The 144,179-nt window shown below is 45.0% G+C and overlaps 1 protein-coding gene, 1 long non-coding RNA gene and 1 other non-coding gene across 6 annotated transcripts in view; 2 read left to right on the top strand and 1 right to left on the bottom strand.

The window, feature by feature from the left end:
- The first annotated feature begins 49,693 nt into the window (after positions 1–49,693).
- On the top strand, positions 49,694–124,873 carry LOC134957959 (uncharacterized). The gene is made up of 3 exons (XR_010186821.1): positions 49,694–49,750; positions 123,028–123,772; positions 124,734–124,873. It is a non-coding gene; the product is annotated as an uncharacterized LOC134957959 (long non-coding RNA).
- Positions 100,419–100,550, bottom strand: LOC134932838 (U6atac minor spliceosomal RNA). The gene has a single exon (XR_010179505.1). It is a non-coding gene; the product is annotated as a U6atac minor spliceosomal RNA (small nuclear RNA).
- Positions 124,874–136,637: 11,764 nt separating the features above from the next.
- Positions 136,638–144,179, top strand: part of LOC134914279 (poly [ADP-ribose] polymerase tankyrase-1) — a 571,272-nt gene continuing 563,730 nt past the window's right edge. For 3 of the 4 annotated variants that reach the window (XM_063920037.1, XM_063920035.1, XM_063920034.1), the window contains exon 1: positions 136,639–137,384. In XM_063920037.1, coding sequence (XP_063776107.1) covers positions 136,814–137,384 — 571 coding nt within the window. In that variant the 5' untranslated portion in view covers positions 136,639–136,813. Of the gene's footprint in view, positions 137,385–144,179 lie in introns of all 4 variants that reach the window. The other variant, XM_063920036.1, reaches the window with a different exon arrangement.

Raw genomic sequence — 144,179 nt, 5'->3', positions numbered from 1 at the left:
CGAAGCACGCACCCCTCCCCCACCCACGTCACGCACCCCTCCCCCACCCGCGGCACCCCTCCCCCACCCGCGGCACGCACCCATCCCCAACCCGCAACACGCACCCCTCCCCCACCCGCGTCACGCACCCCTCCCCCACCCGCGGCACCCCTCCCCCACCCGCACCATTCCCGCCCCTCCCACACCCACCGCACACACACCTCCCCCACCCGCGGCACTCCCACCCCCTCCTCCACCTGCAGCACCCCTCCCCCACCCGCAGCACACACCCCTCCCCCACCCGCTGCACTCCCGCCCCCTCCCCCACCCGTAACACCCACACCCCGCAAAACCCCATGCCCCTCCCCCACCTGCACCACCCCCACCCCTATACCAACCTCTCCCCCTGCTACACCCTCCACCCCACCCACCCCTCCCCCACCCGCAGCACCCCCCCACCTCCCCCACACCTACCTCTACCTACCCCCCCCCTGCACCCTCCACCCCACCCACAGCATCCACCACTTCCGCACCCCCCGCCCCTCCCCCACCTACAGCACCCACCTCATTCGCCCCCCACCTGCGGCACACACCCCTCCCCCACCCACGGCACTCCCGCCGCCTCCCGTAACACCCACAACCAGCAAGAGCCACCGGCCCAACCCCAAAAACTCTGCACCACCCCCATACCCACCTCTCCCCCCTGCAACCCACCACCCTCCCCGCGGCATCCACCACATACGCCCCCCACCCGTGCCACACGCCCCTCCCCCACCTAAACACCCACGGCACCCACAGCATCCTTCACATCCGCCCCCCTCCCGCGGCACACGTCCCTCCCCCACCCCGGCACTCCTGCCCCTTCCCCCACCCATAGCACCCACACCCTCACCTCCACCACCCGCAGCACTCCCTCCCCCAACCGCAACACCCCTTCCCCACCCGTGGCATCCACAGCACCCACCGGTATTTTGTTTTGTAACACCTTGCCTCTCTTTATCCTCTCCCTACCACCCTGCCTCTCCCTATCCTTTACCCATCGCACAGCGTTTCTGTACATCCCCCCCCCCTTCCCCCCTACGCCTCTCTCTTTTCTGTATGCCCTCTATATTGCCCTGCATTTCTGCATCTGTTCTCTACCGGCCTGCGTATGTTCAAAGGAGTGCAGGGGTTAACGGGGCGTAGCCACAAACGACGGTGTGAAGAGCGCCCGTAGGGCGCGATGAATCGCCTAGTTATAAAGTATTGAGTTAAACTTTTTTATTGTCCAAATATTTATTTTTCGCAAGAATATACAAATAAATTGTTTAAAAATCATACAATGTGATTTCCTTGGTTTTTTTTTTCCAGATTCTGTATCTCACAGTTGAAGTGTACCTATGATGGAAATTACAGACCTCTCTCATCTTTTTAAGTGGGTCAACTTGCACAATCGGTGGCTTTCCAAATACTTTTTTGCCCCACTGTATATATGAGTGTATGGATGTATATATGTATGTATGGAGGCAGTGTGTGTGTGTGTGTGTGTGTGTGTGTGTGTGTGTGTGTGTGTGTGTGTGTGTGTGTGTGTGTGTGTGTGTGTGTGTATATGAGTGTACAGATGTATGCATGGTGGCAGTGTATGGATGTATGTTTTAAGGCAGTGTATGTATGTATGTATGTATGTATGAGAGAGACAGTGTATGTATGTATGTATGAGAGTCACTGAATGTATATATGTCTGTATGTATGTATGTATGTATGAGAGGCAGTGTATGTATGTATGTATGTATGTATGTATGAGAGAGGCAGTGTATGTATGTATGTATGTATGTATGGGAGAGGCAGTGTATGGATGTATGTATGTATGTATGGGAAAGGCAGTGTATGTATGTATGTATGTATGTATGTATGTATGTATGAGAGAGTCAGTGAATGTGTGTGTGTGTGTGTGTGTGTGTGTGTGTGTGTGTGTGTGTGTGTGTGTGTGTGTGTGTGTGTGTGTGTGAGAGAGGCAGTGTATGTATGTATGAGTCAGTGTATGTATGTATGTATGTATGTATGTATGAGACAGGCAGTGCATGTATGTATGTATGTATGTATGAGAGAAGCAGTGTATGTATGGATGTATATATGTATGCATGAGAGAGGCAGTGTATGTATGGATGTATGTATAAATGAGAGAGGCATTGTATGTATGTATGTATGTATGTATGTATGAGAGAGTCAGTGAATGGATGTATGGATGAGAGACGCAGTGTATGGATGTATGTATGAGAGAGGCAGTGTATGTATGTATGTATGTATGTATGTATGTATGAGAGAGTCAGTGAATGGATGGATGCATGCATGTATGTATGTATGTATGTATGAGAGAGGCAGTGTATGTATGTATGTATGTATGTATGAGAGAGTCAGTGAATGGATGCATGTATGTGTGTGTGTGTGTGTGTGTGTGTGTGTGTGTGTGTGTGTGTGTGTGTGTGTGTGTGTGTATGTATGAGAGAGGCAGTGTATGGATGCATATATGTATGTATGTATGAGAGTTAGAATGAAATAGAAAGAGAGATGCGTGTGTGTGTGTGTGTGTGTGTGTGTGTGTGTGTGTGTGTGTGTGTGTGTGTGTGTGTGTGTGTGTCAGAAATAAAGGGAGATAATATATGTGTATAAGAGAGCTAGAATGAGAAAGACAGAGAAAAAGTAGAGAGATGTGAAGGAATGTGAGAAACAGACTATGGGGTAAATTTACTAACATTCGTATTTTCCCGTTTCAGGTCAAAGTTCAATCACGAATGACATCGAAAGTGTAAAACTGCAACTTTTTTAATTTATTACGACTAATTTACTAAGCTGTCGTATTCGGGTTTTTCTTTTGTTCCGATGTCGATGTCATTCGTGTTTTTTTTTTTTTTTTAACGGCAGTGATTAGCAAAACACTGCCGACTTTTTAAAAATGAATCTCGGCCGGATCTGTGTGATCCGTGCTGGGGTTCATTTTTTTTTTTTTTTTTTAATTAAACAGTGTAAAATCAAAAAAAAAATTGCGTGGGGTCCCCCCTCCTAAGCATAACCAGCCTCGGGCTCTTTGAGCCGATCCTGGTTGCAGAAATATGGGGGGAAAAATGACAGGGGTTCCCCCATATTTAAGCAACCAGCATCGGGCTCTGCGCCTGGTCCTGGTTCCAAAAATACGGGGGACAAAAAGAGTAGGGGTCCCCCGTATTTTTAAAACCAGCACCGGGCTCCACTAGCTGGACAGATAATGCCACAGCCGGGGGTCACTTTTATATAGTGCCCTGCGGCCGTGGCATCAAAAATCCAACTAGTCACCCCTGGCCGGGGTACCCTGGGGGAGTGGGGACCCCTTCAATCAAGGCCCAGCAAGCCTCCCCCGCATGCTGGTACTTGGAGAACCACAAGTACCAGCATGCGGCGGAAAAACGGGCCCGCTGGTACCTGTAGTACTATTACTAAAAAAATACCCAAAAAAAGACAAGACACACACACCGTGAAAGTAAAGATTTATTACATACATCCACACAAACATACATACATACTTACCTTATGTTCACACGAGGGTCTGTCCTCTTCTCCAGTAGAATCCAAGGGGTACCTGTTGAATAAATTCTACTCACCAGAATCCGGGTCCCAGGGTCCTCGGGGCAACCATTTGTAATCCAGGTACTTGAATAAAATAACAAAACGGAGAGCCGAGCCACGCACTGAAAGGGGCCCCATGTTTTCACATGGGACTCCTTTCCCCGAATGCCAGAAACCCACTCTGACTTCTGTCTAAGTGGGTTTCTTCAGCCAATCAGGGAGCGCCACGTTGTAGCACTCTCCTGATCGGCTGTGTGCTCCTGTACTGAGTGACAGGCGGCACACGGCAGTGTTACAATGTAGCGCCTATGCGCTCCATTGTAACCAATGGTGGGAACTTTCTGCTCAGCGGTGACGTCACTTTAGGTCAACCGCAGGGCAGAAAGTTCCCACCATTGGTTACAATGGAGCGCATAGGCGCTACATTGTAACACTGCCGTGTGCCGCCTGTCATACAGTACAGGAGCACACAGCCGATCAGGAGGGTGCTACAACGTAGCGCTCCCTGATTGGCTGAAGAAACCCACTTAGACATCAGTCAGAGTGGGTTTCTGGCATTCGGGGAAAGGAGTCCCATGTGAAAACATGGGGCCCCTTTCAGTGCGTGGCTCGGCTCTCCGTTTTGTTATTTTATTCAAGTACCTGGATTACAAATGGTTGCCCCGAGGACCCTGGGACCCGGGATCTGGTGAGTAGAATTTATTCAACAGGTACCCCTTGGATTCTACTGGAGAAGAGGACCGACCTGCGTGTGAACATAAGGTAAGTATGTATGTATGTTTGTGTGCATGTATGTAATAAATCTTTACTTTCACGGTGTGTGTGTCTTGTCTTTTTTTGGGTATTTTTTTAGTAATAGTACTACAGGTACCAGCGGGCCCGTTTTTCAGCCGCATGCTGGTACTTGTGGTTCTCCAAGTACCAGCATGCGGGGGAGGCTTGCTGGGCCTTGTAGTACTGCTACTAAAAACAATATCTTTTCATTATCACAAAAGGCTATCAGCTCCCCCATCCGCAGCCCATTGGATGGGGGGGGACAGCCTCGGGCTTCACCCCTGGCCCTTGGGTGGCTGGGGGGGGGGACCCCCTTGATTGAAGGGGTCCCCACTCCCCCAGGGTACCCCGGCCAGGGGTGACTAGTTGGATTTTTGATGCCACGGCCGCAGGGCACTATATAAAAGTGACCCCCGGCTGTGGCATTATCTGTCCAGCTAGTGGAGCCCGGTGCTGGTTTTAAAAATACGGGGGACCCCTACTCTTTTTGTCCGCCGTATTTTTGGAACCAGGACCAGGCGCAGAGCCCGATGCTGGTTGCTTAAATATGGGGGAACCCCTGTCATTTTTTTCCCCATATTTCTGCAACCAGGATCGGCTCAAAGAGCCCGAGGCTGGTTATGCTTAGGAGGGGGGACCCCACGCAATTTTTTTTGAGAAAATAATCACTTTCCCACCCCTTCCCACTGATATACATGCACGGATCTCATGGATCCGTGCATGCCTATCCAATCACGAATAAAAAAAGCAGGTCTGTTTTTTTTAAGCACTTTTTTACGAGTTGTAATTTTTCACGGCAGTGTTTTTTTTTTTTTTGCTTTGCACTTCTTAGTAAATGACCGAGATTCATACTTAAACAGCCGCGTTTTGACCGATGGTGTATTCATTCGTGATTTTTTTCCTAGGACTTCCAAATATTACGAATGCCCTCATCACTGCCGTGATTTGAGTTTAGTAAATTACCGAGATGACACTTTGATGAAAAAACGGCATCTCGGTCAAAATCGGGACCTTAGTAAATTTACCCCTATGAATGTATATATGAGAGAGGCAGTGTATAGATATGTATATATGTATGTATGAGAGACGAATGAAATAGAAAGAGATAGGCAGCTGGGTAGAATGCCAGGATCTGGGAAGGGGGTGCCACTGAGTTTACCCATCAAATAATTAAGGATGTCTTTGAGAGATATATCCTTGTTGTACTCAATGCAGTCAGACGTCTGGGAAACCTATAAGATGCCACCTATGCACTTTCACCTTAGTGACTAGAAAAGTGAGTAATTGATGGTGTTGGGGGGCAGTAGGCAGACACTTTGCCTAGGGTGCCAAGAAACCTTTCATTGGCCCTGCACTCATATATGTATACTATAATGAGCATGCATGAAACTTAAGCTCAAGTTATATATAGATAAATGTATATTTTTTAATCACTAACAGACACCTTTTAGTAGTGCATTTGTTTGTTTAACCTGTTGAAGCTTGATATTGATTAGGTTGTGTGCAACACTTACACTTCCATGGTTCCTCCCTCTTTCACACAATCTAGTTTTAAGGCATCAAATGCCTGTAATTCATCCAAGTGTCGACTATTATATTCCTATTTATATAGATACACTGTTTCATTTAGATTGTTTGTACGTAAAATATTTTATGAATATGATACATCATTTTAGTTACATGAACACTGCTTGGAGCCGCGGGGGGGGGGGGGGGGGGGGGGGGGGTGCATGGTGTGAATCTCCAGGAACCACCACTGGACTTATGGCAGCACAGGACACCACCACTGGACTGATGCAGCACAACACAGCACCACTGCTCTGCAGAGCCTGATTAAGGCTCCGGGGGGCCCGGGGTACTTAAGACATGGGGGGTCCCTAGGGACTAATATATATATGGTATATGGCATTCACTTTAAATAACTGAACACAAGAGTCTCCTTCACAATCAACGTTTTGGTATTATTATTCTTCGTCAGGATCCTGGCGAAGTTTAATAATACCGAAATGTTGATCGTGAAGGAAATTCTTTTGTCCAGTTATTTGAATTGAATGCCAGTCCCGTGAGTGCCACCCACACTGCTGATATTATATATATGTATATATATATATATATATATATAGATATATATATATAGATATATATATATATATATATAGATATCCAACAAACGGTCGCACTCACATCTTCAGATTGTGTAAACGCTGGGGTGTCCACTCAAATACCAGGGTATCCAAATGTAAAAAAAAAATTCAGAGGGGGCACTCTCCAGGCTTTTTTCATAAACAACTTGTTCATTTATTAATGGTATACTTTACATAATCAGCATTTCCTCAAGCGCTTTCGGCCCAAAGCAGGGGCCTTCCTCAGGAGGCACTGTACATCAATCACAACTTCCAACATCCGTGAGCAGAAATCCAGACATCCAGCAATAACACTGATCCTGCCTGACTGGCCCTAAATACCCTTACCAATTAAAAACGGCGCCAAAAACCATTATGATGTCATCAAACAGGGACAAAACTTCTCCTCAGTAAATTACCACTTATTCTAAGGACAAAGAATATCAAACTCACCCCTATCAGGGAGCACAAACAGCTAAGCTCACACTCACCGAATAGGAGACAGTGGGGCCGCCGCAGCACATCGCTAACAACCGCCGAGTCCCGGAGCGGAGCACTTCCGGTCCGTGGAACGCAAACGTCACACGCCCGGAAGTGCCCATCCGGAACGCAAACAGGAAGTCAGACACCTATAATTTAAACACAACCGAACGATGTCAGAAATAGACAGGCTGTCGTTCCGAATTTAACTAATCTAAATATCACAACCATGTTAGGCCATATACAAAGCAACTACAGGTGATCATGTGCAAATAAACTGCACAAACAAGGGTAGTAGAGCCAGGCAGAGCAGTATTAAGCATTCCCCAAACAAAACACATCCCTCCAAAATTAGCCAGATCCCCAGAGTGCAATGGTCAAGGGGACACCGAGCGTTATATATCATTACATATCACCTAGTTCTAAAGTATTCTACCGCTATCAACTTAGATCAATTGAACGCATCCCATTACACCCTGGGGATCAAGGCCAAACACACAATATGTGTAGTACAGAAGAAAATGTACAAAATACAATAACATATAATATATAGTACAAAAAAAGGTATATATAAAAAACACCTAAAGAACAACGTTAAAAAGTGCATCGGGCAGGAAAAAATTGAATCTCATACGTAGATTTAGCGTAAAAATACGTTTAACGGGTTCGACTCATTCAAACCATTGGGTGTCACGGAGCCCAATCTAAATATCCATCTTGCTTCTAGCTTTTTCAGAAGAAGTGAACGGTCACCTCCTCTATTAGGGACAGGGACCCAATCAATGATCCTGCACTTCAAAGATGCCACTTGATGTCCTTCCTTTATATATACCTTTTTTTGTACTATATGTTATATATTATTGTATTTTGTACATTTTCTTGTGTACTACACATATTGTGTGTTTGGCCTTGATCCCCAGGGTGTAATGGGATGCGTTCAATTGATCTAAGTTGATAGCGGTAGAATACTTTAGAACTAGGTGATATGTAATGATATATAACGCTCGGTGTCCCCTTGACCATTGCACTCTGGGGATCTGGCTAATTTTGGAGGGATGTGTTTTGTTTGGGGAATGCTTAATACTGCTCTGCCTGGCTCTACTACCCTTGTTTGTGCAGTTTATTTGCACATGATCACCTGTAGTTGCTTTGTATATGGCCTAACATGGTTGTGATATTTAGATTAGTTAAATTCGGAACGACAGCCTGTCTATTTCTGACATCGTTCGGTTGTGTTTAAATTATAGGTGTCTGACTTCCTGTTTGCATTCCGGATGGGCACTTCCGGGCGTGTGACGTTTGCGTTCCACGGACCGGAAGTGCTCCGCTCCGGGACTCGGCGGTTGTTAGCGATGTGCTGCGGCGGCCCCACTGTCTCCTATTCGGTGAGTGTGAGCTTAGCTGTTTGTGCTCCCTGATAGGGGTGAGTTTGATATTCTTTGTCCTTAGAATAAGTGGTAATTTACTGAGGAGAAGTTTTGTCCCTGTTTGATGACATCATAATGGTTTTTGGCGCCGTTTTTAATTGGTAAGGGTATTTAGGGCCAGTCAGGCAGGATCAGTGTTATTGCTGGATGTCTGGATTTCTGCTCACGGATGTTGGAAGTTGTGATTGATGTACAGTGCCTCCTGAGGAAGGCTCCTGCTTTGGGCCGAAAGCGCTTGAGGAAATGCTGATTATGTAAAGTATACCATTAATAAATGAACAAGTTGTTTATGAAAAAAGCCTGGAGAGTGCCCCCTCTGAATTTTTTCTTTATATATATAGATAGATATATATATATATATATATCATAGAAACATATATATATATATATATATATATATATATATATACAGTCAGTGCCATAAATTTTGGGACATCGACACAATTCTCATATTTTGGCCTCTATACACCACCACAATGGATTTGAAATGAAACAAACAAGATGTGCTTTAACTGCTTTCCGCTTTAATTTGAGGGTGTTTACATCCAAATCAGGTGAACGGTGTAGGAATTACAATGGTTTCTATATGTGCCTCCCACTTTTTAAGGGACCAAAAGTAATGGGACAATCGACTCAAAAGCTATTTCATGGACAGGAGTGGGCTATTCCCTCGTTATTTCATCATCAATAAAGCAGGTAAAAGGTCTGGAGTAGATCCCAGGTGTGACATTTGCATTTGGAATCTGTTGCTGTCGACTCTCAAATTGAGATCCAAAGAGCTGCCACTATCAGTGAAGCAAGCCATTATTAGGCTGAAAAATCAAAATAAACCCATCAGAGAGATAGCAAAAACATTAAGTGTGGCCAAATCAACTGTTTGGAACATTCTTAAAAAGAAAGAGCGCACCGGAGAGCTCAGCAACACCAAAAGACCTGGAAGAACACGGAAAACAACTGTGGTGGATGACAGAAGAATTATTTCCCTGGTGAAGAAATTTCCCTTCACAACAGTTGCCCAGATCTAGAACACTCTCCAGGAGGTAGGTGTATATGTGTCAAAGTCAACAATCAAGAGAAGACTTCACAAGAGTGAATATAGAGGGTTCACCACAAGATGTAAACCATTGGTGAGCCACAAAAACAGGAAGTCCAGATTAGAGTTTGCCAAACAACATCTAAAAAAGCCTTTACAGTTCTGGAACAACATCCTATGGACAGATGAGACAAAGATCAACTTGTACCAGAGTTATGGGAAGAATAGAGTATGGAGAAGGTAAGGAACTGCTCATGATCCAAAACATACCACCTCATCAGTGAAGCATGGTGGTGGTAGTGTCATGGCGTGGGCATGTATGGCTGCCAATGGAACTGGTTCCCTTGTATTTATTGATAATGTGACTGCTGACAAAAGCAGCAGGATGAATTCTGAAATGTTTCGGGCAATATTATCTGCTCATATTCAGTAAAATGCTTCAGAACTCATTGGACGGCGCTTCACAGTACAGATGGACAATGACCCGAAGCATACTGCTTTAGCAGCCAAAGAGTTTAAGACAAATAAGTGGAATGTTATGCAATGGCCAAGTCAATCACCTGACCTGAAGCCGATTGAGCATGCATTTCACTTGATGAAGACAAAACTGAAGGGAAAATACCCCAAGAACAAGCAGGAACTGAAGACATTTGCAGCAAAGGCCTGGCAGAGCATCACCAGGGATGAAACCCAGCGTCTGGTGATGTCTATGCGTTCCAGACTTCAGACTGTAATTGACTGCAAAGGATTTGCAACAAAGTATTAAAAAGTGAAAGTTTGATTTAGGATTGTTTAGTTTGTCCCATTACTTTTGATCCCTTAAAAAGTGGGAGGCACATATAGAAACCATTGTAATTCCTACGCCATTCATCTGATTTGGATGTAAATACCCTCAAATTAAAGTGGAAAGTCTGCAGTTAAAGCACATCTTGTTTGTTTTATTTCAAATCCATTGTGGTGGTGTATAGAGCCCAAAATATGAGAATTGTATCGATGTCCCAATATTTATGGACCTGACTGTATATTTATATATATATACACACACACACACACACACTGATATCTCTGGGGGCCCATGAGGCACCACCTTGACCTCCACCTAAACGCCACCTCGACCACCGAGAGAGAGAGAGGGGGGGAGAAGGAGAGGGGGGAAAGAGAGAGAGAGAGACAGAGAGAGAGAGAGAGAGAGAGAGAGAAGGGGGGAGGAGAGAAAGAAAAAGACAGAGGAGGGGGGATTTCATAAGAATGGAAATAAAGAAGTAGTAAAACCATGCTGACACTTACCACACTGTCAGCTTCCTCATGGGTCAGCTTCGTCTTGGTCAAGGCCTGCAGCTCATGGGGGACTGATGGGCTCTGCTGCTGAGGGGTGTGCTGGGCATAGTGTGAGCCAAGCTGGGGCGGGCACAGTGGAATGACCCAAGTTGGGTGGGCACAATAAAATGAGCCAAACTGTAGGATGACACTAACTGGAGTGGGCACCCCAGTCCTGGTGCCCTGCACGTCCTCATTGACATTGCATAGGGCGGCTCAAAGCAGTGACACGGCGAGCACCAGCACTGCCAGCAGCTGCACCAACATCTCCCTCATCCCGGGATAATGGAGGCACTACCGGGTGTGGGACGCATGTCACTCGGCACTCCAACTGCTCCTTGCGAATGTACTATACTGTACTGTACATGGGCCCTCATTCCGAGTTGTTCGCTCGGTAAAAATCTTCGCATCGCAGCGATTTTCCGCTTAATGCGCATGCGCAATGTCCGCACTGCGACTGCGCCAAGTAAATTTGCTATGCACTTAGTAATTTTACTCACGGCTTTTTCATCGTTCTGGAGATCGTAATGTGATTGACAGGAAATGGGTGTTTGGGCGGAAACAGGCCGTTTTATGGGCGTGTGGGAAAAGACGCTACCGTTTCCGGAAAAAACGCAGGAGTGGCCGGAGTAACGGAGGAGTGTCTGTGCGAACGCTGGTTGTGTTTGTGACGTCAAACCAGGAACGACAAGCACTGAACTGATCGCAGATGCCGAGTAAGTCTGAAGCTACTCAGAAACTGCTACGAGGTGTGTAATCGCAATATTGCGATTACTTCGTTCGCAATTTTAAGATGCTAAGATTCACTCCCAGTAGGCGGCGGCTTAGCGTGAGCAACTCTGCTAAAATCGCCTTGCGAGCGAACAACTCGGAATGACCTCCATAGAACAGGTGAGGCAGGCAGGGCGGGTGCAGAGTAGTGCGAAGCGGGGCGCTGGACGTCAAGAGATGACTTCATGCACAGGCAGTGAGGTGACAGAGGGTATGGTGGCAGGTGCAATCAAGAACACGGGGGCCCCTAAGAACTGGAGGGGCCTGGAGGTATCGTGGTCTATCGAGCGCAGTAATATCTGCTTGTCTGATTCATAGAAAGATATTGAAATATAAGTACCCACTTTTGTCCATACTTAAAATAACTGAAGCTCAACAATACAAAATGTGTTTGCTTATTTAAGTAAGCCGCATTCATATTTTAAGTGTGTATTCCACCAGTTGAATCTTTAGCCGAGGCATTGCTATAGCTTATTTTATCATTTCATTTACAGCAGATTCTGTGCTTTTACAAAATACTGCTATTACGTGATCTCCCTTTTTTGTAGGCTGTTTAAATGCAGGATAATGGAAATCTGAGCAGAAGCTGTTGTAAAATTTAATTTAAAAGAGTTTTGCGCATTCTAGAATGTGTGACCCTGGCACATACACCTACTGTTCTCTCCTGGTGTAACCCAGGTGCATACACCTACTGTTCTCTTGGTGTAATCCTGGTGCATACACCTACTGTTCTTTCCTGTTGTAACCCTGGTGCATACACCTACTGTTCTCTCCTGGTGTAACCCTGGTGCATACACCTGCTGTTCTCTCCTGGTGTAACCCTGGTGCATACACCTGCTGTTCTCTCCTGGTGTAACCCTGGTGCATACACCTGCTGTTCTCTCCTGGTGTAACCCTGGTGCATACACCTGCTGTTCTCTCCTGGTGTAACCCAGGGGCATACACCTACTGTTCTCTCCTGGTGTAACCCTGGTGCATACACCTGCTGTTCTCTCCTGGCGTAACCCTGGTGCATACACCTGCTGTTCTCTCCTGGTGTAACCCTGGTGCATACACCTGCTGTTCTCTCCTGGTGTAACCCTGGTGCATACACCTACTGTTCTCTCCTGGTGTAACCCTGGTGCATACACCTGCTGTTCTCTCCTGGTGTACCCCTGGTGCATACACCTAGTGTTCTCTCCTGGTGTAACCCTGGTGCATACACCTGCTGTTCTCTCCTGGTGTAACCCTGCTGCATACACCTACTGTTCTCTCCTGTTGTAACCCTGGTGCATACAACTATGTTCTCTCTTGGTGTAACCCAGGCGCATACACAACTGTTCTCTCCTGGTGTAACCCAGGTGCATCTGCTGTACTATTGTGGTCTCCTGGTGTTTACCCAGCCACATATACTACTTACTGGTCTCTCCTGGTGTATCCCAGCTGTACATACTACTGTTCTTTCCTGGTGTAACCCAGCCGCATGTACTACTGTTCTCTCCTGGTGTATCCCAGACAGATATACTACTGTTCCCTCCTGGTGTATCCCAGCCGTATATACTACTGTTCTCTCCTGGTGTATCTCAGTCGTATATACTGTACTACTGTTCTCTCCTGGTGTAACCCAGCCGCATATACCAATGCTCTCTATTCGTTAGAAAGTCAGCTCATTTTGCATATTGCAGGAATATTTGGCACGATTCAAAACAACGATCTTGTCAGTGTGTATGAACAACCACTATCTGCAGATATTTCTTTAGCTGTGTACCCACCTTTACTATTTATCTGCACTATAAAGAATGATACAGTAGTATGATACAACTTTAACTATTATTCAGCTGTATGGTTTATGTTCATTTGCAGTGAATTCACTCACATGAATATCATTCTATTACTCCTCTTTAACGGGCATATTTATTAATCATTTAAATAAAATAATGTGAAAAAGGGTGTTTTCACACCCTTTTCATTTATGTCACCTGGGAAAAACTGCTCCAAACCCTTTAATTCTCAAGTTTTTAGTAACCAGATTACATTTCCCATACTTATAATGGGAAACGTGATGTGGTTGAATTTACTAAAAAAAAAATACAGTATTGAGCACTGTAATAATTATGCCAGCTTCAGGCCAAAAGATCCCTGGCACCATCAGACAGGCAGGCAGGCCCCCAGCACAGGCCGCAAGACCCCCGGTGCCATCAGACAGGCCAGCAGGAGCAGGCAAGAAGACCTCTGGAGCCCTCAGACAGGCCAGCGGGTCCTCAGCGCAGGCCAGAAGACCCCCAGCATCATCAGACAGGCCAGCAGGCACCCAGTGCAAGCCAGAGGACCCCCAGCAACATCAGACAGGCCAGCGGGCCCCCAGCTTAGGCCAGAAGACCGTGCGCCTTCAGATAGGCCAGCAGGGCCCCAGCGCAGACCAGAAGAACTCCTCCCTTTATCAGACATGCCAGCGGGACCCCAGCATAGACCAGAAGACCCGCTGCACCATTAGACAGGCCAGCGGGCCACCAGCACAGGCCAGAAGCCCCCCAGCACCATCAGACAGGCCAACAGGTCCGCCAGCACAGGCCAGAAGCCCCTGGCACCATCAGACAGGCCAGCAGGGCCCCAAGCGCAGGCCAGAAGCCCCCCGACAAAATCAGGACTGACCCCCCGCCCCGGCATGAATTTATTGTATACCTGTGAGTGTGTGTATTGGGGGGGGGGGGGGAGGGGGGCTGCAATGGTGGATGAAACTTCTATATTTTTCATGTGAGGATGGTCCATGATTATGTATATTTTTGGATTCCTGTGGCATTTATTCCTGTGGGGGGACTGGGGCCGGGATGGGCCGTGAATGTTATTTTATTTCTGTGGTGTTGGGGCCTGGCTGGGGGCCATGAAAGATAATTTTCTATGTGGGGAGCCTGTGCTGGGGTATGAATGTTATTTATTTTATACCTGTGTTGTTGGGCCCCCAGCCGGGTCCTAACACCACAGGAATAAAATAACATTTTAGTCCCAGCACAGGCACACAAGAAAAAATAGTTGTTTGGAGTTTTGTTTTCTGTTGTCCCGTGCTGGTGTTTTTTTTTTTTATTCCTGTGGTGTAGTGGCCCTGCTGGGGGCCATGAAATTTTTTTGGTTTCCTGTGGGCCTGTCCCAGACCATTCACCAATCTGATGATACTTGAATCACTTAAATTAGCCTTTCAAGGCTTTAATATTTGTACTGTATTTTGAAAATGTCACAAAAAAACCAAGTAATTTTCACACTTTTATTTGTACTAATCACTAATTTTTATCTTAGAAAAAAGTACAGAAAAAATAATATTTTCAATCCCAATTCCCAAGATTGAAAAGAATGACCAGGGATTGGCTGTACTAGTTTGAACTCTCAGCCTTGCTCCATCTTGCCATTTGTACTCTTGCTCCTAAGAAGCTTACTGTTATTTCCATTTACCCCAGAGACTCTTGTGTTTTACTGGGCACTCTCAGCAGTCGTCTAAATTTGAATTCAATTTGCCAGCCCGCCGGTAATCAGAGACTTTCCTAGTGCCTATTGTATATTGTTTACTATATTAAGTTCAATAAATCATTTGACTTACATGGTTAAACCTCAATTTTTGTGTTACATGGCCTCCAACACAACATTCTCAGCTACTGCTTTGCATTCAGACATATACAGTCCCTGACAAGATCTATCCACAGACCAGCTGTTGCACCAAAAGAGTGGCTGATTAGGTGAGCTATCCACGCTTACCAATCAGGACAAGCATCACAACTGTATGGCCATTTATATTTGTCCTCCCAACTGTGATGTCAGTTTCAGCGGTCCTTGCAGCCAGTGTACAGGCTGTCAGTGGGATGCCTGTACACACATACAGCTGTGCTGGTCCGACCTTAAGTTTGAATTATGTCATTCACAGACATATTGGGTGTATACACCCGCCAATCCATTTGCAATGTATTGTTCATCAATATAACGTATGATATATTGGGGGTGATTCAGACCTGATCGTAGATGTGCTAAATCCAGGAAGTTGAGATCTCCACACACTTCTCCAGAAGAAACCGCTGGCTCTGGAATAGCGGAGAAACCTGTAGAGAGTGAGCCGACACAAGCAGGAGCCGCTATAATACAACTGGACATCCTGGCCAATTCACTAAATCCTGGGTACGCCCTCCCTCATAAAAAACCTCTTACCAATCCTGGACGGTATTATTATACAAAGGCCACCTGCGTCCCAGGCCGCACGGTGGACAGTTATTGCGAGAGCCGGACATCAGCATTGATCGGCAGTTTGTAAGTGCTGCTGTGAACTAAGCTCCCTGACGCCGTAACCCTTTCACACCGTGGACGGCACTGAATGCGGATGGCCAAACAAAGGGGCAGATGTATGAAAGTTCGCTGTGGTTTCTACTGACCACAGTGCACCTTAAGCCATCATTTTGCTCAGCACCCTAATGTATGTACGGCGTGCTAACGCCGTGTGCAGTGTCTGCCGCACGACCCCGCCGTTTACCATTACGCTGCAATCCTGAATGGGAGACGAAGTGCAGAGGCAATGTATGATTGCCTCTGCTGTCACTTTTCGTCTCTTGTAGTCGCCGGGCCGTAACGCCTCCCCCAGGCAGGCGATGAGTGCAAAATGTGCACTCGCTGAGTTAATTAGTTTTTTGTTTTTTTTTCAACAAACTTTATTGTTTGTGGCCAGTAATCTGCTTGTCCACAAAGCATCATCGCGCATGCGCTGGGGGCCTCCGGGGGTGCACACAGGAAACAGGGGAGAAGGGCGCATGCGCACACATTGCGGCACCAAGCCGATGTGGAAGGTGCGCTATCGCGGGACAGGTAGGATAACGCCCTCCCACATCGGCGGGGGCCTCAATAATACATTGTGGCGGCGGCTGCGGGCGTATCACCACAATAATGTGGTGATACGCCCCTGGACACATAACGTCCGTTAGGACGTTTTTTTTATACATCACCCCCCAAGTCCTGTGGGTGAGAACTGTGTATAAGTCAGGGGTAGTAGCATAGCGAACCCGTTTATCATCAGTAACAACTTGGAAGTTGCATCTGTGAGTTTTTATCCAGGATTGCTTATGATTGACTGTTATAAAAACCATTTTTTTCTGGACTTAATTCAGTCATATCGACAATAAGGGTATTAACTCTATGTTTACGGCAACTGCTTGTGGTCTAATATTGCTATTCTGAAAGAATTTGTTATTTTTAAAGAATTTTTTTTAATGTTATTAAATGTTATTCTATTTTTAATCTAGAGCGCTCCTTGTTGTGACTTATTTATTTATTAAATAAGTAACACAAAATTTCCTTCGTTAGCTTATTAGTCTTTTCTATAGTTTTAGCAGATATGGTAAAAACAAAAATGTAAGGGCAAAGTATTGAATACTTTACACGTATAATGTGAGTTTTTGTAATTTATCACACATTGGTCATTTCAGCAAAATCAATGACTATACACAGCTAATCATGGGACACTAGAGCAATTTGTATCCTTCACTGCACAATTAGTAATTAGCTGAGCTCTGCTAGGCAATAATCTTGGCAGGAGAATTTTAAACACAACTGCGATCTACACTTACTGTATTGGTTACTCTTGCAAATTTTTAAATTGTGGCTATCTAATTAATGGCTGTAATGTCACAAGATCTACAGTTATCACAAATAATTAAGTTCTCAAGTTATTAATATATTTAAAAAATCAATAGAGTAGTTTAAAGGAAAAAGTGTAAGTAAATTACAAATTATATTATACAAGTTTTTTTTGTATAAATAACAAATATAAAGTCTCTGAATTACTGTCCATAATTTGAACCCATATGCAAAAAACTAGGGGGTAGATGTATTAACCTGGAGAAGGCATAAGGAAGTGATAAACCAGTGATATGTGCAAGGTGATAAAGGCACCAGCCAATCAGCTCCCATATGTTTATCACCTTGCACATATCACTGGTTTATCACTTCCTTATGCCTTCTCCAGGTTAATACATCTGCCCCTAGATTTCATTTTGCGGAATTAAATTATTTAAAGAAGATATAGTTTGTGGAGAATCCACATTTATGGGAATATCTACATCGAAGGAGGGCTCACAACCCTTTTTCTCATACGTCCTAGAGGATGCTGGGGACGACATCAAGACCATGGGGTATAGACGGGATCCGCAGGAGACATGGGCACTCTAGAGACTTTTCATTGGGTGTGAACTGGCTCCTCCCTCTATGCCCCTCCTCCAGACCTCAGTTTTAGAAATTTGCCCAGGTCGACTGGATGCACTCTGAGGCGCTCTACTGAGTTTCTCTGAAAAGACATGTTAGGTTTTTTATTTTCAGGGAGATCTGCTGGCATCAGACTCCCTGCTTCGTGGGACTGAGGGGGCAGAAGTAGGAACCAACTTCCTAAAGAGTTTCATGGCTCTGCTTTTGGCTGACAGGACACCATAAGCTCCTGAAGGGAACTGAACGCTAGCCGTGCCTAGATGCTCACTCCCACAGCACGCCGTCACCCCCCTCACAGAGCCAGAAGTCAGAAGACAGGTGAGTGTTAGAAGACAGATCTTCAATCAAGAAAGTGATGGCTAAAGGTACCACGCGGCTGGCGGGAGCGCAGCGCGCCATGTTGCCCACACATACACAGGCACTGCAGGGTGCAGGGCGCGGGGGGCACCCTGGGCAGCATGAAACCTATGGAAACTGGCATAAATAAGGGGCATAAGTTGATGAGGCACAGTCCTACCCCCACCAGTATAAAAAATGACCTCATAAAAGCTGAGGAGAAACACACCATTGAAGAGTGGAGCTTCCTCCTCAGTCAGCCAGCACACTGCTCAGCGCCATTTTCTCTCTCTCCTCAGGCTGCAGAGACAATGCTGGTCCTCCTCCACTACTGAACAAGTATCAGGGTGCAAAACAGGGGGGGCCACAGTGAATTTGGTGCTATATAATTGTGTGATTAACATTATAAAAGCGCTGAATGTCAGTAGGCATTTTGTGTTCACAGACATTGTGTTACTGGCGCTGGGTTGTGAACTGGCAAATCCCATCTGTGTCCCTCTGACAGATTTTACTGTGGGTCTGTCCCCTATAAATCCCGGAGTGTCTGTGGTGTGGTTCTGCACGTGTGTGACATGTCTGTGGCAGGGAACTCTGTGGAGACATGTTAGGGACACAGAGGTGTAATATGACACCAAGAGCCTGACTGGGTGAAAGGTTACATGATAGTGTGAATCATATCAGTAAGAGGTTGGACTGAATCTCATACAGAAAATGAAAATAATCTGTTGAAGATGTGATTTTTAATAGTTCTGCCTTTCATCCACAGGGACCTTTCGGGGTCACATACAAATTTGCACAAGTAGTACAAACTGATACCGACACGGACTCTGATTCCTGTGTCGACATTAGTGATTCCAGGGGAATAGGTCCTAAGTTAGCAAAAAAGCATTCAAAACATGTTTTAGCTATAAAGGAGGTGTTAGAAGTTACGAAACCCCCTCTTTTACCTCAAGGAGAGGGTTTACTTTAGTAAAGAAGTAATGTAATTTTCCCTCCACCTCAGGTCTGATTTAACCTGAAAAGAAATTTCAGATTCCCAAAAGGAATTCAGGCAGCTTACCTTTTTCAAAAAAGGTGGGAGTCACCCCGCATTTTAGACAGGGCCCTGTCATAAAAGAGAAAAGGTGTTTCTCCCTGCACCTGGAATGGCTTCACTTAAGGAGCCGAGAGACCGCAACTGAGTGAGGTGATTTATTGATGTGGCCAATGGGACACTACTCAGGCCTACCATTGTCTGTGAGTGGGTGAGTAGTGCTATTGAAAAGTGGTCAGAAAACTTGTCATTAGACATTGACACAATAGATGGAGGCGAGATACTCCTAACGTTAGGTCATATCAAAGACGCTGCTGCGTACGTACTAGAATCCATGAAATATATTGGTTTCTTGGGATCAAGAACCGCTACCATGGCAGTATCGGCTCGGAGGGCGTTGTGGATTCGCCAGTGGAATGCTGATGTATATTCCAAAATAAAATATGGAGGCTCTCCCGTATAAAGGTGAGGCCTTGTTTGGTGATGGGCTAGATGCGTTAGTCTCGGCGGCTACAGCAGGTAAATCAACATTCTTGCCTTATGCTCCTACATCGGCGAAAAAGACACATCACTCTCACATACAGTCCTTTCGGCCCAACAAATAGAAAAAGGCTAAAGGTCTCCCCTTTTTTTGCAGGTAGGGGAAGGGGAAAAGGAAAGAAATCCGCAGCGTCTCCCAGATCGCAGCAGCAGAAGTCCACCCCTGCTTCTGGCAAATCTGCAACATAACGCTGGGGCTCCCTTGCCAGCTTCTCTTCCGGGAAGAGAGGCAGTAACAACGGCAATTCCAAAAATTATGTCAGGATCAGGTCATTGTCCTGGTACCCTTGGCACAGTAAGGAGAAGGTTTTTTTTATTCAAGCCTCTTCGTAGTTCCGAAGCCGGATGGCTCGGTCAGACCGATTTTAAACCTGAAAAATCTGAATCTCTACCTGAAAAGGTTCAAGTTCCAGATGGAATCCCTGAGGGTAGTGATTTCCAGTCTGGAAGAGGGGGACTTCATGGTGTCAGTAGACATAAAAGATGCTTACTTGCATGTTCCCATTTATCCTTCTCACCAAGCTTATCTGAGATTTGCAGTACAGGATTGCCATTACCAGTTTCAGACGTTGCCGTTCGGACTCTCCACGGCACCGAGGGTATTCACCAAGGTGACGGCGGAGATGATGGTCCTCCTTCGTTAAAAAGGAGTCAATATAATTACTTATCTGGATGATCTCCTGATAAAAGCGAGATCCAGGGAACAGTTGGTGCAGAACATCGCACTCTCCCTGTCAATACTCCAACAACACGGTTGGATCATGAATTTTCCAAAGTCGCAGTTGGAACCGACGACAAGATTGTCCTTTTTAGGTATGATTCTGGACACAGAAGTATGGAGAGTATTTCTTCCAGTGGAAAAGGCTCTGGAAATCCAGAAAATGGTCAAACAAATATTGAAACCAACAAGCGTGTTGATCCATCAATGCATTCGGTTGTTGGGGAAAATGGTAGCAGCTTACGAGGCCATACAGTTTGGCCGATTTCATGCCAGAGTATTCCAGTGGGACCTGTTGGACAAGTGGTCCGGATGCCACCTACACATACACCGAAAAATAATCCTGTCCCCCAAAGCCAGGATTTCGCTCCTGTCGTGGCTACACAGTTCTCACCTACTAGAGGGACGCAGGTTTGGGATTCACGACTGGGTCCTAATAACCCACGGATGCAAGTCTCTGAGGCTGGAGAGCTGTCATACAGGGGGAAAGCTTCCAAGGAAAATGGTCAAGTCAGGAAGCCTGCCTTCACATAAACGTTCTGGAATTGAGAGCCATTTACAACGGCCTTCTACAAGCGGTACATCTTCTTCAAGATCCCGTGCAGATCCAGTCAGACAATGTAACAGCAGTCGCGTACATAAACAGGCAAGGCGGAACGAAAAGCAGAGCGGCAATGGCAGAGGTGACAAGGATTCTCCTCTGGGCAGAAAGACATGTTAGAGCTCTGTCAGAAATTTTCATTCCGGGAGTGGACAACTGGGAAGAAGACTTCCTCAGCAGACACGATCTCCATCCCGGAGAGTGGGGCCTCCACCAAGAAGTCTTCGCAGAGGTGACAAGTCTTTGGGGAGTTTCTCATGTAGACATGATGGCATCTCGTCTAAACAAGAAGCTTCAGAGATATTGTTCCAGGTCGAGAGACCCTCAAGCAATAGCAGTGGATACACTGGTGACCCAGTGGGTGTTTCGGTCGGTATATGTTTTCCCCCCACTTCCACTGATTCCAAAAGTTCTCAAAATAATAATAAGAACAAGAGTTTGAGCAATCTTCATTGCCCCAGACTGGCCAAGGAGGGCTTGGTATCCAGATCTTCAGGAGTTGCTCATAGAAGATCCTCTGCCTCTTCCTCCTCGAGAGGACCAACTACAGCAGGGGCCGTGTGTGTATCAAGACTTACCGCGGCTACGTTTGACGGCATGGCTGTTGAGCGTTGGATCCTAGCCCGAAAGGGTATTCCCAAGGAAGTCATCCCCACTCTTATTCAGGCCAGGAAAGGAGTAACGTCTAAACATTACCACCGTATTTGGAGATAATATGTGTCTTGGTGTGAATCCAAAAAGGCTCCTACGGAAGAGTTTGAGTTGGGACGTTTTCTCCATTTTCTGCAGGCTGGTGTGGATGCGGGCCTTAGATTGGGGTCAATCAAGGTCCAGATTTCGGCCTTATACGTTTTCTTTCAAAAACAATTGGCCTTCTTTCCAGAAGTTCAGACGTTCGTGAAAGGGGTTCAGCACATCCAGCCTCCATTTGTGCCTCCAGTGGCACCATGGGACCTTAATGTGGTGTTACAGTTCCTTCAATCGGGTTGGTTTGAGCCTCTACAAGAAATAGAGTTGAAGTTTCTCACTTGGAAAGTGGTGATGCTTTTGGCGTTGGCATCCGCAAGGTGGGTGTCTGAATTGGGGGCCTTATCCCACAAGAGCCCTTACCTGATCTTCCATGAAGATAGGGCAGAGTTGAGAACTCATCAACATTTTCTTCCAAAGGTGGTTTCCTCTTTCCACATAAACCAACCTATTGTGGTGCCAGTTGCTACTGACACGTTCGGTGAGTCAAAGTCTCTAGATGTGGTTAGAGCTTTGAAGATTTATGTCGCTAGAACAGCTCGAATACGGAAAACAGAGGTTTTGTTTGTCCTGTATGCTCCCAACAAGATTGGGTGTCCTGCTTCCAAGCAGCCTTTTGCGCGCTGGATCAGAGGTACGAATCAGCAAGCTCATTCTATGGCTGGATTGCCGTTACCGATGTCAGTGAAGGCCCATTCTACTAGGAAGGTGGGCTCCTCCTGGGCGGCTGCCTGGGGGGGTCTCGGCATTACAACTTTGCTGAGCAGCTACTTGGTCAAGGTCAAACACATTTGCAAAATTCTACAAGTTTGACACCTTGGCCGATGAGGACCTAAAGTTTGGTCAATCGGTGCTGCAGGGTTATCCGCACTCTCCCGCCCGTACTGGAGCTTTGGTATAGACCCCATGGTCTTGATGTCATCCCCAGCATCCTCTAGCACGTATTGGAAAATAGGATTTTGATAACCTACCAGTAAATCCTTTTCTCCTAGTCCGTAGAGGATGTTGGGCGCCCGTCCCAGTGCGTCCTTTACCTGCAGTTTAGTTATTACAGTTACACAAGTTGTGTTATCTTGGTTTCAGCATGTTGCTGCAATTAGTTCATGCCTGTTGGCGTGTGTTATGTTGAATGCCATGTGTGCGGCATGGTTGAGGGTGTGAGTTGGTAGATATCTCACCACTAGTTAAGTAATTCCTTTCCTCGAAATGTCAGTCTCCCTGGGCACAGTTCCCACAACTGAGGTCTGGAGGAGGGGCATAGAGGGAGGAGCCAGTTCACACCCAATGAAAAGTCTTTAGAGTGCCCATGTCTCCTGCGGATCCCGTCTATACCCCATGGTCTTGATGTCGTCCCCAGCATCCTCTACGGACTAGGAGAAAAGGATTTACCGGTAGGTTATCAAAATCCTATTTTTTCCGAAAAAGAACCTGAATGCTCTATCACCATAGATCAATTTTTGTCCCTACATTAAAAAAATATATATTTTGTGTTTTGAGCAATAAATGGGAGGGCTGGATACAAAAGAGATTTAATGTATGGGGTGGGAGTGGAAAGGCATAAATATATAACTTATAATATTATATATAATATATAATATAATATTATATAATATATATATATATATATATATATTATTATTATTATTATTATTATATAATATATAATGAGGGCCAATAATAGCTCATAATTAGCACACAAAGTACAGACTACCAAATGTCATGTATTAAAAAGTGGTTGCTTATGTGCAAGTCTTTCCACCAAATGTAGGGCAAGACACCCTCTTCGCTACATGCTCACTATCAAAAGTGTTAAGAAGTTGGATAGATAGCTTGTAAATGGCATGGCACTAGGTACCTTCTAAAGAGAAACTTGTAAGAATATTCCTTAACCTATTGCTTCCCTGATTTGAGACAAAACCTCCAGCTCAAGCATCTTCCCTGTGGGGATGCGGTCAAGATGCTGACTGTCGGGATCCCAGCAGTCAGAATGCAGACTCTGGAATCTGAAAGCCGAAATCCAGTGCAACAGGACTATTCCCACTCGTGTGGATACCCATAGAGTTGGAACAGAGCCTGTGGTGAGTGCAGTGAGTCACCGAACCCGCAAGGAGACTCTTTTCGCTAGCCCCGCTGCTGGCATACTGAACCCGGTTAGGGTTAGCGGGTAGCGTAGAGCAGGGAACTGTCTTACCTCCCCTCTGTCAGGATTTACACTATCGGGATGCTGTTGTTGGTATTCTGACTGCTGGCATCCTGTCAGCTTGGATATCATACTGAATTTTTCCATGTGTCCTCTTCCCATTGGAGCTTATTTAAATCCCTTACAGGATGAGAATACCTTGAGACTAGACAATTTGCTGTCATACAGGTGATGGACCTGCACATTACCGTCTTGTCTCTGCACTTTTCCCTGTCCCTAGACTCCTCCACCTCCTCCGTGTCATAGTACTCCGCTCGAGGGGGGGGGGGGCGGTGCGTTGTTTCGTGGAATGACACATTTGCATCGTGACGTCACGACGTAACGCGTAATTTCATGAAACTCCGCCCACTGAGCAGAGTACTATGACAGGGGAAGAAGAAGGTGCTGCTTTTCCTCCTTGTACACCTTCCGGGTTGGTGCGCTCACGCGAGATCCTGGCTTTCCTGCGGTGAATGGGCCACAACTTGCAAGGATGGGAAATTCCCATCCCCCAGCTCCGCAGCACTGACTCACCTACTGTGGGCACTCGCGGTGTGCTCTGGCAGCTTTCAGTGGGGTGGCCATGCTCCCAAGGTCATAAAGCCCTTTAGAAAACGGGCTTTGCAGGAGCTCTGTTGCAGCGTGGCTGCCTTGGTTGCCAGCCAAGCCACTCTCCATACACACACCTGACAATGAGCATTACACATCCCTGGCAATGAGCATTAACCCTGGCAATGAGCATTACGCACCCCTGGCATGACACCCATCCCAGAGCATGAAATCCTTGGCAACGAGCATGGATCCCAGAGCATGAAACCCCTGACAACGTGCAAGACACCCAGCTCATGAAACCCCTGGCAACGACCATGACACCTAGCACGTGAAACCCTTCGCAAAGAGCAGGTAATTTAAAAGTAATTAGAAGCTTTACTGTAGGGCATAATTTATCATGGACATTGTGGTGTGTGGCATAATATGATGCAAGGGGCATTACTGTGTGGGGCTTAATATGGTGGATTTTTTTTTCCCTGTGGTGGCCGAGGTCTGTTGGTGCGGGGTCAAAAGCTGAGGTGTAGGGGGCGTGGCTTGGCCAGCAACGGAGGCAGCAGCATACTCATTGGGCTCCCCCCTATAAGCCCCTAAAAGTCCCCTTTTCAGCCTCTCACAGCCGTATTTGTACCTCTGCCTCACTTTACCTCTCCCTGCCGCCTGACCGTGAGCCCCTTGGTGCGGACTGCGGAACCGGCAAGCGGCGCTGCCATTTTCACAGGTTGTGGCCTGGACCTACATCCGGAGCTGGGACCTCTATTTAAAACTCAGGCCGAGATGCGGGAGGGGCCGCCGCCGCCCGCACCAGCGCGTGATCTGCGGCTGTACTGGTGACTGGGGACCCAGGACCATCCGCCCAGCCCTCTATTACCTTGGGCAAGATGCAGCAATCCGCAGTGGGGCCAGCCAGAGACCTCCTGCAGCAGCATACAACCTGCGGCCAGTACAAGCTCAGGTGGGAGAGTACAGCAGCAGCCCTCTCATACAGAGAGGTTCTGCCTACCCTGGAGTTTTTTTTATAGCCCCTGCTCCCATGCTATCTGACTGTGCTATTTATACTCCGCAGGGGTGCTCTCCTATTGTGCCCCCCCCCCCCCCGTTACCCGAATTACACGTTTGCCACATTTGCAGTTTCCTGCCTTTGCTTAATTTTATATATCTCTGCAGCCACATTCCCTGGGATTAATAGTTATATTCAAGCTCTGCAGCTGGACTTTTACATTGTAATATATTTTTTCTGTGTCACTCAGTATCTGCTTTTCAGGCTTGAGACAGGCCTTGAGTTCCCCCTAGTGGCTTACAGTGCTACGTCATACCTGCTAGATTTATAATCTGATTTCTACCAGCTTGGCTCTGTCCGCAGTTGGAGTGCTGCTCTCCTTCACTATTGCTACAATGTGATGTCCTGTCTTTGACATCACCACCCATGTAACACATACCCACGTATGCCTTGTTGATCAAGTTCCAGCTCCTTTACATCGGCATTGGGGCGCTATAGTTCATTTCTGAATATCCGCTCCCTGGATGGAGTTCACTGCTAGTATGCCTCCTAAAAAAACAAAAGGGGTTCTCCCCTCCCATGTGTCCTTTCCTGCGCCGAAGAAACCGAATGAGGCCTCTCCTCTAACGCATCAACCCCTCACAAGCCTGATGCTGCCCATGCCAGCTACCCTACAAGTGCCTTTTCTGCTACGGGAGTGGATTGTGACTTGGATGCTCCACTCACGGTCAAATCTTTATGCCACATCCTCTCAGCATTCAAAGCTGATTTAACTAAAGAATTGACGTCCGCCATTCGTGATGTCAGAACTGAGTTAGTGGTTATAGGTGATTGCATGGACCACCTAGAACCGAAAATGGAGGAATTGGTGACGTCTCACAATGACTTGATTTCTTTGCACGACCAACTGCAAACCGAACTGGAAGCCCTCAAGAATAAAACAGCGGATCTTGAGGACAGATCCAGAAGAAATAACATCAAAATCAGAGGCATACCTGACTCCGTCTCCAACTCCGAACTGGACGACTATGTGCTAAACTTTTTCCGTAAGCTATTGCCTAGAGAGAGACCTCATGATTGACCGCATCCACCGTCTCCCCAGATCTCGCACAGTCTTGTCCCCCCTAACAATGGACATATTTCTCCGTGTGCACTTCTTCACGATCAAAGAGCGCATTCTTTGGGCTGCACGGTCTGCTGGAGACTCTGATGTTTTAGGAGGCCTACAGGTATTTCCGGACTTCTCCACCCTTACCATTGCTAAAAGGAGGTCATTTGCCCCGGTCACGACAGCTCTCAGGGCCCATGACATTGCCTATCGTTGGGGTTTTCCAGTGAAGCTTATCGTCTCGTATGAGGATTCTACTTATACCATCTCCTCGTTGGATGCCGGGATTAGATTGTTAATGGACTGGGACATCTCGGTTAAGCAGACTATCGGCACTAAGCAGAAATCTGCTCCCTCTGCCGAATGGTCTACTACTTGAGTCACTGTGATCGCCTTTGTGATCCCCCTCTCGTCTGCTATGAGCTGACCCCTTATGAAGCACCATTTCCCAGCTGCCATGAACTGGACGTGCTGATAAGTATTGATTGCCATGTTTTCTTCTTTGCCTCACTTTATGCTCTATGTTTTTCTCTTAGGGCGTATTGACATGGTGCAACTTACGTATCTTCATGATGATTTGATTTTCTTATCGTTTTCATGAAATGTTTGTTTTGTTTCTCTCTATGGTGCATTCGTGATAGTAACATAGAAATGTGGGTTTACATGTTTACTTGTTCTTCTTTGCTATAACTGTTATATGTGTGGTGGCGCCAAGCCACATACAATCCCCCTTTTCCTCCGATACTACTGCAGGGTTGTTAGGTTTCTGCAGTAATTATGCAGGCCTGATATATTGGGCCATTTTTTTATCTTTCCTCTTCTCCCTATATTCTTCTGATTTTCCTCTCTGATTCTACCTCCTTCCCTCTATTATTCTCCCTGTTTTCAAATTCTACAGGCATCTTATTGATAGCAATTCTTTTTTCAGAATGTACGGTCATAGTTGTTTATCATCTATATCTTTTAGGATATTATGCCCAGAGTCTTATCACTAAATGTTAAAGGCCTGAACTCCCCTAACAAGCGTCGGTTGGCTCTTTCTGTTTTGCTAAGCAAAAAGCCTCGGTTGTAGCATTACAGGAGATCCACTTCTCTTCATTACGCCCCCCCCCCCCCCTTCCATGTTTAAGGACCGCAAATACCCTCTTGGGTACTACACCAATGGCCCATTTAAACGAAATGGAGTTGCTATCTTATTTAGTATCGACTAGTGATGAGCGGGTTCGGTTTCTCAGAAACCGAACCCCCCCGAACTTCATCCTTTTTACACGGGTCCGAGCCATACTCGGATTCTCCCGTATGGCTCGGGTAACCCGAGCGCGCCCGAACGTCATCATCCCGCTGTCGGATTCTCGCGAGATTCGGATTCTATATAAGCAGCCGCGCGTCGGCCGCCATTTTCACTGGCGTCCTCTCTGTTTATGTTGATGCATTGCAAATATTTTGTGCTTGCTTATTACTTAATTGTGGGGACTGGGGAGCAGCTGTATATAGGAGGAGTACAGTGCAGAGTTTTGCTGACAGTGACCACCAGTAATACGTTGTCTGCCTGAAAAACACTCCATATCTGTGCTCAGTGTGCTGCATATATCTGTGCTCACACTGCTTAATTGTGGGGACTGGGGAGCAGCTGTATTATATAGCAGGAGTACAGTGCAGAGTTTTGCTGACAGTGACCACCAGTATACGTTGTCTGCCTGAAAAACACTCCATATCTGTGCTCAGTGTGCTGCTTTATTGTGGGGACTGGGAACCACCAGTATAATATTATATAGGAGGAGTACAGTGCAGAGTTTTGATGACCAGTGACCACCAGTATATAATATATAGCATTACGGTACAGTAGGCCACTGCTGTAACTACCTCTGTGTCGTCATTAAGTATACTAGTATCCATCTACATTCTATACCTGTGGTGCATTTTAGTTTTGCAGTTTGCTGACAAAGTGACCACCAGTATATATAGCAGTACGGTACGGAAGGCCATTGCTGGACCTACCTCGGTGTCGTCATTAAGTATACTATCCATCTACATTCTATACCTGTGGTGCATTTTAGTTTTGCAGTTTGCTGACACAGTGACCACCAGTATACTATATATAGCAGTACGGTACGGAAGGCCACTGCTGTACCTACCTCTGTGTCGTCATTAAGTATACTATCCATCTACATTCTATACCTGTGGTGCATTTTAGTTTTGCAGTTTGCTGACACAGTGACCACCAGTATATATAGCAGTACGGTACGGAAGGCCACTGCTGTACCTACCTCTGTGTCATCATTAAGTATACTATCCATCTACATTCTATACCTGTGGTGCATTTTAGTTTTGCAGTTTGCTGACACAGTGACCACCAGTATACTATATATAGCAGTACGGTACGGAAGGCCACTGCTGTACCTACCTCTGTGTTGTCATTAAGTATACTATCCATCTACACTCTATACCTGTGGTGCATTTTAGTTTTGCAGTTTGCTGACACAGTGACCACCAGTATACTATATATAGCAGTACGGTACGGAAGGCCACTGCTGTACCTACCTCCGTGTCGTCATTAAGTATACTATCCATCTACATTCTATACCTGTGGTGCATTTTAGTTTTGCAGATTGCTGACACAGTGACCACCAGTATATATAGCAGTACGGTACGGGAGGCCACTGCTGTACCTACCTCTGTGTCCTCATTAAGTATACTATCCATCTACATTCTATACCTGTGGTGCATTTTAGTTTTGCAGTTTGCTGACACAGTGACCACCAGTATACTATATATAGCAGTACGGTACGGAAGGCCACTGCTGTACCTACCTCTGTGTCGTCATTAAGTATACTATCCATCTACATTCTATACCTGTGGTGCATTTTAGTTTTGCAGTTTGCTGACACAGTGACCACCAGTATACTATATATAGCAGTACGGTACGGAAGGCTACTGCTGTACCTACCTCTGTGTCATCATTAAGTATACTATCCATCTACATTCTATACCTGTGGTGCATTTTAGTTTTGCAGTTTGCTGACACAGTGACCACCAGTATATATAGCAGTACGGTACGGAAGGCCACTGCTGTACCTACCTCTGTGTCGTCATTAAGTATACTATCCATCTACATTCTATACCTGTGGTGCATTTTAGTTTTGCAGTTTGCTGACACAGTGACCACCAGTATATATAGCAGTACGGTACGGAAGGCCACTGCTGTACCTACCTCTGTGTCGTCATTAAGTATACTATCCATCTACATTCTATACCTGTGGTGCATTTTAGATTTGCAGTTTGCTGACACAGTGACCACCAGTATACTATATATAGCAGTACGGTACGGAAGGCCACTGCTGTACCTACCTCTGTGTCGTCATTAAGTATACTATCCATCTACATTCTATACCTGTGGTGCATTTTAGTTTTGCAGTTTGCTGACACAGTGACCACCAGTATACTATATATAGCAGTACAGTACGGAAGGCCACTGCTGTACCTACCTCTGTGTCATCATTAAGTATACTATCCATCTACATTCTATACCTGTGGTGCATTTTAGTTTTGCAGTTTGCTGACACAGTGACCACCAGTATATATAGCAGTACGGTACGGAAGGCCACTGCTGTACCTACCTCTGTGTCGTCAAGTATACTATCCATCCATACCTGTGGTGCATTTCAGTTTTGCACAGTTTGCTGACCACCAGTATATAATATATAGCATTACGGTACAGTAGGCCACTGCTCTACCTACCTCTGTGTCGTCAAGTATACTAGCTTAGTCACACAGCGACCTTGGTGCGCCTCTTTTTTTCTTTGCATCATGTGCTGTTTGGGGACTATTTTTTTGAAGTGCCATCCTGTCTGACACTGCAGTGCCACTCCTAGATGGGCCAGGTGTTTGTGTCGGCCACTTGTGTCGCTTATCTTAGTCACACAGCGACCTTGGTGCGCCTCTTTTTTTCTTTGCATCATGTGCTGTTTGGGGACTATTTTTTTGAAGTGCTATCCTGTCTGACACTGCAGTGCCACTACTAGATGGGCCAGGTGTTCGTGTCGGCCACTTGTGTCGCTTAGCTTAGTCACACAGCGACCTTGGTGCGCCTCTTTTTATCTTTGCATCATGTGCTTTTTTGGGACTATTTTTTGAAGTGCCATCCTGCCTGACACTGCAGTGCCACTCCTAGATGGGCCTGGTGTTTGTGTCGGCCACTTGTGTCGCTTATCTTAGTCACACAGCGACCTTGGTGCGCCTCTTTTTTTCTTTGCATCATGTGCTGTTTGGGGACAATTTTTTTGAAGTGCCATCCAGTCTGACACTGCAGTGCCACTCCTAGATGGGCCAGGTGTTCGTGTCGGCCACTTGTGTCGCTTAGCTTAGTCACACAGCGACCTTGGTGCGCCTCTTATTTTCTTTGCATCATGTGCTGTTTGGGGACTATTTTTTTGAAGTGCCATCCAGTCTGACACTGCAGTGCCACTCCTAGATGGGCCAGGTGTTTGTGTCGGCCACTTGTGTCGCTTAGCTTAGCCATCCAGCGACCTCGGTGCAAATTTTAGGACTAAAAATAATATTGTGAGGTGTGAGGTGTTCAGAATAGACTGGAAATGAGTGGAAATTATGGTTATTGTGGTTAATAATACTATGGGATCAAAATGACCCCCAAATTCTATGATTTAAGCTGTTTTTTTAGGGTTTTTTGAAAAAAACACCCGAATCCAAAACACACCCGAATCCGACAAAAAAATTTCGGTGAGGTTTTGTCAAAACGCGTCCGAATCCAAAACACGGCCACGGAACCGAATCCAAAACCAAAACACAAAACCCGAAAAATGTCCGGTGCACATCACTAGTATCGACACGTCCTTTGTCCTTCATTCCCAGATCTCAGATAAAAACGGCCATTATTTAATCCTGATTGGTCTTCTAAACAACAAATTGGTCACATTAGTATCCATATATGCTCCAAATTCTAATCAAGTCCCCTTCCTTCGTAAACTTTTTCTATTAATCCATAAATCTTTTAAAGGCCTCTTAATCATTATGGGCAAATTTAATCTAGTTTTAAACCCTAAATTAGAAAAATCCCTCAAATCACCCTTAACTAACTCGCCCGCCACCTCGGTTAACTCAGGCCCCTCCGCCACCTTTAGAAACTTACTAGCTGAGTTTGATCTCTACAACATATGGAGAACACTACCGGACGGGACTATACATTTTATTCCTCTGTTCACAACACATATTCCAGAATTGACCTGATCCTAGGCGATAAATGGTCGTTGCAATTCTCTAAATGATTTGACATCCTACCTTTCACATGGTCGGATCATGCCCCATTACTGTGGTTTTGGAATCTTAACCCCAGTCATTGCCCTCCACGACCTTGGCGCCTATAGCCCATCTTCTCTCAGATGTTATGACAAAAAAAGTAATCTCAGATAGTATACTGTCTTATATGTCCACAAATGTTCCTCAAGACACATCCACATTGAAGCATTGGTGCGCGTTTAAAGCTGTTATTCGAGGTTCTGCTATACAGGCGGGCGCTACCCTCAAAAAACAAAATGCCCAACGTCAAAATGACCTTGAGAATAAGCTGAAAAACCTAGAAGATAGGAACAAAGCCTCACCCTCTAAACTCTTATGTAAAGAACTCTCTGAAATCCGTAGCCAGCTGCAAAAGTTACTCATGGCACAAACCCAATCAGCTTTAATTAGACTCTGTCATAAATTTTAACTATTTGGGAACAGGTCCGGTAAGATGTTGGCGCGTAAATTACAAATGCAACAGGCGAGAAACAGAATCAGGCACATTATCGCCCCCACTAAGGCTAAGATTCTAAACCCTAAAGACATTTCAAACTAATTCGCTCAGTATTACTCTCAGCTCTATAACCTCTCTCAAGATACTTCTGCCTTTCAACCTTCTTCGGTCTCTTTATCTTCCTTTTTAGACAAAATACACTTGCCGGTTCTTACTGAAGACCAATTAGCTGCATTGAATGTCCCCTGGACTAATTTGGAAGTCAATGATGCTATAAAATCTTTACCCAAAGGTAAGGCCCCAGGCCCCGATGGCTTCATCAATGATTTTTACTCTTCATTTTGTGAAACTTTGACCCCTCTTTTGACTGAGCTTTTTAACACGATTTCCATGATAGGTTCTCTCCCCAAGGAAATGCTTGAGTCACAAATTTTATCTCTTCCCAAACCAGGAAAAGACCCAGCCTACTGCCAGAACTACCGACCTATAGCCTTATTGAACGGTGATATTAAACTTTATGCAAAGCTCATAGCCTCTCGTGTTAATTATGTTTTGCCCTTGCTGATTCACATGGACCAAGCTGGATCCGTACCTGGCTGTCAAACGTCAGATAACACCCGCCGAGTGTTCAATTTGATAGATTCCCTGGCTTATGGAACAAGGCCTTCTTCTGCTGTCCCTTAACACAGAAAAGGCTTTTGACCGCCTAAATTGGTCATATATGAAAGAGGTCCTTCTAAAGTTTGGGTTTCAAGGTCAGATTTTAACATCTATTTGCTCCCTGTATACTGCCCCCTCGGCCCGTGCGTTCAGCAATGGCTTCTTGTCAGATGTCTTCCCAATATCCAATTGAACTAGACAGGGCTGCCCCTTATCCCCCCTAATTTTTGTTTTGGCTATTGAACCCCTAGCAGTTAGGATCCGAAACGATGATAAGGTTTCAGGGTTGGTTGTAGGTGATACACATCATAAACTATGTTTATTCGCGGACGACATTCTTTTATTCATCTCTGACCCCTCTTCTACTGTTCTGCATCTTCACTTAATATTAGATGACTATGGTAAGGCCTCTTATTACAAACTGAATATGACTAAAACGGACACCCTTCCTATAAATCTCTCTAGTCTTTCATCTTTCTTGCAGGATAGCTATCTATATAATTGGCAATCTGAATCGATAAAATATCTCTGTATTAATATCCCGGCGGTCACCTCCAAATCCTTTGAGGTGAATCTTCCCCCTCTTATCGCGATCCTTTCTTCTCTCACTAAGTCCTGGGTTACATATGAGATTTCTTGGTTAGGTCGCATGGCGGCATTCAAGATGTCCCTCCTACCAGTTAATGTACTTATTTCATACTATTCCTGACTCTTTTCCCCCTAAATACCTAACTTACTGTAACCGTATTTTGATTAAATATATTTTGCCGACTGGACCCCCCAAACTTGCGAAATCTAAGATGATTTTGGCCAAAGCTAAAGGAGGTCTCAACCTCCCGGATTTGATTTTGTACCGTGAAGCCTGCATCCTGGCTCAACTTAAATTTTATTCTGATATTGATTCTGGTATGGGCTGGGTGAATTTGGAAAAAGCAGCAGGTATCAATTATCCGTTAGCTGATGCTGTACATATCCCTAGATTTATACGTCCGCTTTCCTCTTCCTTACTGCCTTCCACACAATCTTTGTTGAAAATACGGGATAAATTGGCTGACAAATTACATATTCCACTACTCACTCTTTCGAACATCACTTTGAGGTCACTCTCTAAAGTAATACCTAATTTGAATTTTGTGAAGTGGGTCCCATGTGGTGTGACATCACTCGGCGACCTGCTCAATGGTTCGTTATTGTTACAATTTTCCACATTACATAGTAAATTTCGAATCCCCGACACAGAATTATTATGTTATTACCAAATATACCATTGGTGGAAAAATTTACCCAAGCAACTTGGGTCCACTAATTCCCTGACGCCTTCAATTTTAGTACGTCTTTCTCAACACAAATCTAAAGGGGACATCTCTTTTTGGTATAAGATCCTTATTGAATTAGCCCCTATCCCAGAATATAAAGCTCAAAAATGGTGGGAAAAGGATTTGGGAATTGTATTGTCTAGGATGCAATGAAGTAAAATTTTTACCTCTTCCTTTAAAATTTCTAGATGTTTAATTCACACTGAGATGCATGTGAATTTGCTCTTTCGGATGTATTTGACAGCAGATAAGCTACATACTATTTGGCCATCTTGTTCTAAATTCTGCTGGCATCTGTGTGGTGAGATAGGCCATATTTTCCATGTATTTTAGTCATGTGCTGTTATTGGTCAATTCTGGTCAGACTTTTTAAATTGATTAATGATGTGTTGAATTTGACACTCTCTCTCTCTCCTTCCATAGCATTATTAAATTTATTTCCTGACAATATTTTATCCCATAAATCAGGCATGTCCAAACTGCGGCCCTCCAGCTGTTGTGAAACTACACATCCCAGCATGCCCTGACACAGTTTAGCTGTCAGAGAATGCTAAAGCTGTGTCAGGGCATGCTGGGATGTGTAGTTTCTCAACAGCTGGAGGGCCGCAGATTGGACATGCCTGCCATAAATGCTATGTCCTTGTACAAATTTTGATAGCAGCGAGAGCTGCCTCAGCGCAATTGTGGAAACAATTAACCCCTCCTTCTTTATTGAAGAATTATTATCCACAAAATCCAGTTCCATTTCATTAGAGACGACATATCTACCCTACTCGTACTCAGCCTTGTCCCCCTTAGTGTTTTGGTCGCCTTGGCACGAATTTGTTATGTAAGGTGGTGGTGCTCAGTACTTCCCCAACACTTCCCAATCTGATCCTCTGCCATTTAGCCTCACCGAGAGAGTGTCTGACTCTTCCTAAACTACATGAGCCTTTCATTTGTTTATATGTATTGCTTATGTTCTGTAATTATTGTATGTGCACCTAATTGTGAATATACAGTATGTTAACTCTGTGTGCGCTATTGGAATAATGTTTACTCATTCTTAATGCTTGTACACAGCCCCCCCCTTTCCTTCTTCTAATTTTCTGTCCCCTTTTGAAAAAATTATTCCCACCTTTTTTTCTTCTCTAATAAAAAATATTGATGTGAAAAAAAAAAACCTGGGGTGTAAGGTAGTCTTTTCCTGTGAGGCCACACCCATTTTAGCAAGACCACACCCATTTTAAGCTAAGCCATGCCCCCTCAACGGGGGCACGCACACAAAATTTAGTTTTATTATATCTATATGTTTTTTTTTCTTTTTGCATTTTTGAATCTCGCACTGGGAGCCAAATTGAGAAACAGCCCTGGACCTGCAAGAAGTAGTTGTGCGGGCACCCCTTTTATAAGATGAGTTGTCTCTGTCCATGAGGGAGGACCTGTGTACCTTCCTTGGGTTCTGGCCAAGTTATACTATAACAATTAAGGGGAGGTTTGTTCTTCACATCTCAGATTGCAACAGGGAATATGTTCACCATTTTGTTAATGTAGTGTTATGGCTGTGGCTGAAGTTCACAATGCTTTCTTGGCTACCCATAGTTTATTTATCCAATAAATTTAGCTGTGATCTTACATCTCCACTCATTGTGCCTCATTCAGAGATGCATGCAGATCATGTGCAGCTGCAAACTATCACAGGTTCTCAAGTGCTAAAATATACAAATACCAGTTTAAGCATTCCCCTTATGCACTAGCATGCAATGGACACGGCAAATCCTGCAATGTCCACTTTGCATATCTGAGCAATGCTCAGGCGTGCTAGTGGATCTAATTTCTCCACTACTGATGCACCATCGGTCGCAGCATCAATTCCATGGGAGCACCTGCCCACTGCAGAGTCTCCCTTGTAACTTTCTCAAGATATGGCCACTGTGGCAGTGGTGCTGCGAAAAAGATTGCAGCCACATGCCGAAACACGTCCAAGACACTCCCAAAACACGCCCATGACCCCTTCTCTTTTTGCGAACACTCCCAGTCTCCATCATGAACACCCATGGATCGCAGAAGTTATAGCGATGTCGTATGCAAATGCTTGCGCCATCACACACCTTGGTTGGCATGTGCACAGTAAGTGCTTCCTAGACTTTTCACACATGCGCAGTGGCAAATAATCGCTCAACTGCGCAAACATCATTACTGCGTCCTCTGATTCAGGTCCATTATGTCTGTGTTTTATTTTAGGAGTTAGGTGTGTTGAGAAGTTTATTAATCTTAATTAATGTTGCATTCTTGAACCAGTCAGTTAAAGTTTTCCCATTATTTAAAACCTTGACTTTTGCTGAATTTACTGTACTGTACAATCAAGAAATGCATGGGCTGATTTCCCAAATCCTTACACCAGTTCACCATTGTCAGCTTTTTTTTTTGTTTATCTGGATTTTTAATGCAAAAGTAATGTCAACCGCTTCCCACATCTCCCTTGTGCATTAATTACTTAAGCGCCCAACTAGATACTGTACCGCGCTTCTCTATGCTATCAATGCGCCTGAGATGGCTAATTAACCATAGAAATGGGTGAGCACACAGCTGAAATCTGACTGTCCAAATGACCTGTCCCTTTCTGAGTTACCAAGCTGCACAGCAGGGAGCAGGACAGTGATGCAGAATCCTACAACAGAAAAAGCCACGTTTTATTCTAAGTACTGTATGTGGCAGCAATTATAGCTTCGCATTCAGATGTGCATTCCGTGTTGGAGCTTTTTTTGCACTGCGCATGTGGCAAAGTTGCACTGTCCACGTGCAGTGAATGATTAAATCTTTCTACTAAATCACTTACAACAAATGTGTAACCCCATCCGCATCCAATGATACCTACCTGTTGATGCCCTAAGCCTATAGCTTAAACACTCTCCTCTTACGGGGGGGTGTGGATCATGGGGTCAACCAGACTTAGGTCGACAGTGTCTAGATCGACCACTATTGGTCGACAGTAACTAGGTCGACACCTGAAATAGGTTGACACAAGCATTAGGTCGAACAAGGTCGACATGAAAAAAGGTTGACATGAGTTTTTTTAAAATAATAATTGGTGTTGTTTTCTTCGTAGCATGACCGGGAACCCCGATTAGTGCACCGTGTCCCCTTGCATGGCTCGCTTCACTCGCCATGCTTCGGGCAAGGTGCCTCGCTCCACTACCGCTGTGCTCGGTACAGGTTACAGTTCCCAATTGTAGTCCACGTGGATCGGAAAGTATGAAAAAGTTTTAAAAATTGTGAAAAACTCATGTCGACTTTTTGTCAAGTTGACTTAGTAACCATGTTGACCTAGAAACCATGTCAACTTAATGCATGTCGACCAATAGTGGTCAACCTAATGCTTGTCGGCCTAGAGACTGGATACCCTTACATGGTAGTGGAGATTAAAATAGACAAAAAAGGGCACTGTACAGATAAGCTAAAAATGGTTGTGATACAGAAGATAAACATTAAAAACATAGACAGTCATTAGGTCGACAGTCAATAGTGTTTTTAAACATTTTTTACCCAAATTTGTTGAAATGCGTGGTTCGCCACGTTTCAGGTTACTAATGGTAATGGTTTGTGACATGGACAAAAAGTTTGATGAAATGTGTCTCCTCGAGGGCTCAATTCACTCGCCACGCTTCAGGCTCAGTGGCTCGCTCTGCTCAGCTTCGCTCGCCTCAAGGTTACTAAAGGTAATAGTTTGCGAGATGGATAGTAAATGCAGCAAAAGTTGTTAAAACATGAAAAAAAATCTTAAAAAAACAGAACCAAATGACCTTTTGACCCATTCGACCTTATGGTGTTGACTTTTTGACAGTCGATCTTTTAACTGTCTATCTATCGAACCGCCTCCCACTAAAAATGAGGTGGTGCAAAAAACAGCTGGCGAAAATGATGAGCAATAGATCATCTATGAGTATAATTATGTAGTCATTATATAATCTCACATAGGTTTTTTAAGTGGTCCATGTAATCCTTGACATTAGGAGACACTTGTTTTCCTTTTAGTGTTGCACAAATCTCTCAGAGCCTGCATCCATAAAAGTTAACATTCTACCAACTCATGCCTCAGGTTCTGTTGTATTACGCTCTTAGGGGGTCATTCAGGTGTGGTTGCACCTGAGATCATTGGCGCAAAATACCGATTTCCGGTACTTTGCACTTGCGCAGGACCCGTTGATTGACAGTCTGATGCCGTTTCAATGGCAGTGAGGTGCTCTGTTTGGAAAAACGGAGGCGTGTCGCCGCCATTATGGGGTGGGAAGAGGCCAGGAATCACCGTCGTAGGATGGAGATTTTCTGACCTTTGTAACAGGCAGTTTGTGTGTAGGTGTCATAAGCCACCCAATGGTGGGTGCTTTGATCCAATGCTGCGTCCTAGTATACTTACTTTACAGCATTTTATACACATCTGCCTGAAACTTTTGCACAGTACTGTATGTATGTATGTATGTATATATATATATATATATATATATATATATATATATATATATACATATTTACATATATATATACATATAGCAAGGTAAAGAAACGGCACTCAGGAACTCACAGATAGTTTAAATGTGGTCTACGTTTCGGAGACCTTTAATCTCCGTCGTCAGGACATAAAATACATCAATGTACAAAACATACCTTAAATACCTCACCCAGGTGCTCAGAACGCCCGCGGCTGCATCCCGTCGCTGTCCCGCTGACGTCACCGGAAGTGACTTCACGCCCGCGTCACCAGCTGACCGAACCGGGAGGAGGGGCCGGGGCCATCCACAAAGTGTTTTTCCCATCACCATGACAACACTGCGCGAGACGGGAATGGAGAACAATAAAAATAACAATTACAAGAGCTTCAAAGCATAATAAGCTATACTGATCATCTATAAGATATAAATCAACAAAAAGCTAGGTCACTAGAAATTCCCAACAAAGGACTGTTGTAACGTAGCTATAGATCCTACTAGAACACTGGTTATAATAATTATGGAAACAGGCACCAATACCTAGCTTAGGAACCTAAGAAGCAACTATAAGAAAGTTGCTCATTAAGCCCAAAGGTCTGCAGGGTTTGCAGCTTGTAAATCCACTTTGATTCGAGACGTATATACGTGGGCAAGACAATTCGTTGTTTTAAGGAAAGGATGGCAGCCCACAGATCTAGTATTAGAAAAGCGATAGAAACCGCTGAGGCAAGCGCGAGTACCAGAGCTAAAATGAATGATCAACCTGTAGCCAGACACTTTCGGGATTTCCATCATGGCTTAGCCACGTTGAGGTACAAAATGATAGATTGGGTCCCCCCCTGTAAAAGAGGAGGGAACAGGGATAATTTGTTACTACGTCTCGAATCAAAGTGGATTTACAAGCTGCAAACCCTGCAGCCCTTTGGGCTTAATGAGCAACTTTCTTATAGTTGCTTCTTAGGTTCCTAAGCTAGGTATTGGTGCCTGTTTCCATAATTATTATAACCAGTGTTCTTGTAGGATCTATGGCTACGTTACAACAGCCCTTTGTTGGGAATTTCTAGTGACCTAGCTTTTTGTTGATTTATATCTTATAGATGCTCAGTATAGCTTATTATGCTTTGAAGCCCTTGTAATTGTTATTGTTATTGTTCTCCATTCCCGTCTCGCGCAGTGTTGTCATGGTGATGGGAAAAACACTTTGTGGATGGCCCCGGCCCCTCCTCCCGGTTCGGTCAGCTGGTGACGCGGGCGTGAAGTCACTTCCGGTGACGTCAGCGGGACAGCGACGGGATGCGGCCGCAGGCGTTCTGAGCACCTGGGTGAGGTATTTAAGGTATGTTTTGTACATTGATGTATTTTATGTCCTGACGACGGAGATTAAAGGTCTCCGAAACGTAGACCACATTTAAACTATCTGTGAGTTCCTGAGTGCCGTTTCTTTAGCTTGCTATTTACCATTACGATTCGGGCAGCAGGATCAGCTGTTCCAGTGTTGGAGTGCCGGACACTATTGTGCACTATATATATATATATATATATATATATATATATATATAACAAAAGTCCTGTACTCGCATCAATTATTCGAGGGTGGGTGCTATCCCAACAGAACGAAGTCCGCTGAATATATGGGTATCCACGAAGGTGGCGGGCGCACTCTCACTAATACACAAATTCTTCAATGAATGTCAATTGTTCTTTATTGTAGCCTCATGCAATCGACGTTTCGATCCTTCCACAGGATCTTTTTCAAGAAAGGCAATACGATATCATTTATTTCGATATATACAATCATTAGACAATGCCTATAGGGAATACAAAAATAAGAAAAGACTCAGCCTCCCAGGCCCCATAAACGATGGCAGAAAGTCTATATAAACAGGGTTTCAATACCCCATTCCTATAGTAACTATGATATGAAATTTGTGATTAGTAAAAGATTTTTTAATTTTTAAACACCATCAACCAAAGTGACACTCATCACCAAGAATATCAGAGAAACCACCTCAGTCCCTTTAGTAAAGTACACCGATCTACTGGTGCGTGCCTAGTTCTACCAATTAGTCCACTCATGTGGAAGGTGTGGTCAAAGAGTCTAAGTCACTGAAAATCACTTACTCATGGGCTTAAAGGCGGCAGTATCCAAATCCTGAGGACTACCAGCAACATATGTGGTCCCATAGCGACTAAATGTATAATGAGAGACTGTTAGACAACCCAAAGGCTCTGTGTTTTCACAAACAAAGACATGCTATTCAAACTAGCTATTACCTATATGGATCACAATCCTAGTATGCTGTGTCCTGGGTTCACTGATGTTCCTTATGGCTGATCAGTCCAACCTATTTGGAACGATGTTTTGCAATTCAAAGAGTGTGCAAATCTCACAACTGAACACAAATTATACAAGAAGGGTGCTTACCAGATGTCAGAGACAGCCATGTGTTCCCAGGAAACATGCTGTGGACATCCATGCCCCGGAAGTATATATACACCCTCGGACCGGAAGTAGGTCCATACAGCAAAAAACGCCTCAATCAAATATATAATTCTCAGTGTACACTGGCTCCCAGCGCTAGCCGTCCATCCACACCCCAGGGTTGCAAAAGCCACAATCAAGGCGCTAGAGCCTTTGTGAGCTTATTTTCCGCCGCGTCTTGCGTTCCACCACCCGGAAGTGGTACGCGATGCGTTCCAAACGCCGGAAGTAGACGCGGCTCGTTTCACATAGTTGAGCTGCAGCAGCGGGCACGCACTGGTCCACTCGGCTGAGAGTAGTTTTCAATTCAGGCTGATCTACATCACCTGAGGACCTTACACCAGCCCCACCTGCTCGTTTTCATTGGGACACCAGAAACACATGTGGGCACCGCTTTCACTCTCCATTAGAGTGATGTAAAAATTAACATGATCAATCCAAACGGCCTAAAGAGGGCTTAATGTCTCTAGTGGGTACTCTAATACACTAAAATAATTGCCTAGTATAATTTTAATTATTTATTTGTTTAATTGTTTAATTTCTTGCCATCAGGGACCTGAGAGGATGGGCTAATACACGTGAATACATAGAGACAATACACACATAAAAATAACATCACAAAAAATATTTTCATAATTCTCTACAAAAATCTCTACAGAAATACCCCATAGGGGTTACAATCATTTAATCCTCTTGGGGATACCGTATCCAAGTGGTTGATCCAAAAGCACTCCCTTTGTTTCAACCTCTTGGTTCTGTCTCCACCTGTAACCATCGGGGGCACCCAATCAATGATTTTACATTTGAGACTCGCAACTTGGTGGCGAGCTTCAACGAAATGGCGAGCCACCGGCTTATCCGATTTACCACTATTCAATGCTACATGTATAGATGAGCGATGGTTCGCCATTCTATCCCTGAAATTGCGGGTAGTTAACCCGACGTAAAACAGTCCACACAGGCATTTTAAAATGTAGATGACAAAATCTAATCTACAATGTAAATGATATTTTAGTTTAATGGTGGAACCTGTATGCGGGTGGGAAAATGTTGGTCCCACCATCATCGCGCGACACGTTGTACAGCTCCCACAGGAGAAACAGCCTGGTTTTTGTTGCAACACCTGAGCAGTGGACATAGGTGCATTGGGATATAGTACAGGTCTCATGAGCATTTGCTTAAGATTGGGGCCTCTGCGGTAAGCCAACATAGGGGGGTCCATACGTGTAAAAGGTAATGCTGGATCGGTGTTCACAATTGGCCAATGTTTCTTAAGTACCTTGTTAAGATGCCCTGAGTGGTTATCATAACGTGTCGCAAAGACTAAGCGGTTATCTAGTCTGTCCTTATTCCTAGGTTGTGTCCCTGCAAAAATATCACAGGCTTTAGACATGCAGTGAGAAAGTGTCTTACGGGTATACCCACGTTCCAGGAAACGTGCTTTAACCTCTTCAAGTTGAGTTTCAGTGTTGGTTCTATCTGAATTGATTCTTAATACTCTCAAGAATTGGGACACTGGCAGATTCTCCTTTAATGCAGGAGGATGATGACTGGTCGCATGAAGCGTCAGATTTCTATCGGTAGGCTTTCTATAAACTGAGGTGACAAAAGTATCCCCTACCTTGCTAATGTGGACATCTAAAAAATTAATTTCAGAGCAAGAAATGCTCGAAGTGAACTTTATGGGACAATCCAACTGATTGAAGTTATTAACCATGGTGTGAAACGCTGACTCAGTGTCGAGCCAAAGTAAGAAAACATCATCGATGAATCGACGATAAAATAGAATTTGATGACCATATTGTGGAAAAATCTGAGTTGTTTCATAGTCCGTCATATACAGATTGGCATACGACGGGGCCAAATTTGACCCCATCGCCGTGCCTGCTAGTTGTATAAAGTACATGTCTTTATACATAAAATGATTAGATCGTAGAACCAATTCAGTTAACTGAGTCTTTTCTTATTTTTGTATTCCCTATAGGCATTGTCTAATGATTGTATATATCGAAATAAATGATATCGTATTGCCTTTCTTGAAAAAGATCCTGTGGAAGGATCGAAACGTCGATTGCATGAGGCTACAATAAAGAACAATTGACATTCATTGAAGAATTTGTGTATTAGTGAGAGTGCGCCCGCCACCTTCGTGGATACCCATATATATATATATATATATATATATATTACGGATGAGCGGGTTCGGATCTAAGAGATCCAAACCCCCCCGAACTTCATGATTCCAGCCGGGATCCGAGTCTGGCTCGGGACTTCCCGCCTTCCTCGGATCCCAAAATGAGGCAAAACGTCATCATCTCGCTGTCGGATTCTCACGGGTATTGTATTCTATATAAGTCTCAATGATCGGCGCCATCTTCACTCTAGCATTGGAGAGTGGGGTCACCATGTGTGTGCAGTTAGTTGTGCTGTCCTGTGTGCTATTAGGGGTGCTGTACATGGGTGCTGTACTGTGGTGTCCCTTGTTGTACAGGGGTGCTGTCCTGTGCTGTTAGGGGTGCTGTACAGGGGTGCTGTACATAGGTATTTTACAGGGGTGCTGCTGTCCTGTGATGTTAGGGGTGTTGTCCTGCGTTGCTGTCCTGTGCTGTTAGGGGAGATGTCCTGTGCTGTTAGGGGCGCTGTCCTGTGTGCTGTAAAAATAAAGGGGCGCTGTCCTGTGTGCTGTAAAAATAAAGGGGCGCTGTCGTGTGTGCTGTAAAAATAAAGGGGCGCTGTCCTGTGTGCTGTAAAAATAAAGGGCCACTGTGACGCTGTCCTGTTTGCTGTAAAAATAAAGGGGCACTGTGGTGCTGTCTTGTGTGCTGTAAAAATGAAGGGGCACTGTTCTGTGTGCTGTAAAAATAAAGGGGCTCTGTCCTGTGAAATGGAGAACAAAAATTTGGAGGAAAAAATAGTGAAAGATCAGGAACCACTTCCTAGTACTAGTGCTGAAGCTGCTGCCACCAGTCATTACATTGACAATGCAATTCCATCAACATCGTCTGCTAAGGCCGATGCCCAATGTCATAGAGGGCATGTAAAATCCAAGAAGCAAAGATTAATAACCAAAAAAAAATGAAATTATCTTATGAGAAACGTAAAATCAGCACTATGCCATTCACGACACGAAGCGGCAAGGAAATGTTGATGACAGGTGGTTCAGCTTCTCATGAAGATAAAAGTCCTCATCTCTCTTGAAAAAGTAAAAAAATAAAGCTTGTTAAAGCACAGGAAACAACTGTGCGTTCAGAGATATCACAAATCCCCAATGAGAGTCCACTGTGTCCGCGATTGCGATGTTTAGTCCTGACCTTCCCAACACTGTATGGGAAGAGGAGGCTCCTACCACCATTTGCACGCCCTCTGCAAGTGCTGGAAGAAGCACCACCAGTCCAGTTGCTGATACTGAAATTGAGGATGTCACTGTAGAATTAAACCAGGATGAGGAGGATATTGGTGTAGCTGGCGCTGAGGAAAAGTTGAAAATGAGAATTCTGATGGTGATGTGGTTTGTTTGAATAAGGCACCAGTGGAGACAGTTGTTGGCTATGGGATGAAAATGCTTAATGTCATGCCTGGGCAAAATGGTGTGGAATTATTTCTCCATAAATCCGGACAACAAGTGTCAAGCCAGGTGTTGCCTTTGTCAATCCATAATAAGTAGGGGTAAGGACGTTAACCACCTATGAACATCCTCCCTTATACGTCACTTGCAACGCATTCATCAAAAGTCATTGTCAAGTTCAGAAACTTTAACTAGGAGTGTGACCAGTCCAGTGACACCTATCTCCCTTTCTTCTGTTGTATCCAAGCGCCTGCAATCCACACCACCAACACCCTCATCGACAATTTCCTCCTCAATCAGGATCGGAGGTAATCCTGTAGGCCATGTCATAGTCATGACTGACTCCTGTCATATCCGGGATTCCTCCGGAGGATCCTTGAGTGCCACGCCTACTGATGCTGCTGATGTTGTTGCTGCTGGGAGTTGATCTTCATCCCAGAAGGGGAGCACGAAGACCACTTGTACTACTGTAACAAAGCAACTGACTGTTCAACAGTCCTTTGCGAGGAAGATGAAGTCTGACAGCAGTCACCGTGTTGCAAAGCGGATTACTGAGGCCATAACAACTATGCTGGTGTCAGACGTGCGTCCGGTATCCACCATTAGTGCAGTGGGATCTAAACAGTTGATGGAAGTACTATGTCCCTGGTACCAAATCCCATCTAGATTCCACTTCACTAGGCAAGCGATTCCCAGGGACATTCAGAAAAGTGTCCTCAGTGTCCTCAAAAATGTGGTTGTACCCACTGAGCACTTAACCATGGATATGTGGACAAGTGGAGCAGGGCAAACTAAGGACTACATGACTGTGACAGCCCACTAGGTAGATGCATTGCAGCAGCATCTCACAAACGCCAACTCGTTCCTAGGCAGGCTACACTGTGTATCACTGATTTCCATAAGAGGCACACCGCTGAGACCCTCTTAGAGAAACTGAGGGACATCATTGCACAATGGCTTACCGCACATAGGGGGGTAATTCCAAGTTGATCGCAGCAGGAATTTTGTTAGCAGTTGGACAAAACCATGTGCACTGCAGGGGAGGCAGATTTAACAACTCCCCAGAGATATAAAGAATGGCAATACACATAACCAATAAAATAAACAGATTTGAAAGAACATTCAACCACACATTCATAACACAAGACACACAGACGGGAAAAAAAAAGGGAAGGGGGGTGGAGATCAGGACTCCCTTACCAGTAGTCAAAAAGAGAATAAAAACATATATTGGGGCAATAACAGAACAAATAGACAAAATGATCAGTCATCAGACACAGTTTTGTAAGATGTCAACGAAAGGCCATCAAACAGTTGTAATATATGAGTGCACTGCAAAGGAGCTAAGGATTCCACCAGGGGGCACCATTTCTTATAACAGTGGGTTACTTTGGTACCTAAATCTGGCAAGGTGGATTGCCTCTCAAAGTATAATAGTGTTATCAAAGAGGATTTCAAAACTTCCAACCTTGGGGGGGACGCACAGATCCATTGAGTTAAAATCAGTTTCTTCCCAACTGTAAGAATCACCCATAATAGGGGAATAAAATTTGAGTGAGAGCGAGGTAAGTTCCAGGTCGAAACAAACATGCCCAAAAATGAATCGGGAGTCAGGGGGATGTTAATACCAAAAGTGTGGCTTATGTACCATTGTACCTTGTGCTAAAACTTCATTATCTTGGGGCAATGCCAGAAATTATGCATAAAGGAGGCATCTGGTGCCTTACACTTGGGGCACCTGCCTGATTCCGCAGGAACCATATGTTTCCGCCTTCCCGGCGATATATAGGCTCTGTGTAAAAACTTGTAATGAGTTTCCTGCAGTTGGGAAGAGTGTAACACTTTAAATACATTTGGTACAACTTTAAAGGTATCTGCCCAAGCTATATCCCGGGAATAAATCTTATTTAACTTATTAAATCCATTGGGTCTTAAAACCTTGTTTGTTCGTCCTAGTGAGCAAAGCTACCAGGGGATCAGCCCCATCCTCGGACCTCCACACAGGCGGTAAGGACTGGACATAGTGGCGAAGTTGGAGATACATAAAAAAGTCTGAGCAATGAAGTCCAAACTTCTCCACTAGGTCCTGAAAGGAGTACAGAACACCTCCTGGATCAAAAACATCTCTCACCACCGCTATACCTTTCTGTTTCCAATTTTGAAACCTGATGTTTTCCAAAGCTGGTGTAAAACAAGGGTTGCCCAAAAATGGAATAAATCTAGATTGCCCAGGATGTCTATCTAAGGCAAAATTTATGGTCCCCCAAGCTTGGTAAGTATCCCAAAATAGTATGTTGTTCTTGCTGCTAAATCCGGTACCGCTAGACCCCATTGGGTTTCTTAAGCTTGAGTTTGGATAGTGCTATGCGGGATCGTTTTCCACTCCATAAAAATTTCGTGAATAGTCTGTCATAAGCAAGAAGATCAGCCTTGTTAAGTTGAAGAGGTAATAATTGAAGAGCATAAGAAATCTTAGGGAATTTGATGCTTTTTAGTACGGCTACTCTACCTAGTAAGGAGATAGGGAGCGTAGACCAAGAAAATAAAGATTGCAACACCTTAGTCAGGATAGGAGAAAAATTAACTGAATAAAGATTTGAAAGCTCTATAGGGATAAGGATGCCCAAGTATTTAAGTGTGGAAGTGTTAAATGTAAATTGCGACAGGACAGAAGAGGAGGCCATGTGTAATGTGGAGGGGTTAAGTGGTAAAAGTTCGGATTTAGACATGTTAACTCTATATCCAGCAAAGGAGCCGAACTTGAATAGCAAGGACATTATGGCTGGTATCGATTTGTGGGGGTCTGTAATTAACAATAACATGTCGTCAGCAAAAAGGCTTAATTTCAATTCTTGATGACCGATAGAAATTAAACTGCGGGAGTTCTTTCAAGCTACAGCCAGAGGCTCTATAGCTAGGGCGAACAGTAAGGGTGATAGGGGGCAGTCCTGTCGGGTACTTCTATGCAATTGCACTGGTTCAGAGAGATAGCCATTGCAGAGTATACGTGAGCTCGAGGAGGCATACAGGGTCTGCAGCACACTGGAGAGGCCCAGCGGAAACCCAAAGTGTGATAACGTAGTAAACAGATGATCCCAACTGACTAAATCAGAAGCTTTCTCAGCATCTATAGACAATATAAAGTGTGGGTTCTGGTCCCCACTGAGCCCCACCCAGTGCACCGCAGCCAGCACTTTTCGAATATTGTTAGATAAGTGCCGCCCAGTGATAAATCCAGTCTGGTCTATATGAATTAAAGAGGGTAAAAGGGGTTTTAATCTGTCTGCTAAAATTTTTGTAAATAATTTGTAATCTACATTAAGTAGTGAGATGGGCCTATAGCTGCCCGGGAGATTAAGGTCTTTCCCCGGTTTAGGGAGAAGACGAATCATGGCGTCATTAAAGTATTGTGGGATTTTATGGGAACACAAAATAACGTTGAACACGTCCGTCAGGGTTGTCACTATGCGAGAATGTAGGATTTTATAAAATTCCCCTGAAAAACCATCAGGACCTGGAGTCTTAACTGGCTTCAGAGACCTTATTGCTTTCTCAACTTCTGGAAGAGTAATTGGAGCACAGATGCCATTAGCCAGAGAAGAATCAAGAACCGGTAACTGCAGAGACTGCCAAAAAGAAGATTTATAATCCAAATCAATCTGGGGGGTTGCATATATATCTGAGTGAAAATCGGAAAGCACAGCCACTACATATCTAGATTCTGTAGCAAGGTGTCGAAGTCGGAAAATATTACAAACCCGCACTACACATACAGACACCATTTAGAGTGGCTTCTGTGCGGTTGCGTATTAGCTGTGCGTGCGCAAACCCGGACGCTGCATACATTGGCTCGTGAAGCCCTGCGTATTAGCGTGGGGTATGGGTAAATACGGTGACATACGCAATCGCATAGAAAGGCCCCCAAAGCCATGTTCCATATTCTATCCTTATAGTAAAGAATTTGTACAGACTGTGTAATCTTCAAAGGCAAGTTACTGTTCACACACAAGCTAATCAAACCACACATACACATTCTTCTAAAACAATGTCTTGAATATATCAAGACATGTCTTGTTTACGCAAAGGTTTGTTATCATGAAACAGGCACCCTGATCTGTGAGGAAAGTAAATATCTCTAGTTATCCTTATTGTTTCAGAGTGTATACTGAAGACAACCAAAACCAGACTGCCATTGTTTAATAGAAACCAGGACAATAGGAGACAAATATACTATACAAAGAACACAAGCCTTGCTGATACAAATCACTAACAGCTGACAACTTACATTTATAGATCAGAGGTATAACATTTATAGTCAAAACTCTTGGAATTTTATATATATATATATATATATATATATTTATTTGTGTGTATCTTGAGAATGGTTGGTCATTTCATGTGAAGGATCATGTTGCTTGGAGATAACATAACAAAGTAACCTAATGAACATGGAAATATCTGTCACACATTACACATTTCCCAAACTTAGTACACACATTACACATAGTCTCCCCTTTCCCCTCATGCAACTTTTACTTCTTTACAAGGCACAACAAGGGAATTATACACCTTTACAGTATGCGAAGGGACAGTAACTGATCAGACCATCATGCATGGTATCTACGTGTTCGGATAATTATGAGTAATAATCCGGTTTTGGTTTGGAGAAGATCGCATGTCATTGCGAATAGTTATTCGCAAAGGCAGATTAAAGGTATATTTGTGTTTATTATGTACTTGGTATGCGGTGGGAATCCAGATCTGACCAGCTGTACACACCCCTGGATCAAGGCTTCGCCCATCTCTTCAAACCGACCAATGACCTCTCCTGTACTGTAAACGACCATCCCTCCAACCAATCGGTGGAGAGCATACAACCCCATTGTATTGTATTTTGGGCAAGGGTATATAAACCTTGCACCTGGGCCGCTTACTCTCTCTCTCTCTTGCTCTAAGGTCATCTTGCCAGATCGACTAGAGGACCGGATCCGGGTTGCGCAGGCGAACAAACGTATGTATCATTGGGTGTGACTCTCTCTCTGTGATTGAATTGTATTGTGTTGTACCATTTATATTTTAACTTATTGTAATCCCCTTTTACAAATATATTATTACTTGTTGCTGCTTTGGACCACAACATACAATCAAATACTGTTGTCGCATTTAGTTTCTGCTGAGCGTTTGTATAGTGTAATTGCCACACCTAGAGCTGCCTCGTGCTCTCAGCGTGTCGGTCTGTGTGTATGCACTGAGTGTAAGCTGCACGGCTATTCCGGCGTGTGTACGCAAAGTGCGTGCACAGTACGGGACTATGTATGCTAACTGGGGACAGAGTACGTAGGTAAAGGATTTATTACAGCGGCCGCAGCGGCTTCAGTTACAGTGTGCAATAGGGGTTAGTGGCTGCTTTCCAAGGAGTCTATCGAACTTCTCAAAGGGAAGCATCAGGGCGTTTAAGCGCCTGTATAAGCGAGTCTGGAGAAACTCCCTTTAATAAATTTGATAACAGTTGTCCTGTTTTATTTCCAAAACGGTGAAACCTATGATTTTTATGGAAGGCATGTCTATCTCCTAAGGTTTTTAAAGTGGCCTCAAAGTGGGTTCTAGCTGCAAGGTAGAGACGTCTGGAGGATAATGTGGGTTTCGTCTTAAAAATAGTATAAGTCTCAGTCAATGCCTGTTGGGCTAATTTAAAAGTGGTAGCAAACTGCTTTTTGTGGCAAGATACAAATTCTATTATACGACCTCGAAGAACAGCTTTTGCGGCCTGCCAAAAAAAGTTGAGGGTCAGTTAGAGCCATGTCAGCATTTTTCTTTTGAAAGTCCTCCCAAAACACTATCAATTGTTCACTAAAGGAAACAGAGGAGGCAAAATCAGTAGGAAATCGCCACCTCCTAAAAGCACCCACATACAGAGAAGTAGAAAATTCTACCCAAACCAAAGAATGATCAGAGATGGCCATAGGTTCTATACTAGTCTGCACCGAACTGGGGATTAAAGAATCAGACAATAGGAGGAAGTCTATACGTGACAATGTATGATGAGCGGCAGAGAGACATGTAAATTCCTTCTCCATAGGGTGAAAGAATCTCCACACATCAGTAGTCTTCAATTGTTGCATTATATATGGAATACCAAGCTTGGGGGGATCTCGAGTGTGTGGAAGAATTAGTATCCAGTATTTTCGAGGATATCATATTGAAATCCCCGCCTATAATTAACGGCATAGATGAATACGGGAGAAATTTTGAAATGAGTAGGCGGATAAATTGTTTAGAGTACTTATTGGGGGCATAAACAGCACAGAAAACATCTCTCATATTATAAACATAATTTTCCAGTACTATAAACCGGCCTTCTGGGTCTGGGACAGATGTTATTATCTGGATCGAGAGTCGGGATCTGGCTAGAATCATAACACCTCTAGCTTTTGAGGAATAGGGGCCATCAGAAAGAACACGCCAGCCTAAAGTACCCAATTTTTGGGCTTCGGGGGAGAGGAGATGTGTTTCCTACAGGAGTACAAAATCTAGCTTCAATTAATTCAGGTACATAAGACATTTTTTTCTTTTGATCGGTGAGTGTATACCACCGACGTTCCAGGTCGCTACTTAAATCCATCTTATATTGAGAAACACAGACAGACTATATATAAAACAGTGTAATAATAATATCAATTCGTGAACAGAAAAGTAAGGAAATACTGGTGGGAACCTGAGGAAGGGGGAGGGGGACACATAAGACAACCAGACATACCCAGTCACACCAAAACAACACATAAACATATTAACAGTAAAACAAAAAACACAGTTTCAGAGAATTCCTTGCTTGGAAAACTCTAAATTCTCTCTTCAAGAGACTTCACTGCAGGCAAGGAAGGCCTTGCACTATGCAGCATGGAGGTACTCACTCCTAGCCACCACCACCACCTATCATAATCAAAAAGGGAGTACTGGTTACCCAAACATAAATATATGACCACAGGAAAGGAGAGAACAGTACGGAGACTGCCCCTGTCTGAAGACATGTCCAGAGTCAGACAAGGTGTACATGACGGCAAGACCACATCCAAAACATTAGCGAAAAATAAAATGACAAGGGCACTGCAGAAACAAACAGCTATCACGTGTAAATTGGAAAATTACACATTATCCATGAAATTTCTGGGTCAACAGTCAGTCAGCCTCATTCTCGGAACGATTTGCTTCGGAGATATATGCCTCTGCATCCTCAGGAACTGTGAAATCTTTAAATGAGGCACCTTCAAATACCCGCAATCTCGCTGGGTATAGCAAGGCGAAGTTACGCCCCGCTTGGGCCAATTTAGAACAGGTAGGGGAAAAAGCTTTACGCAGCCTGGTAAGCTCAGGGGAATAGTCTTGGAACACTAAGAGCCGAGATTCTTCCCAAATGAGATCCTTCTTCTTGCGTGATGCAGACCACAGGGCTTCTTTGTATAAGAAGTTGAGGCATCGAAACTGCACCGGTCTGGGTCTAGCAGAGGCAGAGGAAGACATATGCGCAGGACCCGTCCTGTGGGCCCTTTCCACAACTAAATCGGAACAAATGTCAGGTATCCCCAATAAATCAGGCAGGGTATTACGCAGAAAGTCATACAACGCGGGTCCTTTGATGGCTTCCGGAAGGCCAATCAGACGGAGGATGTTTTGCATCGATCTGTTCTCGAGATCGTCCAGCTTCGCCCTCACCATTGCATCAGAATCATGTAACTTGATCATTCCCTCCTTCATGTCAGCTATAGCTTGGAAATTTTCCCCAGCAGTGTGTTCAACATGAGAGATACGTTTAGCAAGTTGTTTACACTGACTCTTTATATCAGCAACTGCTTGTTGCAAAGCTGCAGCATGTGTTTGTGCTTGTTCCTGGAGCAGGGGCTGCACTGTCTCTCTCACTGCTTTAACTATATCTTGGTAGGACAGAGGGAGGTCAGGGGGCTGCTCAGCATTGGGAGGCTGTTTACCTGACCTTTTTGAAGCAGGTCCGTCAGCTTGTGGTCCAGAGGCAGGGTCCCCGGCATCAGGCTGAGTGGCAGGTGCAATTTTGGATGTGGACCCACGCTTAGGATTGGGCCGCGAACGGGCTGATTTCCCCGGCATCCCGGCCAGGAGCGATCCATACACAGGGGATCAACCTAAAGCAGGTATGGGGTGCTGTAAGGGGGTGTTTAGATGCCTGGAAATGGTGTGTAGCAGGGTAGATAGGTGGCTGGCACTGGAGCTGGCTCAGGGAGCTGCTACTCCATGCAGCACCAAACAGGAAGTCTCCATGGTGCAGAATTTTTTGAAAAATGAAAGGGGCGTGCAGGAGATGCTGTCAGTGGGCTGAAAAATTTTGGGCCACTTTCTACATTCAGCGACTGCGTGCTGGAGACTGGAGCACCAGCAAACACTCTTGAACCTGCCCTGCCATCACCTGAAGCAAGAGGTAGTAACGAGGTGGAATTCAACACTCTATATGCTTCAGAGGATGGAGGAGCAGCAAATGGCCATTCAAGCCTATACATCCACCTATAACATAGGCAAAGGAGGGGGAATGTACCTAACTCAAGCACAGTGGAGAATGATTTCCGTGTTGTGCAAGGTTCTCCAACCCTTCGAACTTGCCACACGTGAAGTCAGTTCAGACACTGCCAGCTTGAGTCAAGTCATTCCCCTCATCAGGCTTTTGAAAAAACAGCTGTAGAAATTGAAGGAGGAGCTAAAATGGAGCGATTACACTAAGTATGTGGGACTTGTGGATGGAGCCCTTCATTCCCTTTGCCAGGATTCAAGGGTGGTCAATCTGTTGAAATCAGATCACTACATTTTGGCCACCATGCTCGATCCTAGGTTTAAAGCCTACGTTGTATCTCTCTTTCCGGCGGACACAAGTCTGCAGAGGTGCAAAGACCTTCTGGTGAGAAAATTGTGGCTGTGAGTAAAAAACAAACATTTTCTAGCCGACCCACTGGCGATGATGCAGGGTAGGCAAGAGCAAGTGCTGACATATGGCCTGGATTGAAGGAGCTGCCAACAATTACTGACATGTCTACTGTCACTGCATATGATGCTGTCACCATTGAAAGAAGGGTGAATGATTATATTGGTGACAGCATCCAAGTAGGCATGTCAGAAGTACATATTTTACTGGCAGGAAAAAGAGGCAATTTGGCTCTTAGCTGCCTCACCTCTGGTTTCTCCCTTACAGTCTCTAGAGGGGGGTTTCCAAATGCAATCTACAATATGTCACTCTGCGGGACATTGGAGCAAGTGTGGGAATTTGGGGGAGTCCTGGTCTTTTTATACACTGGATAGTGTATGAAATACATCTGATATAATAAAAGGCTAATGCTACTCGCCACCTCTATGGGGGAAAGTCAAGTGTTTTGCGTGCCGGCAGCCACTAGATGGCGTCTGACAGAGAAATTCAAGTGTTTCTCCATTTGGGCACACACAGTGGCCGATGCTGACATTGCTGTTACGTTGTTCCATCATTTTGCTGGGCTGGTAACTAGTTATTAATAATTAACACTATAGATGGTCTATAGTATAGGCTGTATCAAACATATTTAACTAACATAAATGACATAAGTGGTCAAGAAAAGGTTAAACAGAAAGAAAGAAAGAAAGAAAGAAAGAAAGAAAGAAAGAAAGAAAGAAAGAAAGAAAGAAAGACATTAACATAATAGAACCAGTAGGAGACAGAACTGCACGTTCTAAGCACACATTCTCCCACCTCATGGTAAGGCTTCTGTCTCTTTAGCTACTCTCTGGTCTAGCACACTGCTGAGCACTCAGATCCACACATACAGCAAACTTTGTAGAAGAAGCTACAAAGCAGACATTTTCCTACCTCATTATAAAGGTATATACACACTAGTAGATTTTGAGCCCAAAGTAGCTCACTTTTGGCGTGTTGAGCGAGCTACTTTGAGCTCAAAATCTCCTAGTGTGTATGGCCGGGCGATGAGGGGTGAGCGCTGATGCGCGCACCCCAGGGACATGCGGTGAGCTAAATGGCTCAGGAGGCAATGGCTAACCCCAGAGCCAGATTTACATGCAATATATGAGCCAAAGGGTACATCTGGGCATTATACACAGGTGCAGCATTATAAACTCCTGGAAATCTGGTGAGTTTTGTTCAGAGATGTGCGGAAAAGATAGACTTTTTACTCTGGAGTTTGGCCTATAAAATTTATTAGAATAATGCAAAGAAGATATTTCAAACAAATTATTAGTATTTTTCATATACTTTATTCAATCAAAACTCTGGTTTAAACGTAAGTATGACAGGAAAGGCTCTGCCTCACCCCACTGTACGTCACTGGCATCATCGCTGGCCACTGCCGTCCGTCGGCCTGTTATACAGGCCGAGTGAACCACTTTCCACAGTCTACTACTGTGGAAAGTGGTCCACCCTCATGAACATCGCTGGGCCGGGAGAGAATCGCTCAGTGTGTATGCACTGAGCGATTTTCCTGCCAGCAATATTCACATCATCGATTTGCATACACAATGGGCAAAAATGCCCAGTATGTATGCACCTTAAGTCTTCTGTCTCTTCAGCTACTCTCTGGTCTAGCGCACCAATTGAGCGCATCAAATCCACAAATACAGCAAAATTGTAGAAGAATATGCCATACTGTTGCAACAGCTCTGGCAATCGCATTATGGGCCTCATTCCGAGTTGATTGCTTGCTGGCTAGTTTTGGCAGCCGTGCAAACGCATTGTCACCGCCCACGGGGGAGTGTATTTTAGCTTTGCAGGAGTGCAGCAGAGCGCCTGCAGAAACATTTTGTGCAAAACAAAACCAGCCCTGTAGTTACTTATCGTGTGCATTGATTCCAACGATGGATGGACGGCTTTTGACGTCACACACCCACTCAGCGAACGCCCAGCCACGCCTGCGTTTTACCAAACACTCCCTGAAAACGGTCAGTTGACACCCAGAAACGCCCACTTTATGTCAATCTTCTTGCATTCAGCCATGCGAAAAGAATCTTCGTTAGAACCATAGCAAAAGCACAAAGCGATTTATACCCGTACGACGCACGTGCGCATTGCGGTGCATACGCATGCGCAGAAATGCTGAATTTTTTTGCCTGATCGCTGCGCTGCGAACAACGGCAGCTAGCGATCAACTCGGAATGACCCCCTATATACAATCGCTTTTGTGGTCAAAATATGAGCTGCTGTCCAAAAGCAGGAGGGTTTCTGGGTAACCCTGCATTTGCATATGGTTTTGACTATAAAACTGATTAGAATAATACAAAGATGATATTTATGAGTTATGAATTTCTTCTTTGTATTCTAATACATTTTTTAGTTAAAACTATGGAGTATACTATAGAATGACAGGTAAGACTCTGCCTCCCCTGCCCACCCTGTCTGCACGTCACTGTAATACACACAGGAACTGCGCAGATGGAGTGTCCAAAAATTCTAACTGAGCCATAGTATGATATATGTCCCACTACCTGCAGTTATCTCCTGATAACAGGATGGGATAGGGTGCTGGCATTCTCTCTCACCGAGGACACTAATATGTCTAGTTACGGCTCTGACACTAGAGGAGCTATAAAGGGACAAAGTTTATATAAGGATCTATGGTCTGCTAGACACACCTGCACACAGATTTTTTTTTTTTTCACTTAAATGTTTTTGATCACTGGAACATCAATATGAATAAAATCAGAGCCGGCCCTAACCAATATGATGCCCTAGGCAAGATTTTGGCTGGTGCCCCCTAGCACCACCGCTGGTTCCGCCTCTGACCTTGCACCCCTTTCCCAGCACCATCACCCCTCACCCATAGCAGTCCTCATTTTGGTATTTGTACCCCCTATATTTTAAATAGGAACAGTTCGCAAATTTGGTGCACAGCCCAAAAAGGGGGGTGTTTTTGCTGGCAAGAGGCATTGCCAAACAATAGTACCCCCAATTCCAATTACGCCACACAGTAGTGCAACATTATTCACATTTGATCATGCGAGAGTGTCCATAATTCATATTACATCCCACAGTAGTATCACTTTACCTTAAACGTTACTCCTCACAGTAAAGACCCTTATTCACATTACATCACACTGAATTGCTCCTTATTCACATTACACCACACCCTATTGCTCTTTATTCATATTAGACGACACAGTAGTGTCCTTTCTATAACGCAACGACACATAGTAGAGCACCTTATACACATAATGCCACACATTAGTAATGCATTTATACACATAATTCCACACAGTAATGTGCCTTACACATATGAGACACATTATTAATGTCCTTAAAAACATAATGCGCCTTACACATTATGACAACCTTTATTAATTCCCTTTTACACATAATGTCCCTTACTCATATGCCGTACATTATTAATGCCCTTATATACATAATGACACACATAGTGCCCCTTACACATTTGCTGCACATTATTAGTGCCCCTATACACATAATGACACACATACAGCAGTACCCTGTTACACATACGCCACACATTATTAATGCCCTTAAACACATAATGACACACATAGTGCCCCCTACACATGTTGCACATTATTAATGCATTTTTACATGACACACATAATGCTCCTTACACATATTCTGAACACTACTGCATAACCAACCCACTCACATGCACACAGCACTCACACTGCCACTAACACTGTGACCTCTGTCTATGCTTGGATACAGATGTGTCCTCATAAATTTTGCCTCAATGCTAACGTCGGGCACCTTTTTTATCATGAAAATGCATCTTATTTGCATTGCTATGTGGCTAGGATGCACAAGCAGCTTCTGCTGATTAAAATGATATGCAGCATGACTATATACTGTGTGAGACTGTGGCTGTATCTGCATATGAAATGCTACACACAGAATATAGGCATGCCGCATATCATTTTAATCAGCAGAAGGTTCTGATGCCCCTAGGCTTATCAAATGCCCTAGGTAATTGCCTAGTTTGCCTATGCCTATGGCCGGCTCTGAATAAAATAATATTACACTCTTATTTACGGTATCCAGTCTCTAGATTGACCACATTTAGGTCGACAATGTCAAGGTTGACCACTATTGGTCAACAGTAACTAGCTTGGCAGGGTTTCTAGGTTGATAGGGTCTCTAGGTCGAAATGTTCTAGGTCGACAGGTCAAAAGGTCGACATGAGTTTTTCACAATTATATTTCTTTTGTTGAACTTTTTTGTACTTAACGATACACGTGGACTACGATTGAGAATTGTAACCTTGTCCGAAGCATGGTGAGCGAAGCGAGCCATGTGAGGGGACACAGTGCACTAATTGGGGTTCCCGGTCACTGTACAGAGAAAACAACACCAACAAAAATTTAAAAAACTCATATCGAACTTTTGACCTGTCGACCTAGAAACCCTGTCGACCTAGAATCCCTGTCGACCAATAGTGGTCAACCTAGACACTGTCGTCCTAAGTGTGGTCAACCCTCCATACCACACCCCCTATTTACTTTGATGTTCCAGTGGTCAGTTATGCTCTTTAGAACCTATGGATGTTATTCAATTAACACTGTTAATTTTTCTTTTAAAAAAAAGGCTAAAAAAAAAAGGCTCATGGCGTATTTTTTGACTGATGGTCATTATTGGGCTATTCAATTAAAACCCCTTTTTTTCAGGACAAAAATGTCCCGTTATCTTGTGATAATACATGGGATCCGGGATAAGTATCCGGACTACATTAAAGTAGCAACAGTAAATTACCGCAGTTTGGCCCTCATTCCGAGTTGATCGCTCGTTAGCTGCTTTTAGCAGCAATGCAAACGCTAAGCCGCCGCCCTCTGGGAGTGTATTTTAGCTTAGCAGAAGTGCGAACGAATGGTTAGCAGAATAGTGCTGACATTTTTTCAAGCAGTTTCTGAGTAGCTGCAAACCTACTCCTACCTTGCGATCACTTCAGTCTGTTTAGTTCCTGTTTTGACGGCACAAACACGCCCTGCGTTCGGCCAGCCACTTCCCCGTTTCCCCAGGCACACCTGCGATTTTACCTGACACGCCTGCGTTTTTTAGCACACTCCCGGAAAACGGCCAGTTACCACCCAGAAACACCCACTTCCTGTCAATCATTCAACAATCAGCAGTGCGACCGAAAAGCGTCGCTAAACCTTGTGTGAAACTGCATAGTTTTTTGTGAAAGTACGTCACGCGTGCGCACTGCGGCCCGTACGCATGCGCACAAATGCGTTTTTTAGTCTGATCGCTGCGCTGCGAACAATGGCAGCTGGCGATCAACTTAGAATGACCCCCTTAATTGGATACCGGCTTGTCACTCTCTGTTTGAAATATTATGGGCCCGATTCTGAGTCACACACAGGGCCTGATTCAAGTTTGGAAGTAAAGCAAAAAAGCACACAACTGGGAAAAACCATGTAGAACGACAGGTGGGGCAGATGTAACATGTGCAGAGAGATTTCGTTTTGGATGGGGTGTGTTCAAACTGAAATCTAAATTGCAGTGTAAAAATAAAGCAGCCCAACATTTGTGGGCTAAATACAAAAGTAGCCAGTATTTACCCTGCACCAAAAAAAATACAAATGTATTTGCTCCCCTTGCATGGCAACATGGTTTGTTCCAGAAACAAAGTTACTTGATTTTTTTGCTTTACTTACAAACATGGCCCACAATCGACACATACTGCTGAAGTTCACGTAGTTCAGAGATTATTTGCAACTATGCATGCTTTCCCAGATAGGAGCAAGCATAGGAGGCCATGGTCTCATAGGGGGTAATTCAGACTTGATCGTAGATGTGCTAAATTTAGCACATCTACGATCACTTTCACAGACATGCAGGGGGACGCCCAGCACAGGGCTAGTCCGCCCCGCATGTCTGGCTCTGCCCCCACTGCACATGCACAGGCAAACGCAGGGGGGGGGGGTTCTGGTTGCTCGGAAACCCCCCTTCTCTTGGCTCAAATGTTGACAATACCAACGGTATATAATACGATTTACTAGAGCTGCTGCCACATCATGCAAGTTAAGAGAAAGAGCAGAGCTGCTACACATGCCCAGTGGTAGCGGCTTCTTCTATCAAGTTTGCGGTGTGTGGATCTGAGCACTCAGTCAGTGCACTGGACCAGAGAGTAGCTACCAGGAAGAAGAGACAGGAGCCTTATCATGAGGTGGAAGAACGTGTGCCTAGAGAGTGTAGTACTGGTTCCATTGTGTTTGCGTATTTATTTATTATAGTATTTATTATAGTATGTTTAAACTTTTTCATGACCACTTATCTTTATTTATATTATTTAAATGTTTGATACAGTCTGTACTATAGACCGTCTATAGTGTTACATATTAATTTAATACTGTATTCCATGTTCTGCAAAGTGGTAAACTGTGGATTACATTTGGAAACACCCCTCTAGAAATCCTGCGTTTGCCACTGACATGTACAAAAGCATTGCACGACGGCGATGCTTTTGTACCTGAAGAGTAGCTCCCTACCAGCGCAACTTCTGCGTGCTGGCAGGGAGCTACCCATCACTTTCCGGGTCGCAGCGGTTGCATGTGACATCATGCAGCTGCCGTTGCCCACCCCCCGCATGGTCCGGGTACGTCTGCGTTGCCCGGACCGCGCCCCCAAAATGGTGGCACAATGCCACCGGCCCACCCCCTCCCGCCCAGCTAATGCCTCTGCCTGTCAATTAGGCAGAAGCGATCACTGGGGTGAGATGCCGATTGCATATCTGGCATGCGCCGGCGCACTGCGGCGCCTGTACAGTTCAGACCTGATCGCCCACTGTGCATAAACGCACAGCAGCGATCAGGTCCGAATTAGCCCCATAGAGAATAAGGACCTAGCGATCCAATGTGAAGGGAGGTATTCTAAACTTCCAGGCATAGGGGGCTGGCAATGGTGCTTGTCAGTTGTTGTAGCCCATGGCTGGCAGGGGGCGTGTTAGTAAGAAAAGGTATCTAAGGGGCTGTTTATGTAGGACAAATCCTCTTTTGTCCAGGTTTTTTGGTGAGTACACAACTCTCCCTGCTTCTCTTTGTTGAAGGCCTCAGTCATTAATGGCTTGACTGAGTGCATTGCTGGAAATTAGCTCTAAACCCCTTTTTTAGTTTATATTTTGTAATTTGATTTACCTTTTCCGGCTATACCTTTTATAACATAGAATTTTAAGGTTTTGCTTATCTCTTACTCCCTTCTATCCTTGCCTACATTTTCCATTGTGTATTGTGTGCAGTGGGTTGCATTCTACAGTTAATTATTCCCATTTCTATTATTATCCTACTAATATTATTATGGTTTGCATCCTACTGTTAATTATTCCTACTTGTACTTGTATTGTTTGCAGTGGTTAGCATTCTACAGTAAATGTTGATCCCGTCCCCTCTTAGTCTCCTCTTTCCCAGCGTATACATGCCTAGCCTTGCAAGCCTTTCCTCGTATTCCAGCGTCTCCATCCTCTTAATTAGTTTGGTTGCCCGCCTCTGAACCTTTTCTAGTTCCAGAATATCCTTTTTGTAGTATGGTGCCCAAAATTGGGCACAGTATTCAAGATGAGGCCTCACTTGGGATTTATATAATGGGAGTATAACACTCTCATCCCTTGCATCAATTCCCTGCTTTATACATGCTAATACCTTGTTAGCCTTCATTGCTGCAATCCTACTTTGGGTACTGCTGCTAAGTTTGCTAGCAATGTGAACACCTAAGTCCTTTTCCAGTACAGAATCCCCTAATTTTACCCCATTTAGTATGTAGGTGTTATTTTTGTTCTTGCTACCAAAGTGCATAACCTTACACTTGTCTGTATTGAAGCACATTCTCCATTTTGCTGCCCATGCTTCCAGTTTAACTAAGTCCTTCTGGAGAGACTCAGCATCTCCCTCCATATTTATAACCTTACACAATTTGGTATCGTCTGAAAAAATTGACACCATGCTCTCTAGATCTACTGCTAGATTGTTAATGAAAATATTGAACAATAGTGGTCCAAGTACAGACCCTTGTGGCACACCACTTAGTACTTCAGTCCAATTAGAAAAAGTTCCATTTACCACAACGTGCTGCTCCCTATTATCTAACCAATTCCTGACCCAAGTGCATATTGAGCTCCCTAGCCCTAGTTCTTGTAACTTACAGATAAGTCTCATGTGTGGTACTGTGTTGAAAGCTTTAGCAAAGTCTAAAAAGATTACATCCACCTCCTTACCCTGATCAAGGTTCGCACTAACTGTTTAATAAAAGCCTATTAAGTTTGTTTGACATGATCTATCCTTCACAGATCCATGTTCCCCTTATTGACTTCAAGGAACTTCTGTATACTATTCCTTAGAAAACCACTAATTTCCCCACTATAGATGAAAGACTAACTGGTCTATAATTATCCAGTTCAGCTTTACTTCCCTTTTTGAATATCGGCACTACTTCCGCTATACGCCAGTCTTTGGGAGATATGCCTGATGTAAGTTGAGTCCTTGAAGATCAATAATAGCGTTCTTGGTAGTCCAGAGTGTTAGGGTAATAAGCTTACACCTCAACTATCATAGCATTAGTAGCCCTTCTGTCTTGGAGATTCAAAGTACTGGATACAGCCGGCTGGAGAGCAAGAAGTCACACTAAACAATTTTAAGTATAACACTGCTCTGTCCTGTGACAGAGAGAGCTTTTATTTATACCAAAAGAGAAGTGGGCTTTGACATGCCCTCCTATCACAGTGAAGTATAAAGTTAGCTAATCATATATATATTACAAGTTTCAGTGACATAGAAGGTAATACTCAGAAGACACAGTCCCAAACTATTCCTGGAGTCTGTCTTGTCAAAGAATGAGGCGATTGCTGAAGATCTCTATTTCTGTCATTCTCTGTCTCCTGGCTTCGCATTCTTATCTTGTAAAGTATTTAAGGAAACCACCTGTTGTCTCACACATACAATACAAGCAACGATCATCTTATAATATATTTAAAGGTTCATATATACAGTTTTTAGAATATAGTGAAACATTAATACAGCAAAAGCATTTTAATCAATATTACTCTTACAAACCCCTCTTTTGATTAAAATCTTACTCTGATCCTGCCTTACACATATTGTAATAGTAATAACCTGAGCACTTATGATACCTTATATCACCTCATATGTTATCATAAGGACCACATATGGATGGATGTCAACTGATCATTCAGAACCCATACTCCGATTAAACTATGACAACACTATTCCTTCTTAAACCATTAGGGGATGTGAGCAATACATACATACATGTACTTTTATTTCCCATGTTAGGTCTTTTGCATTTGCTAAATGTTTCTTCCTTTGTGCTCACAACAAGCGCTTTTTACTGGGGTCATACTTCTAGTAATCATTTTTCTGAAACTATAGGATAGATAACAGTTCCAAAGGATTAGCAGAATCAATAGTACTGTTACCCCTATCACTGGATGTATCAGAATGTTATATGCTTTAGAGAATGATGAAAATTTACCTGTAAATATATCCCACCAATGATGTTGTACGTTTCCCTTTAATTTTGCTGCTATTTCTGCTAATTTTTCTGCTCCTATAATTGTTTACATCTGAACGTGACAAGCTGAATAATCTACTTTCTCTAGATGTAGTACACATATTATTGTCTTGTTAATGGCATTGATAATACCTTGAACCTCTTTTGAGAACATCATTTGCCCCCCCCCCCGCCCCCGGTGTCACCTATTCTGTAATATCTCTAAACTAAGTATTGTTATTAACACGTAAAAAGGATTCATGGTGACTCGATCTTCACAGCCAGCTTTACGAGGCGTGTATTCAGGTCTCTTAGCTCAAGCTTGACTGCTGTAGGAGTAGTTAGCAGACCCTGAAATGGACCATCAAAGCGTGGTTCTAGTGCTTTCTTGATATCCACTTAGTATAGACCCAATCTCCTGGTTTGTAATGAACATCCTCCTACAATGGAGACAAGATCTGGAAGAGATGCAAACACTGTATTGTGTACATTAGTCATTTGTTTGCTTAACAAGGTAACATAAGTAGTCATATCTCCATGATTACGTCACATCTGCTGGGGAAAATAACATCCTGTCTTAGGTGCTGTCAGGAATAACACTTCATATGGTGTCAGTTTGTGTTTCTTATTGGGTGTGGTTCTAACTGAGTATAGGGCTATAGGTAGACACTAACCACGTTTTCTTTGTTTCTGCCATTTCTTGTATCTTTTTAAATTAAGGCTGCTATTCAGGTGTTCTACCCTGCCACTCGCTTCTGACCTGTGGAGGAGGTGTGTGAAATGCCTAACTGATACCCAAGTCCTGCATTATGTGTTGCATTATTTCTCCTATAAAATGAGTTCCTCTGTCTGATCAATTGTTTCTGGAACCCCATATCTGCAGACCACATCTTCCATTAGTTTCTTAGCTGTTCAGTTTTCCACTATTATACATGCTGTTGTGAGTGCATTTAGTTCAGCTTCTTGCGCAGAACAGTGTGGATGGAGTTCTTGGATCAGGACTTCATCCATTGTTGTTACTGCATAATCTGTACATGGTGACCCTTCATGATAATACCTGGATCCATCCATAAACAGGGTAAGATCTGCACTGTCCAATACCAGTTCAATAACATTATCAAGAGGATACATCTCTGATTTCATAAGTTCAAAACAATCAAGATGACATTTTTTTTTTTTTTTTGAGTGTTGGATTTCCGGAGTTTGCTGTACCTTCTATATCTTCATCATATAGTTCATCAGATAATGTGTACTTTCTCCCCTCTTTTGAATCCTCTACTGGTAACAATGTAGCAGGATTCAATATCGTACAACGTGAAATGGTGACATTCGTAGGACTCAACAGCACTACTTCGTATTTGGTTAATCTAGCTGCTGAGAGATGTTTGGTTCTTGCTTGATTCAGAATTTCTGTAACTGCATGCAGTACCTGTATTGTTAAGGGGTGGTTAAGCACAATGTCTGAAGTCTTCTCTTTAAGTTTCAGGTGGACAGGTTGTACTGTCAATAATCCAACATCCGTCTTTCCTTTAGACCAGACTTTGGATGGTACCTGGTCTAGCCATTCTGGAAGTTGATCACCTTGTGACTTCTGTTCTTCCATCAACTTTGTAGCAGCTAGTACAGCTTGTTGAAGCTTGTCGCTTGTTCTTGTGGATAATGTTATTTCTTTACTTGTATACTGTACTGTGGCTTGAATGGTTGATAACACATTGGTTCCAAATAAATTGACTTGACAGTCTTTAGAGATGAGGAACTGCACAGGTACTAAAATGACTTCTTGTCCCACACTGATTTTGCAGGATTGCTTTTCTTTAGAGGGACTGTTGTACTTGCCATTCCTGTTCCCAATATAGTTTCTTTTGCTTGCAGTTTTGTTGGTTCCTCCTGTTATCTTAATATAGTTAATCTTGCTCTGGTATCTATAATACAGTCCAATTGTTCCCCTCCCGGTAGGGTAAGTGTGGTTGTTACTTTGGGTCCAGGAGAGTCAATTACTTGGACCGAAAGGTACAGTTCTGGAGCGCCTGTTTCCTATGGGCTGGCTTCAGAGGCCCCCCTGTTCTGAGCCCATGTCTTGTATTTGGAACATTCCTTCCTCATATGTCCTTGTTCATTGCTGAAGAAACACAAACCCTTCATCTTAGCTTCTTCTAAAGAGACTTTCCTTTGGGGCTTCTTTCCTGTGTTTCTGGACATCTGTTACTTGGATCTTGTTCCTGTTTCTTGCATTACATGGACAGTTATTCTGGGTACAGAGCTCTTTACTTTCTGTTTTCTTTTCTTATCTTCTTGTCTTTCTTCTATGGCCTCTAAGACTTGTAGGAGTGATTCCATGGTTAAGGTAGAGGCTTCTGGTCTAACCTGGAACAATTCTCCTCTCAGGGCTTCTGTGAGACCATTTAAGAAATGTGTTTTCAAAAGTCTTTCATGTTGGGCATTGGCCACATCAAATCCTCCATCTATATGTCCTTGATGCACCATATCATGGTACTGTCTGACAGTCTGACCACTCTTCTGTTTAACATCTGGAAATGCAGGTACTCTGTCTCTTTGCTGGTTACACCAGTGTTCTAATCTGTGCATGTACTGTTCCCCGCTTATCTTTGTCCTCTGTGCATCTTCTGCTAGTGGAGCTACTATGTTTGCAGCTGCTCCTGCTGGATATCCTCTTATTTCAGCTTCAGCTGATGAACCCAATAACACTGAGTTTAGTTCTTGAAGATCTATCCAAGATCCTGTCCAAACAAAATCTATTCTCTTCATATAATTCAAATATGCAATTGGACGCTTGCGTGGGTCTGGAGCTTTAGAAATTATGTCATTCATGTTTGATGCAGCCCATGGTCTGTGGTGTTCCTGTTGTCTAACAAAATTTCCTGCTAGTCCCGTGGCATCAAGGTCTCTAGTGATTTGTACAGATACTGGGTATGCCGTGATAGTCTCTTCAGGATATGGTGGTGGCTGCATCTGATAAAACATCTGGACATGTGGTGCACAGGTATTACATGGACATGGTGTACTAAGGACCCCTGATTGCATTTTCTTACACTGTTCTCTATGTATAATCCTTGTCCCAATAGTCTGGGGACTATTTGCCAGAAACGGGTTGTTCTTAGAGATTATGGATGTGTTCTGGCTATTGTTACAGTGTGGTTCGTTGGGGGGTACCCAATTGTCACAAAAGGGGTAATGTTCATATCCTTCAGGTATACATTGGTGACATTGTGGACACTTTCTCTGTCTCAATTGCTTTTGCAGATCTGGATATATTGGATTGTATGGTTCTGAAGAAACTGTATACCACTTGCCATCTCTTTTCTTCAGTACCACATTAGGTTCTCGTGAGTGTAAGGGTGCTGCAGGTGTAGTCAGGGTTGGTGCTGTGTTAGGTACAAATAGTGGTGGTACCTGAGTCAATGGTGTCACTTGTGGTGGTGGGTTTACTACTGGTGTTGGTACTGGTATGTCCCATGCTATGTCTTCTAAAAATTCTGGTTCTTTTTTTGGGCAGATTTTCTGTTGCTACTCTTTTCCACATTTCTACTTGATGTTTATTTTCTTTCTTTTCTATCCAAACATTCTGTTCCTAAAAAAATATTTCCCATCTCTTGAAATCTAGAGTTCCCTGAGGGGGAAATCCTGCCCTTTTGAATACTTTTTGTATTCCCTTAATGGCTTCAGGACCTTCCTTTTGTCTGACTATCTCAATGGGAGTCTTGGGCGCTAGGTCCGCCATACCCTTGCTCCCCTGTGCCCCCATATGGGTTACTGGTCACAGTTACCTTAGTGCCCCCGTATGAGTTCCCGGTCACAGATACTTTATGTATAGTCTGACCCTTTCAAGGTCCTTATATTCCCCCCTCTCTAGATTAAATTACCTTATATACTGCAACTCCTATTACCTCCTGTATTATTTTGTAAAGACAAATATTTGTCCTGCTTTTGCTCCTATACCTCTTTTATTCATGGGCAAATTTAACACCAGTGATACCCAAATAATGCCTTGTCATTTCTTTAGATAATTGTGGTCTGGTGCATGTGTTCCCTGACTAATATCCGTCAATAAGTTATGAATATACTACTGGATATTCGGAGGTGCTACCAGAGACAAAATTAGTTGAACAGTAGAAGAGAAAAGAATGTCTCTTTGTTGGTGCACATATAATAATTAAAAATTAACTTTTAATAAATTCATAAAAAAAATGTCCAATAACGAAATAAAAAACAATATAACAAGAATATATGTATCATACATACTTGTCAGTGGATAAAGTACTTAATAAAGTGAATTTTAAAAATCAAGGCTTGCTACCTGTATCATGTATTTATTTATCAAATAGTTTGAATGTATTACTATAGATCAGAGTCCAAATATCAATCTGATTGAACCGTTATGTGTGGAGAAAGAGGGTATTAACAACCATCAACTAAATGTTCCATAATCACCCCAAGAATAATTATTCAATGTTCACATATAATGTGTCAATATATATTGTAGTCTGCCTGGTGATTATTTACCTCCATTATACTGAGCTCATACATATATATATATAGATTATTCATACTATATAGATCACATTCATGTAATCTCTAAGTGAGAGCCTGCTATCTATGACAGTTATATCTTTATAGACTCCTTAATGTACCATCTATTCAGTAGTGTTTACAGTTGTCACAAATTAATACAAGTGTAATTATGCCATCTGTTCAGTAATAGCTGAAGTTGTTACAGATTGATACAAATATGACTATTTATCAGAATCACTGAGTACTCCCTCCAGTTACATTTTCATAAGCTCACTAAATTACTTATGAATTGAGTTTTTGATTCATAATCCAAACTTATATAATGCAAAAGAAAATTAAATTGTCACTGGTGGTTGAACCTTTATATGCTCCTTAATGTGTCATCCATTCAGTAGTGGTTATACTCATAACCTATAGATATGAATGTGACTGTTGGAAGAGACAGCTGAGTGTATTCACTATAGCTATTTATGAATTGTAATAAATTCCCATAACTTCAGTATGTAATACCCCAGTAGATCTCATAATATGTCTGATGGTTTTATTATAAGGTATTTGACAGATTCCCTCATTAATATAGTGAGAAAACCTTTCAATAGTGCAGCCTTATAAGTTCTCTACTGAATTCATACACATAAGTCATTCATGTTCAAAGAGTCTGTGCGTCTACTATTTCTGATACTCTGAACTTCAGGGTATCCTCTTAAAAATTAATGTTTCCTATATATGTATGTATATCTGATGCAACAGGTATATAGGGCTGGACTATAGGACACATACTATGTTTCTATACAGAAATAAAACTTACTGGATAGTATGTGATCACCTTACACCAATCTTATCCTACAACTTGTGACAGATATTTTCTACTGAGATGTGTTCCTACATTTTTTTATGCTACAAAGACTGAACATTTAAGCAAAAACAAACAAATGCAGTTCTAACATAAATCTGTCAATCTAGACATATAACACAAATGTCATACAAGACACCCTACAGCCTTAGGAGCCCCGTAGGGTCACCTAGAGGAAATGTGAAGGACCCTGACCTGGAATCGCGGGTACGTATCCGGACACCTTACATAAGAATGTCCACGTATCACTTCTTTCTCATGAGAGCCAAGGTCTATATGCAGAAAAGATCTTTGGACCCAGGGGCACCTATTCCCAAGAAGACAGGACAAGCCTTTAGATTGCATTCAGGAAGGGGTAGTCTTTGGTCCTCTGATAAATTCTGCCAGCCTTTTATATACATGTCATGTTCCACTCATACAACACACTCATATCATGCAGTCATACACTGATAACGAGACAACTTATACTTTAAAGACAGAAGGTTACTGGATTCTTGGATCCCGCTAACCCGTCCCCACTGAGCCCCACCATACCTCAGGAAAAGCTGAAAGAGAGTAAGAAGGTGCCAAAGCACTTGTCTTTGCTTACCCCACTGTACAGATTTATTTCAGCTGGTTCCTGGGCATCAGCGGTTGGTCTAGTCAGTGATGGCAGGAATGTAGGGGAATCCCGGACAAGACCCCCAGGAAATGTTAGGGTAATAAGCTTACACTTAAACTATCAACGCCTTAGTAGCCCTTCTGTCTTGGAGATTCAAAGTACTGGATACAGCCGGCTGGAGAGCAAGAAGTCACACTAAACAATTTTAAGTATAACACTGCTCTGTCCTGTGACAGAGAGAGCTTTTATTTATACCAAAAGAGAAGTGGGCTTTTACATGCCCTCAAATCACAGTGAAGTATAAAGTTAGCTAATCATATATATATTACAAGTTTCAGTGACATAGAAGGTAATATTCAGAAGACACAGTCCCAAACTATTCCTGGAGTCTGTCTTGTCAAAGAATGAGGCGATTGCTGAAGATCTCTATTTCTGTCATTCTCTGTCTCCTGGCTTCGCATTCTTATCTTGTAAAGTATTTAAGGAAACCACCTGTTGTCTCACACATACAATACAAGCAACGATCACCTTATAATATATGTAAAGGTTCATATATACAGTATTTAGAATATAGTGAAACATTAATACAGCAAAAGCATTTTTTTTTTAAATAAATTTCTTTATTAGACAGCCGTAGAGTCACAACATAAGTTACCAGGAATCAATTTACAGAGGTATTCAGCAGTGACAAATATTCAAATTCAATAAAGAATAAAATGCAGAAAATTAAAGGCTGTCTGGCTTTTTTGTTTTTTGTAGTAAGAGAGAAAGGAAGAAAAAACATTTCACATAGAGTAATATCAACGCAGCTGTCTAGTAACAATAGTAGGGGGCATGGTCCACCAAGGTGTACCACTATCTCCAACATCAAGCAACATACATAATATATAAACTAAATATCACAGCTGTTAGCGAGAAAGAGAGACAGGAAAGAAAAGAGTAGAGATAGAAAGTAAAGAGAGGAAAGGAAAAAGAAAGAAAAAATAATACAGAGATACTATATATAGATGGTGTATATATTGCCGGGGGGGGGGGGGAGTTAGTCAGGAGTATAATCTGGATGAGAAGATGTAGTCGTGGCTTTGGGGTGAGCACTGTAGTGTGCATTACCATAACTTTGGAGAGTCAATGTTATAAGTGGGGTCTACTCAGTAACCCTACCCTTTAAAATATAGAAGATCAAATAATAGTTCCCGCTATCCGATTAGTCCAGTACCACGTTGTGTCACGGAATACCCTCCAAATACATTCACGTCTATCCAGGGGCAAACTCTCTATATAAATTCCCCATTTTTTATGGAAAAGCATAACTCCATTTTCAATTTGGAAAGTGGCCATTCGTCTCTCACAAAATAGTACGTCTAATAAAGCGGATTCCCATTCTCCTACTGTTGGGGCAGTTTTATATATCCAGTGCCTCAGTATCACCTGTTTTGCCACCGTAACCATCACAGTCAGTAGAGGGATCACCGGGGTGAGGTCAAACCGTGACAGCCAGGGCGAGAAGTCAGCGAACAGCAGCGGGCCCACCACTGCAGGAAGAGTTACTTTGAGTAGTCGGGATAAATATTGGAGAATCTTACACCAGAATCTTTTAATTTTCCCACATAACCAGAGATTGTGTGCGAGGGATGCTCCACTTACTCCACATTTAGGGCAAGTGCCCGATTCACCCGGGCGAAAGTGTTGTCTTTGGGAGGGGGATATATACATCCTATTTACTATCCTTAAATGTATTTCTTGTAATGTAGCGGATTTTAGAGCCTTGAGAACTAGGTCAGTGTTTGCAGAGACCCCGTCCATCTCGGGTGCCCCTGGGAGTTCCCGTTGCCAGGAATCCGAAAGAGGGGACCAAGAGGGGGCTGACACCTCAATCAGTTCATTGTAAAGATATCGAATTTTGAAGGGATTGTGTCTGCAGAACGTGAGAGTGTCGAGAATTGTTCGAGTAGAGGCCACTTTACCTAAGGGGTCATTAAGAGAGTTGACATAATGGCACACTTGGAGAAACATGAAAAAGTTGGAGTGGGGTAAAGAGAATTTGTCACGTAATTGCATGAAGGAGAGCATGTGTCCACCAGGATCAAAGACATCTCTAATAGTGTATATCCCCTTACATTTCCATGTGTAAAAATGACGGTTATCTAAAGAGGAGGGGAAATTGGGGTTACCCCATAAGGGTATGTATGGTGACTCATACGGGTCAGTACGAAATAGTTTATGGATGGAGGTCCAGGCCCTATAAGTGTCCCAAAATAAGATATTAGTCTTAACTTCCTGGGGTAGTTTGGGGCTCGGTGTGTGAAGCAATGCTGCAGGGGAGTAAGGAGAGAACAGTGCCTCTTCCAGTTCCAGGTTCGTGAATAGATCTGACCGTAGGAGCCAATCTGAGGCAAACTTAAATAGTGCTGATCTAGCAAACATCATTACATTGGGCATACTCAGTCCGCCTTTTCGTTTGTTAACATAAGTTCGGGCTTTGGGCATGCGTGGTTTTGAATTTTTCCAAATAAATTTTGAAAATATTTGCGAGCAGAGTAGGGCATCTTGTTTAGTGATCGTGACGGGGAGCATTTGAAGTAGATAGGCCAGTTTTGGGAAGATAATAGCCTTTATCACCACTATCCTGCCCAACAGAGAAAGTTTGAGGTCTCTCCAGGATTCTAATCGTGTTTTAATTTGTTGAATAATGGGTGTATAATTATATAGATATAACCGGGAGAGTTCCGAGGGAATATAAATACCTAAGTATTTTAGTTTAGTAGGGGTCATCGTGAATTGGGAAGAGAAGTCGGAATAGAGAAGAGGGTCTGCTATATTAGTCAGAGGGAGTAATTCAGATTTATGGGTATTTATACAATAACCAGCAAAGGCACTAAAACAGTGTATGGTGTCAAAAATAGCAGGTATCGAGGTGCGAGGGTTAGAGACAAATAAGATCATATCATCTGCAAATAATCCAAGCTTAACTTCCCTCTTTCCTACTGATATCCCCGAGAAGGCCGGTAATTGTCTCAATGCTACAGCCAGGGGTTCTAATGCAGCCGCAAAAAGCAGAGGGGATAGGGGACAGCCCTGTCTGGTCCCCCTATGAATCGTTAAGGGTTGAGACAGATATCGATTTGTGAAGACTTGTGTAGATGCATTATGGTATATGGTGTGTATAATGGCCACAAATCGGTCGGAAAATCCGAAACGTCGGAGTGTCTCAAACAGGTGGTCCCACGTCACCAGATCAAATGCTTTTTCGGCATCCAATGATAATAGGAAAGCGGGGCCACCCGTCTCCACCCCCCTCAGGGATTGTAGAACTGTTAGGACTTTACGGATATTGGTCACCGAGTGTCTGCCTGAGATAAAACCGGTTTGATCCGTGTGGATCATTTCAGGCAAGATGAATTTTAGTCGATCTGCTAACAGTTTAGTAAATAATTTGTAGTCCACATTAAGTAAGGAGATAGGGCGGTAAGAAGACGGGAGGAGCAGGTCTTTGCCAGGTTTGGGTATAACCCGGATCAGGGCCGAGTTAAAATAGTGTGGGATAGTAAGGTTGGAAAAAAATAAGAATTTACTTACCGATAATTCTATTTCTCGTAGTCCGTAGTGGATGCTGGGGACTCCGTCAGGACCATGGGGAATAGCGGCTCCGCAGGAGACAGGGCACAAAAATAAAGCTTTAGGATTAGGTGGTGTGTACTGGCTCCTCCCCCTATGACCCTCCTCCAAGCCTCAGTTAGGATACTGTGCCCGGACGAGCGTACACAATAAGGAAGGATATTGAATCCCGGGTAAGACTCATACCAGCCACACCAATCACACCGTATAACTTGTGATCTGAACCCAGTTAACAGTATGACAAACGTAGGAGCCTCTGAACAGACGGCTCACAACAATAACAACCCGAATTTGTTTGTAACAATAACTATGTACAAGTATTGCAGACAATCCGCACTTGGGATGGGCGCCCAGCATCCACTACGGACTACGAGAAATAGAATTATCGGTAAGTAAATTCATATTTTCTCTAACGTCCTAAGTGGATGCTGGGGACTCCGTCAGGACCATGGGGATTATACCAAAGCTCCCAAACGGGCGGGAGAGTGCGGATGACTCTGCAGCACCGAATGAGAGAACTCAAGGTCCTCCTCAGCCAGGGTATCAAATTTGTAGAATTTTGCAAACGTGTTTGCCCCTGACCAAGTAGCAGCTCGGCAGAGTTGTAATGCCGAGACCCCCCGGGCAGCCGCCCAGGATGAGCCCACTTTCCTTGTGGAATGGGCCTTGACAGATTTAGGTTGTGGCAAGCCTGCCACAGAATGTGCAAGTTGAATTGTGCTACAAATCCAACGAGCAATCGTCTGCTTAGAAGCAGGAGCACCCATCTTGTTGGGTGCATACAATATAAACAGTGAGTCAGACTTTCTGACTCCCGCCGTTCTTGAAATATATATTTTCAATGCCCGGACCACGTCCAACAACTTGGAATCCTCCAAATCGTTAGTAGCCGCAGGCACCACAATAGGCTGGTTCAGGTGAAACGCTGACACCACCTTAGGCAGAAAATGAGGACGCGTCCGCAGTTCTGGCCTGTCCGTATGGAAAATCAGATATGGGCTCTTATATGATAAAGCCGCCAATTCTGATACTCTCCTGGCTGAAGCCAGGGCCAGTAGCATGGTTACTTTCCATGTAAGATACTTCAACTCCACCGATTTGAGCGGCTCAAACCAATGGGATTTGAGAAAATCCAAGACTACATTAAGATCCCACGGTGCCACTGGGGGCACAACCGGGGGCTGTATATGTAGTACTCCTTTTACAAAAGTCTGGACTTCAGGAACTGAAGCCAATTCTTTCTGGAAGAAAATCGACAGGGCCGAAATTTGAACCTTAATGGACCCCAATTTGAGGCCCATAGACAATCCTGTTTGCAGGAAATGTAGGAATCGACCCAGTTGAAATTCCTCCGTGGGGGCCTTCCTGGCCTCACACCACGCAACATATTTCCTCCAAATGCGGTGATAATGTTGTGCAGTCACCTCCTTCCTGGCTTTTACCAGTGTAGGAATGACCTCTTCCGGAATGCCTTTTTCCCTTAGAATTCGGCGTTCAACCGCCATGCCGTCAAACGCAGCCGCGGTAAGTCTTGGAATAGACACGGTCCCTGCTGAAGCAGGTCCCGTCTTAGAGGTAGAGGCCACGAATCCTCCGTGAGCATCTCTTGAAGTTCCGGGTACCAAGTTCTTCTTGGCCAATCCGGAGCCACTAGTATCGTTCTTACTCCCTTTTGCCGTATAATTCTCAGTACTTTTGGTATGAGAGGCAGAGGAGGGAACACATACACTGACTGGAACACCCACGGTGTTACCAGAGCGTCCACAGCTATTGCCTGAGGGTCTCTTGACCTGGCGCAATACCTGTCCAGTTTTTTGTTGAGGCGGGACGCCATCATATCCACCATTGGTTTTTCCCAACGGTTCACAATCATGTGGAAGACTTCTGGATGAAGTCCCCACTCTCCCGGGTGTAGATCGTGTCTGCTGAGGAAGTCTGCTTCCCAGTTGTCCACTCCCGGAATGAATACTGCTGACAGTGCTATCACATGATCTTCCGCCCAGCGAAGAATCCTTGCAGCTTCTGCCATTGCTGTCCTGCTTCTTGTGCCGCCCTGTCTGTTTACGTGGGCGACTGCCGTGATGTTGTCCGACTGGATCAACACCGGCTGACCCTGAAGCAGGGGTTTTGCCAGACTTAGAGCATTGTAAATCGCTCTTAGCTCCAGTATATTTATGTGAAGAGACATCTCCAGGCTTGACCATACTCCCTGGAAGTTTCTTCCCTGTGTGACCGCTCCCCAGCCTCTCAGACTGGCATCCGTGGTCACCAGGACCCAGTCCTGTATGCCGAATCTGCGGCCCTCTAACAGATGAGCACTCTGCAACCACCACAGAAGAGACACCCTTGTCCGTGGCGATAAGGTTATCCGCTGATGCATCTGCAGATGTGATCCGGACCATTTGTCCAGCAGATCCCACTGAAAAGTTCGTGCGTGGAATCTGCCGAATGGAATCGCTTCGTAAGAAGCCACCATCTTTCCCAGGACTCTTGTGCATTGATGCACAGACACTGTCCCTGGTTTTAGGAGGTTCCTGACAAGTTCGGATAACTCCCTGGCTTTCTCCTCCGGAAGAAACACCTTTTTCTGAACCGTGTCCAGAATCATTCCCAGGAACAGCAGACGTGTCGTCGGGGTCAACTGAGATTTTGGAAAATTCAGAATCCACCCGTGTTGTTGCAGCACTAGTCGGGTTAGTGCTACTCCATCCTCCAGCTGTTCTCTGGACCTTGCCCTTATCAGGAGATCGTCCAAGTAAGGGATAATTAATACGCCTCTTCTTCGCAGAAGAATCATCATTTCGGCCATTACCTTGGTAAAGACCCGAGGTGCCGTGGACAATCCAAACGGCAGCGTCTGAAACTGATAATGACAGTTTTGCACCACGAACCTGAGGTACCCTTGATGTGAAGGGCAAATTGGGACATGCAGGTAAGCATCCTTTATGTCCAGGGACACCATAAAGTCCCCTTCTTCCAGATTCGCTATCACTGCTCTGAGTGACTCCATCTTGAACTTGAATTTTTGTATGTGCAGGTTCAAAGATTTCAGATTTAGAATAGGTCTTACCGAGCCGTCCGGCTTCGGTACCACAAATAGCGTGGAGTAATACCCCTTTCCCTGTTGTAGGAGGGGTACCTTGACTATCACCTGCTGAGAAAACAGCTTGTGAATGGCTTCCAATACCGTCGCCCTGTCTGAGGGAGACGTTGGCAAAGCAGACTTTAGGAACCTGCGAGGGGGAGACTTCTCGAATTCCAACCTGTAACCCTGAGATACTACCTGCAGGATCCAGGGGTCCACCTGTGAGCAAGCCCACTGTGCGCTGAAATTCTTGAGTCGACCCCCCACCGCTCCTGAGTCCGCTTGTAAGGCCCCAGCGTCATGCTGAGGGCTTTGCAGAACCCTGAGAGGGCTTCTGTTCCTGGGCAGGGGCTGCTTGCTGCCCTCTCTTACCCCTTCCTCTGCCCCGAGGCAGATATGACTGTCCTTTTGTCCGCTTGTTCTTATAGGACCGAAAGGACTGCGGCTGAAAAGACGGTGTCTTTTTCTGTTGGGAGGGGGTCTGAGGTAAAAAGGTGGATTTTCCGGCAGTTGCCGTGGCCACCAGATCCGATAGACCGACGCCAAATAATTCCTCCCCTTTATACGGCAATACTTCCATATGTCGTTTGGAATCCGCATCACCTGACCACTGTCGCGTCCATAAACTCCTTCTGGCAGATATGGACATCGCATTTACTCTCGATGCCAGAGTGCAAATATCTCTCTGAGCATCTCGCATATAAAGGAAAGCATCCTTTAATTGCTCTATAGTCAATAAAATACTGTCCCTATCCAGGGTATCAATATTTTCAGTCAGGGAATCCAACCAGACGACCCCAGCACTGCACATCCAGGCTGAGGCGATGGCTGGTCGCAGTATAACACCAGTATGTGTGTATATACTTTTTAGGGTAGTTTCCAGTCTCCTATCAGCTGGATCCCTGAGGGCGGCCGTATCAGGAGACGGTAACGCCACTTGTTTTGATAAGCGTGTGAGCGCCTTATCCACCCTAGGGGGTGTTTACCAGCGTGCCCTAACCTCTGGCGGGAAAGGGTATAATGCTAATAACTTTTTTGAAATTAGCACTTTTCTATCTGGGTTAACCCACGCTTCATCACATACATCATTTAATTCCTCTGATTCAGGAAAAACTACAGGTAGTTTTTTCACCCCCCACATAATACCCCTTTTTGTGGTACTTGCAGTATCAGAGATATGCAAAGCCTCCTTCATTGCCGTGATCATATAACGTGTGGCCCTACTTGAAAATACGTTTGTTTCATCACCGTCGACACTAGATTCAGTGTCTGTGTCTGGGTCTGTGCCGACCGACTGAGGTAAAGGGCGCTTTACAGCCCCTGACGGTGTCTGAGACGCCTGGGCAGGTACTAACTGGTTTGCCGGCCGTCTCATGTCGTCAACTGATTTTTGTAATGTGCTGACATTATCACGTAATTCCATAAACAAAGCCATCCATTCCGGTGTCGACTCCCTGGGGGGTGACATCACCATTATCGGCAATTGCTCTGCCTCCACACCAACATCGTCCTCATACATGTCGACACACACGTACCGACACACAGCAGACACACAGGGAATGCTCTTATCGAAGACAGGACCCCACTAGCCCTTTGGGGAGACAGAGGGAGAGTTTGCCAGCACACACCCAAGCGCTATAATATATATGGGAACAACCTTATATAAGTGTTGTTCCTTATAGCAGCTTAAATATATCAAAATATCGCCAAAAAATGCCCCCCCTCTCTGTTTTACCCTGTTTCTGTAGTGCAGTGCAGGGGAGAGTCCTGGGAGCCTTCCTCACAGCGGAGCTGAGCAGGAAAATGGCGCTGTGTGCTGAGGAGAATAAGCCCCGCCCCCTATTTCGGCGGGCTTTTCTCCCGGAGTTTTAGATATCTGGCATGGGTTAAATACATACATATAGCCTCAATGGCTATATGTGATGTATTCTTTTGCCATAAAGGTATTAAATATTGCTGCCCAGGGCGCCCCCAGCAGCGCCCTGCACCCTCCGTGACCGCTTGGTGTGAAGTGTGTGACAACAATGGCGCACAGCTGCAGTGCTGTGCGCTACCTTCATGAAGACTGAAGAGCCTTCTGCCGCCTGTTTCCGGACCTTCAATCTTCAGCATCTGTAAGGGGGGTCGGCGGCGCGGCTCCGGGACGAACCCCAGGGTGAGACCTGTGTTCCGACTCCCTCTGGAGCTAATGGTGTCCAGTAGCCTAAGAATCCAATCCATCCTGCACGCAAGTGAGTTGAAATTCTCTCCCCTAAGTCCCTCGATGCAGTGAGCCTGTTGCCAGCAGGACTCACTGAAAATAAAAAACCTAAAAACTTTTTCTAAGCAGCTCTTTAGGAGAGCCACCTAGATTGCACCCTGCTCGGACGGGCACAAAAACCTAACTGAGGCTTGGAGGAGGGTCATAGGGGGAGGAGCCAGTACACACCACCTAATCCTAAAGCTTTATTTTTGTGCCCTGTCTCCTGCGGAGCCGCTATTCCCCATGGTCCTGACGGAGTCCCCAGCATCCACTTAGGACGTTAGAGAAATAGAATTAAAAAAGGCTGTTAGAGAATCCACTATTTTAGGGGAGAGTAATTTAAAGAATTCCCCAGATAGACCATCAGGGCCTGGGGTCTTCAGCGGTTTAAGGGCTTTGATAGCTTCCGTCACTTCAGTGACAGTAACAGGGGCCGTTAGGGAATCTGATTGATCCCGGGAAATCTGAGGCAACTGTAATGTTTCCCAGAAGGAGGTTTTGGTAGATTGGTCAACGTTACTATGAGAGTAGAGATCGCTAAAAAAGGAGTAGAAGATGTCAGTGATCTCCTTGCCTTCGGTCTGCACAGCTGAGGTCGAATCCCTCAAAGCTGTCACATATTGGGGTCCCTTATCGGATTTAAGTAAGTTGGAAAGCATTCGGCTCGGCTTATCTCCATATTGAAAAAATTTATATTTACCTGCTATAAGGAATCTATTATCCATATGTGTCAGGGTATGATCAAAATGAGTCTTAGCGTCTCTGTATTTCTGCTTGTTAGCTAATGTAGGTGAGGATTTAAAAATTTGAAATGAGGAAGTGAGTGTAGATTGCGCTGCCCTATATGTGGCGTCTTGGTCCCGTCTATATTTCGTCATGTATGCAATTATATCTCCCCGTAGAACAGCTTTAGCAGTCTGCCAAAATAAGGCAGGGTCAGACGTATGGTCAGAGTTGTTAAGAACATAGGAGTCCCAGAAATTCATCAACATGGTTTTAAAGTCCGGAGAAGCCGCCATCTTGGCAGGGAATCTCCAATGTGAATTAGTACCTAAAGTGAGTCTACCTTGAAGTACAAGTGAAATAGGGGCGTGGTCTGAAATAGTTATAGGGTTAATAGCTGTCTCAATGATCCTGGGGGATAGATCGGTGGAGACAAGGAAATAATCTATACGTGAGAAGGAATTATGGGATGAAGAGTAGTACCGTATATACTCGAGTATAAGTCGACCCGAATATAAGCCGAGGCACCTAATTCTACCACAAAAACCTGGGAAAACTTATTGACTCGAGTATAAGCCTAGGGTGGGAAATGCAGCTCTAGCCGTACACAGCCCTCAGTGCCAGATATGCCCTCATAGTGCCAGATATGCCCCCACAGTGCTGCCAGATATGCCCCCACAGTGCTGCCAGTTATGCCCCCACAGTGCTGCCAGTTATGCCCCCACAGTGCTGCCAGATATGCCCCCACAGTGCTGCCAGATATGCCCCCACAGTGCTGCCAGTTATGCCCCCACAGTGCTGCCAGATATGCCCCCACAGTGCTGCCAGATATGCCCCCACAGTGCTGCCAGATATGCCCCCACAGTGCTGCCAGATATGCCCCCACAGTGCTGCCAGATATGCCCCCACAGTGCTGCCAGTTATGCCCCCACAGTGCTGCCAGTTATGCCCCCACAGTGCTGCCAGATATGCCCCCACAGTGCTGCCAGTTATGCCCCCACAGTGCTGCCAGATATGCCCCCACAGTGCTGCCAGATATGCCCCCACAGTGCTGCCAGATATGCCCCCACAGTGCTGCCAGTTATGCCCCCACAGTGCTGCCAGTTATGCCCCCACAGTGCTGCCAGATATGCCCCCACAGTGCTGCCAGTTATGCCCCCACAGTGCTGCCAGATATGCCCCCACAGTGCTGCCAGATATGCCCCCACAGTGCTGCCAGTTATGCCCCCACAGTGCTGCCAGATATGCCCCCACAGTGCTGCCAGTTATGCCCCCACAGTGCTGCCAGATATGCCCCCACAGTGCTGCCAGATATGCCCCCACAGTGCTGCCAGATATGCCCCCACAGTGCTGCCAGATATGCCCCCACAGTGCTGCCAGTTATGCCCCCACAGTGCTGCCAGATATGCCCCCACAGTGCTGCCAGATATGCCCCCACAGTGCTGCCAGATATGCCCCCACAGTGCTGCCAGATATGCCCCCACAGTGCTGCCAGATATGCCCCCACAGTGCTGCCAGATATGCCCCCACAGTGCTGCCAGATATGCCCCCACAGTGCTGCCAGATATGCCCCCACAGTGCTGCCAGATATGCCCCCACAGTGCTGCCAGATATGCCCCCACAGTGCTGCCAGATACGTTCCCTCCCCAAGTGCCAGGTATGCCCCACAGTGTTGTTACTTACCCCTCCGTCGATCCCGCGCTGTCTTCTGGAGGGACACGAAGCACACAGCGTGCGCGGCTCTCCTGTGTCCCTCCTGCATCTTCGGCGGCCGCGGTGGGTCTATTATAGGAAGTGCCGGTTCGTGATCAGAGGTCACGAACGGGTATTTCCTGTAATAGAACCGCCGCTGCTGCCGCCGGAGATGCAGGAGGGACACAGGAGCGCCGCGCGCTGTGCGCTCCATGTCCCTCCTTCACACTGCTCTGCCTCTGCCTGCACTGACTCGAGTATTAGCCGAGGTGGCTTTTTCAGCACAAAAAAAAGTGCTGAAAAAGTCGGCTTATACTCGAGTATATACGGTAAGTATATTCCAATTCTACAGGGTTATGGAGACGCCATACATCAATCAGTCCCAGCTGTCAGGGCCGGCTCCAGGCCTACTAGCACCCTGAGCGAGAAAATGTAAAAGTGCCCCCCCCCCCCCCCCATGCGCGCGCCGAAGGCGCGCGCTCTTGGAAAAGCGGGCGTGGCCTCCTGAAAAAGTGGGCGTGGTCTCGTCCCCCAGCAGTGCCAGCTACACATGACATGCCCTCCAGCAGTGCCAGCTACACGTGCTAGTGTTCACTTTTTAGGGCAGGTTGCTGATCACAGGGAGGGCACATTTTTAAGTTAGGTGGGCAAAATGATGTACATACTGTAATGCTTGTTGTTCCCATTTCCACACGCTAAAGCATGGACAGTGCGCGCCGAAGGCGCGCAGCAAAAATTTAGGGGAGTTACTTCGTGGGGAAGGTGCGTAGCCACATTATAGTGGCAATTCACATTACACCACACAGTAGTGCAGCTAATACACATTGCACCAGGTAGAACCTCCTATAAGAGCACGTTAGACACATTGCGCCAGGTAGAGCACTGAGACACATTGCCCAGCCACAGACGCCTAGCGGGAACACTACATGATATGCCCCCCAGCAGTGCCAGCTACACATGACATGCCCCCCAGCAGTGCCAGCTACACGTGACATGCCCCCCAGCAGTGCCAGCTACATAAATGGCCACACAGTTCCAGATGGATAAATGCCCCCACAGCGCAGATATGCCCCCACAGTGCCACATACATTAATGCCCTCACAGTGCAAGATATGCCCCCACAGTGCAAGAAATGTCCCCACAGTGCAAGAAATGCCCCCACAGTGCCAGATACATAAATGCCCCCACGGTGCCAGATACATAAATGCCCCCACGGTGCCAGATACATAAATGCCCCCACGGTGCCAGATACATAAATGCCCCCACGGTGCCAGATACATAAATGCCCCCACGGTGCCAGATACATAAATGTCCCCACGGTGCCTGATACATAAATGCCCCCACGGTGCATGATACATAAATGCCCCCACGGTGCAGGATACATAAATGCCCCCACGATGCCAGATACATAAGTGCCCCCACGGTGCCTGATACATAAATGCCCCCACGGTGCCTGATACATAAATGCCCCCACAGTGCCTGATACATAAATGCCCCCACGGTGCCTGATACATAAATGCCCCCACAGTGCCAGATAAATGCCCCCACAGAGCCAGATAAATGCCCCCACAGTGCCAGAAATGCCCCCACAGTGCCAGATATGTCCCCACAGTGCCAGATATGCCCCCACAGTGCCAGATATGCCCCCACAGTGCCAGATATGCCCCCACAGTGCCTGATATGTCCCCACAGTGCCTGATATGCCCCCACAGTGCCAGAAATGCCCCCACAGTGCCAGAAATGCCCCCACAGTGCCAGATAAATGCCCCCACAGAGCCAGATAAATGCCCCCACAGAGCCAGATAAATGCCCCCACAGTGCCAGAAATGCCCCCACAGTGCCAGATATGTCCCCACAGTGCCAGATATGTCCCCACAGTGCCAGATATGCCCCCACAGTGCCAGATATATCCCCACAGTGCCAGAAATGCCCCCACAGTGCCAGAAATGCCCCCACAGTGCCAGATAAATGCCCCCACAGAGCCAGATAAATGCCCCCACAGTGCCAGAAATGCCCCCACAGTGCCAGAAATGCCCCCACAGTGCCAGAAATGCCCCCACAGTGCCAGATATGCCCCCACAGTGCCTGATATGCCCCCACAGGGCCAGATATGTCCCCACAGTGCCTGATATGCCCCCACAGTGCCAAATATGCCCCCACAGAGCCAGATATGCAATGCCCCCACAGTGCCAGAAATGCCCCCACAGTGCCAGAAATGCCCCCCACAGAGCCAGAAATGCCCCCACAGTGCCAGAAATGCCCCCACATAACCAAAAATGCCCCCTGTGTGCCAGAAATGCCCCCACAGTGCGGATCTCCCCCCCCCCAAAAAAAAAAAATACCTGCGGCGCTGGGGAGGAGTACTGCTGTCCGCCTGTGTGGGAGCGCTGGCGGGCGGGCGGGAGGCCGGGCGAGTGAGCCTGAGCCTGGGTCCGGGCTGGCGGGCGGGCGGGCGGCCACTTGTGCAGGCGGGCTATGCGCGGCGCCGGCGTCTGACGTTAGATACCGGCGCCGCGCAGCGCGCATACACAGCGCGACCGCCAAATGCTGCAGCAGCACACACACAGGGCCGGCTCCAGCATCGAATATGGCGGCGCCAGCGCGTGGCGCCCATTAAGGGTGGCGCCCTGCGCGGCCGCTCTATTCGAACATGCCTAGAGCCGGCCCTGCCAGCTGTGCAGACATATAATCCAGGTTGATCTTGGGTAGTCGGGTCCTCTGAGACGAGGTACCCTTCCTGTCCAAAGCCAAAGAGGACACCATATTCATATCTCCTCCAACAATGAGAGAGGTATGCGAGTATGGGCGGAGAATATTCGTTATCTTCAGGTAGAATGATTTATCATAGACAGCCGGGGCATAGATATTACACAAGGTTAATCTGGTGCCTTCCAAGGTGATATCTAAGATAATGTACCTACCTAGAGGATCGATAATCTGATGATGTATGTCAAATACCACCCCCTTACGGATAAGGATAACTACCCCCCTTGCCTTAGAAGAGAATGAAGAAGATGCTACAACTTCTTGTCTAAGCATGGCAAGTTTAGCATGTTCAGGAGGGGTTAGGTGTGTCTCTTGTAACATAGAGACGTCAGCTTTTATCTTATTTAAATAGGTAAGGATACGTCTCCGTTTGATAGGAGAGTTGATACCCCTAACATTCCATGATATTATATTAAGTTGTGACATTTATAACATCATCAAGGGAATATAGAAGGATAGTAAGAGGTCTTGTGATAAGAAGCATCGGTATACAAGTAATCCAGAGCATCATAAAGATAAACAATCTCCACCCCAGCCGTCTAAGCATCTGCAAGTAAAAGGTAACGGAGAGTAAAGTAAAAGAAGTCGGAAAGAAGAGAGAAAGGTAAAGACAAAGGTGAAGATAAAGATAACATATAAGAGCGTCCACACCAGCATATATCAGCATAAACTTTCAGCGTGAACCCGCTGCAATGTAGAACAATAGAAATAATAAAATAACCAACAGGCAATATGAAGATAATAGACTTAAGGAAACGTCCCAATGACCCGAATAGAAAAGAAGTGCTTTTCTAAGTGGTCATGATAGGAGTTAAATCTAAACTACCTCACAATAGAGTAGAATTAGTAACTATATCAACCAGTATAAGAACATGGACTAAGTCCCGGTATCAAGTATCAATCATTATCATCCGCTTTGCTTGGAGAGGATGGATGTGAGGCCGAGGGCGACCTCGTGGGTCCGCCAAGTTCCGTGATAAAGCCTTTAGCCGAGTCCACCGAAGTGAAATCTTTCGGGCCTTGTGGGGTAAAAATGCGCAGCCGCGCAGGGTAAAGAAGGGCAAATCGGATACCGGTTTTCACTAGGTGAGAGCATATCGGAGACATTTCTCTCCTGGCTCTAGAGACTTCCGCGGAGTAATCCTGAAAGAGGAACAGCCGTTTTCCTTCCCATTGAAGTGGGCCTTTGCTTCGGGCCGCAGACCATATCAGTTCTTTATGCCTGAAGTTTAAGCATTTGAAGATAACCGGGCGGGGTCTAGATTGGTTAGAGTCACGTGGGGGACCCAGTCTATGGGCTCGTTCGATTTCCAATGAGGAGAGCTCTTCGGGAATACCCAGGAGGTCTGGCAAATCGGAGAGAAGGAATTTCAGAAGATCAGGGCCCTTCAATGATTCTTTAAGGCCCACAATTCTCAGGTTGTTTGTCTCGAACGATTTTCTAGGTCGTCCATCTTCATCATCATATGTTGACGCGTAGTTGTTAAAGATACGACCTGTTCTTTAAGGTCCTCAATTTCCTATAAGTTAACTCCAATCCTATTCTCGTTCACCGAGATTCTGCGGGACATAGAGCCGAGTTCTGATTTCAGGTCTGCTACTGCAGTCATAAATTTATCTGCCTGAGCTTGTAATAAAGGCTCCACGGTTTCTTTAATTGCTTTGACTATTTCCGAATAGGAAGGAGGAGCAGGGGGAGCTTTTGGGGCCATGATAGGCGGTGATTCAGCCGCGATGTCTATACTGACAGGCTGGGAGGACAATGGTGGAGAGGTGGTGCTTGGTTCTCCGCGTTTATTGCCACTCCTATATCTTTGGGGTTTTGGTGTGGAAGATTTTAAGAATTTGTCCATAATAGTAATTATGAGCTCATGAGGGTCGGACAGGTGATATGGTTTGCCGTTGGTTATACAGATAGAGAGAGATCTACATCACAGTTGCGGGCGGTGCGAATTCACATGTCGCTGTGAAAGGTATCCATTGATGGAAAACTGAGAGCGGGTGTAGTTCACCAAGTTGTCAGTGAAATGCAATTGTGTTTACCAGGCAGAAAATTGCTATCGCCAATATATATGGTGGCAGCGAGACTTAGAGAGCGTGGTAAATAATATCTGTAATGTAGTATTTCAATTACAATGGCAATCCGGCCTGCGGCATCACCGTGTAAGCACGCCAACTGGAGAGAAATTAGTAGGTATTGAGTAAATCTCACTCACCTCCCACACACGTGGCGATGGGGAGGGGGGGGGGTGAAAGTTGTAATTCACTTTGTGGCAACGGACTGGAGAAATAGCGTTATTTCTTAGGATCAACAGTAGTAGTAGTTAGAGTAATCTTTTTCACTCTGATGCGACCCAAAATATATCAGTCGTAGGGCAAAGTTATAATCATTAGAGGATGAGGGGAGGTAGGGTATGGCAGATCTGTGGTGTTCCTGTGGTTGATTGTATGAAAGAGTGCTCACCCCCAGCCGCACATACAGGTATGACACTTATATACCCCCTCACCTCCACGACCCTCCTCTACCTCACTCCGTTGTTGTAGATGGTATTTCCAGGGGAAGAGGGGTGCAGGGAAGATGTCACCACCTCAGATGAAGGCCACTGCAGTCTGAGGGAGATCCGTGTCAGCGCAGCACCGGAAGTGCGGTCCCGCGTCTCTCTCTGTCCCCGAGCGCCGGGTCACGATCCCCGCTTCACGGGGCTTCAGGCGCGACGCAGGGGGGGGTCTCATAGGCTTCCCAGCAGGCCGTAGAACCAACCAAGGTGTCTCTGTGGTCGCGGGCAGTCCCGGCGTCAGCGCGTCTCTCGGAGCTTCCCGGCGGGCAGGCGTGAAAATCTAAGCCGCGGCTCTGGCACCCGGTGTAGGCCACAACCCGCAGAGACAGTAAAAACGATCCCCCGGCTCCGCGACCAGACACACAGGTACCCGGAGTTACTAGGTGAGTTATGAGGGTAGTATGGGGGAAAAAATTTCTGCTGGATGTGGTGTTTTTTTAAAGATTGAGCAGGAGGTCTGATTTCCTGCTTCCAGCCGTCTCTCCAGTCAGGCCACGCCCCCCACAGCAAAAGCATTTTAATCAATATTACTCTTACAAGAGTGAAGCTCCATGAGAACCCTATGGTGAATTCCATCGGGACCAGGTGACTTGTTAATCTTAATTTTTTTTTAATCGGTCACAGACTACCTCCACACTTAAATAAGCACTTAGCAGTGGGACATTATCTTTGTTGGGATTGTGTGTTAATCCCTGCATCTGGTCCTCTCGTGTGAAGACCGATGAGAATAACTCATTTAATTTGTCCGCTATGTCATAATCGTTTTTGATTGAGAGTCCCAGCTTGTCCTTTAGTGGGTCTATGCTCTCATTTTTTAATCTTTTGCTATTGATATATTTAAAAAAATGTAGGGTTTGATTTGCTTTCCTATGCTACTTGCTTTTCAGTTTCCACTTTAGCCGCTCTTATTAATTTTTAGCATATTTTGTTAGAATCCTTACAGTGCTGGAATGACTCTAATTTGTATTTTTTGAATGCTAACCTTTTTGATTAGGTCCGCCCAGACTCCGATGCCCCCCGGTCTTAATTGATGACAAGGCGTTAACCGAGACAAGAGAGAACAAGGGGAAAACTAACTAAAGCGGATATGACGAAAATGGAGAAGGATGCTAACAAAATAACAAAGTAGTTATGTGCGGCGTGGCCGCCAGAAAAACAATAAATAAGGTGTCACGATCCGGGTATCTGGACGCCATTACTTACCCTTCAGATGCCTCCTAAGGCTGGCTCAGCGTTCCAGGACCGGATCCCATCTGTTATACTGATGTCCACATTCCTGCCTCCTCTCCTGTCACTCTGAGACGCGGTCACCGCAACGCCTGTTACATCCGGAATGGCGTCTCCCGCGGCCTCCGCCGCTGTTCCTGAGTTTCTACATGCAGAATGTCAGAGTGGTGATTACGTCAGCCGCGGCCTCCGCTGTGCCCGCGTGGTTAAATGTGCACTTATCAGTCTGGCGTCTCCTGTCTCCTGTGGCCGGCGCCGCCATTACTGTTTTAATTCCCACATGGATTACAAACCAAACTTCCCTCCAAGTGTCTGCATGGGCGCAGCCATCTTGGATTCTGTCATCTGTTCATTTCCACTAATCTGTTGTTTGCAATGTTAATCTGCATAATTGCCTAGCCAATCCCTTCCTTGGTGCAGGTATAAGTAATCTGTGCCTGAGCAAGGAAGGCGTCAGTGCTTTGGTTGTCAAACCTAGTTCCAGTTTGTCTCTCTCCTGTGGTTGTTTTCCAGGTTCCAGTTCCTATCTCCACACTTCCACTAAAGAGACCCGCACCAGCATTCCACCTGTGGTGTAGCCTGACTCTCCTATCCATTTGGATTCATCTGCTTCCAGCTACAGATCCACCTGCTTTCAGCATCCAGCTTCCAGCAGAGGTCAGCTCTTCTTAAAGTGCCGGTACCCTTTTCTGCAGATTATCATTTATCACCGGCATTATTATTTCACCGCTCTCAAGCTCCAAACATCACTTCATATTTCATCGCTCTCAAGCTACATTTATCATTTAACTGGTTCCAGCCAGTATCCACTCCGTGCCAACATCAGTCTGGTTCCAGCCAGTACCCACAGCAGCCGTTTTATCCACAGCAGCCCAGCTTTTCCTGGAACACCAGCTGGTACGATCCTGGGCTATCTCCATTGCTACAGTCGGGCCTGGTAAGGACTTTCCAACTAGAAGATTATAAGAACTATCTCACACTACCAGAGCCCTGTGGCCCTTGCCACCCTGTAGAACCCAGGAACTGTATTTATCCTCTGCTGATTTTTATGTTTTCTTTTACTGCTGCTGTGTTACGGAGTTTGTCATAAATAAACATCATTGACTTTTACCCTGGTTGTCGTGTTCACGCCTTCGGGCATTTCTTCTACATGTTACTTACATGTCTAGGGGTCTGATACAACCTCCCAGGTTCCGTTACATCTCAGCCCCTACAACTGAGGCTGCCTCCGGTCAGCTCAGGCCCTCAGTTGTGACATAAGGTAACTGCCAAATACGACCCAGCCGTAATAAAGCGAGGACAGCACTGCGGGAATCTCCACACAAATGACAACCAAAAAGAAAAAAAGAAAGAACGGCTTCAGTCAACAAGTGTGGCAGCACCGCTACTCACGACACCACGACAGGTGTGCGCAGGGAACAACCGGACCTCCGAGGCTTCGGATACCAGACTACTCCTCAGGGAGGCAGCTTGGAGGACAGCAGGAAAATGACCCCTAAGACCGGACTCGGAAACAGGACACAAGATACGGGAGTACCAAAGCTGGACGCAGGAATACAACAGAAGCAGGAAGACAGGCTCCACAGGAAGCTATCACTGGCGGGGATGGACTTTCCTGGCTCCCATAAAAAGGCTCTGCAGCCCAATGAGAGGAGATCCAGCAGCCCAGCCCCCCAGACCCTGATTATTTCACCTGCCCCAGGGCAGGCGGCGCACAACGTCCCGGCTGCTTAGTAACCACCGGCATCGCAGTGCAGAGCTGCTGCCTGGCGTCCCTGGTTGCCATGCAACCAGCTGGGGACGGAGATCCAGAGGCGGAAGTGACTGCCTAGCAATGGCCGGGAGCCGGCGCGGCACACCGCTACTAATACCTTAAAGCTTCCCTCATCATGTCAAAGTTGGCTTTGCTAAAGTTTAAAGTCCTAGTTGAGCCAATGTAGGACTCCTTATGAAAACTGATATTGAATGTGACCATATTGTGGTTGCTGTTTCCCATGGGCTCCCCTACTATAATATTTGATATCAATTCCCCATTGTTAGTTAATACCAGGTCTAAGATTGCATTGTACCTAGTTGGCTCCTCAATTAGTTGAAGTAAGTAGTTATCATTTAGTGTGTTTAAAAACATATTACCCCTAGCAGTATCATATGAGTTGTTTGTCCAATTTATCTTCCGGATAGTTAAAATTTCCCATTACTATTACGTCTCCTACTCCTGCTGCTTTTTCAATTTGCTTCAGTAACATTTCCTCATCAGACACACTAATACCAGGTGGCTTGTAGCATAGCCCCAATACTATCTTTTTTGTTCCCTTACCCCCACGTGAAATTTCTACCCATGATGTCTCAACAGTATTCACAGTCCCCTCTAACTTAATGTTATGGAATATATTGTACCTCTGCTGAGTTATTCAGCTTGGTATTGTAAAACAGCAAATGTGACATATCCTTCTTGCTACCGAACCTTTTTGTCTGGTATGTGACTGCCTGAAGCACTGCTTAGGGCTGTAAAGGTTTATGTCACCGAAAAGTAATATTAAACGATATTTATTGGAAAAGAACAACATTAAGGTACAGTTACATTGAGTCAACAGTTAGAAAAGTAGATATTACATGATTTTATGATATAACACTGACCAGTAAAAAAAAGATAAAGGGGTAGAAATACTGAAGCTACTAAAATAGACAAGTGGTGGTGTTGCCATAGCAGCCAATCAGACTCTATCATTTGCTAGCATGCAATAGAGAAATGATAGCTAGAATCTGATTGGTTTATATGGGTAACACCATTTGTCTGTTTTAGTAGCTGTAGTAAATCTACCCCTTTGTGTACTAGGCAAAATGATTACAAACATACAAAGTAAGCATTGCTAGTCCCATTGAGAAGTGAAATACTGCAAATGGATCATGTACAATGTGTATGGGTTGGGTATGTGTGACCGGCGGTAACCACACTGATGCCGGGATCCCGGCTTCGAAATGCCCGATGGGGGGGGGGGGGTGAGCTCAACAAACCCCACTGAGGGCTTGCTGCGCTCACCACATGTTCTATTTCCATTCTATGGGCTGGATTCAAATCATATCGCACCCGCTATCACCCATCTAAAGTGAAGCTGGGACTGCCGCTCACACAACTACATCCCTTGTGTACATATTTACACTCTGCAACATATAAAACATAATATGATTGTAAAAATAATTAAGATTATTAATAATAGCAAAAAAACTGAATTAAATGAAAATCACATTCTGTGTAACATTGATACATTTAGCATACGTGTCACATATGGGATTGGTATGTAAAACTGGCGGCCGGGATCCAGCCCGTCTGTATACCGACAGCGGGATCCCGGCCACTGGGATACAGGCAGTGGGGCGAGCGCCAGCAAGCCCCTTGCAGGCTCGTTGCATTCGCCATTCTGCAGGCACGGTGGCTCGCTGCGCTTGCCACAGGTTATATTCTCCCTCTATGGGTGTCCCTCTGCTTGTTGCAGGGGGGGAGGTGGCGGTCAGCATGCTGGGCAGCCTTGCCCAGCAATGGGCGGCCCCCAGCATGCTAGGAAAAGGATAGCAAATTCTGCTAATTAGCAGAATTTGCTATCATTACTCAATTAGGCCCAGTATCACCCATACGTGAAGAAGAGCATCGCCCACGCTGCCTGCTCCGGTGACCGCCAGAGGACTTCCAATGTCTCCAGGAGATGACGTGACGCGGGGTCCGTGACGTTGTTGCCATGGCAACACATGCCGCTTTACGCTTTTCTCCATTCGTGGGGAGAAAAAAACTTTTTAGTCCTTTTTGTCTTGTTGTGGGAGGAGCATACCCACTTTGGAGGCTGCAGATATTTAAATATCAGCTGGCGCTGGGTGTTTTTTCTTTAAACATTTTTCTAACATGAAAAGACCCTGTTTGTTGCTGTTGATTGTAAATTATGATAAATATATGTGATAAATAGATGTGATGTTCTAGCATAGGCAAATAATGGGACGTAGGCAAAGGGTATCATTACTAAGGGTGTGAGAAGTGAACTATGCAAATTTTAAACAGGGAAGACATGTCAGTATTGAGATGTTCAGAATAATATAGGGGGAAAAAAGAGGGATGTGGATGGACCAACATGTATATGCAATGTAAACACCCCTATTGTCAAGGGACTTTAAGTGAGGGATCACTATGTTGTATATAATGCATTTACAATATATCAAGAAAAGATGTATCAATACTGTGGACTGACCCATATCAAGAGAAGGAAGCATAGTTAGTTTAAGATCCAATGAAAGGAAAAGTACAATTGTAGCACAAGGAAAGACATGGAAAAAGAGTCCAAAAAGCTGAATCAAAAGATGTTCCACGGAACTTCTCATTGAGGGGCTAATTCAGACCTGATCGCTAGGCTGCGTTTTCGTACAGCGGGCGATCAGGTCTAAACTGCACATGCGTATTCACCGCAATGCTCAGACGTGTTACACAACTATATACTGTTGGGTCACCAAAATGCTGCACTGTAATACTATATATACTGCTCACAAAAATGCAGCACAGATATGGAATGGATACTTGCAGTGACACAGAGCTGCAAGATACAGCAATGGCCTACTGTACACAACTATATACTGTTGGGTCACCAAAATGCTGCACTGTAATACTATATATACTGCTCACAAATATGCAGCACAGATATGGAATGGATACTTGCAGTGACACAGAGCTGCAAGATACAGCAATAGCCTACTGTACACAACTATGGCCCTCATTCCGAGTTGTTCGCTCGCAAGGCGATTTTAGCAGTATTGCACACGCTAAGCCGCCGCCTACTGGGAGTGAATCTTAGCTTCTTAAAATTGCGAACGAAAGATTCGCAATATTGCGATTACACATCTCGTAGCAGTTTCAGAGTAGCTTCAGACTTACTCGGCATCTGCGATCAGTTCAGTGCTTATCGTTCCTGGTTTGACGTCACAAACACACCCAGCGTTCGCCCAGACACTCCTCCGTTTCTCCAGCCACTCCCGCGTTTTTTCCGGAAACGGTAGCGTTTTTTCCCACACGCCCATAAAACGGCCTGTTTCCGCCCAGTAACACCCATTTCCTGTCAATCACACTACGATCGCCTGAGCGAAGAAAAAGCGGTGAGTAAAAATCCAAACTTCATAGCAAATTTACTTGGCGCAGTCGCAGTGCGGACATTGCGCATGCGCACTAAGCGGAAAAACGCTGCGATGCGAAGAAATTTTCCGAGTGAACGACTCGGAATGACCTCCAATATACTGTTGGGTCACCAAAATGCTGCACTGTAATACTATATATACATCTCACAAAAATGCTGCACAGATATGGAATGGATACTGGCAGTGACACAGAGCTGCAAGATACAGCAATGGCCTACTGTACTGTACTACTATAAGTATAATTATATACTGGTGGTCCCCAGTCCCCACAATAAAGCACACTGAGCACAGATATTTGCAGCACACTGAGCACAGATATGGAGCGTTTTCAGGCAGAGAACATAGATATTTTCAGCACACTGTTAGGCGCCGCGGTCCGTGGCGTCGCTCGGTCCATCTCCAAGCGACGACCGCGGCCGCTGCACCCTCCTCCTTGCCCGCCCGGCGCCTAGCAACTAGGGACGCTGTGCGTGCTGAGCCGCCGGTCCCTAGCAACGCTAGGACGCCGGGCGCGCCGAGCCGCTGGGATCTTAGCAACGGGGACGCCACAGGCGGACCGCGTTCCCCGTTGCAGGGATTGATTAATTAAAGTGTTCACACATGTTCTCTGGTCGTGCAGCAAGGTAGCTGCACGACATTTATTGTAATTAGGCTCTGTGCTCTTATTGGAGGGTTCCCTGTTAAGTGCCTCCTCAGTGCCTCACACAGACGCCGGCGATAGCTTCCTGCATGCAGCTCATGTTTGGTGAACGTCTGTTCCTGGTCTGTTGTGTCCGGTCTCTCCAGTTCTCTGAGTCCCTGAATCTTGGAGTTTGTCATCTGGTCCCAAGGAGTTCTCCTGGTCCTCATTTACCTGTGGCAGTCGATTTAAGTTCCCACTTGGTTTCGTGAGTGGCGGCCCTGCCGCGTGTTACGGCCTAGGCCGCTTTAGTATTATTTTCTTGCATTGGAGCATTTGCTGAGGTTTCCGCTTCCATAGTCCTCTCCGGTACTCTGCGGTGCCGTGTAGGAGAGTGGACAAGTGGATTATTTTGGTTGTTCTTTTCCCTGGCGGTAAGCCGCACATACTTTTAGTTTCAGGTTAGCCAGTAGCCCCTGGCCTTGTTGTTTAGTTAGAGGGCCCCTTGTTATTACCCTGCCTCGGTTCACTCTTTGTCTCTCCTTAAGACTTGAGGGGGCATCGGAGTTGGGCAGACATAATCCGCCCTTCAAACGCGGCTGCCATGGGCCCAAGAAACCATAGTCTCGCAAGAGTGAACTGACAGCACGGGTAAGACAATGGAGGTAGGGCGCCAGGGGCTATTCCCATTCCGTTTTCCCCTTTCCAGCATTACATCCTGGTACTCAGGTCTCACAGTATAAGATCTCCCCTGACCTGAGTGTCTGGATCATAACACACACTGAGCACAGATATTTGCAGCACACTGAGCACAGATATTTGCAGCACACTGAGCACAGATTACGGAGCTTTTCAGGGAGAGAACGCAGCCACGTCCTCTCCGTTCAATCTCCAATGCACGAGTGAAAATGGCAGCGACGCGCGGCTCTTTATATAGAATACAAATCTCGCGAGAATCCGACAGCGGGATGATGACGTTCGGGCTCATTCGGGTTAACCGAGCAAGGCTGGAAGATCTGAGGCTGCCTCGGAACCGTGTAAAAGGGGTGAAGTTCGGGGGGGTTCGGATCTCGGGGAACCGAACCCGCTCATCTCTAGAAAGAAGCCGGGTGAGTATTAGAAGAACAGAAGACTTCAGTGACGGCAGAAGACTTCAGAGTCTCTGAGGTACCGCGCAGTGATCGCGCTGCGCGCCATTGCTCCCACACACAAACGGCACTACACGGGTGCAGGGCGCAGGGGGGGGGGGCTCTGGGCAGCAATTATACCTCATAATGCATCCTGGCAAAGAAGTATACAGTGCATAGGCACTGTATACAGAACCCCGCCAGTATAAAAATGTCAAAAATTAGCGGGACTGAAGCGCGCCAAGAAGGTGGCGTGGCGTGGCTTAGCCCTCACAACTCTATACAGCGACATTTTCTCCTCACAGAGACACTGGCCCGCCAAAACACAACTAACAGTGAAAAACGGAGAGGGGCATAGTGGCTTAGTGCACTATGACTTCATATAAGAAGCACTATACATATAAATAAGTGTGTGGTTAATGAGTTGTTAAAAATTTCTGTGTTTTCCATGTCAGATACCCAGTATATCGATTTAGTACACGTGGGTCGACATATGTGAGCGCTCTGCCACAAACAGCTATGGGAATCCCTCTGTCGGCATTGCCGACTCCTGTTGATACTTGATTCGGTAGTAGAAGTGTCAGCATGTCGGTAGTTGTAAGCTTTTCCAAAGTAAACACTGTACGGGAGACACAGTCGTATGTGGGTGACCCTGTCGGCACCAACTGTATGAGTGGGTGGAAATTAACATGATAATGTAAAAAACCTATACCTGTATATATATATAAATATGTATGGTAAGGATCCATTGAGCTGTATCTTGAGCACAGACGTGGTAGTATTTGTGGGGGAGTGATATTAAAATTCTGATTACATATTTCCCTCAGACCCCTCGGGGTCGCAAGAATATTATTTTGCCCGGTTACTACTCCCTGTTGTCGACGAATACTATGTCTTATGTCGACCATAATGTTTCCTGGTTAGATCCACAACATTGGCATTCAGTACATGTTCATACACATTAATGTCACTAGGGACCCTGCTGATCCTGACAAAATACATATACGTATGATATATTTACAGAATATGTGTGTATATGTGTATTTAAATATGTATATTCATATTCCGATTTCTAATGAATGCTGAAGTAAAGTTATTCCTTTTCATGCGCTGCGCTCTGTTGATAAAGCTCTAGGTCAGCCGTGACGAGATGGTCTAAAATCCTCACGAGGAGTACGAGTGTTTATTCTTTTCCCGCCGTGGATAGAATAAAGTGAAAGTCAACCCCTGGTCTGCACGGGGCCCTGTCACAAAGGATCGTATACAGGAAGCTAAGTGATATTTTAATTATATGCTTTGATGATATTTGCATTACATACGCATGGGGGAGTGCTTGTATTCAGAAATGGTCGGTTACCTTGTTATCCGATATAAAACTCTGGGGAGAGATGGGATATTCCTTAAGTTGGGTCTTATCCAGAACATTGCAGCGTGCTGCCGTGCGAGACAAGAGGTATGCACTGACTCCGAGAAATACTGGAGTATCTTCCCTATGAAGGTGTAACCTGGTTTGGGGATGGCTTTGTTAAGTTGATCCAACCGGTCAAAATTACTGCATCCCACAAAAAATGCGTCACAACGGTTGGTGACACATTTTTTGTGGGATGCAGTAATTTTGACCGGTTGGATACCGTTTTTATTTTTTCCCCCTTCTTTGTAGGTAGAGGGAGGTGAAAAGGTAAGAGGTCTGCAGCCTTTTCAAGTTCGCAGAAGCAGATATCGTCCTCTGTTTCTACCACATCCACCGCATGTCGCTGGGTCTATCTTGCTGGAGCCCACACCAGTGGGAACTCGTCTAATACTCTTCAGTCAGTCCTAGAATGGACTTGGACCAGTGAGTTAAGAATAGACTCCAAAGGGGGACATACTGGAGTTTCCAGATGATTCCCCTCACCGATTCTCCTTTGGACGGGGAGGTAGTATGCGACGCCATACAATAGTTGGGTCAGGATCAGGACGTTGTCCTGCTGTCTCTGTCACACACACACACACAAAAAACTGTTATTCAAGCTTTTTCGTGCTTCTGAGCCCGGACAGCTCGGTCAGAACAATCCCAAAAAGAAATTGAACTACAAGATGGAATCTCTCAGGGCAGGGATCTCCAACTGGTAAAAGAAGAAAGAGGGTTTAAATGCGGTTTCATCCGCATTAAGCTTACCTGGTTTTGCTATTCAGGTTTGTCAATGCCATTTCACCGGAATGATGGCAGTATGATGGTTTTCCTTCAATAGTAAGAGCCATTATTATTCTGTACTGGTACGCTCTCCTGACTACGGCGAGGTCAAGAAAAAGTGGTACAAATCGTTGTTTCTCTATGACAGTTCTTCAACACAGAGAATCGCTGTTGATCCCAACGACGCAGATGTCGGAGTTGGGAATAAGATTAGATTCTGAACTGTTAAGAGTTGTTTTTTCCTGTGGAAAAGAGATCTGAGGATCCAGAGTCGGATCAGATTTGCAACAGGGTAAACCCATCAATACGTTCCGTTGATTAAGAAGATGGTTGCGGCCTACGAGGCCATTCGGTGAGCAGGTCAAATGCCAGAGTGGTTTTTGCGGGACCAGTTGGACATGTGGTCCGGGTCTCACCTGCACATGCACCTGAGAATAATCCTATTTTCCAGGACCAGGATATCTCTCCTGGGGTGGCTTCATAGTTCTCACCTCCTAGAGGGACGAAGGTTCGGGATCCAGGATTAGATCCTGGTGTCCATGGATACAAGTCTCCGAGGCTGGGGAGCAGTCTTTCCAGGGGAAGAATTTCCAGGGGAAAAGGTCAAGACCAGAGGCGTATCTAGGGTAGGGCGAGTGGGGCACGTGCCCTGGGCGCCTTGGCAGGCCCAGGAGAGGGGGGCGCCGCCGGCGTCCAGGGCATCATGCCCCACTCGCCCCCGTCAACCCTAAATGTGAGGGGAAGAGAGCGCAGCGTCTCTCCCTCCCCTCACCACCGCTGCCAGCACTAGCAGCGCTGCCAGCAGCGCTGCTGTGTCCGGTCTCCGGCGTTAGCCAATCAGAGCTTGCGGACCGGCTCCTGATTGGCTGCCGGTCCACGAGCTCTGATTGGCTAGCGAACCGGCGCCAGACAGCCGCCGGAGACCTGGAGCGGTGAGGGGAAGGAGAGGCGCTGCGCTCTCCTCCCCTCACATAGCAACAAGCGGCTGGTAAGTGACGGGGGGGGGGGGGGGTCTGGCGGCACGGGGGGTCCGGCGGCACAGTGGGGCATGTATCTGGCACCAAGTGGGGCCTGGCACTGTGGGGCATGTATCTGGCACTGTGGGGCATGTAACTGGCACTGTGGGGCAATGTATCTGGCACTGTGGGGCAATGTAACTGGCACTGTGGGGCAATGTATCTGGCACTGTGGGGCAATGTAACTGGCACTGTGGGGCAATGTATCTGGCACTGTGGGGCATGTATCCAAAGCGGTTATGGCAGAAGCCGCAAAAGTTTTCCACTGGACGGAAAGGCATGTAAACGCTCTATTAGCGGTCTTCGTTCCGGGTTCTGACAACGGAGAAATAGACTTCCTCAGCAGACACGATCTACTTCCTGGAGAGTGGGGTCTTCCTCACGGAGTTTTCACTGAAGTGACAAGTCTTTGGGGAATTCCTCAATTAGACATGATGGCGTCTCGCCTCAACATGAAACTTCTGGAATATTGTTCCAGGTCAAGGGACACTCAAGCAATAGCAGTGGACGCCCTCGTGACACCGTGGGTTTCAGTCGGTCTATGTGTTCCCTCCACTTTTACTTTTTCCGAAGGTGATAAACATGAGAAGAACAAAGGTTCAGGCGATCCTCATTGTTCCGGTCTGGTCAAGGAGGGCTTGGACCTGTTACAGCTAGGACTGGGCGTGTATCAAGACTTACCGTGGCTGTGGTTGACGGCATGGCGGTTGAACGCCATATCCTAGCCCGAAAGGGTATTTCCGGTGAAGTCATTCCCATATTGCTTCAGGCTAGGAAAGGAGTAACGGCGAAGGTTTTCCACCATATTTGGAGGAAGTATGTGTCTTGGTGTGAATCCAAGAAGGCTCCTACAGAAAAAAATTTCAGCTGGGTCGTTTTCTCCATTTTTTGCAAGCAGGTGTGGATGCAGGCCTAAAGTTAGGCTCCATTAAAGTACAGATTTCGGCCTTATCAAAAAAGAATTGGCCACCCTTCCAGAAGTTCAGACTTTCGTGAAAGGGGTGCTGCACATCCAACCTCCATTTGTGCCCCCAGTGGCACCATGGGACCTTAATGTGGTGTTGCAGTTTCTTATGTCACACTGGTTGGAACCTTTACGAAAGGTTGAGTTAAAATTTCTCACTTGGAAAGTGGTCATGCTGTGGCCTTGGCGTCCGCAAGGCGGGTGTCAGAATTAGCAGCCTTGTCTCATAAGAGCCCTATTTGATCTTCCATGTGGATAGAGCGGAATTGAGAACTCGGCTACAGTTTCTGCCGAAAGTGGTTTCTGCGTTTCACATGAACCAACCTATTGTGGTGCCTGTGGCTTCTCAAGCTTTGCCTGATCCGAAGTCTCTCGATGTAGTCAGAGCTTTGAATATTTAGGTCGCCAGCACGGCTCAGATTGGGGAAACAGAGGCTCTGTTTATCCTGTATGCTCCCAACAAAATTGGGGCTCCTGTTTCTAAGCAGACTGTTGCACGCTGGATCTGTGATACGATACGGCAGGCTCATTCTACGGCTGGTTGCCATTACCGAAATCGGTGAAGGCCCATTCTACCAGGAAGGCGGGCTCTTCTTGGGCGGATGCCCGTGGAGTCTCGGCGGTTCAACGTTGCCGAACAGCTACTTGGTCGGGTTCAAACACTTTAGCTAAGTTCTACAAGTTTGATACCCTGGCAGATGAGGACCTCATGTTTGCTCAATCGGTGCTGCAGAGTCGTCCGCACTCTCCCGCCCGGTCTGGAGCTTTGGTATAAACCCCATTGTCCTTTTGGAGTTCCCAGCATCCTCTAGGACGTATGAGAAAACAGGATTTTAATACCTACCGGTAAATCCTTTTCTCTTAGTCCATAGAGGATGCTGGGCGCCCGTCCCAGTGCGTACTGTATCTGCAGCTATTGGTGGTTACACTCATGTGGTGTTTCTATTCAGTCAAGTCGGTTGCTGACGTTAGTCATGCCATGGCATGCGGTATGCTATTATTGGTCGTGTTTACACACAGGTTGTGGTACATTTTCGGTCAGCATATTGCTGTATATTTTTCATGCCGTCGGCTGGTGTTCTATTGAATGCCACGTTCTGCGGCATGTTCGAGGTGTGAGCTGGTATGACACTCACCGTGTTTAAACAATAAATTCTTTCCTCGAAATGTCCGTCTCCCTGGGCACAGTTCTCTAACTGGAGTCTGGAGGAGGGGCATAGAGGGAGGAGCCAGTTCACACCCATTCAAAGTCTTATAGTGTGTCCATGTCTCCTGCGGATCCCGTTTATACCCCATGGTCCTTTTGGAGTTCCCAGCATCCTCTACGGACTGTGCCCTGCACAGAAACAATATAACCCTCTAAATACTCTCTCTGCACATGTTATATCTGCCCCACCTGCAGTGCACATGGTTTTGCCCATTAGAGGAAGATTTTACTTTTGCAATCAACCTTGAATTAGGCTCATAGTGTGGTGATGTAATGCAATGCGAGGATATAGTGTGGGGAAGTAGCACAGTAATGTAATGTGGGGATGTAGCGTAGTGATGTAGTGTGGGGAGGTACAGTAGCATAGTAATGTAGTGTAGTGTGGAGAGGGAGTTCAGTGATGTAGTGCAGGAAGGTAGCTTGGTTACGTAGTGTGGGAAGGTAGTGCAGTCGGTGGGGGGGGGGGGGGGGGGGTACCAATGACCCGGGTCCAGGTCTGATAAAGGGGCCCAACGGTGGCTGGGAGGCATGACATGCTCCTGTGAGTGGGTGCTTCTGATGTGCTAGGCACGCCCCCAAAGGAGTGGCCATGCCCTCAGCATGCTGTGGTCCCACCCCCTCCAGTGGGGTCAGGGGGGCCCAGGAAGTTGTTGTACCAGGGCCCAGAATTTCTCTTGGCAGCCCTGAGTGCAGTGATATAGTATGTCATCACACTCCCCTACCCACCCGGGAGAACTTCTCTATGGCACTTATCACACTACCTGTGATGGCACATAATAGGCCCTTCCAAAATCTCAGCTCCAGGTCCATGAGGACCTTAATCTGGCACTGTATCCGGGTGTTTCCTGGCCGCTTTGATGTCCATCTTTAAAACTTGGCATATTGTGACCATCAATGCTTGAATGCCCTGGGGTACAGTCTACGGTTCCTTCGGGATCTGTTCCTCCCCTGTGGAAACTTGCCCCCACCGATGGGGGCATATCCTCGTCCTTTTGAATAATCCAAGTGCAGGACACAGGGTAACAGTCTTAAAAACTTGGTTAGTGATGCCACTAAGTAGGTGGTACTGCCTTAACCGTATATATGTGTTGTAAAAGGCCACTGGGACCTCTTCCATCCTTGTCTATGGGAGTGCTAACCTTCTCTCTTTCATACACCTCTCTGTAGACTTGAGTCACAGAGCGGGATGGGAAAACCTTAGTGAGTCCTTCCACTGACCGTGCTAGGGCCAGAGCCCTGGGTCTGGCTAGGGGTCAGATTTATGAGATCTGGAGATCTCCCGAAGAGGGTTCCAGCTCCGCAGACAGGTGTGACATAACACTAGTGAGCTGTGACACCCCAATTGGTGTATCCTGCACCTGTAGTGATCTATTGAGCCTTGTTGTTCCTAATCACAAGAATCACATTAAAGGGAGCTATCTGCGTGCCTTTTATGTGAATTTTCTGCACACCATGTGCAGGTGAAGGTATTCTGTGAAGCCCTTTTCCAGCCATGGTAAAACACACTAATACACAAAAACACAGTAGCGTAGTGTACAATGGCCCTCATTCCGAGTTGTTTGCAGCAGTTCATGGCATCGCAAACGGCAAAAAATCTCAAACTGCGCATGCGCAAAAGCGGAAATACGCATGCGCAAAGCGAGCGATACGACGCTTGTGCAAAATTACTAAACGAAAATCTGACCGTAATACATAACCGAAAACAGGGAGTGACGGAGGCGTGGCAGAGGCACGGCTTCGCAATCCAACGAAATGGGCGTGAAAGTGGGCGGCTAGTGTGGGAGTATGCAACCAGCAGTAGGCGTGTTTTTGGCAAAAATGCGTATCTTATGGTAAAAATAAGATTTTACTTACCGGTAAATCTATTTCTCGTAGTCCGTAGTGGATGCTGGGGACTCCGTAAGGATCATGGGGAATAGACGGGCTCCGCAGGAGACATGGGCACTTTAAGAAAGAATTTAGATTCTGGTGTGCTCTGGCTCCTCCCTCTATGACCCTCCTCCAGACCTCAGTTAGAGAAACTGTGCCCGGAAGAGCTGACAGTACAAGGAAAGGATTTTGGTAATCCAGGGCAAGATACATACCAGCCACACCAATCACACCGTATAACTTGTGATAACCTTACCCAGTTAACAGTATGAACAACAATAGAGCATCAGATCAACCTTGATGCAACTATAACATAACCCTTATTTAAGCAATAACTATATACAAGCATTGCAGAATAAGTCCGCACTTGGGACGGACGCCCAGCATCCACTACGGACTACGAGAAATAGATTTACCGGTAAGTAAAATCTTATTTTCTCTAACGTCCTAGTGGATGCTGGGGACTCCGTAAGGACCATGGGGATTATACCAAAGCTCCCAAACGGGCGGGAGAGTGCGGATGACTCTGCAGCACCGAATGAGCAAACACAAGGTCCTCCTCAGCCAGGGTATCAAACTAGTAGAACTTTGCAAAGGTGTTTGAACCTGACCAAGTAGCCGCTCGGCAAAGCTGTAATGCCGAGACCCCTCGGGCAGCCGCCCAAGAAGAGCCCACCTTGCTTGTGGAATGGGCCTTAACTGATTTAGGCAGCGGCAATCCAGCCGCAGAATGAGCCTGCTGAATCGTGTTACAGATCCAGCGAGCAATAGTCTGCTTTGAAGCAGGCGCCCCAAACTTGTTGGAAGCATACAGGATAAACAAAGATTCTGTTTTCCTGACCCTAGCCGTTCTGGCTACAAAAACCTTCAAAGCCCTGACCACATCCAGTAACTCGGAATCCGCCAAGTCAGCAGTAGCCACAGGCACCACAATGGGTTGGTTTATATGAAAGGATGAAACCACTTTTGGCAGAAATTGTGGGCGGGTCCGCAATTCTGCTCTATCCGCATGGAAAACCAGATAAGGGCTTTGATGTGACAAAGCCGCCAATTCTGACACACGCCTAGCCGAAGCCAAGGCTAGTAGCATGACCACCTTCCACGTGAGATATTTCAATTCCACCGTCTTGAGTGGTTCAAACCAGTGTGATTCAGGAAACTCCCAAGGTGCCACCGGAGGCACAAAAGGGGGCTTAATATGCAGCACTCCCTTTACAAACGTCTGAACTTCAGGCAGAGAAGCCAGTTCTTTTTGAAAGAAAATGGATAGGGCCGAAATCTGGATCTTAATGGAACCCAATTTTAGGCCCAAAGTCACTCCCGACTGTAGGAAGGGAAGGAAACGGCCCAGCTGAAATTCCTCCGTAGGGGCATTCCTGGCCTCACACCAAGCAACATATTTTCGCCATATACGGTGATAATGTTGAGCCGTCACGTCCTTCCTAGCCTTTATCAGTGTAGGAATGACCTCATCCAGAATGCCTTTTTACTGCTAGGATCCGGCGTTTCAAACGCCATGCCGTCAAACGCAGCCGCGGTAAGTCTTGGAACAGACAGGGTCCCTGTTGCAACAAGTCCTGTCTTAGAGGCAGAGGCCACGGGTCCTCTCTGAGCATTTCTTGCAGATCTGGATACCAAGTCCTTCTTGGCCAATCCGGAACAATGAGTATTGTTCTCACTCCTCTTTTTCTTATGATTCTCAGCACCTTTGGTATGAGAGGAAGAGGAGGAAATACATAGACCGACTGGAACACCCACGGCGTCACCAGTGCGTCCACAGCTATCGCCTGAGGGTCTCTTGACCTGGCGCAATACTTCTGTAGCTTTTTGGTGAGGCGGGATGTCATCATGTCCACCTGTGGCAGTTCCCACCGACTCGCAACCTGCGCGAAGACTTCTTGATGAAGTCCCCATTCTCCCGGGTGGAGGTCGTGCCTGCTGAGGAAGTCTGCTTCCCAGTTGTCCACTCCCGGAATGAACACTGCTGACAGTGCGCTTATGTGATTCTCCGCCCAGCGAAGAATTCTGGTGGCTTCTACCATCGCCACCCTGCTCCTTGTGCCGCCTTGGCGGTTTACATGAGCCACTGCGGTGATGTTGTCTGACTGAATCAGAACTGGTTGGTCGCGAAGCAGGGACTCCGCTTGGCGTAGGGCATTGTATATGGCCCTTAGTTCCAGGATGTTGATGTGGAGGCAAGTCTCCTGACTTGACCACAGACCTTGGAAATTTCTTCCCTGTGTGACTGCCCCCCACCCTCGGAGGCTTGCATCCGCGGTCACCAGGACCCAGTCCTGAATGCCGAATCTGCGGCCCTCGAGGAGGTGAGTACTCTGCAGCCACCACAGGAGAGACACCCTGGCCCTGGGGGATAGGGTGATTAACCGATGCATTTGAAGATGTGATTCGGACCATTTGTCCAGTAGATCCCATTGAAAGGTCCTCGCATGGAACCTGCCGAAGGGAATGGCCTCGTATGATGCCACCATCTTTCCCAGGACTCGCGTGCAGTGATGCACCGACACCTGTTTTGGTTTCAATAGGTTTCTGACCAGTGTCATGAGTTCTTGAGCCTTCTCCATCGGGAGATAAACCCTCTTCTGGTCTGTGTCCAGAATCATGCCCAGGAAGGGCAGACGAGTCGTAGGAACCAACTGCGACTTTGGAATATTTAGAATCCAGCCGTGTTGTCGTAACACTTCCAGAGAGCGTGCTACGCTGATCAGCAACTGCTCTCTGGACCTCGCCTTTATGAGGAGATCGTCCAAGTATGGGATAATTGTGACCACTTGCTTCCGCAGGAGTACCATCATTTCCGCCATTACCTTGGTAAATATTCTCGGTGCCGTGGAGAGACCAAACGGCAACGTCTGAAACTGGTAATGACAATCCTGTACCACAAATCTGAGGTACACCTGATGAGGTGGATAAATGGGGACATGAAGGTATGCATCCTTTATGTCCAGAGACACCATAAAATCCCCCCCTTCCAGGCTTGCGATGACAGCTCTGAGCGATTCCATCTTGAACTTGAACCTTTTCAGGTATATGTTCAAGGATTTTAAATTCAATATGGGTCTGACCGAACCGTCCGGTTTCGGTACCACAAACATGGTCGAATCATAACCCTTTCCTTGTTGAAGGAGGGGAACCTTGACCACCACCTGTTGGAGATACAATTTGTGAATTGCAGCTAACACTATTTCCCTCTCTAAGGGGGAAGCTGGCAGGGCCGATTTGAGGTATCGGTAAGGGGGCATCTCTTCGAATTCCAGCTTGTATCCCTGGGACACAATATCTAATGCCCAGGGATCCACCTGGGAGTGAACCCACTTGTGGCTGAAATTTCGGAGACGCGCCCCCACCGGGCCTAGCTCCGCCTGTGGAGCCCCAGCGTCATGCGGTGGATTTAGTGGAAGCCGGGGAGGACTTCTGTTCCTGGGAACTAGCTGTGTTGTGCAGCTTCCTTCCTCTGCCCCTGCCTCTGGCAAGAAAGGACGCACCTCGGACTTTCTTGCCTTTTTGTGATCGAAAGGACTGCATTTGGTAATACGGTGCTTTCTTAGGTTGTGAGGAAACATATGGCAAAAAATTTGACTTTCCAGCAGTAGCTGTGGAGACCAGGTCCGAGAGACCCTCCCCAAACAATTCCTCACCCTTGTAAGGTAAACCCTCCATGTGCGTTTTGAGTCGGCATCACCTGTCCGTTGCCGAGCCCACAGGACCCTTCTGGCAGAAATCGACATTGCATTTATTCTAGAGCCCAGTAGGCTAATGTCTCTTTGAGCATCTCTCATATATAGGACAGCGTCTCTTATATGCCCCAGGGTCATTAATATAGTATCCTTGTCTAAGGTATCAAGTTCCTCAGATAAGGTATCCGTCCATGCTGCTACAGCACTACACACCCAGGCCGACGCAATTGCCGGCCTTAGTAAGGTACCTGAATGTTTATAAATGGACTTCAGGGTACCCTCTTGCTTTCTATCCGCAGCATCTTTTAGGGTGGCCGTATCCTGTGACGGCAGGGCTACCCTCTTGGATAAGCGTGTTAAAGCTTTGTCCACCCTAGGGGAGGATTCCCAGCGTAACCTGTCCGTTGGCGGGAAAGGATACGCCATAAGCATCCGTTTGGAAATCTGCAGTTTTTTATCTGGAAATTCCCAAGCCTTTTCACATAACTCATTTAGCTCGTGTGAAGGGGGGAAGGTCACCACCTGCCTTTTTCCCCCATACATATGAACCCTCTTGTCAGGGACTGGGGTTTCCTCTGTGATGTGCAACACATCCTTAATTGCTATAATCATATAACGGATGGATTTAGCCAATTTAGGCTGTAATTTTGCATCATCGTAATCGACACTGGAGTCAGAATCCATGTCGGTATCTGTGTCAACAATTTGGGATAGTGGGCGCTTCTGAGACCCTGACGGCCTCTGCGACATAGGATCAGGCATGGGCTGAGACCCTGACTGTCCTAAGGTTTCAGCTTTATCCAACCTTTTATGCAAGGAATTAACATTATCATTTAATACCTTCCACATATCCATCCAATCAGGTGTCGGCGCCGTCGGCGGAGACACCACATTCATTTGCTCCCGCTCTGTTTCCACATAGCCTTCCTCGTCAAACATGTCGACACAAACGCACCGACACACCACACACACAGGGAATACTCTTTTTGAAGACAGTTCCCCCACAAGGCCCTTTGGAGAGACAGAGAGAGAGTATGCCAGCACACACCCCAGCGCTATATAACCCAGGAATAACACAGTAACTTAATGTTAACCCAGTAGCCGCTGTTATATTGCTTTTTTGCGCCAAATTATGTGCCCCCCTCTCTTTTTACCCTCTTCTACCGTGTATCTGCAGGGGAGAGCCTAGGGAGCTTCCTCTCAGCGGAGCTGTGGAGAAAAAATGGCGCTGGTGAGTGCTGAGGAAGAAGCCCCGCCCCCTCAGCGGCGGGCTTCTGTCCCGCTTTAATGTACAATTCTTGGCGGGGGCTCATACATATATACAGTGCCCAACTGTATATATGAAAACTTTTGCCAAAGAGGTCTCTAATTGCTGCCCAGGGCGCCCCCCCCCCCCCTGCGCCCTGCACCCTTACAGTGACCGGAGTATGTGGGTGTAGTGTGGGAGCAATGGCGCACAGCTGCAGTGCTGTGCGCTACCTCAGTGAAGACTGGAGTCTTCTGCCGCCGATTTCGAAGTCTTCTTGCTTCTTTCACCCGGCTTCTGTCTTCCGGCTCTGCGAGGGGGACGGCGGCGCGGCTCCGGGATCGGACGACGAGGGTGAGATCCTGTGTACGATCTCTCTGGAGCTAATGGTGTCCAGTAGCCTAAGAAGCAGGACCTATCTGCAGAGAGTAGGGCTGATTCTCTCCCCTCAGTCCCACGATGCAGGGAGTCTGTTGCCAGCAGAGCTCCCTGAAAATAAAAAACCTAACAAAATACTTTCTTACAGCAAGCTCAGGAGAGCTCACTGAACAGCACCCAGCTCGTCCGGGCACAGATTCAAACTGAGGTCTGGAGGAGGGTCATAGAGGGAGGAGCCAGTGCACACCAGAATCTAAATTCTTTCTTAAAGTGCCCATGTCTCCTGCGGAGCCCGTCTATTCCCCATGGTCCTTACGGAGTCCCCAGCATCCACTAGGACGTTAGAGAAAGTACATAACAAATGTTCGCTATCTTGACGCAGCCGAAGAGTAAGTCTGCAGCTACTCAGCACTTGCGAAGTACTGTTACAAGTGTGTGTCTGCTCTAATTAGCAATTAATTAGCAACTGAATTCACCTGTTGAGCAATTACTCGCCAAACACTGCTCTTACAAAATACTACAAACAGCAATTATATGGCCACTTAACATTTGTATTGTAACCAGAAATAAATCTGACACACTCACAAATAATGCACTGTATTTTTGGGACAAATATAAATACTTTGATGTTAAATGCATGTTTTAATTATTTGTTTAATAATATCAAATGTGACTAAACAAACTTATAAACTACATCAGCTAAATCTTCTCGACATAGACATATTCCTTTGTACATACCAAATAACATGAGCAACATAATGCAGCCTACATTTAATGTGACTTAATATGTTTTTTTTTTTTTTTTGTGGGAATATGTGTCCATATCTAATACTATGGCATGTTGCCCCTAGTAACCCAAGTTCCTAATTATTTTTGGTTTTTTATATGGCCAATTAAGTGTTGTGCAAAGCATACAGATTTTAAATTAGAATATGCAATGTTTGTCGCAATATTCTGATTGTTCCCTAGTTCCACAAATGTCAATATGCCATGTTCAAGTTTACAGGGCACAGTTTTCCTGAGTGCATAACCTTTAATAAAACACACAAACAATTGTAATGTAATTTTTTTTTTACTTCAAAAAAAAAAATACAAAATCACCAACACAACATGGCTACAAATGAGCATCACATACAGAGATGGACATAGCAGCAAGCAGATGGCAGTGGCAAAATGCACATAGCAGAACCCAGTACTATGGTAACCCCATCTTCTGACAAAATATGATGTTTTAAATTAACTAAGTGAACCCCCAGCCAAACTCAAACTTTTAGGGGAACTGAGGTAGATTCCGGAACCAACACACAAACACAAACACACACAGCACGCTAGGAAGAGGAAGATGGCTCAGGTGTAGGCCAAAATAACTCACAGGCTACAATTTAAAGAAAACCTTTCACTTTGAGGGAGTTGTACATTCTGGCCACACAAGCCAAAATTAAAAAAATACATCGAGGCAACATGTAAAACATGGGTGCTGCCCATCTGGAGAGACATCACTTTCTCTTTTTTCCCCCCGCCTGATGTAGTTCTTCATGGCTCGGTCTGCGGAGCGACCTTCGAGGGCCCTGCCCAGTGGGATGTTCTTCCTGGGCAGGGGGAGGGGAGGGAGCCGATGTGGCTGGCTCTCTACCACTGTGGGCAAGGGAGACAGCGATGTCCTGGAGCCCTTGCCGAATCAAATTGGCAAGTTGTTGGAAGGAGGAGGCGAGTTGATCTTGGCCCTGCCTGATCTCTGCCAGACCTTGGCAGAGTTGAGCTACACCTTGCTCCACACTGTTTCTGTGCTCGGTGAGCCGGACAGGTATCTGGCTTACCTCCCGGAGCATCCTGTCCTGAAAAGCATTCAGGCTCTCACCATACCTGGCTATTTCAGACAGGATTTCCGGGATAGCAGAGGGTTGGGGGGGGGGGGGCAGTTGGTATCTGGACAGATGGAATGTGTGGTCCCACACTGGCACAGACACTAGGTCCCCCCACCTCAGCCTCAGCCACATAACCCTCCTGTGACTCTACCTGCTCACCCACCTGTGCTGTGTTATGTTCCAAGCAAATAGAAGAATGAGTGGAAAAAGAGTAGAAAAAAACAATATGAGACTTTTGGAACCAAAAAAATATTTCTTTAGGAATATGTGTGTAAACTTACCTGGCAAGTCATGTGCATGGAGTATTTCAGGCAGGTCCGTGTCCATATGAGACACCCCAACCCCCTCCTCGTAGCTCACACAGTCCATCGCCATCTCCTCAAGATCTGTGTATTCCACAGTGGCAGCTGGACCTCCCCCTGTTGCCCTCGAGGCATTCCACTCCGCAGACCTCTTGCCCTTCAGGCGGGATTTGAAGTCGGCCCAACTACATATGTGGGGAAAAATAGGGGCAAGGTAGAGAAAAATTATGAATACCTGCTTTAATATATAGTACACATGTTATGCATTTGGTTGCTATAGGCAACATCACATCTAACTAACTTTTTAAGAATACTTGGCACAGAAAATGGACTGGCAATATACACTTACCGTCTTCGAACTTCCTGCGAGGTGCGGACTATTGAGCCGACTTCATTAACAGAATCAGTGATGTCCCTCCAAATTCTCTCTTTGGATGCAGCACCCATGTTTTTGGGTCCTCAATGTATTTTTTCCATGGCCTGTGTGACCAAAACCCGTAACTCCCTCTTAGTGAAGGCGGGCTGTCTTTTCTTTTTTTGGGATGTAGCCTGTGAGCTATCGTCCTGTCCTTCCTCACCATCTTCCTCTTCACTAGCTGCTTGTGTAGTTTGTGTTTGAGCTGCTAGTCCAGAATCACCCTCAGTTTCCCCACTATCTATGTCTGGCAGGGGATTCACTCCTAACTCCTGGGTATCAGAAGATGGAGTTTGTATATTACTGGGTCCTGCTATTTCTAACTCAGCATTGGCAAAGTCAAGCATCTGCCTCCACAGTGCTAGGCTTCGATGTGTTAAAGCAGCCATCTGCTGCTGCACCTCGTCCATCTCTGCTGCCATCTGCTCACGAGTAGCCATGTTGCTGGTGGCATGTGTGTATGCACGAGTGTCTAGCTATTTATAGCTGCGTGTGTTTTCCGCTGCGGAAATCCGCGCAGGTGTATATTATGCAAATTGGTCCAGTAATTGTTGCACTGGCTATATAAACGCCCTGCATGCAGCCTGTGTGTGTGTGGGTGTATGCAGAAAATTACTGAAGCAAGGTGGACATTTCTGAGTGAGCACATTTCTGAGTGAGTTTTGCGAGTATTTTATATTGTTTCAGTACAGATTTTATCTGTAATGTTCTCCTTATCATGTATGTTGTGTAAAATTGTTGTATACAATGGTTTTTTTTTTTAAATTACTTTTGTAGTTTTGAATTTAAACAACAATAATTTTTATTTTTTTTCTGTTTGGCTTGTGCATCTGTTTACCATAAAAATGCCACACCATCTGATCCTAAAATGTGTGACTTTGTGTAGCTGTTTGTTCCAGCAAAATGTGGTGAGTAAACAGATTGTTACACTTAGTTGTGTTTTTTCTAAGGCCAAAAATAGGGTTTTAAAAATGTGTGTGTGTTGTTTTAAATATATATATATATATATATATAGAAAAAAGAGTGTTTCCCCAGGGAGCTAGTGATTCTACTAGGTATGTCAACAAATTTATCACTTATAATAAAATAGTCATAAGAAATAGACTTATTTATTTTTAAATAAAACACAGTAAGAAATGAGCTGTATCACATTAAATCCAAAAAGACAATCAGTGTTCCATACATATAATGATGTTGGTAACAATTCAATTCAATCATATATCAGTATACAATTGATCTTCCTTGAAGAAATGACAAAATCGCTGTCTTAACCCAACGCGTTTCGTCCTACAGACTTCATCAGGGTTATTTTATTTACAATCTAAACAGAAGATATATACAAACATTACATCAATAGATCTTCTCAATGATCAGTAATATGTTCATATCAATTCTAATTAAAATGTATACATACCAAAAAATCACAGTATGGACAAGTAACTTAATGTGTCTTCAATAGGCAGGTAAAAACACTTAAAAAGTGATATCGAACTCGATTACACCACATGAAACATCTGTAAAATTATGACATAAGTTATACTTGTACAGTAACATGCGAAAGGAGGAAAATACAATCGAAGAGGAGGAGTTGAGGAATCCATTAAATTAAGAGAAATATAATTTGACATTAAAGGGTTTAGATCAACCTATTTAATATATGGTGCTATTACATTTAATGATTCTATAGAAAAATAATATATCCTTATAGGGGCTAATCATATTTATCATTTATAAGCTAGATGGTTATAGCGGACATCATACTATTCATATATGATATTACCGTATGGTTCCAAGATTATATTGGTATGATACAGCGATACATACCTCTTTAGCCGAATATTCAATACGACTCATTCTATGTTTGTTTAATGATCCCCACTTGATAAGGTGATTTCTAATAACAACAGTGGTGGAACCTATAAAGACAGACCAAATTCCTATTGCTGTAAGGGTACAGTACATATCGATACTGGCCCATGATGTTTATTCATACATACCAATAGTAATAAGGACAGCTCTTAGAGCAGCTTCCCACTAAATCGTATTGAGTAGTGGACAGAAAATCGTAATCGTGCCTATGTTGGAACAAATTATATGAATGTAAGACCCAATATGTAAATCAAATCAGCTTTAATTGAATCAGAATTATAATAAAGAGGAATTGGTATCAAAATTCATTATTATTAAGGTCTATATTAGTCATGCACTATTATTGCACATTCCCCAAAAAACAGACGTTTTTACCACAATTTACTCATACCTATATTGTGTGGCTTAATGAGACTGGGAGATAAACTCCTTGTCCCTAAACGTACTAAAGTAATGTGTCAGTGTAAATAAACTGTCACTTCTAAAAATATTAATCCCAGACCGATGTCGGTTGTATTAGAGTTTAAAAGGCTATCAATTTAGTTGGAACCACTTTATAACTATATATCACCATTGGTCATCGATATCAAATATTTTCAAAGCTGGGATTTAACCCCACTCATTATTACCAGCAATATTAACACTTGGATTATCAACAACATTTATGATTACACACCAAAAAACAAACTATAAAGGACCATGAAATCAGTATGCTTACCTCTACACTGTTAGCAATGCTTCTGGCTGCTGCATACAATTGGAACTAAATCCACTGGGTTTTTAAACCCACTATGTGTGACATCATTTCCTGTCATAGAATAAACTAAAAATCGGATTTATGCCATTATTTTATACTATTTTTTATATACATGATGGGCTGTGATATTAAATTTATTTGAGAAAGATTATATATTTAAAGCTGTAGGGTTAATTATTACAGAACCCTGAAAGTTTACAGAAAAAAGATAATTGCGTTCCATTGCCCTACATGGCGTGCGTTCCACCGTCATAATCCGGCTTCCTGCATTCAAAAATGAATAGTGACTATTCATTTCCTACATGGCGTGCGTTCCACTGTGTTAGTGGGGCTTCCTGCACCGCCACATACCGCTGGGACAACAACGCCTACATGGCGCGGCTCCCTGACGCAGATGTCTCTTGGCAACCGAATGTTGCCATGACGCGCTTCCTACATGGCGTGCGTTCCACTGTATTAGTGGGGCTTCCTGCACCGCCACGTACCGCTGGGACAACAACGCCTACATGGCGCGGCTCCCTGAAGCAGATGTCCCTTGGCAACCGAGTGTTGCCATGACGCGCTTCCGCCTTTCTGGCGCGTCATGCGTGTCAAGGTACAACGACTTCCTGTATGTGCGTTCCAGGCATGAACTTACTAGGCATCGCGGGCACGGATGGTTTTAATATACAATCACCAGGGATATTATATTATTATTGATACATCTAACAATTGGAGCCAGAAATATTGGAGGTTTCCTATATATGTAAAATAAATCCACATTCTTAGGCTAGATTTGGAGACCGTAACAATATAAAAGTGATAACTTAATATGTATTAGAATATATTGTTTTAAACACTCATTATCCTAAACATATATATATGTGAATTAACCTATTTAAATATTTATACTACTAAACTCAAACTACTATTTATTATTAAATAAGATGCAATCCGTTAAGTGCAATACATCTTTAATAGTGCTCTTAAATATTGGATATATTTTAATGTGCTAGAGACAGTCAATATACCGCTATATTTAGCCGCCTCACATTGTTAATAAAAATCCAAAAGTGTTGTGATTCATATCCATCCTAAATATAAATTAATAACTAGTGAGAGTGACTCATTACTTCTAAAATTACACATTGTACGATTAATATACCGCTATGTCAAGCTCCTTACCATTATAGAGATCCAATTGTGAGTGATTCACTTCAATAATACTAAATTTAATCGTTGGTGATGGTGATTCATTATTCATATATTGTACAATATGATAACCTAATACTTTTGGTGTTGTGGTGCGCTAATCTCATTAAGCAGAACACTAACAATCTTGGGACATTTATTTGGACCCAATGATTAAATAGGGAGTACCTAGCATAAAATTTCATGATTCTTTATTTACAACTCCATACCATTTACAAATGTAAGTCAATAATACAAATTGGGAGAGAAACCAGATAAAAGGACCTGGCCTATATTGACAGGGTCCTTATTTGATAATATAATGCATTTAACAAATATAGACGGACCTATAGGCGTATATTAACACCATCAATTTTAACCATATTCCACTAAATTCTTTACTAATACCCAAAAAATGAAAAACAAGATGGGGAAAGAGGGGTAGATGGAAGGAAGCCTCAAATGATGAGTAATGGCTCCTGCTGGTATAATATTATATCAAAAACTATAGAAAAGAGACAATGTCTATGCCCTCATTATGGCCAGTGGGGGACTGGGTGTTTAAGGTGTAAATCCAAAACGTTTCACGTTTGGCAAGTGTGAGTTCTCGACTACTGCCTCTCGTGTCCACTGGTATAAACTCCAACACAGTAAAAGAGAAATTCTCCCTGTTGACTACAGAATTATGTTTTTCTCCGTAGTGTCTTGCCAGGCTGTGGGTGGTCATTTTGTTTTTTATATTCCTCATATGCTCTTGTATCCTGATCTTAGTCGCTCTTTTGGTCCTTCCTATATACGACATCTTACAACTGCAAGTGATCCTGTATACTACAAATTCCGTGTTACAGTTGACCAGGTGGTGTAATTTATACATTCGTCCCGTATCTAACTTGTGTACAAAGGGTTTACGTTCCATATGCTTGCAGCATATGCACCTTGAGCATGGAAAACAACCCTTTGTAGGGATAAGCGAATCTACTCGAGGGTTTGGGATATCTGGCCCAACAATTCTACTTGGGGCCATTTTGCTTTTCAAGTTTGGGGCTCTTTGAAATACTATTTCTGGTTTTCTTGGTAGAGTAGGGCCTAAAACCGGATCCTTTAATAGGATGCCCCAATGACGATCCATAATTTTTCTGATGGTTTGATTCTCACGATTATATTGCGTGACAAATGGCCGAACTGGTGGTTTCTTGTTTTCCTGCTCCCTGATCCGAGGTTGTAGCATCTGTCCTCTGTCTCTGGCCGATGCTCTATTCATGGCTTCACTGATCAAATCATGGGTATATCCTCTTTCCAAAAATCTTTTTTGTAACAAAGTGGCTTGTTCCCAGTAATCGTTAATATTGCTGCAGTTACGTCTCAGACGCACAAATTGTGCAAATGGCACCCCTCTCTTCCATGCAGGGTGGTGGCAGCTGGACTGTGGTATATAACTATTAGCGTCCACCTCTTTAAAATGGGTTTTGGTTTTAACTACTTCTCCAGATTGACCCATTAGAACTAAATCCAAATAATCAATAATCTTGGGGTCCATTTTGTAGGTGAACTTCAAGTTGAAATCATTCAAGTGTATAAAAGAGATGAAATCAGCAATGCTGTCTGCATCACCTCTCCAAATGAATAATAGGTCGTCAATATACCTCTGATAAAATAGTACATTGTTGGAGAACCTTGAATTGTATATAAATTGATCTTCCCAGATTCCCATAAAAATGTTTGCATACGATGGGGCAAACTTAGTCCCCATCGCAGTCCCTTGTTGTTGTAAATAAAACTTCTTATTAAATTCGAAATAATTATGATTCGATATAAAAATTATACTATCCATAAGAAATTCTATCTCCTTAATGGATTTTTCAGGATCCGCTGAGAGTATTTTCTTAATCGCTTCAAGACCTTTAGCATGAGGAATGCATGAATATAAGGCCTGAACGTCAACCGTTAGCCAGCAGAATTCCTCCGACCAGACGAAACTTTCCAATTTACGTAATGCACTCGTTGAATCCTTCAGATATGAGGTGAGTTTTACTACGTATGGTTGTAGCTTCAAATCTAAAAAGTGTGATAGGTTGGACGTCAGGGAATTGATCCCTGCCACTATAGGGCGTCCGGGTGGTGAAGTTCGACTTTTATGTACCTTTGGGATGTGGTAAAATGTTGGAATTATAGGAAATTTTACATATAAGTAATCAAACTCATCTCTACAGATCAAATTCTCATTTAAAGCTTTAAGAAGTAGGGCTTAAAGTTCTTCCTGATATTCAACAATCGGATTGGATGGTAATTCTACATACGTTAAACCATCGTCAAGAATCCTCGAGGCTTCATCCATATATGTCGCTTTGGTCTGTATGACCACTGCCCCTCCCTTATCGGCATTTTTAATGACGATATTTTGGTCTTTAGCTAGTGACTTCAGTGCTCCTTTCTCTTGTGTACTGAGGTTAGTTTGATACTTATTCTTCTGTATTTTCATTTGTTTAAAATCATCTTTTACTGATTCATAGAATATATCGAGGTTGCTTCCTCTAGATTCAACTGGGTAAAATTTCGAAGGTAATTTTACCAATGGTTCTCTCTCCTGGTTTGATCTTATATTAGGTGGGTTCTTAAGAAAGTGCCTTTGGATCGTGAGTTTTCTTATATACTTATTTAGGTCTATGAATAAACTGAATTTATTCACATGAGAGTCTGGAGCAAACTTCAGACCTTTCATCAATAATGAGTTTTCCGCTGTTGAAAGCTGTCTCTCTGCATTATTGATGATCCCTGTCTCGGTTTCTCTTGATTGAATAATGCCCTTCTTTTTTTGGGGCTTTTTTCTACCACCTCTAGATCCTCGCCTGTTCCATTGTACCCCCTTTTTATCCCTTGAGGTGAATCTATTCGATCGAATAATTCTTCCTCCTGTTGGATGAAGGGAAGTTTGTATCTCTGTCTCCCATCTAAAAAACGTTTAGACGGTTGTTCCCTTGATGTCAATGACCAATCACTGTCTATCCGATTCCTGGAGGGCCAATAATTATTATGGTCGGTGTAATGTCTACGATAATCTCTCTTGTAGCCATAATTCGATGGCATCCTATTCCTAAACCTTCTAGAGTCTTCCATTCTACTCGGGTAAGGTGACTGGTATTGTCTTCTTGGTCTGTAGTTTTGTTGTCTATCCACATAATTCTCATGATAATTCTGAACATTCCGTCGTCCTCTATCTTGTTGTCCAAACCTAGTTTTAAAGGATGGATTTCTCCCATTATTGATCCTATCATCTTGAATGGGTAAATTATGTATCTGACCTGAAACATAATCGTTTTTATCCCGCGCAAACTTTTTCTGTTTGCGTGAGATAATTTCATTCTCTACAGTATCCAATTTATATTGTAAATCAGAAACATCCCGCTTGAATTCCTCACTATCTTCGAATTTAACCGCCTGAGATTCAATATTTTTAATTTCCTCATCCAGATGGTTAAGTTCCCGTTTCCTTTCGGAAATAATTAAGGCAATCAATTTAGCTGAACATCCATCTAATATCGCATTCCAATTAGTAATAAACTCCTCATTTCCTCCCCCTATAGTGGGATTTTTATGTAGTCTGAGTCCTCTCGGGACTCTTCCCACTTCCAAATATTTCTCCAATGTTATGATGTCATACCAATTTTTTAATTCTTTGATAGCCAATTTCTCTACTAGATTCAAATAACCATAATAATCATTCTCATCTGTTTGGAAAACTTGTTCCTCCTCCTCGAAAATATTCCTAACCTTCAATGATCTCTTGGATCTATCTTTAAAGATCGGCATCCCTGTGCCCACGCTGCGGTCTAGGTCTTACTAACAGAAATATAGAGTTGTGAAAAATATATATAAGACCTGTCTCGCGCTGACACTATGTGGAGCTACACCTTAGGGAAAATACCCCCTGTTAGATGGGGTATAATAGTTATGAACAGAAAAAAGAGTGTTTCCCCAGGGAGCTAGTGATTCTACTAGGTATGTCAACAAATTTATCACTTATAATAAAATAGTCATAAGAAATAGACTTATTTATTTTTAAATAAAACACAGTAAGAAATGAGCTGTATCACATTAAATCCAAAAAGACAATCAGTGTTCCATACATATAATGATGTTGGTAACAATTCAATTCAATCATATATCAGTATACAATTGATCTTCCTTGAAGAAATGACAAAATCGCTGTCTTAACCCAACGCGTTTCGTCCTACAGACTTCATCAGGGGTATTTTATTTACAATCTAAACAGAAGATATATACAAACATTACATCAATAGATCTTCTCAATGATCAGTAATATGTTCATATCAATTCTAATTAAAATGTATACATACCAAAAAATCACAGTATGGACAAGTAACTTAATGTGTCTTCAATAGGCAGGTAAAAACACTTAAAAAGTGATATCGAACTCGATTACACCACATGAAACATCTGTAAAATTATGACATAAGTTATACTTGTACAGTAACATGCGAAAGGAGGAAAATACAATCGAAGAGGAGGAGTTGAGGAATCCATTAAATTAAGAGAAATATAATTTGACATTAAAGGGTTTAGATCAACCTATTTAATATATGGTGCTATTACATTTAATGATTCTATAGAAAAATAATATATCCTTATAGGGGCTAATCATATTTATCATTTATAAGCTAGATGGTTATAGCGGACATCATACTATTCATATATGATATTACCGTATGGTTCCAAGATTATATTGGTATGATACAGCGATACATACCTCTTTAGCCGAATATTCAATACGACTCATTCTATGTTTGTTTAATGATCCCCACTTGATAAGGTGATTTCTAATAACAACAGTGGTGGAACCTATAAAGACAGACCAAATTCCTATTGCTGTAAGGGTACAGTACATATCGATACTGGCCCATGATGTTTATTCATACATACCAATAGTAATAAGGACAGCTCTTAGAGCAGCTTCCCACTAAATCGTATTGAGTAGTGGACAGAAAATCGTAATCGTGCCTATGTTGGAACAAATTATATGAATGTAAGACCCAATATGTAAATCAAATCAGCTTTAATTGAATCAGAATTATAATAAAGAGGAATTGGTATCAAAATTCATTATTATTAAGGTCTATATTAGTCATGCACTATTATTGCACATTCCCCAAAAAACAGACGTTTTTACCACAATTTACTCATACCTATATTGTGTGGCTTAATGAGACTGGGAGATAAACTCCTTGTCCCTAAACGTACTAAAGTAATGTGTCAGTGTAAATAAACTGTCACTTCTAAAAATATTAATCCCAGACCGATGTCGGTTGTATTAGAGTTTAAAAGGCTATCAATTTAGTTGGAACCACTTTATAACTATATATCACCATTGGTCATCGATATCAAATATTTTCAAAGCTGGGATTTAACCCCACTCATTATTACCAGCAATATTAACACTTGGATTATCAACAACATTTATGATTACACACCAAAAAAAAAACTATAAAGGACCATGAAATCAGTATGCTTACCTCTACACTGTTAGCAATGCTTCTGGCTGCTGCATACAATTGGAACTAAATCCACTGGGTTTTTAAACCCACTATGTGTGACATCATTTCCTGTCATAGAATAAACTAAAAATCGGATTTATGCCATTATTTTATACTATTTTTTATATACATGATGGGCTGTGATATTAAATTTATTTGAGAAAGATTATATATTTAAAGCTGTAGGGTTAATTATTACAGAACCCTGAAAGTTTACAGAAAAAAGATAATTGCGTTCCATTGCCCTACATGGCGTGCGTTCCACCGTCATAATCCGGCTTCCTGCATTCAAAAATGAATAGTGACTATTCATTTCCTACATGGCGTGCGTTCCACTGTGTTAGTGGGGCTTCCTGCACCGCCACATACCGCTGGGACAACAACGCCTACATGGCGCGGCTCCCTGACGCAGATGTCTCTTGGCAACCGAATGTTGCCATGACGCGCTTCCTACATGGCGTGCGTTCCACTGTATTAGTGGGGCTTCCTGCACCGCCACGTACCGCTGGGACAACAACGCCTACATGGCGCGGCTCCCTGAAGCAGATGTCCCTTGGCAACCGAGTGTTGCCATGACGCGCTTCCGCCTTTCTGGCGCGTCATGCGTGTCAAGGTACAACGACTTCCTGTATGTGCGTTCCAGGCATGAACTTACTAGGCATCGCGGGCACGGATGGTTTTAATATACAATCACCAGGGATATTATATTATTATTGATACATCTAACAATTGGAGCCAGAAATATTGGAGGTTTCCTATATATGTAAAATAAATCCACATTCTTAGGCTAGATTTGGAGACCGTAACAATATAAAAGTGATAACTTAATATGTATTAGAATATATTGTTTTAAACACTCATTATCCTAAACATATATATATGTGAATTAACCTATTTAAATATTTATACTACTAAACTCAAACTACTATTTATTATTAAATAAGATGCAATCCGTTAAGTGCAATACATCTTTAATAGTGCTCTTAAATATTGGATATATTTTAATGTGCTAGAGACAGTCAATATACCGCTATATTTAGCCGCCTCACATTGTTAATAAAAATCCAAAAGTGTTGTGATTCATATCCATCCTAAATATAAATTAATAACTAGTGAGAGTGACTCATTACTTCTAAAATTACACATTGTACGATTAATATACCGCTATGTCAAGCTCCTTACCATTATAGAGATCCAATTGTGAGTGATTCACTTCAATAATACTAAATTTAATCGTTGGTGATGGTGATTCATTATTCATATATTGTACAATATGATAACCTAATACTTTTGGTGTTGTGGTGCGCTAATCTCATTAAGCAGAACACTAACAATCTTGGGACATTTATTTGGACCCAATGATTAAATAGGGAGTACCTAGCATAAAATTTCATGATTCTTTAATTACAACTCCATACCATTTACAAATGTAAGTCAATAATACAATTTGGGAGAGAAACCAGATAAAAGGACCTGGCCTATATTGACAGGGTCCTTATTTGATAATATAATGCATTTAACAAATATAGACGGACCTATAGGCGTATATTAACACCATCAATTTTAACCATATTCCACTAAATTCTTTACTAATACCCAAAAAATGAAAAACAAGATGGGGAAAGAGGGGTAGATGGAAGGAAGCCTCAAATGATGAGTAATGGCTCCTGCTGGTATAATATTATATCAAAAACTATAGAAAAGAGACAATGTCTATGCCCTCATTATGGCCAGTGGGGGACTGGGTGTTTAAGGTGTAAATCCAAAACGTTTCACGTTTGGCAAGTGTGAGTTCTCGACTACTGCCTCTCGTGTCCACTGGTATAAACTCCAACACAGTAAAAGAGAAATTCTCCCTGTTGACTACAGAATTATGTTTTTCTCCGTAGTGTCTTGCCAGGCTGTGGGTGGTCATTTTGTTTTTTATATTCCTCATATGCTCTTGTATCCTGATCTTAGTCGCTCTTTTGGTCCTTCCTATATACGACATCTTACAACTGCAAGTGATCCTGTATACTACAAATTCCGTGTTACAGTTGACCAGGTGGTGTAATTTATACATTCGTCCCGTATCTAACTTGTGTACAAAGGGTTTACGTTCCATATGCTTGCAGCATATGCACCTTGAGCATGGAAAACAACCCTTTGTAGGGATAAGCGAATCTACTCGAGGGTTTGGGATATCTGGCCCAACAATTCTACTTGGGGCCATTTTGCTTTTCAAGTTTGGGGCTCTTTGAAATACTATTTCTGGTTTTCTTGGTAGAGTAGGGCCTAAAACCGGATCCTTTAATAGGATGCCCCAATGACGATCCATAATTTTTCTGAAGGTTTGATTCTCACGATTATATTGCGTGACAAATGGCCGAACTGGTGGTTTCTTGTTTTCCTGCTCCCTGATCCGAGGTTGTAGCATCTGTCCTCTGTCTCTGGCCGATGCTCTATTCATGGCTTCACTGATCAAATCATGGGTATATCCTCTTTCCAAAAATCTTTTTTGTAACAAAGTGGCTTGTTCCCAGTAATCGTTAATATTGCTGCAGTTACGTCTCAGACGCACAAATTGTGCAAATGGCACCCCTCTCTTCCATGCAGGGTGGTGGCAGCTGGACTGTGGTATATAACTATTAGCGTCCACCTCTTTAAAATGGGTTTTGGTTTTAACTACTTCTCCAGATTGACCCATTAGAACTAAATCCAAATAATCAATAATCTTGGGGTCCATTTTGTAGGTGAACTTCAAGTTGAAATCATTCAAGTGTATAAAAGAGATGAAATCAGCAATGCTGTCTGCATCACCTCTCCAAATGAATAATAGGTCGTCAATATACCTCTGATAAAATAGTACATTGTTGGAGAACCTTGAATTGTATATAAATAACCTTTATATAAAGAGCCTTTGGGTTGTCTAACAGTCTCTCATTATACATTTAGTTGCTATGGGACCACATATGTTGCTGGTAGTCCTCAGGATTTGGATACTGCCGCCTTTAAGCCCATGAGTAAGTGATTTTCAGCGACCTAGACTCTTTGACCACACCTTCTACATGAGTGGGCTAAATGGTAGAACCAGGCACGCACCAGTAGATCGGTGTACTTTACTAAAGGGACTGAGGTGGTTTCTCTGATATTCTTGGTGATGAGTGTCACTTTGGTTGATGGTGTTTAAAAATTAAAAAATCTTTTACTAATCACAAATTTCATATCATAGTTACTATAAGAATGGGGTATTGAAACCCTGTTTATATAGACTTTCTGCCATCGTTTATGGGGCCTGGGAGGCTGAGTCTTTTCTTATTTTTGTATTCCCTATCGGCATTGTCTAATGATTGTATATATCGAAATAAATGATATCGTATTGCCTTTCTTGAAAAAGATCCTGTGGAAGGATCGAAACGTCGATTGCATGAGGCTACAATAAAGAACCATTGACATTCATTGAAGAATTTGTGTACTAGTGAGAGTGCGCCCGCCACCTTCGTGGACACCAATATATATATATATATATATATATATATATATATATGTAGACTTATATGTTTATGAATTGCAGCCATATCTTAATGATATGTGTGTGTGTGTGTGTGTGTGTCCATGGGTGCGAATCTCCGCCCATGCGAACTGTACAAACTGTCCTGCACATTAATGTACACATATCAATAAAGTTTATTACAGATGACACCATACAATTACAACCAATCACATGCCACCACACACTATAAATATAAGCCCATATATGGAAAACGCCATTGCCATCATGCGCGCAGCAGCTTTTACCTGCCGCGAGCTGCGCGTGTTGGTAGCGGTAATGGACCGCCGCGTAGGCCGCGCAGGGCCCTTTATCCCAAATAGGGTAAAGCGCGAGGCCTACGCGGAGGTCCATCGCTTATTGCGAACCCGCACCCGGAGCAGGAGGACCATCATCCAGTTGGAGAGGCGCTGGAGCGACCTCCGCAGGCGCACGCCGGACCTGTTGGCGGAACTCCGCCAACAAATCCGTGATATACGTAGGCGCAGTAAGTTTCATATTACATTAAATAAGACTGAGATTATTAACATAAACTTTGCCTATTTTCACTAAGTGATAGTGTGAAAATTTGCACACTGACAATGAACTATTGTAGAATAAACATGACACAGTGTGTGTGGTTAGGGCAAGCAGTACTGTGTAGCAAGGTGCTTCTGAAAAAGTGCATGTTGTTGTACAGAGTTGCTACACAGGCTGTCAACTGAACCCAATAACTTGCTCAGTGGGTAAATTTAATAAGGTGGGATGTTTTTAGAACTGGTGATGTTGCCTATAGCAACCAATCAGATTCAATCTATTATATTCTAGAAGCAGCTTCATAAATGTTACATATAATCTGATTGGTTGCTATGGGCAACATCACCAGTTTTCAAATTAAAAAAACCTATTAATGTTACCCCTGTGTCTTTAACATGGGACAGAACAGTGTAATAGAAAAATGCTGTTGTTAAAATTTTTAATGCTACAACCTAAATATTACATATGTCATTCTAGGGCGAGCACAACGGCAAGCTGCTGCTGCTGGGAGCCCCGACCAATCCCCTTCTCAGGCCCCCTCCCCTTCTGTCGCCCAATCCCCCTCTCCTTCCCAGTCCCCTTCTCAGCCCCCCTCCCCTTCTGTCACCCAATCCCCCTCTCCTTCCCAGTCCCCTTCTCAGGCCCCCTCCCCTTCTGTCGACCAATCCCTCTCTCCTTCCCAGTCCCCTTCTCAGGCCCCCTCCCCTTCTGTCGCCCAATCCCCCTCTCCTTCCCAGTCCCCTTCTCAGCCCCCCTCCCCTTCTGTCGCCCAATCCCCCTCTCCTTCCCAGTCCCCTTCTCAGCCCCCCTCCCCTTCTGTCGCCCAATCCCCCTCTCCTTCCCAGTCCCCTTCTCAGCCCCCCTCCCCCTCTCTTTACCAATACCCATCTCTGTCCCCCTCCCCCTCTGAAGGCCAAACAACCACTCCGGCCACCTCCCCCTCTCTTTCCCAGTCCCCCTCTCTGGCCCCCTCCCCCTCTGTTGCACAAACACCCTCTCCGCCCCCCCTCCCCCTCTCAATCAGACCCACCCTCTGAAAACAGCTCCCCAATCCCTCCTCCTTCCCCAATCCAGCCTCCTTCCCCAATCCAGCCTCCTTCCCCAATCCAGCCTCCTACCCCCATCCAGCCTACTTCCCCCATCCAGCCGCCTTCCCCACCCAGTGAATGGGCAGCAGAAGCCCCAGCGAAGATTCCGGGGAGTCCGCATGTGGCAGATGAGAGTAAGTTTTTCAACATTTAAAATGTATTGGTTATCTACTTACACTTACAATACATGCAGTGTTGTACTGTGGCCAATCTTGGCCCAAGGAAAAATGTTTGTGTTCTTCTTCATGGTAGAGATGTTGCTTGTACATTTATGTGAGTATCATTAGTGTCTATGTGTGCAATGTTTAGGCTGCCCACTCTAGGTCGACACTCATTAGGTCGACAGGGTTGCCAAGACAACAGGGTTTATATGTGCTAGGTTGTCAGTGAAACAGTTAGACCTGAGTGGAGTTTAGTATGTTGTTGGTCTTTTACACTTGTGCCTGGGTATTCCTAATATTTGCACATTCAACTCGCATGCTTCACTTTGTTAGCCAGGCTAACGACACAATGATTTGTGTTGTGAAAGTTACACTCACAAAATGATTATTTGATTTTTAAAAACCTGTTTGACCTTATGTAGTAAGGCAGGCTTTCAGGGAGTGTGGGCATGCTAGGATATGTTGTCCTTCTGAAGATGTTGATATGCAGTGTGATGATGCAGGGCAAACACCTAAAAATACAAGTCTGCTTCACTCCAGATGTGAATTAATCCCAGCATGGGGTTACATTTACTAAAATGGGAGTTTTATTCCAGATGGGATGTTGCCCATAGCAACCAATCAGAGTCAACTTCTCATTTATTTAGCACCTTCTAGAAGATATGTGTAATCTGATTGGTTGCTATGGGCAACGTCCCATCTTAAATAGAACTCCCATCTTAGTAAATGTACATCATGGTGTGGTACACTTTCTAATTTTGTAAATTAACAATAACAAACATTGCTGAGCATGCTTGTGTGTTGGTATGGTACTGTTTTAACATTCAAACATCCATGATGAAGTTCCTTTGCCATTAAAGTGTGCTTTGTGGCTTGCTTGTGTAATAGGTAATGTGATTAATTTGTAAAATATTATTTTTGCTCTGCATTTCAGATGGTGCAGTTCGAGATCCCACAAGCCTGCCTGGCATCCTGGCAAGCTTAAAGGCCCATTTGCAGGCCATGATGGCCGATGTGGATAGCCTACAAAAATTTTGTAAAATTTTTCTATTTTATTTAAAATTATGTTACAATTACGGAAAAAAAAATGTAAAAAAAATTAAACAATTTTTTTCAGTTAAGCGGTTGTTGTGATTTTTAATGCAATAAAGGAACAGCATATTGCCTAGCAGAAATTGGTTACCTTACAAAAAGCACACATCACACTTACGATTATTAATCTTATTATTTACAAACAAACAAATTATGTCAGTTAGGAGCTTATTGTTTAGAAAAACATGTAAACACATATATTCACACACTACACATCCACACTAAAATATGCTATGTAACATTAGCCCCGGCACAGTTTACACATCTAATTCACTTTTGTACAAACAAACATGGTAATGGCCAATTATGCCTACAAAGTGTTCTGTAGGTATTCTTTGAAGACTTAATTGGTCATGACCACAATCATTCATTACACTAATTAGATTCGTAATTGAGGATGGCTTGTTTAGTTTGAATTGAAAGGTATAATATAACTTGGGAGAAAAAAACCCCCATTGCTGTGCGTTTTTCCGCAAAAGCGTGAGCATTTTTAAGAGGAATGTGTAAACTTACGAGGAGTTAGGATTTTTACAATGAGGAGTGTGAAATTGCGATGGGTTCGGATTAGTGCGTAGTCATTTGGCATACGCCTACTTTGTATAATACTGCGTACGAAATAGCAAAACCCCGATTGGGGCGGATATTCTCTATTGTGCAATGTTCCCGCAAAAATGCGCATATGTTGTGCGAACGAAGAAACTTACGAACAACTCGGAATGACCACCAATGTGAGAGGAGAGACTGAGAGTTAGGACATGCAGGAGAGAAAGGCAGAGGAGGATAATCACACTAGCCCCAATCAGCGGACCGTGACACACGCCCCTGCCTGTCATCTTCTGTTTCTTGGCTGCAGAATCTCTGACTAACATAAAAAAAACTTTTTGCCTTTGAGAAGCCCAGGATGTGACCAGCCCGCTTGGGCTCTAAACGAAGACTAGCTTGTAGGAGTGGTATAGAGGGAGAGGAGCTAGTCACACTTCTAAGTTCTTAAAGTGCCAGCTCCCGGTTAGCGCACACTCTATACCCATTGTAAAGAGCACTCCAGTGTCCCCTAGAGGATGAAGGAGAAATCGAGATTCTTCATATCTGGTGACATTTTTTCCAGTCTACGGCTGCCTAGTGCCCTTTCTTATTTTGGTTGACAAGTGTTGAACTTTGTGGACTTCTGCTGCTGTAGCCTGAGGCTCTGTGTAAGAGATGTTCTTCTGCATACCGCTAATGTAATGCATGGTTATTTGTGTTACTGTTGTCTCTCTATCAGTTTGAACCAGTCTGGCCATTCTCCACTCACCTCTCTTATTAAGGTTATTTTGCCGACAAAACTGCTCTCACTTGATTTTTTTGTTTCACGTGTAATTCTCTTGACACTGTTGTATGTGAAAATTTCAGATCAGCAGTTTCTGAGATACTTAAACCACCTTGGTCTGGTACCAAGAATCATTCCAAGGTTAAAGTCACTTAGATGGCATTTCCTCCCCATTCTGGTGTTTGTTCTAAATAACAACTGAACTTCTTGAACACGTCCTGTATGTATGATTTTCCTGAACTGAGTTGGGGCCACAATTGGCTGATAAGATATTTGCATTAATGAGTATTGTCTTTCTGATGGTAGTCAATGGTACAAAGTACTGCTACCTTTCTTGTATAATATTTTAATTCTTATAACTAATTCCAGAAACAGGAAGAAATTAGTGAAATAATTTAATAAATGAAATACATGTCTGGGGACTTACCCAGAGGATAGAAGTTACTATGAATCTTTTACTTGTAACTATTGGTGAGTATCACTTTCATTTCTTTGAGTAACGGCACCTTTTTATTTTATTTTAATAATTAAAAAAAGGCCTGTGCGCAAGTGTTTATACAGTAATTAAATTGACACTGACTAGAGATGATTTTTATTGTATCTTTTTGTATTATTGTGAAGATGAAAGGTCATCATATAAATATTATGTTCAAAACTTTCCTTGGTCAAGTATAAACATAGAGCCTGATTCAGAGGGGTGTACGCACTGATTATGTCGGATGTAGTGAAGCGATTGTTTTTGCTACTGCACATACATCTCAATCGCCCCTCGCGTACATTCCATTTGTTCTGTGCAGAGTTACGGTTACTATTTCAGGCGAACAATGAGATGTAAACAGAAAAAAATGTGTACAGATGGCGCTTCAATTCAAAGGTGCTGCAATCCCCCAGCCGGGACGGTCATCAATTTCCCAAAAAGTTCAGTCTCAGTTCTATGGTTTTGCTGAGGTGCGCTCCCTGGGTTACTACGGGTAGTGTTTCTTTGTTCAGAAAGGGGGCTTATCAGCAGTACTTCCTCGTTCCAATAATACACGATGTCCTCAAAAGAAGAATTAGTATATAGTGAAGTACCGTAGGGATCACAATGGGTTTACTGGAGTTACAATCACATATATGATATAATATAGAGCGGAAAAAACTTCAATCCACTTTTATGTGGCGGACCTACGTACCAGAATTGGTGGGGTGTCAATAGTGCCCACCCGATTACGCTTGTAATATCACTTCCTTTGTTCTTGCAAACTCCTATAGTAATTCTTTTCTAACAATCCTTCACCTCTCCGTCCAGATATAGTATGTCCGGAAATGAGGAAATAGCAATATATAGTGAAGTACTGCTTATAGTGAAGTGCAAAATTGATTTATTTATAAAGTGCAAATAAAACACTGGGCGTCTTAATCACAAGGTGCAAATTCACAAAGATAAAAAACTGTAATCCACCACAGATTGGTGGACCCACGTACCAGAGGTTGTAGGGTGTCACAGTGGCCCACCCAAAAGCGCTTGCAATGTTGCTCCCCGGGGTATATAGCAAAGGTCAGCGTGTTCCCTCTGGCTTCTGCAGGTACCTCCAATCAGTCACCAACGCGTTTTTGCCCTCTAGGGGCCTTTGTCAAGGTGACACCTTGACAAAGGCCCCTAGAGGGCAGAAACGCGTTCACTAGAAATTAGAAATATCTTCTTTGTATTAGTCTAATAATTTTTATAGTCAAAACTCTGGAGTAAAAAGTCTATGGCAAGTGAGGCCTATCTTTTCCGCACATCTCTGATCAAAACTCCAGCAATATATACTGCTGCAGCTGTGTATAATGCCCACATGGAACCCTTTGGATTATATATTGTGTGTAAATATGGCTCTGGTACTAGCCAGTGCCTCCTGAGTCATTTACCTCACCGCACGTCCCTGTTACAGCATATATTGACGCTGAGAGTGGGCTCTTCAGTCCTTGCACTTTCGGCCACACAGATGTACAGGTAGTGTTTGTAGCAGCATTTGCATAAAATGACATATGGGTGACTGTCTAGGGCCATAAGATGGAGGAGGTGGAGTGCCCTGGGGGTGGTTCCCTTGCTGCCTGTGTATCTGACTAGCCGCAGACAGTTTCACTACTGCAGTGCTGCCAAGCGTGTCATTTGGACATTCTGGCCACGTGCCCTGCAGGCAGTGATCTGGAGATGGTGGACCCACCGTCCCACCCCGACAGGAAGAGAAGTATGACAGTGGCTGCACAGGGTGGGCTGGCACCTAGATACGGTCGCTGTGACTGCCCACAGACACTGCTGCGACTACTTCTGCATACACCCTAACTTCCAGGGGCTGTCCTAGAGTACAGAGAGTCCTCCCTGGATATATGACTATTTTTCAGAAGCGACTAACTAAACAATAATAATAATAATTTTATTTATATAGAGCTCTTTCTCCAATAGGACTCAATGCGCTTAACAGATACATTGCATAATATAGTACAGAAAATAATGAAGTACAGAACATCTATTCATAAAATTCAGAAGCATGTAGATACTAAAGGGATATTATGGAAATGCTTGAGTAAACAGGAAAGTCTGGAGTCTACTTTGGATTCTATAGTTGGGGCCTCTCGCACTGTGCGGGGAAGTGAGTTCCATAGAGTCGGAGCCGCATGACTAAAAGCTCGACCCCCAGATGAATTATGGGAGATTCTAGGTACTGCTAAAAGTCCTTCATCTATAGATCACAGTATGGGATCAGATGCTGCTTCAGGTACCTTGGGCCCTGGTCATGTAGTGCTTTGAAACTCAGTAAGCCAATCTCAAATTCGCCATGTTACAGGCAGCCAGTAAAGGGAGTAGAGGATGGGTGTTATGTGGCTAGAACGGGGCTGGTTGGTTAACAACCTGGCAGCTGTGTTTTGCACCAGCTGTAAGCGGTGCAATTATTTTGCTGGGAGACCAAGGTAGAGGGCATTACAGTAGTCTAATCGAGATGATACTGATAAAGCTAAATATTTATCTTACTTAAAAACCCTTTAAGAGGCCTAAGAACACTGTACGCTATTTACGTCTGGAGTACCGTAAGGGTACGCACGTTGCGTAACAATCGCTTAGCCGTAGTCGAGACGCTCAAGCGTTACGTTCGCTCACGGCCAAGAGATCACAGGCAGGCATGCTATAGGCTGCCGACTAGATCAAGCCAAATATGTATCCTATATAACACACTATAAAGAGGTTAAGAAACACTGTACGCAACTGGCGCACGAGGTACCGTAAGGGTACGCTCTTAGCGTAGCGGACGCTGTATCGAGAGCGAGCCGCTCGAGCGACACAAACGCTCGCGAGAATATGCTGTTGGTATCGGGCACACTATAGGTGAGCGACTACCGTAATGCTACGCTATCAGCGTAGCGGACGCTCGAGACCACGAGGAGATCACGAGCGGCGCAGACGCTCACAAGATAACAATCAGTAGACCTTGAATGTAACACACAGAAATGATTATTCTTATACCATAAACCTTGTACTGAAACACTGTAGCGATATAACGCTGCTTAACCTTGTTTACACTAAAGCTGTTTGAGCGATAGAGACGCTCCTATTACCCTCTGCAATATAATGAACACACACAATACCGGTCTAAGGGTCTAACGCCTTTTATGAATGTTATACTTGAAAAAGAATAATACAGTACAAGTCATACACTACAATATAACATAGACTAACTAACCAGATAACTACACAGGAAATACAATACAATTACGTTTAAGGGAAAATGAGAGAGAAAGAGGAGGAGAGAGAGAGAGAGAGAGAGAGAGAGAGATATGGCTCACAATAACAAGAAAGACAATATGATTGCGGAGAAAACTTACGCACAAAGGGGAACGATCGCATGCGCCTCTGGACATCCAGCTCCCGATTATCAGCAATGAGAACCGTTGAAGAGTGAACTGGATGTGATCGGCTTGTCTATTTATGCCCCACACACAATACAATTCAATGGTCCCTACAATCTCATTGTTCATTGGACACAGGAATTCGTCTTCGCACTATAACAAAAGGTCATAGGTTGATTCATACAGGTGGGCTGTGTCTACTTCCAACTGCTCAGGTGGGTGGGAAACTAGGTTTCCCGCCGCATGGATAAGTAAGTGCAAATAATAGTAAATGGACATAAACTTCTTATGTCCATAACTATTCGCACGAGTGATTAATCCGCTTCAAACCAACACCGGAATATTGCTAATTAAATACTCTTCCGATGGATTCTAAACACCACTGTATAATCCTTGTCTGACCCTTTGTATCAGACAAAGAGGGATCTCTCTGTCCATGAACATGCTACATTAACTAAACTTACAGAATCTATCAAAGGGACCATGATCTACAAAATACATTATATGGTTAAAATATGTAACGATTGAGTCGCACGCTACGCACACATAAACTCTACCGTAAATGCACATCCCGTGCGCCTGCGGGTGCACGTAACAGCGGGTATGCGCACGCACGGGAGAGCGTACGCATGCGCAGAGCGGACATGTATGAGGTGCAAATATGGCAGTGTGCATAGTGATATTTTTCTGACTTTGACAATACAAATGCATGTATGACTTTTATCAGATCATCTGAGGGAATTAAGTGCTTGATTCTGGCTATGTTCCTCAGGTGAAAGAATGAGGATTTGATTGTGGCTGATATCTGATGTTTATGTGTCAAGCCACCATCCAGGACAATGCCAAGATTCCACACACGATCAGTGGTTTGTAATTCTGAATCCATGAGTGTAAGACCAGTTGGTTGCATTTCTGTTTTCAATGCAATTATTATTATTATTATCTAGATCAGTGGTTCACAAACTTTTTTGAATCACGGCACCCTAGAGTATCAGAATTTTTTTCACGGCACCCCTAAGCCAATAGTTTCTTATTGAAAAATTTAGAAAGAAATATAAATTAAGTAAATTGTCTTTATATGTCATCCTTAGGGTAACTTATGTGGTGAGGAACAAGACTTGCTTCTGATTGTCAATATATTTTATGGTTGGCAGCCATTAACACTGGATTTGCTTTTTACATTGACCATGCATAATTTGAATTGGTTCTGGACCACCAACCAGAGGCACCCCTGCAAGTATCCCAAGGCACCTCAGGGAGCCACGGCACACAGTTTGGGAACCACTGATCTAGATGTTAGCATTTATAGCAAAGGATTATTTAAATTGCAAAAATAGGATTTTAATTACCTACCGGTAAATATTTTCTCATAGTCCGTAGAGGATACTGGGCCCCACATTAGTACCATGGGTTATAGATGGGTCCACTAGGAGCCATGGGCAATTTAAGAAATTGATAGTGTGGCCTGGTTTCTCCCTCTATGCCCCTCCTACCAGACTCAGTCTAGGAAACTGTGCCCGAGGAGACGGACATACTTTGAGAGAATATAAAAGGATAGTGGTGAGATTCCGAACCAGCACACACAACTAGAGGAAAGCAAAGCTAACCAAACTTTAAACCAGGAACAGCAACCGCTGAACCAACAATACTTAACCAAGTAACAGTGCAGGAAGAAACGAAGCAATGGGCAGGCGCCCAGTATCCTCTACGGACTACGAGAAAAGGATTTACCGGTAAGTAATGAAAATCCTATTTTCTCTTACGTCCTAGAGGACACTTGGTCCCACATTAGTACCATGGGGATGTACCAAAGCTCCCAAACCGTGTGGGAGAGTGCTGAGGTTCCTGCAGAACTGATTGACCAAACTGAAGGTCCTCAGAGGCCAAAGTATCGAACTTGTAGAACTTAGCAAATGTGTTCGAACCCGACCAAGTAGCTGCTCGGCAGAGCTGTAAAGCCGAGACAACCCGGGCAGCCGCCCAGGAAGAACCCACTGACCTAGTAGAGTGGGCCTGTACAGATTTTGGACACGGCAAACCTGCCGTGGAACAAGCATGCTGGATAGTAAGACTGATCCAGTGTGTAATTGTCTTTGAAGCAGGACACCCAATTTTATTGGGATCAGAGAGCAAACAGCGAATCCGATTTCCTGTGATGAGCTGGCCGCTTCCAAGGACATTGATGTAGCAGAGGTGGCGGCAGAGGCGTCACCGGGTGTGGTGACACCCGGTGCGCACCCCTGATCTCCTGCCGTGATCGCGGAAAAAAGGGTCGTGGTCTTGTATGTAGGGGGCGTGGCTTCGCGGGGATCCCGGAATCGTCAGTCTGGGGGCGTGCCCAGCATCTCCGGAGATGCTGGGCTGCCCCCAGAGCCAGTCTCCGTCCGCTGTCGGCTCCTCTTCTGTGACAGGAGCCGGGTGCTGTAGGAGACTTTCTCACTGCAGCACCTGGTTCCTGTCAGTGCAGAGGAGCTGACATTTGGTGTCACCCTCCTCCAGGCGTCACACCCAGGTGCGGGCCGCACCCCCCGCACCCGCCTTGTGACGCCACTGGGTGGCGGTAACCACCGGAACCACAATAGGTTGGTTGATATGAAACGCACCACCTTTGGAAGAAAGTGTTGACAGGTTCTGAGTTCAGCCCTATCTTTATGAAAAATCAAATAGGGGCTTTTGTGAGATAATGTTCTGTAAAGGCTCAAACCATTCCGATTGGAGGAACTGCAGCACCACGTTGAGATCCCAAGGTGCCGTAGGAGGCACAAAGGGCGGTTGGATGTGCAGAGCCCCCTTCAAAAATGTCTGAACCTTAGGGAGAGAAGCCTATTGTTTCTGGAAGGCCGAAATCTGGACTTTTATGGAGCCCAAACGTAGGCCCACATCCACACCTGACTGTACAAAAAGGAGAAAACATCACAGTTGAAATTCCACCGCAGGGAATTTCCTGTGTTCACACCAAGATACGTATTTTTCCCAAATACAGTGGTAATGTTTAGGCGTTACCCCCTTTCTGGCTTGGATCAGGGTTGGAATAACCCGATCCGGGATCCCTTTCCGGGCTAGAATTTGACACTCAACCTCCATGCCGTCAAAAGTAGCCGTGGTAAGTCTTGAAAGACGAACAGCCCCTGTTGGAGAAAGTCCTCGCGAAGAAGTAGAGGCCACGGGTCCTCTAGGAGCATCTCCAGTAGATCCGCATATCAGGCCCTTCTTGGCCAGTCCGGAGCAATGAGAATTGCTTGAACCTTTTCCTTTTTTATTCTTTTGAGAATCTTTGGGATCAATGGGAGTGGTGGAAAAACGTACACCATCTGGTAGACCCATGGAGTCACCAGAGCATCCACCGCCACTGCTTGTGGGTCCCTCAACCTGGAACAATACCGCTTGAGCTTCTTCTTGAGACGAGAGGCCATGATGTCGATTTGTGGAATTCCCCACCGATGTGTCAAGCACCCGAATACCTCCGAGTGAAGGCCCCACTCTCCTTGGTGGAGGTCATGTCTGCTGAGGAAGTCTTCTTCCCAGTTGTCTACTCCCGGAATGAAGATCGCGGACAATGCCACAGCGTGTCTTTCTGTCCAGAGGAGAATCCTTGTTACCTCTGACATTGCTGCTCCGCTCTTGTTCCGCCTTGTCGGTTTATGTACATCACTGCCGTCACATTGTCCGACTGAACTTGAATGGCTTGATCTTGAAGAAGATGCGATGCCTGTAGAAGGGCGTTGTACATGGCCCTTAGTTCGAGAACGATGATCGGAAGAATGGTTTCCTGACTTGACCATTTTCCTTGCAACTGTTTCCCCTGGGAGACTGCTCCCCAACATCTGAGGCTTGCGTCTGTGGTTAGCAGAATACAATTTTGAATCCCGAACCGTCGACCCTCCGTCAGGTGAGACGTCTGAAGCCACCACAGAAGGGAAAACCTGGCTCTTCGTGAAAGACGTATCCTCTGGTGCATGTAAAGATGCGATCCGGACCATTTGTACAACAGGTCCAGCTGGAAGGGCCTTGCATGAAAACTTCCGTACTGCATAGCCCCGTAAGAAGCTACCATCTTCCCCAGAAGGCGAATGCAGAGATGCACCGATATCCGGTTTTAGAACATCCCGCACCATTGACTGGATCACCAATGCCTTTTCCATTGGAAGGAACACCTTCTGTGCCTCCGTATCCAGTACCATTTCCAAGAACGGAAGCCTCCGTGTCGGTTCCAGGTGAGATTTTGGAAGGTTCAGAATCAACCCATGAGCCTGGAGTTATCGAGTTGACAGGACAATGTTGTGCAACAGCTTCTCCCTGGACGGTGCCTTGACCAGCAGGTCGTCCAGGTACGGTACTATATACACTCCTTGCATGCAGAGGCAAAACATCACCTCTGCCATTACCTTGGTGAACATCCTCGGTGCTGTTGAGAGGCACCATGGTAGGGCCTGGAACTGGAAGGGACAGTCCAGTAATGCAAATCTTAGATAAGCCTGATGAGGCGGCCAAATCGGAACATGAAGGTAAGCATCCTTGATGTCCAGAGACACCAGGAATTCCCCTTCCTCCAGACCTGAGATCACCGCTCTCAGAGACTCCATCTTGAATTTGAACCCCCGTAAGTACGGATTCAGTGACTTGAGTACTACAAACAGGTTGGAATAAAACCCTTTGTTTTGTAGGTGAAGTGGAACTGGAACAATGACCTGAGTCAGTACCAGTTTTTGAATTGCTGCCTGTAAAGTCAAACTTGCTTCTGGAGAAGCTGGATAGCCGGATTTGAAGGATCTGGGAGGTGGGAGTTCCTGAAACTCCAGTCTGTATCCCTGTGCGATAAGATCTTTGACCCAGGGATCCTGGCATGATGTTGCCCATATGTGACAGAAATAACGTAACCGGGCTCCCACCTGCCTGTCTTCCAGGCAGTGCGGTCCACCGTCATGCTGAAAGCTTTGAGGAAGCAGACCCGGAGGCCTGTTCCTGAGAATCTGCAGCTGCTAGTTTTCTGGGTTTCCCTCTACAGGGGAATAGTAACACCCTGCTGTGCAGGAACACCTCCCTAGATATTGTAATGTGAAAGATTACACAGACACACACACACCGGAGAATACAGGTTAAGCACAATTAACCCACAGATCCCCCCAGGGAGACACAGAGTTATGAGGAAGCCAGCCACACAGCGCCCTTTTAGCCAATATTAATGTCAGCTGGGCGCAGACTAAGTACCCCTAATAGGGTATTTATACTCTTAATACTGTCCCCCCCACCCTTTTGTGAGGAAGCTGCGCTTCCCTGCCAGCGTTTTCAGTGTGAGCTGCAGAGGGAAAATGGCGCTGGTGAGCTGCAGGATCCTCTCATAGTGAAGCCCCGCCCCCTTAATGGCGCTTGGCTTCCCGCTTTTTTATACTGGCCTGAGGTAATTTTTGTGAAAAACAGCGGGTTAAAACCCGTTATGTCTATAGCCAGTGTGAGTAACAGTGGTGGCTCAGCGCGCCCCTCAGCAGTGGGACACCCTATATGAAATGTCTTCCTGAGCCCCCTGGAGCGCAGCCTGTACTCAGAGCTGAGTTCCTACCCTTGTGCCGCCATTCCCGCCGGCGACCCGCTAACCGGGATGGCGGCGCTGTACTCACCACTCTTCTATCTTCTGGCTGTTAGGGGGTGGCGGCGTGCTGCGGGAGGGTACGCTGCGCCGTGGTGTGGCTCGCGAATGGCTCCCTCAGGAGCTCAGTGTCCTGTCAGCAGAGAAACTGGACCATTAACTCTATAGGAAGTTGGGCCGTTCTTCCCCCCTAAGTCCCACAAAGCAATCAGGCTGCTGCCAAAACAGTCCTGACTGAAAATAACAAACATTTTCTAAACTGAGTCTGGTAGGAAGGGCGTAGAGGGAGGAGCCAGAACACACTATTGATTTCTTAAAGGGCCCAAGGCTTTTAGTGGACCCGTCTATACCCCATAGTACTAATGTGGACCCCAGCATCCTCTAGGACGTAAGAGAAATTATGTTATAATCAAATTAAATAAAATTATAAATGGGGATTGTAGTGCTCCTTCCATTCCACACCCCAATTGAGCATTAGTAGCGTTACACTACTAACGGTGGGGAGAGCTCCAGGGCTATAGACTGTCCATGGAATAGAGTTGTCAACTACGTACCGTCTCCATGTCACACAGTATTGTATGGTGGACTTTTTATCATCCCCACTGTTATTTAAAAAAAATAAAAATTTTCATGGACACATAACCTGCATTACATTTCTAGAATCTACACTACATTATACGGTAACATTTATGTAAGAAGATCAATAATCACAACATAAAAATCCGCGTATGAAGTAGAGAGAAACACGATGTCATGTACATGGCTGCTGCACCGCTGCCCGTCATGTACCAATGTTAATCAGCAAAGTGTTAATAAAGATTAAGGAATTAAAGAAAAAAAAAAAACCTTTTAGGCTTAGTGAGCCCCACCCATACATATTTCCAACGAATCAGAACGCGCAATCATAACCCAATGTCACGTATGGCTCCTCCCACCCGCAGTTCTGCGCCACCCACTCTCACTGGAACTGTACTGGGATCATTTTTTGTTTATTCCGCGCCTGGCCCCGCCCTCGTTGCTGACGTCACTCGTTGTGCCAGCGTCCGGTGTTGTTGCAGGCCGCACGGACTGGCCCGGAGGGGGCGGAGCCAGGACCCCGTTCGCACCGTGCATCAACCCACCAGGCAGAGCCAGGCAACGGAGCCCCGGGCAGGCCAGACGTGACATGGCGGCCACTTCCTCCAGGCGCTCCCAGCAACAACAAGTGTCCGGAGCAGCGGGACAGCAGCAGCCACCGGCCCCATCCGCCTCTCCCCCGCCTGCAGCACCGGCCTCCCCGCCGCTCTCACCGGACTCCCCTCCCCGCAGTCCGGACATGCCGCCAGCCTCGCAGCGCCACGGCCCAGACTCGCAGCCCGAGGGGGAAGCGGCTCCTCTGCCGGCGTTCATGCCCAGGCCCCTCTCCCCACCGCCGGGGGAAGCCGCTGCCCTGCTGTCTCCCAGCTCGTCCTCTCTACCCCCAGCACCGGCGCCCAGCTCCGGCAGCAGCAGCTCCTCGTCCTCCAGCAACAGCATCTCCTCCGGCGGCAGCCCGGCTGACAGCCCGGACACCGGGACAGTCGGAGGCGGCATAGGCCCCGGGGGCCCCCTGAGTGCGGTCAGCGGAGCTTTTCGGGAACTGTTCGAGGCATGCAGGAACGGAGACGTGTCCCGGGTGCGGAGGCTGCTGGAACCGGGAAATGTCAACGCCAAGGACATGGCCGGGAGGAAATCTACCCCGCTGCACTTCGCTGCAGGTCAGTGAGGTCCCCAGGGGCCAGTAACCCGTGTGTGTTGCCAGCATGTGTCCGCTTCCGTCGGGTGCAGCCTGTGCTCTATGCATCTGTATCTCTCCCTTATCACTACGGTACCGGCACCTGCACTATAGTGAGTGGGAAGCTCAGGTTCTGGCAGAGTATGCTGTATACAGGGTGGTGTGTTGTAGGTCTGCTCATCCTACAATATATAATAAAACGCACACCTCCCCACCCACCCAGCATGACAGAGCCTCGGCTTTCGGCAGCTCTGTCATTTTGAAGGGCTGGTAACCAGTTACCCTAAACTTATACCAGTTTCATGCCGTCTGAGGTGGGTTGCACCCGGGAGCCTGACACGGGAGCTCCCAGTGTGCGACCCGTCTCAATACCCCCTTTCACACCGTAGACTGCAACCTGGCAATATGCCGGGTTGGTGACGTCGGCGGAGACGCGCCGTGGGCGGTGCTGGGAGATCACATTGTGAACGGGAAACTGCTCCCGTTCACACCGCACAGCGAGCCGGGTTGAACACGCGGTCAGCCCTGCTCGCTAGCAGGGTTGAAATACCGGGTCGCTCAACCCGGTATATTGCCCCTGGTACCTTTCACACCGCACAGGAACACGGGTTATGCGCATCCATGTGCCAATAACCCATGTTCAAAGCTGCTGGTGTGAAAGGGGTATTACTGTTCAGTGACTTCTGACTCAGACAGTTGCTGTATACAGTACATGTAAGGGGAGAGGGGTTCTTGGTCATGCTGTTTCATTTCCTATAATGCAGGGATGTGGAACCTTTTGGCCCTCCATCTGTTGTTGAATTACACATCCCAGCATGCCCTGCAACAGTTTTAGCATGACCAAATTGCAAAACTGTTGTAGGGCATGCTGGTATGTGTAGTTCAGCAACAGCTGGAAGCCCAAAGGTTCCCCATCCTTGCTATAATGCGTGAGCACTAGTAAGGATGATTGTCACATGTTCTGGCTTTTCACTACCATTAAAAATATAATTAAGAGCATGCCTGGTGTATTTACCCACATAAACACACACCTCTGTGTACAACAAATGTAGAATAAGGAGGTTTTGCGGGGAGAAAGTTGATACTCCCTATGTCTGCAGGGGATCCGGTTAATTTACCGACTGTCGGAATCCCAGTGGTCAGGATACTGACGCCAAAATCCCAGCAGCCGGGGAAATGGAGGTCGGAATCTCGACAGTAGCTGGATATTCGCACTCGGGTGGTTGTCCACTCCACCACCTCATGGTAAATATAATAGTGTGTGATCGCCTGAAGCGTGGCGAGCGGACTCGCTGCTGGGATTCTGGCGTCGGCCTCCTGACTGCCGGGATCCTGACCGCCGGTATCTCCTACCGAACCCGCCTGCAGTAAGTATGTCAACCTCACAATGCTGGTGCTGGGATCCCGACACGAGTTTAATGCTACTTACAGTATTATACCAGTGTTGGTGTCGTAACTTTAAATAATAAGTATTTACGTAAGCAGCATAACGTATGTAAAATGTTATAAGTGGCGTTAGACCAGTGTCAGGATCCTGGCACCAACATTGTGAGGTCAAGATACTTTTACTGTGGGCACAGTGAGTGTCAACTTCTTGACAGCATACCAAACAAGATATGTTCTGACAAAGACGAGGTAAAATGCTAGTGGGGTATAGTGATACTAGAAATGGTTTCTAAAAGGTGAATTCAAATCTTATCGCACCCCTGATCTCCCTTTTTAAAGTGATGGGAGAAAGAGGGGCAACATTCAAATGCCCCCTGTTATTGCGTTTGATCGTGCCTTTTACAGTCGGGTTTAGGCGTTTAAAGCACATAAACCCGACTAAAGTAATAGGCGCGATCGTGAAAAGACCCATTTGGGTGCCCAAATGGGTCACTTTACGCGTATTTAACTCACTACCCCTGGGTGTAGCGAACTAAACTGAACTTGTCGCGCCCTTCAGTAGCAACAGTAGAATACTGCCAGCGGACGGGAGGGGGGGGAACATTTGAATCCGACCCTCAGTGTTTAATCTTTTTACAAGTATTAGAAATGAAACAAGAAGGGGGTATGAACTAGAGAAGCAATAGTTATGTCTCTGAGCAATGAATATTTTTAGAAATAGAAGTATGAACCCAAATGCTAATTGCATCTGTCAATATGCCACTTTTTGTGGCTTGGAAGCAAATTCAAAAATCAACCCAGAATTTTTTTTTTTTGGTTAAAGTTGATCTTAATGGTCATTTTTCAGTGTCAAATGAGTTTACTTTTAGGCATGACGAGATTATTTTTAAATTATTATTATTATTATTTTTTTTTTAAAGAGGAACTTATTGGGAAAGCTGTTCTTACCGTTCCACCCAAAAGTGGCAGTGAGGAAGGTTTGTGAGCAGGAGGACCAATCACAAGCCCTCTTTATTGTGACTATCATTTGGACTTCCTACTACAGCCTCTACATCGCCATTATAATATTATTATTCTCCTTTATATGGCGCCACAAGGGATCCGCAGCGCCCAATTAGAGTATATAAACAAATACGCAAAGCAAGAAAACAGTGACTTACAATTTAATACAATATAGGACAAGTACAGGGTATTTAAACATGGCTGCCTTAGCAGACAACACTGAAATAAGTATCAGTGAGGCAGAAAACCGTGGGATTTGGTGCCGTCAAAGGGCGTTTTAAAAAAAGGATAAGTAAAAGCACATGAGGGAAGAGGGCCCTACTTGTGAAAGCTTATATATCTAAAGGGGAGGGGCACACAGACAGGGGTGACACAGATGGAGTAGAAAGTGAGCATTGGCCACATAGGGGTCAATTCTATTCGGCAACTAAAGAATAGCGCCGGGAATTAGCTCCCGACGCTATTCAATTCTGCTACTAGTTGCCCGCAATTGTCGGGAATTCTTCTCTCATCCCCTGGGGATGAGAGAAGAAACCCGACAAAAGTGCTGCCTCGCGGCCGGCGCGAGGCTGATTCTGTCGGGAATCAGCCTCGCGCCGGGTAGTTAAGTCGGAGAATGCCCGTTCTCCCGACAAAACTACCTGTTAAGTCGGCGAGAACGGCACATCGCCGACTTAACTTTAGCTGAATTGAATAGCGTCGGGAGCTAATTCCCGGCGCTATTCTTTAGTTGCCGAATAGAATTGACCCCTTAGTGCTTATAAATTGGTAAGATTAATTAATGTGCTTGTTCTATATTACTCCTCCCCAACCCAGCAACTTTGTCTAATACCTCATTTTTTTTTGGACAAATTACTAAAACTTTTGGGGGTACAGTTGCTTTATAAAGCAGCTTGTATTTCTGGTTTCAGAAGTAGTAAAACCAGTGCTAGTTTACACTTGATATATGATGCGGTATATGGTAAAGAAAATGCACATTTCTTAAAAACCACACAAAAAATAACATCACAATATATAAATAGCAATCACTAACTAGGCCACAAGTGTATTGGTATATTAGAGTGATGCACAGTTTGTTAGGCTAGCACTGCCACATGTGACGCCAGGGAGGTTATCACAGAAACACAGGCTGTGCTCCCTGTACTCCAGGCTGAATGGCTTGTTCTGGATCACGTGACCAGTATAGATTATGTGATCAGGATGCTGAGCACTGGAATATTTATTTATTAAAGATTTTACTGTAATTTTAAGTTATTACATAGTGATGAATGGAATATACATTTGGACAAAATAAGATTTCTGTAATAGCCATTTAGAGTATATTTTGATGGACGGTTGGTTAGTCTCAGTATTATCATTTACAGGTGCCACACATTTCCTGATTATCAAGCAGGTATACATGCCTCCCAACTTTCTCTGTGTGGGACGAGTGACTGTGCCTGAAATTAGGGAGCGTGGCTTCATGGTTAGGGGTTGTGGCCTCGCGGTAAATCCCGCATTCGGGAGCCATGCCCTGTTTGTCACTGAGAGGGCATGCCCAGTGTTCTCTGAGCTGCTGGCCATGCCCCCTGTCCCCCTCTCCTGGTCAATAGGGTCTTTTCACATCTGTTCTGCAAAGCAGCGCAGCAAGTGAGAGGGGGCCCTACCAACTCCTCCATCACCGAGTGACACTGCGTCCTGCGGGTGGGACAGTGCCTGAACAAATGGGACTGTCCCGTCAAATTCTGGACTGTTGGGAGGTATGGGTATATAAAGGATTTTTTGTACACACACAGTTATGCTCCTGAGGAAGCTGGGTGACCACAGCATTGAGCTTGTGTGTCTGGACTCCTGTTACTCCATTGGACTTTTGTTTGCACTTTGATATTCTATTTGGAACATTCTACAGCCTTCTAGCTACCTGGTGAATACTCCTACAGCCTATTCATCTGAAAATTTGGTTGCGAAAGGGACTCTTTGGACATACAGATTCACGTACTGGTAATACCTTGCTGCTAAAAATGGATCCCTTATGGACACAAAGGAGAAAGTCCTTAATTAAACAGTGGTTAATACAGGAGCAAGTCTTATATTGCATGACTCTAATATACCAATACACCTGTGGCCTAGTAAATAATTGCTATTTATACCTTTTTAATGTTTTAATTTTTATTGTGGTTTTTAATAAATGTGACCATATACCGTCCATCATATATCAATTGTGTATACTAGCGCTGGTTTTACTACTTCTTGTTCTTTGAAATTTGTGGGGCTGACAAACTCTTTTCCAGCTGCTTTGTGGCAGCGTGCTAGACCTTGATTATTTTCATTATTGCACTTCTGGTTTACTGATTCTTCAAAAAAAGAAAACAAATTTAATCACAAAGTTATTTTGTGATCCAGGACAGAGCTGGGGCAATTTACATTCTCAGGGGGGACTCTGTACTCTGCGATATGCTGCTGCACACAAACCTGACAAATATGGTAGGCAATACTGCTAATTATTTTTTTTTAATGTGCAAATTGGTGATGCTTTATGGCCACTGAACCTGGTGATGTTCCAGCAGCACTTTACAGACTTTCTCTTGAAATTTACCCCGCCCCCCCCTATCTCTTCAGAATATTCAATGTGCATGAAGACCTATTTTCTTTCATTTCATTAGTTCCCAAGTAAATTCATAAATCCTTGACCAAGAAGAACCAGTTAGTTGTAATCTGATAATAATGCCAATTACACGCCATCTTACAACACATGTTCCAACATGAAGTACAGACGATGAGAAGTGCTCCTACATATGATAGCCTAATGGTGCCCATACACTTGTGAGATAATCGGTGCTAACCTTCGATTTCGACCGCATCTGTGAGAGAAATCGAAGGATTGTATGCACATTTCAGGTACCTTTCGACATGATGCGCGGGCACGCCGGTCGAATCTCGAGTCTCAAGATAGTATGTGCTGCACTTAATATTTATCAAATCACAGTGCGATTGCATGTGTTTTTAAAAACACACGCTACATATCGCACTGCAATGTGCGATGGGGACCCACCGGGAGCCGACGGAGGCCGCTCCCACTCGGCGGTGACGTGCCCATTACGTGATTACCATGCAATCTATCGCATCGTAATTACACTGGTACCTGAACTGCCGGTGCGATGCCCGCGATGTCGCATCGCACAAGTGTATGGGCACCATAAGTGTGTGTTTTGCCGTGCACCCAATAGGAGAGTGAGGTAAAATGTACAATGTAGGAGCGATGTAACGCGTTTTTTGGTAATGTTATCAAGAATAATTGATTTGCAAAGAGCCATGGTGCTCAGCAGTGCTGGACTGTGATGAAGACAGAGCACACACAAAACAAGTTGATGCAAGGTAGACAAAATAAATGCAGGTGTGAAAACAAATGGTATGGAAGGCTGTATTCATGAAAGCTTACAATCTAGTGTTAAAGACCAGAAATATGAAGTGTTATTAGGCAAGCTCTGTTGTGTAGCACTCTTGACGTGTTATTTTGCATTATGAGCATGCTACGTAATGGCTATTGTTACAATGAAATGTTTCCTCTCTGTTCTTGTGGCAAATAGTCTTTTATAGAGTATTAGTACAATAGCCCTAATTCATGTTTGTACACACATGCCTACACAGCTGTGATTTTTCAGGCTACGGAATTGCTAATTTTTGCAAGTGAAGCTGCCACCCAGAAAAGAATATAGGGGTTCATTCTGATCTGACCTCACGCTGCGAACGGGTCTGAACTGCGCGTGTGCCGGTGCATGCCAGACAGACGAATGCCGTCGCTGCGCTACGATCGCCCCGGCCTGATTGATAGGCGGAGGCAGTCGCTAGGTGGGGGGCGAAACGGCGGCGTGTGGCCGCTGTTTCGTGGGCGCGGTCCGGCCAACGCAGGTGTGGCCGGACTGTGCAGGGGGCGGGACGCAGTAGCTGCATGACGTCACACGCAGCCGCTTTGAGTCAGGGAGCAATGAGTAGCTCCTGGCCAGCACGCTAAAGCTGCGTTGGCCGGGAGCTGCTCCTAAAGTGCAAAAGCGGCGATGCTTTTGCACTTCTGCTGGCGGGGGGGGGGGGGGGGGGGGGGGTTAGCCCTGAGCTGGGCGTCCCCCCTCGCATGTCTATGGTAATGATCGTAGCCCTGCAGGGCTACGATCAACTCAGAATCACCCCCTTAGACACCTACTGGACCCATTGCAAAGTCCTTAGCATCTGTGTACTCGTATGCAGCGCCGACACAATTACAAGAAACATCCATTCCTTAAGTCTGTGGTCACGCGGACTGGACGTGGCAGTAACGATGCTGGCGCAATGTTTCTCTGCGTATATGATCACAGCTGAAAGCAGATACACACCCTGTAAATGCCCGTGAAATGCCTGCTTTTCTGCTGTCGCTTCC

This window comes from Pseudophryne corroboree, chromosome 1 (genome assembly GCF_028390025.1).
Source record: "Pseudophryne corroboree isolate aPseCor3 chromosome 1, aPseCor3.hap2, whole genome shotgun sequence".
NCBI classification, from domain to species: domain Eukaryota; kingdom Metazoa; phylum Chordata; class Amphibia; order Anura; family Myobatrachidae; genus Pseudophryne; species Pseudophryne corroboree.
This window is presented reverse-complemented; position numbering and strand designations above follow the sequence as displayed.